The sequence below is a fragment of the Doryrhamphus excisus genome, linkage group LG5 (assembly GCF_037039965.1).
Source record: "Doryrhamphus excisus strain RoL-2023G ecotype Guam linkage group LG5, RoL_Dexc_Guam_v1.1, whole genome shotgun sequence".
Lineage (NCBI taxonomy): Eukaryota > Metazoa > Chordata > Actinopteri > Syngnathiformes > Syngnathidae > Doryrhamphus > Doryrhamphus excisus.
The window spans coordinates 1,463,184-1,607,362 of NC_136361.1; the positions used below are offsets into that span (position 1 = coordinate 1,463,184).

The window sequence follows — 144,179 nt, forward strand, 5'->3', positions numbered from 1 at the left end:
CTGTAGAGTACTTCCTACTATTGCATCATCACTGGCCGTGACCAGTGTAGAATACTACACATCACGTCTTCCTAATGTTTATAGTTGTATTTTACTTCATTTAGTACCAAAAAATACAATTAGCTTAAATGTTGTTTGTATTCAAAGCATATTTAACCACAAAATATGAATCTTTAAGGACCGTGAAATTTGAAGGTACATTTTTGACCAACTTCCATGAATTTAATATAAAAATCTCGCTTTTTCTGACATTTTACGAGTTTTTTCAGTCCTGAATATAATAACGGCATATTGCAATAAAAATAAAGTCAATGTAGAAATGAGGGAAAATGTCAAACCTTCCTGAGGCACTGTCCAGTCGGACGTTTAACAGGGGTGGGGGGGTGGGGGGGGCTAATGGCAAAAGCAGACCAAAAAAAGGCGATTAGCAACAAGAGCGAAAGCGATTGCGTGCTGGAAGGACGACATCTTTAAGATGAACGGAGTGGGAGAATTCCAACGGCGATGCGAGCCCAGACCAACCGAGTCACATTCAGCACGTCAACACCCGCCGTCCAAGAGCAATGCAAAAACAGCATGGCACGCGCAGCTAGCACGTAGGCTATCAACCGGGCTGCGAGCAGCAAATGAGAGGACCAGAGGCAGCCGCAGCTCGTCAGCCTATAATGTTCTCACGTCCCACCAGTGGTCACACTGTGCTGCTCCGTCTTGTGCTTACAAACATTTAGTGGATTTTAGCGTAAGCGTACAGGTATGCAATAATGTAAATTCATCATGGTACACTTGACAGTCATTACTTATGACAGCCTCTTTTCCCACCGCACATCCATCTTGGTTCCTGGAGAAACAGCCCATTTTCACTGGTGACATCAGACCCTCACGTTCTTACTGGCTGGGGGTCAGGAACTGAACACTCGTTTTTGGACCCTTCACTGACACCATGTCAGAAAACCCGCTTGATGCTGCAGCCTGAGACATACCCTGGAGCGGAGACGCCTGAAGGCATTCTGACCAGATGCCCAACTCAGAGCTTCTCAGGTCCTCAATCAGGGCGAGTCCAGCCACCCGATCTTGTCCTTCTGGTCAGTACCCAAAAGCTCATGGCCATGTCGAGAATGGGAACAGCCTTCATTTCCGGGTGAGAACCAAGGACTCATCTCAGCTGCTTTAGATCAGGACCCCATGAAGCCAGCAGGACCACATCATCTGCAAAAAGCAAAGACCCAATCCTGCAGCCGTGAAGTCCTGTCCATAAAAGTTATGAACAGAATGGCGATGCCAACCCTCACTGCGACCAAACCAATGACTCCAACGTTCAAACACTCCAGCTTGGAAGAGAAGCAGGTTGGAGAGCACATTTGAATAAGAGGGCAATTAGTTTCAACAATAAAATGGCCAAGTTGCCGCCTGTTCCCAAATAGCAGTGGTGGCATGGTGAACATCAGGAACCCATCCACGTATTTATGGCTAGATAGCCACCTTCATGGTGAACATTAGGAGCTCCAATTAGACCTCCAAAATTGCTCCAAAGTCCAAAACATTTCAGATGAAGAATCCCGTAATGGAATAACACCATGTGGGTGATTAGGCGGAACCAAGCGGGCGTAAATCACGTTCTGGTTTCACGGAATGATAGCCAACATCAGCGGCTAGGAAGTGGCCACAACAGGGCCTGTGACGGAGTGAGAATTCCTCCAAGCCACATGACGGCATTCAGCAGATGGGGGGGGGGTGCTGCCTTCCCCGGGGCGCGGTGAGAAGAGTGCACCGGCCTGGAGCCAAGGTGGCGGTCGGGGTGAAAACCACAAAGTGAAAATAGAGGCAACTGGGACCAAGACATGTCCGGTCCAGATGAAAGATAGGCAGGGCCTCAGTGCGGCGATGAAAGACGGGGGTCCTTGGCAGGCCTTGGACCCGAGTGTAGGTCAGGCCCACAAAGTCGAGATTGGGGTCGACCACAAACATGCCCCACAGGGGAATGCATGGAATGCATGATAACGTAGCGAATAAAGATGGCGGTCAAGGGCTGGGGACCGTTTGAGCGACGTTACAATGAAAGAAGACCGGCGTAGAAAAGGAAGTCATTTGCAGAGACGGTCTGAAAATACCCAGGACCGAGTTCAGGGTAAGTGTGTCTGGTTTTGTGCGCTTACAACTTCAAGGTTGCGGGCTGGGTTGAAGAGGCGGGAGCCTCCAAAGCATGTTTGGTATTGGATACCACGATAATGGGAGAGATGGGCTTAGTGGCCAAGTTATAAAAATAACGATAGAGTAATTGGCGGCCAGAAAACATTTCATCAAGGAGCTGTAGGAAACCCCTACGTCCCCACTCAAGTGGACGAGCGGTAAGGAAAAAGGATGCAAATAAGGTTCCAGGAGGGCAACCACTCCTCCACCGCTTACAAGGGATTGCAAGTCGACTCCGCCCTTGTGGAAGGAAGCGTTTCCAACAGCGATTCTTTCCAAGGCGCGCTGGAGATCAGAGAAAAGATGTTCTCTGCCGTTTGCTGGCATGGTCGGCGTAATGAAGTTCTCAGACACCTCAAATATTTCTCAAGTTAACGAGTAGACAGTCGGAGAGAGAAGCTCAGACAAGAACGATGCCATTGAGACGTTTGACGACTATGGCTGCACCAAGATGCAGCTGGACGCGTGGTGCTATTTCCGTGGTTGAAAGGTGGGGGTGTGTGTGGGGGGGGGGGCGACATCTTCCACTCCGTGTGCCAGACGAGAGAGAGAAAGGAGAGGGAGGGAGGGAGTGGAGTGTGTTTCATGACAGGAGCATGCTGTAGTACACAATTCAAGATGTTGCTAACTGGGAGCAGATGAGAGCAGGAGACAAGCTTCCTGATATCCTACATTTTCACCATCCATGTTCCCGGCATCACGGTCGGCCAGCCAGACTTGGGATGGGTCACAGTGTTGGTTCATGCTACATTTTGGCATGTTCTCCATGGACATGGACACCAGGAGCCACCAGCAACAAATCAAATGGAAATGCAAATGAACAAGTAGAAAGTGGAAATAAATACAAATTAAAATGACAAAGTGTAAAAATTGAGGACCCTTTACCGCCTGAAGCATATTAATTATTGATAACCCGTTAACCCAAATGTCAAAGGGAAGAAGATGGCCATTCCATTCCCAACTTCCTCCTCCGAGCACTATCCATCAGTCCTCACATCCTGCCCTGGGGGGTTCCTCATCCAGGACACCTCCTTACGTCTGACATAGCCATGCCTAACAAGACGTGAGGAAGCAGCACGCTATGCTAGGTGGTTGACGTGCGGCGGCACATCACCGCTTTGTGTCAGCAAAGGCCGTGGATGAGCTACGGAAAGACGCGTCTTAGGCTGTGATGGCCGGAAGAAGGTGAGGGTGAAAGATGAGCGTGATCCAGGCATCCTGGCCCGGCCCGGTCCAGCCTGGCCCCCGTGTTTGTGTTCATTAGCTATAATAGGGATCTTAGAAAAACGGATCACTGAGCTCGACTAAATAAACCAGCTCGTACATTCCTGGCATTTGGCCTCTAATTTAAAGCCTCCAGCTTCACGGCTAACATGCTTTTTTTTTTGGTGCAGATCAGCAGGTAGCTGCCTGAATATTTCCATAGTCCCAGCCAAGAAAATCTGACTAAATTCTAAACATATTTTAACATGAGAGCCCTCTAAACATGAAATAACACCCCTATATTCACCTTTCCAGTCCTAAGATCCAATATAGCGGATAGAAAAGACGTCCTACAGAAGAAGCCTATCGATGGGAGAGTTTGTTGAGCCTGGAATAAATGTTACCAAATTAAATCAAACTAAATTCCGTTGGAGTGAAATAAAAAAACGGATGAACATGAATCTGTGTTGCTGCGCTGGCAGAGCTTGTCGGCCATGCTCCTGTCGCCACGTGGATTTATGAATGTTCCTGCGAGCACGCAGAGGCTTTGCTGTCAGACAAAGACGTGTCTGTACTCGGCGGGGATGGGAGGGGGGGGGGGCTAATGTTGACACCAGAAGCAGGGGCCGGGGGAAAACACACTGAGGCGTGTGCACGTGTTAGGAGGCGCTATCGCATCCACTGATCATGGCGGCATGTTACGCTGCCATGCATGAGATCATACGCTAGCCTTCGTTGGCCAGAAAGAAATGTCCCTTCCTGACTTCCCCGACTTGAGGCAGCGTCCCTGATTGACAGGAGTGGACATGAAGCATCCATCAAGAACTCCTGTGACAGCCTGACCCACTAGACAATCAAGTATGGCGAGCATGGACCTTTCCTCCATGACGATGGAGTCTGGAACAAATTGTCAGAACATTTTAAGCTTTTTGACAGTTTTACATAACATGTTGATTGTGTGGAAGTGGTTAATCTGTATTACCAAACATTTAATCATTCATTGTAAAAACATTCATATATGGTAAAACATTTTTCTGAATATAAAAGTCATTTTAAAATGTTAAATAATTTTCTACTTGGCCTTTTTGTGGCCCATAGTAAACAATAGGTCTTGTTATGCAGTATTAGTACTTTGCGTCAGTGCCGCTAGTTGGTTAACTCTACTAGGGTGTCAGGAAAAACTGGATCACGTTCGTATCCTTTTGCTGTTTTTAAATCTCTATTTAGCCTTTTGGTATCACAAGAGATGTTAGCATCTTACAGTTCAACTCCTCTAGTTTTTCCCCCAAAATGTATTTCATCAAACGGCTGTACTTTTACATCTGTATCATGTTTTTGTCTCCGATACTACAATGGTACGTACTTGGGAGAGAAGAGGCCGGCGCTAGTGTTAGCATAACAGATCATGAGGATTCACGGCGCTCCTTAATGTGCTCAGGCAGACGTTGACAGAAGTAGATAAATGCATCAGACTAAAGACCCGAGTGGAAAGGGAATAAGGGACCAGAGGTTCCTAAAGCCTTTCTTGGGGGAGGGGGGGGGGGGGCATTGTTTCCATGAGTTAAGACCCACCAGGGAGAGCGCACCAAAAGTCCCAAAGTCAAGGTTAGTCCAGCAGAAGCACAGGCAACCCTGCATGACATCACTTGATAAGCTAGAAGTCCAATGATACTGTGGCACATGAAACATGAGACGGCGGGGGCGCGGGGGGGGGGGGGGGGGGCAAGGCCAAAAAGGTACACCAATCATGGCAGCAAGACAACATCCATCCATCATTTCAACAGAAAAACCAGCAAACGTACCAAGAAAGAACCGTTGATCATCAACCTTTAGTACCTTTAGTACAGTTGGGGTTCACAGAAGGATTCATTCTACAGTACAATACAATGGGAGGGGGGGGTCCTAAACCTATCACGCATTTTAAAGATGACGGGGTAGAGTCTGAACCCCATCAGTGAGACCATCACACGGATAATCCAAATGGTTTTGCCACCAGTAGATCCCAAGTCCTGGGTTCTGCAGGACTCATTGACGAGGCTGTGAGGCCCATTTAGAACCTTTGAGAGATGCATCACCATTTGACCATGAAAGCTTTTACTTCAGCCTCAATGATGATGAGCACATGAAAGAAGCCATGTTTGATGCCGGGCAGATCCAGGCCGTTGAAGTCGTAGCAGCCACCTGCTGTGCGAGATAGACAATGCAGACAAGGATGGGGGGGTGGGGGGGGCTGTTACACTGTCATTTTATGTTAAGCAATAAATTAAGCCTCCATTAGGTGAAACCCAAGCCCAAAATGAATTTCATCTAAGTCCTCAGCCTCAACTTCAATGGCGGTTATTCGAGTGGCGGCTCGGCTGAAAACAATCCCTGCTGGACGCAGCGAGAGGCTTTGATACTCCGTCTCTGGGCTTCGTCCTGATACCTGATAATCCCGGGGAGACGCTTGGCGGGGCATTTACCAGGAAGCATAAATTTGAAAGTCTGTAATCTGAAAAGAAGCATACGAGAGAAAATCAGCATGAGATGGAGGCTGATACTTGGAGGTCACGCCAGCAGACCATGAAGACTTTCCTTCTCTGCTGGCAGCTCCAGTTTTTGTTTGAATTCTTCGAGTTCGACTACGACACTGGAACCTGCTACTCGAGCAACCTATGAACCAACTCGTACATTCTTCCTGACTAAAACGTACACGCTCAACGTTGACGGATGTTTGCCATCAGGTTGGAGAACCAAAGGGGTCGTTCCTACAAATTGCTGTAGTCAACCATTTCATGACCAGAAGCCCGAGGAGCAGTGACATTATGCAACAATACAAATGCCATTCTATCGAGACAAAGCACCCTGCATACGATGACATCATCAAGAGAGAATCGAACGAGCTGAGATCTTCACACAGTCGGCACGTTGAGACTTCATGGTCTGCTTTTGGCAAACTGATAACTTCAGAAGAAACGCCGTGTCACAGGACGCCATGTTTGTTTCCATGCGAGCATCTTCCATCCCTCCCAGCTTCCTCTTCATCTACCCTTGGACTCGGCGCTGATTGCGATGCCGTTTGGCCGCCGGCTCCTTAGAAAGTCGGCGGCGTCCTGATTACAATAAACAGAGCTTGAGATTTCAAACAACTTTTTTCATCCCCCCCCCCTCCCCCCTCCCTTCCATGCCAGGCTTCTCTCGGGTTTACACAGGTGTGGGCGTGTCAACATGTGCATGCGAACAGGGGCCGTGCACATGTCGCTTCCGGTAAATAGAGGCGGTTGTGTAGGAAGACCTTGGATGATGATGATGATGATGATGACGACCTCAGGCTAGCAGATTTGGATTTTCAATGTGCAGGAACACGGATTGTCGTTTGCTGTGGGGGGGTGGAGGAGACACGGTTGGCCGGCAAGGCAGTGGGCGTCGAGTCGGGATGGAGCACAGAGACAAAAGCCAACTGAAAAAGCAAGTCCCACTAGGGAAGGTGAAGGGAATCTAACAATTAGCGTCATGTCCAAGATGCCAAACATTCTCCCTTCCAAAGACCTTTTCTACCGATATTTACAAATAGGGGGGTGGAATGAGTTATGCTATGACATGGCTAGTGATTAGCATTGCAGTTGCTCCTAATAAGTCTGTCTCTCCCTCGCTTGCAACGCCCCTTCCAGTGTTTGAGCCTGGAAAACAAAGCAGCCACACTTTAAGCTCCCCTTCCCCAACAACAGAATGCGTCTCTAATGTTTCAGGTCTCTTAAGCGACATGTCAGATGTTCCTCCCGGCATCCGATACCTCCCATCGGCCTGGTGACCATGCCAAACGGCTTCAACAGTCAGATCAAATTGGCTAAACGTTTCCTTATCAGCCGCGCGATGACTTGACAACGTTGACACAGACAGCTCTGGAGAATGACAGGAAATGGAGGAAAGGCCCGACTGGTGTCAAGCTCTGCCATTTGCACACAAAAAGCCATCATTACGCGAGACTTGAAAGTGAGGCAGAATTGGAATGATTTATGCGCGAGGCCGCAAGCTCGCGCCCACACGCATATGGCTTCATAGGCAGTCGCACACACGCAGTCGCTCTCGCCGACCGCCAGACCAGAGAAAAGCAAGACTTGATTGATCCCTTTTGTGATTTAAGAGCAGCTGTGCAGGAATGCAATGACAGCCTACGGGCCGCTGTCAAGTCCCATCACACGACAGACGGCAACGGCGAGCGAGGCAATAGGTCTGAACGATAACTGGGCTGCAGGCCCGCTGCTGCAGCTTGATGTCCCAGGAATGCCTCCAGCGCCACGGTTGCGGTGAGGAGACTCGCAGCATGAAAAATTGCACCAGAAACAAATGTGCTCAAATAGGCAAATGCAGAAAAACATGTCTGGGAAAATGAAAAGCAGGAGCTACCGTTTGTGTCGAGCATCATGTATGAATGCCTGAAGCATAGCGTCCGGTCAACAGCCTGTTAGGACTGGATGCTGGCCGATGGAGCAGCAGTGGAAACTTCCAAAGCCCCAAAGATTCCGTATAACTCCCAACTTGACCAGCATCAGAGGTTCAACCAGGAGTTGCCTACCGTAGCACCGGAACGGGTCAAATCCAGACTCATGATGGGTTGCCAACAAAACGTGAACGAACTGAACTGAACCGAGTTAGTGATCGTTAGTCAATGATTGATTGAATGCAATGAAACCACCACAGGTCAAACTAAAGCAGTCTTGGAGTTTTGGCCTGTGGGATCGAGTTTGATGGCCCTGCATTAAATGATCCAAAGGAATAAAAAAGGTTCTCGAATGTTCAACACAACAGCCAAAAGTACCGGATCTTTGAAGTGAGCTAAGCCACGCTAAGTCCATCATAAACACATGAAGCCTCAAATTGGAGGCAAAACCTCCAAGACCAGAAGAGTACTTCAACGAAAACAGGACCAGTGTCTGTGGGGCCAAAGACGAAGATAAACCCTCGCCAGAGGGGGGGGGGGGGGGCGACTCCAGCATTCAAACGCCAACGTATGTTTCATGTTTCATGGCATCAAATGTAAAAGCGCCAGGCCATAGCGATTCCTGGAAAATGTCATCATCTGTTTAATTTCACACAAGCACGGCAAATTTCAATAGTTGCTCTCTGCTATTCATGAAGTCCCAAAAACTCCACCCAGGCCTTGTCTGCCATCACATGTGGGTGTAAAAGGACAGGCGGGCAACGCCGCTTGAAAACACGAGAAGCCAAGCCGTCCAACGTAGCGAGTGGCACATCTGCTTTGCCGCTTGGAGCCACGCTGGGATTCATCTAACATGTCAATGCTTTTATTGACGCTTCAGGACACTTTCCAGGAACGGGTAATGGACGTTGAATTCATTTCTCCCTTTGCATAGAACCTTCTTTGTCCTCTTGGTCAGCAAGAAGTGATCCTGGACGAGGGCACCAGTGGCCTTGGGGGACTCGAATTAGAAGGAAACAAAACAGCAAGCAGCCAGAGTGCTTAGTCCAAATCAGAGCGTGACCAAACAAAGTGGAGCAATGACGGCCCCATTTGGGATCTACCGATAAAAAGCCGCAAAACTAGGTGGAGCAATTTGAGATGTTTTAGAAAGGTCCGGATATGATGGAGGAATAGTTGGAAGCTGCTGGTAAATGTCGGCTCGTAGAAACAATGATGAAATATGATGATGGCACAAGGACCTGCAGAAGCAGAATACTGCAGTAAGGGAAAATGTAAAAAATATTGTCCACCAGTAGGGGGCGCTAAAAACTGCAATTTATTTCAATGAAAAAGGCCACAAAATATGAAATTACCCTAAAGTTGGATTAGTTTCAATCGGTTGAAAAACGTGGAATGATTTGGTGGACGAAATGTCAAACGGTTTTTAAAATGTCCAAATATGTTGAACGATTGCACGAGGACTGAGGACCGAACCAGCAGCTACTGGGTATGGGACACCCAACATTTCAACCTGCAGATTATGCCAAGTCATGTTTGCTCCTACAAACACCCAACAGACTTCACAAACACGAGAAAAAAGAATCCCATCGCCAACACGGGTTAGACTGCAAAAATAGACGCAAGTGAAAGAAAAAGCCAACTCCTCAGACATAAGAATCACACTGAAAGGTCAAAGTTGACTAAATAGGTTTGCTTTTGCTTCGGGATCAAAGCAAACACGACTGCAGACAAGGAAAAATGACCATCAGCCTTGATCAACATCATGGACGCACGGGAAGTAAAACTGTACGTAGAACGCAGACCGACCTGACGAAGAAGTCTGGCAATGAGCGAGAACGGGTGCTGGGGAAAAAACGGTGTGCTGATGGACGGGGAAAGGAAGGTCTGGATATCAGGGGCTTGGGTAGGGTTTCTGTGTCTGAGTCCTGGACGGAGGCTGGAAGACTCTGGTTATTGTCCGCCACCCAGAAAACTTCAAAGGGGTCACATGACTGTTGGTTCTACGTCTCGCCACTGCAGAATCTCCGGTAACAAGGCTGTGCTAATCCATCTTTGCTGGCTTTGTTTTCCATCACATCCTTGCCACACCAAATTCTACTCATTCCACCTCCTTTCACAAAATGTAAAGCCGCCCCGTTGAGCTAGCTCTGAGACCTGTGACTTCCTCTACATCTCGCCATGTAAACAACAACAACAACAACTGGGGGGGAATTATGAGGTCATACCAATAAATCATCTAAAAACACTCCAACGAGGAGATGATACCCTGCAGGCAATCACAGTAGCATGATGGACGAGTCGACTACTTAGCCTTAGCTCGATGGCGTGGGTTTGTGGCCGCGGGTTTGAGCCCCGGACCAGGCTGCAGGGCTGAACGCTGTTCCACTTACACGTCCCAACTTTATCTCCGACATGTTTGGACGCTTCGCCATTCAAGTCGCATTGCGTCAAACGGTGTGAGCCACACTCCAGCAGCACGATGAGGTTTCAAACCACTTGATTTCTTCACCTTTTTGTCGGAATAGTGGCTTATGTGGGCGTCTAAGACGCACTTTGCTGTCAAAAGCGACTTTGAGGAACATTACTACGTGATTCATAAAAGCTGGAAGGCGTCCGTCGGCTCCGCTTGTTCGTGCCAGTTTGTCCGCCAATGAGCTCATTGACTGGACGCCGCGTATTAAAAGCGGGAGCTTTAGATGCAGCACCTTCAGAGGTTGCAAGGACCTCAGAACAAACTGGCAAGGCTGCTGTTAAATTGCGGCGCAAGGACGCGGTGCCAAGCCTATTAGCAGCTAACGGGAGCAGGCAGGAAGACGGAGCGACCACAAAATGAGCCATCTTGGGGACTGGCTAAAGCCTGCTGACAGAAACTTGGTCTTCAAGGGGAGTCCCACCTGAGGCAGGTGGAAATTGAATATTGTATGATATTTCCTGTGGCTTTCTGCAGAGCAGGAACTTGGCTTGGTGAGGAAGGTAGAAAAAGCACGCTGGAGTAACTGCAGCCGTTGAATGGAAGGGAATTGGAAGCGCTGAGAGACTACTTGAACGCGTTTGCTTCATTTGGGATTACGGGAAGTGAAAGGCTGCTAATCTCAGGCTCGTCTGCTTTGAATCATCACGCAAGTCTCATTCTGTCCCTGACACCTCCATTCTGGTCCTCCTCTCCCTGAAGATCCGCAACATTTCCATGAGTGACTTGGTGAGCCGTCGCTGTCAGATCAAGCTGATATTTGTGCTTGATGTCTATTTTCCCTGGAATGGAAAGTGAAAAGGAATCTGGAGAGATTTTGCGGCGAGACGTTGGAGGAAGGAGACGACCAACGTTTCAGTAACGATGTGCCACTGATGTTGGCCATCCCGTGTCGCCGCTGTAAGGCGAGATGCTCGGTCTGGAAGGCACCGACGACAACGCAGTCCTGTGTCAATATCGCGTCAGCATCAAGTAGGAAGCTGAGGAAACTGTTCTGCTTGTCTGACCCCCCCCCCCCCCCCATGCCTTGCAATAACAGACCCAAACACTTTGGCACAAGTGACAGGAAACTCATAGAAACTACTTTTCCTAACATACTACAGACTCCATGTAAGTATTTTAAATATAGTACTCAAAGGAAAAGTACTTTTCATTTTATGTTGCCCATCATCCACAATCCTGATGAGACGTCAACACATCAACATCTGTTCCACCCATAGCCTTATCCATAATGGGAGCTTCCACCAAGATGACCAAGCTACAACAACAAGACATCGTTACACCAAGAACCATGTGACCGGCATGCTGACACCTCGCTACACCACGACGGGCCAGCTAGCGAAAAGGTAACGTACTGGACCTACTGCGTTTTTTTAATGTGGGGTGGGCTCAAGCATCAACTGAAAGCAGGAGGGGGTCTACTTCAGTATTTAAGGGAACGCAGAGGTTGATTGTATCCTAAAACAGGCGGTATAATGTACATGACATGAGCAGATAAAAGTATATTATATTAGAAATACACGTTTTGCATTTAGTAAACTGACTAAAAATAAGTAAAAACCACAAAGTTAATTGATATGAATACACAAACAACCCAGGGCCAGTTGGCTCCATGGCCTGGATGGCCAGGTCTGCTGGGGGAGGCATCGCATGGAGTCCGTGAGAATACATTTTTTTTACATGATACATTATTTTACAGAAAAAGCATTGGATGTTTATTGAAAGCAGAACAGGACAATGTGGAGAGTAATAATATTATTAATATAATAGTGGATAGTTACCTTGGTTTCTGTAAATGTAATAAATTCGTATAAAAAAGATGGATGAGGGGAATGATACAGTACAGGGCCGTGGGACTGGTGTGACACATGTAAGATATTAATATTGCTATTCTTGCAGAAGGGTGCAGCACTAACCTGTCGCCCCCCCCCCCATCATCAGTCGTCGCTGCGTGATGAGCAAACAAGGTGAGCCACCTGAGGAAGCGGAGGAGGATGAGGTCTGCAGAGATCCACGAGAAGACCGGGCCAGACAGACAGGATGTGTTTTCTGCATCACGTCCGTCTGCAAACAAATAAAGATATCAGGTGTTCATATCAACATTGGAGATGCCAAAGTCTACTGGACACGAGTCATGTCAAGTCATGGCGGCCATCGGGACCCGAGCGTCTCCCTGTTAGCGTCACCAAGCCTGAGGATTTAAATAAAGGCTTGGTTGAAAGAATGCAAATGAGTGCCCCCCCCCCCCCAAAAAGACGCGTGCCAGTCTTACATCATCTCCAACACGCTGATGATGATCTTGTCCGATTATGAGATTATCCCTCGCCGGAATCTGGGATCCTCATCATTTGAAACCCGACTTTCTGGCTTCGGCGAGCCGGCCTGAGGTCGGCTGGTCCCATTGGTCGTTTTCAGATTGCAACTCCCAGTAGAACATCTCACAAAACGTATGAAAGGATTGAGAAACATCGGCTGCGTCTAATGGGGGGAGGAAGTGAGGGGGCAGAGACAAGGTAGCGTCATCACTATGGGGAGCGCTAACATGCTGCTCGGTCGGGTATGGGACGTGAAACATTGATATTCCAGGTATTTTATAATGACAATTCCTCACTGGTTTGCTCTGGGAATATCTGAAGGTGTATCCATGTCTCCTCTTAGCAGCACCACTTCCACTATGGTCAGGCATCCTTCAAATGTGTACAGGTCTAGTCAGCAACCGAGGATCCAATAGGGACCAATAGGGGGCGATGTTGGTAGGTGTTTTGCACAAAAAGCTGTAGGATTGAGGACGGAACCAGCAACCACTGATTTGGGAAAGAACCACCAGTAGGGGGGGATTATTTTTCTGCCTGAATGAGCTGAACATTTGAACATTGTGACGCTGGATGCATGAGAAATGTGGGAGGAGTTAGCCAGAAGGTGGCGTAGGTAGCAGGAGAGGAACAAGGAGCTAAACTAGGGCGGCTAGGAAGGAGCCAGAGACCAGAGAACCCGTCCAAACATGTAAAGATGTGGAACATCACAAAGCAAAAGGACAAGAAAAGACGGGCCCATCGGGCCAAGTCCTCACCGCCAAAGGGTGGGCCGCCTTGTTTCGTGCTGCGCCGGTTCACGACTAGGTTTGTTTGGCCTGAACTATTCTGGATCATCGCGTGGAGCCCGTGTGAAGCGGACAAGCTGGCTTGCAGCGCTGCGCTATGTTTTGTTGTGGCGAGAGCCGGACCGGCCCAAAGCAGAGTCCCTGTGACCGTGGCAACGCTGTACAGGATGGGGGGGGGGGGGGGGAGTGAGGGCTTTCCACGCCAAACAGCACTTCCCCTCTCATGGCCAATCAGTCTGAGAAAATAACCGCTCTTCATGTAAAGACACACGAGAAAAAGGAAAAACATTCAACAGCGTTCAAATTGCTACTTGCGAGGTCAACAACCTCCAAGGGTTTTTTCTGGAGCTGCAAGACCAGATCACAGGAATCGTGCACAGCAAGTTAGCAAGGCACATTTTAGCAGCGTTTACTTGCTCGCCACATTAAAAGCATACAGACTTGCTGCGAGATAGATGATCAGGACGATACGTCGCTAAGTCCATGTGGCGTATACTGCATTCATAATACTGCTAACACGCCATTATATCCATAATACATTGTAATACTTTGCAATATTTTACTACCCAATATGTCCATATTAGAGGTGATTGGTAGGAATTATGGGCGGACGATGTACGGAGACAATATCCATACCAAGGGTAGAACAGGTAAGATTTCCCATGCAGCCTAAAAGGGGACCTGGGGGCTGGGGACCTGGGGGGCGGGGTGGCTGGGGTCAACACCAAACCCTGAGCAATATGGTTGGGATATTTCCGGTCCAAATGATTCTGCACATGTGCAGAAAGACTTGTCAGCCTTGACAGACAGTGGGCGGGACCAGGGGGACTTGACGTGACTCGGGTGCCAAACCCGAGGAGGAACGTAAGAACATCCGCTGTGTGGGAAAGCAAGGGTAAATGTTTGTTTCGTGGATGAGCTGGCGTTGAGGGATGGCCAAAGATGGAAGGACTATGCGCCTTTGCCATCAGGGGGCGCTAAAGTCAACCCCAGACTCAGGTCTTAAATATTGGATCAGGTCATGGCATGGAATAAAGTTGTCGTTAAGAACGTTCCCGTCGTCCACAACACCTGAAGCAGTGTCGGACAGGTCCATTTCCACCTCCCACCATGATGTTCCCGTCGGCTTGAATCGCGAGTGGACTGTGGATGAATTCATTGCAGTCCAACAAATAAAAGTCATCATTTGTCTCAATCAATCATTGTTTTTCCAGCCTCCAAAAAACATCATGTGGAAATTTCACTCCCGATGTTAAGTGGAAAGGAGCAGCTCTTCCAAAAGCAACAAATCCTGGGATTTTTGGTTTCTGTATCAATGCGGCCCCCAAACACCCTCCCCCCGACGCTTCCCTGGAGTCGGACAGAACTCCAAAACATCTGGTCGCAGATGCTCGGGATTCTTCAAATTAGGACGATAAAATGCGCATGAGGCAAAAAGACACTTGCGGCATGTTGGGACCTTTAGGGTCCCGGCTTTGCCGTGTCACCTACCCCTTGGCTCCCACCCCCACAGCTGGGACCGAAGGAAAGGGGCACGGAGGCCAAGGTAGAAAGAGCCGCAGGAAGTTATTAGATCTGGTGAAAGCATTGTCCATCAAAAGATGTCGTGTGAAGGCGGCTCATCTCCGCAGCTGCGTGCACGGCCGAGACGCTCCTGGCTTTAAGTGCGGTGGGGGGGCTGTTAACTTTGATAGAACATGCAGGTACCGCTTGGAAAAACAGCGCCGCTTTTACGGGGTTATTAAAAGGCCACAGACTCTTTTACAAGCTGGAGGACTTAACTAAGGGTGCACGCTTGCTTTTCTAGAAGGAACCATTTCTTTGTGGGCCTTTCTTCATGGAGTGTCCCAAAAGATGGCTGCGTACGGAGCGTCTGACGTCTGAGTCCGTGTTTTCCCACCAGTCAAATGCAACTGTTCAGTCATTGAAAATTATGCGGTAAGGAAGGTAAACAATCTTGTGTCTCGTGTCTGCCTCTACTCAGTAGTTTCCAGTTGTATTTAAGTGTTGCACAATTCATTATCATTTCATCAAATCAATTGGTTGGAACTGTACACGACACGTGATGTACCTTACCCGAGCGACTTGTAGTGTGGCTGTGTCCCAAACTGATGGTTGCTGGTTCTGTCCCCATTTCTAGGATGTCAACATATCAGCTGAGCTTTCCCGGGAACGTCTCCTGGAGCTGGTCCCTCTCCATGCTGGGGGGGTCATTACACAGGTTGGACATTTGACAAGAACAGGTTTCCTACATTTAGGGGCCAAAAGCGTGGATCCATGGTGGACATGGAAGAGACACCGATGGCTGAAGGTGGGATGTATTGTCAAGGCTTCAGTTTGATGTCCCACCTTCAACTTATGCTGCTGTTAGTTTCCTTTAATTGCAATTTTTAAATGTCAAATAAAAAACTAATGAAATGGAGATACACTTAGAAGTTCTATTTGAATATAAAATAGTAGCGGTAAATAAACGACCCACCTCAGTGGTTCCTTTCCTTGGATGGCTCCTGCGGCCCAAGGACGTTTCTCCTGAAAGCCACAAACAGGAGATTAGAAAGAATGAAAGTCTGTAGGTTTGCGGAGCAGCCATGACCCACCCTAAACATCACCCCCCTGGTCAACACCTGGGACACTTCATAAGCCTGCATGAGATCCGGGTGAGACTATGTATAGAACTTATTGATAAATCAAAGGACAACAGTGGCTGTAGGGTACACTAGCCTCTAGCACCATCTTGTGGAAACTTGTGCTACTGCAGGAAGAGGCCATTGGACACTTTCGTGCTTTGTACAATAAATGTACTAAAAGTAAAGGAAAGAACAGTCATTCAGTCATGTAAACAGTAGACACTGTAGACACTGATGAGTGGCTATTTATGATTTTCGCTATTGCTATTGAATATGTCACGTTAGACTTTCCGTATGAGTTTTAAAGGCCCGTCATATTTCCTTAGCTGGTTTCTAAGAATGAATAGAACAGCATAGTAAGGCGAGTTGGACCGAACCATTCGACACTCCAGGGAGGTATTACCCCGGCTCAGTGGATTCTAAATACCTTGAAGGGCGAAGACAGTCGACTTTTAGACGAGTTGGATGTCGAGACCCCAAAATGCAAAGGCTTTCCTGATAAAAACTTACGTCGCCAAAAGCTAAATGAGCCAATCACACTAATCAGCACCAGGTGCGCATAAAGAAAGGTAAAGGGAACTGACGATGGAGCGGAATAAAACAGGAAAAGGTACAAAATAAAGTTACACAAACCGGAACTAAAGCAGAAAGTACTTTAGCTTTCAGTCGATATAAAACAGTTGAACTGAAACACTCGACACCCGGATGACGCATTAGAATTGTTACACGGTTTTAAAATACCTTGAGTGGCGAAAAGCTTTGGCTGTGGCGACCCCAGGATGCAAAGGAAGTGCAGGAAAAAGTCTTTCATGAAAAAAAAAATTAAACAAAATCTGCAGTGCAGGAAAAGGGACACTTTCGAAAAGCACACGTCAAAACTGAAAGGCACGAGGAGCCAATCAAACTGTAATTAGCGCCAGGTGTGCATCAACGGAAACGTGAAGGCAACTGACGACGGAGGGGATGCAAACAGGAAGTGAAACAAAATAAAAGCTATAAACCGGAAGTACAACAGAAAGTGCAGCAAAATAAAGTCTGAACAACCGGAAGTACAACAGGAAGTAAATGTCACGTGGATCGGTAACGTGTGATTAATTATTTCAATTAAAGGATGACGTGTGTTAGCTTGTAGCCTCATAAACAACATCACTAACATTATTGACCTGCTTACAACAGAGAATATCAATATCCACGTTAAAAGAGAGGCGTCCAAAGCAGACAGCAGCCATGTTTTATTGCCCCTTTATGCCATTGGCACATTCTAAATATAAAATAGATAATATATATCAATATTAATATTAAAAAAAGTAGTAGTATTCTAACAAGAAAGTGTGAAGTTGTGGAGCTCCATGTCAGTGGCGTGTGCATAATCACAGAACAAGACACTGCGGGTGTTCATGGACATGACATGCCTGCAGTGGAAATAGAAGCTTCAAGAGAAAAACAAAGAAACATCCCTCCTCCTTGTGGAAAAAGACATTGTCGAATAATGTCTTCCTCCTGCTGCAATATGGCGCTGCCAAAACGTCACTGTGTCCACGCCATGATGTCTCGAGGCCGGGATGAGGGGAGGCGTGTGCCATGCTTGCTCGCTGGCGGATGTTTGCTTCAGCGGGAATGATGTGGAAGCTGGAAGCACATTTTTGAGACACTCCTTCATTCAATGACATGATCAGGTGTCTCCAAACTTCTGACTGGTAGCGTATGACATTAATAATCCATCAATATTTGCAGAATATGGCAAGAACCAAGAAAAAGGACGTGATTTTTATGACTTAGCTCACAAAAAAGTGACAACTGTTGAAAAGTTGAAATCACAAAGTAGGAGAACATTCCTAGCAGAAGCACGAGGTTGAACAGCAGCAGCTGCTTTAATAAACCTGAAAACTGCCCAGCAACCCAAGCATACGCTCGTAAAAACATCAAATGAAGGAAATGCAAACAATCAATAAAGTCAGGACGCGGACACGAGTGACTGAGATCCCTGAAGCAAAGACTTCTCAACAAATTCTAGCCAACTAGAAGTCCAACTGAGCTCTGAAAAAGTGAGATATGTATATAAAAGGTTACAAAAACTAGCAGATATTAGAAAATATATTACTTTTCCTCATAAAATTCAAGATCTCCTGTGCTGCCCTTCAGGAGACGTAGCAGATGACCTGATGCATAGAAACATAACAAGACCAAATTCCCCGCCTTTGCCCTTGCATTCTTTTTTCATGTGCAGGCTGATGAGAAGAAAGGTGAGAGTTCCTTTGGTTTCTCACAGTCCAATCTTAAGAAAGGCTCCTGCTTGGCGTCTGTCGGTACTGGGACCGTCCCGGGCTGCTTGGAGTCCCAGCCGCTTGGAGTCGAGAAGATCCTAACTGAGCTTGAAATCAGCACAGCAGAGATCCCGGCCTGTGTTCCACTTGTCCTCTCGACGGGCCACACGGCCTCAGGAGTGAGTCCAGCTGACAGGAACCCAGTGAGGATCCATCTCCACTTTCCTGAGCGCCGAACGCAGCTCCGCAAAGGCCTCCGTCAGGTCATCGTTGACGATCACCTTCTCGAAAAGGTGGCCGTACTGCGCCTCCATCGTCTGGGCGCTCGCCACCATCTCCAGGAAGTCCTCCTCCTGTCACAGCAGGGGAAAGGTCAAAGGTCAGCGGATCATCAGCACACATGAGAAATGAGATGATGAGCTCACTGCAAAGGGCTTCGCGGAGGCTTTGTCATCCTTGCTGGAGATGACTTTAGCGTTCTTCCTGGTCTCCCTGAGTCGCTCCATGCTGGGCGGCTTGATGAAAATCACAAAGGGTTTAAACTCCGGCGTGCGCAGGAGCTTTATGGTCTGGAGGAGGAAGCGGTATCAAACACAGGGACGAGGAGGAATGATTGGAGGTCAGTCGGCCAGTGATGCTGAAGCTAGCGTAGAAACACTCACATGGGGCTGCACGTCCAGGAGGCACACTTTGTTCTTGGACAGGACGGAACGTATGGAGTCCAGACTGGTCCCATAGTAATTCCCTTTGTACTCGCCGTACTCGATGAACCTGACAGTCAGAAGAACATCTTAGTGTGAGTGACAGGAAGAAAAGCTGTGTTGCTTGTTGGTTTTCTTCTATGAATACGGAAAATGCTTTTCTTTTCAGGCCATTTTCATCTCGTCTTCCATCAGTACGGAGATGCCATGGAGCGTTAACTCACTTATTGTTATGAACATCGGCCTCAAAGAGCTGCTTGGAGATAAAATGGTACTCCACGCCGTCGCTCTCTTGGTTCCGCTTCGGCCGACTGGTATCTGACGGAGAGAGAGGTGATGAGAGAGAGTGGCTGTGGGCCAGCATGGAAGGGTAGTCTACGTAATGCTACGTGTGAGGTCACACAGCACTCATTAGTCATGTGACTAATGGAGAACAGGAGAACACCCAAGCGTGTCTGAAGGCAGCTAAAACGGGAGGAAACCTACGTGGGACGGTCACGCTGAAGTGCTGAGGGTCACAGATCAGAAGTTTCCTTTTCAGTTCATTCAAGCCAACGCCAGTCGGTCCTGCAGGCAACAAACAACACAGGCACGTTTCTATAGAAGGTACAGGAAGACCTCATTCATCACGGTTCTTTGGGTCCACACCCAGTAGTGATAGGTCCACTTCCACTAAGTTGGATTCCTTATTTGGAAAGGTATATTTTGGCAGTTAAGTCTAGCAGACCCACTTTCAAAATACACCCTTTTAGTGTTATTAAAGCCCTCTGGACATAAAATAACAGCCCTATAGTCACCTTTGCACTCCTATTACCCAATACAGTAGACATGATAAGACAAATAAGACATAAATAAGACATAAAAGGACATAATATGGACCCAGACTAGCATTCTTTTTATTCTGTCCTGTTCCTAGGAGTACTTCCTTCTTCGGCCTCATGGCGGCTCGCTGACTAGCGCTCTCAGTGGTTTAGCCACTCCATCTCACCAAAGCAAAGCATTGAATGAATCACTCACCAACCAGAATGACGAGCCGCTGTCTGGCTCCGCTGTGGCGGCGGTACGACGTCACCTCCTCATACGTGGGGACGTCGGCCGTGTCGTACATCTCGCTCTTCTTGCTCTCGTACATTGACTTGTTGGTCTTCTTCTCTCTCCTGCTCAGACGGAAGCTTCTCCGAAACCCGACTGGAGACACAAACAATCAAGCTATGAAATATGAAACAGACCAAGGGTGGGCAAAGTGCGGCCTGGGGGCCGTTCCCAGCCGCGGCGCGTTCTGAAAGGAGATTTAACGTGTTGTGAGAAGAAAAATAAAGTCATATTAGGAGGATAAATATGTCATTTTACTTGGTGAGTCTAGAAATGTTACCTTTGGCGTCCCACGTGGGGACAAACCCCAATAAAAGCCTCATATGAAACACAAAAAGCCTTGGGTTGATACAATATGTTAATGGGCTGATCAATGGGGGGTGGGTAGATAAGGAAAGGAATTGGGAGAGAACCACGTTGGAGACCGGAGACTGCATTTCCAGCAACCCCCATCAAAAGCGGGTCTTTGCCACAAGGACAGAGGGAGCAGGAAGGGAAGGCAAAGGAAAGGAGTCGAGGGACACACAAAGCCAAAAGAAGACACGTCTCACCTAAACGGCAGCCGCTAATAAAGTCAGCATCCTCTGGGGATGAGAAGAGGAAGAGGAGGGGCCGAAAGAAAGGAAAGTTATCATTTCAGAAGAGAAAAGGACTGCTGGCTCTTGCCGTCCTGCCGCCATTAAGGCGCCATGGGCTGCAGCTAGCGTGCATGTTCTTCGCACAAAATCATTTGAATCATACAGTTGCACTCCAAAATAGTCAAAACTCACGCTAAATTAGATTTATTTTTTGATAAAATGACCATACAGTCACGAATATGGTCGATTATTAGAATTAAAAATGCATATTGAGGTAAAGGGTTTACCCCCCTCTCGCCCGGAGACAGCTGGGATAGGCTCCAGCGTACCTGTGACCCTGGTGAGGAAGTACTGACACAAGGAAGTCTCCGCATGCTAACAAGTGCGGGTCTATTTGATGTCTTATTTATATCTTATTTTCTCTTATTGTGTCTGCTACCTGTATATTGTGTAATTGGAGTATAAAGGTGATTATAGGGGTGCTATTTCATGTCAAGAGGACTCTAATAAATGTTAAAAAACACATTTTGAAGATCACAAAGAGGTTTTCTACTATGGAACTACAAAAATACTCCATGTATTGATAAGGAATCCTACTTCCAGTCGGGTCTGGAACCAACAACCCACCAAGGGAACAAACAAGGGATCACTGGAGTTTCAATCACGCCAACATTCTGCACGTCTTTGTGTTTTTTCATAAAATAAAGATAATTTGTAATGGCTGATGAATATACTGGAGTACAAAAGGGGAGTGGTGGGTTATTCTTTGACTATTAGGTGTTTGGAACGAATCAGGTGTTAATGAGTAGTACCTTCCATTTCATCAACTGTGACAATCGGTGAAGGGAGGGAAGGAAGAAACGCAACAAAGGTTATAGAGAAGATGTTGAATAAAAAGGGAAGGTGTGAGAAAGAATGGAGAGGAAAAAGAGGAAGACACCTACCAAAGTCTACAGGCACATCAGCTTCAGAAAACACAGCAAAATATTAATTTACAGCAGAATCAGAATCAGAATGCCCTTTAACTGTATACTGTATATAACAATATTCTATTGACTCGCAAATCTGACACTGAAGCTAAACTTACAGGATCGCCGAGTGGAGGACCTCCTGATTGGGAGAACTGGAGCAGGGCTTCGCAACGCAAACCTCCTGTGAGAGAAAAAACAATATAAGTAACAGTATGAGTATAACAGTATAACAGTATAATTATTGATGTTCAAGTGCAGCCCCATGGTGACGTAGCATGTTCCACTGTCGTGTCCAAAAGGTAAAAAGCAGCATCAGTCGGATGCCTTCAGGGTTTACGTGTCTAGGAAGGAATTGCTTCTAACCTCTCCTGAAACTGTTTGGATGGGATGAGGCCAGCGCGGGGGTTTGCGTCCCCTTCTAGTCTGGCTTGCCACCAGGTCGCATCGTCCTGGCTCATGATCTGGAGGATGGAGCCCTTCGTGAAGGCCAGCCCTGCCTCTTTGCACGGGATGGCTTTGTCCTCTTTTGGGTCGTAGTCGAAAAGCGCCTTCACAAACATCTTGACACGAAACCACAAAAGAAAAAGAAGAAGATCATCATTATCTGGAAATTAGCACACCCAGACGTAGAAATACGACTGCTGGGAATGAATGCAACACGCCTAGAGTACGTAGGAAAGGTTCCTGGACTAGCTCTGGAGGTATCTGGCCCAGCCTGACCTGACGGAGGATCTCATTCAGTGGGTTACCTTTGGCTCCTTGGTTGAAAGCTCATCCTGGACCGCAGGAACCACCTTGAAGGTGATGGCCCCTTGGGACTGAGCCTGAGTGTGACAAGAAAAGAAATCATACACTCCGATTATTTGACAGATTATTTATTTTTTGTTGTTGAGAAAGTCGCTAAAATGTATATTTTATATTTTTATATATATTTATATTTTTATAAATATATATCTATATTTTTAATATATGTATAATTTTTGTACATTATATTTCAAGAACACATTACATTCCATAAATTGAAAATAATTTATATTTCTACAAAATCTGATTTTTTTTTTCAGAAAACACATCTCATTTACCCTAAGTTAGTCATAATTTCTTTAAAAAAATATATTCGATATTTTTAAGATAACCAACCTCATTCCCCCTGAGTTGCTATATATTTATATATTTATAAAAGTCAGATTTTATAAATAAAACATCCTTCATGATGATAATAATGATTAATATTTGTGATATATATATGATATACATTCCAGCTGGGTGACGTATCTGATTGGAGGTCAACTGCAGCACAAAGCCTAGTGTGATAGACTCCATCGATTCCTGGATGACGCCAGACGTTGGCAAAGCGACACGGCAGAGACAAAACCTACCAGGATACGAATGACTTCCTCCGGTTTCTTGTCATCCACTGGGATCCCGTTCACCTCCTTCAGTTCATCCCCGACGTGGATGAGCCCTACCGCACAAACACACACACACACACACACACGTAAGCACCTCACACCCCCGATTGGGGTGACCTGATCAACTTTTACGTTTGGTTTTTTGAGTGACAACCAACCACTTCTGTCAGCCGCCCCTCCCTTCATGATCCGCGCCACCAAGATGGCGCCCGTGACGTCATCCTGCTTTATCGTGGCGCCCTACGAGCCAATCAAGTGGGGTCAATCTCCCGCGTGCAATCAGAGCACAATGAGGAGAAGTAAAAGTCGGAATGACTCACCAGAGGCTCCCTGTTCTTCACCAGCCTTATGATCTTCACAGAATCCTCGTCCTCACTGACGCCTTCGGGCATGGGGGGTAGCTGGGGGTCGTAGCACTTCTGTGCCACCGTGTCATGGACTGACAGAAGACTCTGGAAAATAAGGGGCGGGGTTCATGGCCGCGTCAATCCTCACATTTCATCCAGCAGCTCGTCTGCGGGTACGTCTGCATTCTTCTCCGATATGCCGATATTGTCCAACTCCCATTTCCAATACGATGTCAATGGGCCATCCCGAATTATTCCGTACTTATTCTTATCTCAATGTATTCTCCTCACCTTTAAATTGGGCTTTGCCAGCAGCTTGAGAAGCTCTTTCACTTCTCCATCCGCCGATTTGCCTTGAAGCTCCTCAACCAGCTGAAAGAAAGCCAGAACCTACTTTATGGCGGGCCATGGGTTCCAGACCTCACTGCAAGTGGAACTCCTTATTTATAAATTGAATGTTTTCATAGCTGGAGCATGGAAAACTAAATAGACTTTTGAACATCATTAGAGCCCTCTAGACATGAAATAACACCCCTATAGTCCTCTTTACAATCCTACTAGCCAATATAGAGAAATGAGAAATAAGTAAGAGTAAATATCAACTTCCACGGTACATGTGTAGAATACCACATCATCACAACGTCCTTGAATGCATCTTCTGAGTGCTTTATATTAGCATTTGACTTCATTTAGCTTGAGAATACTTACAATTATGTCAAATGTGCTGCATGGTGCATATTTTGGATTAATAAATAGGACTACTAGCATTCAACCAGGAAACATGAATGAAGATAAAGTATTTGAAAAAGTGAAGTTCTGAGGGATGATTGTGTATGCATCCAAGCGCTAGTACTACATGCTAGTAGAAAACAAACAGCACTAGACGAGGAGGGGCGTGGCTGCTTACTTGACTGGCGAGCGAGGCGGCGCTGGTCACGACGGGTGTTGGTTTGCCGTCTTCATAGCGTTGCAGTTTTTCATGGATCTGCAAGTACAGTGTACACCGGCATGAATGAGGTACTCCCAGAGGAACGAGAGGAAGACGTGATGTCGGACCTTGAAGAGCGCGTGCAGGCTTTTCTCCCCAAACATGTGCTGCAGGAAGGCGTTGTCCTCGGGCTGGCCGCCGTGGGGCTGCAGTCTGGAGGGCAACGCCGCTAGCAGCTCATACACGGCTGCTAGGAAGAAGAGCAAACAGGGTGACATCGGATGTACTGCACATGGCCGCCTGGCTTTTTTTTATGCTAAATGACACAGGAAGTGGTTTGGTGGGCGGTGCTGCAGCTATGAAGCCAGCAGAGGGTGCTGTCTCCAGGGTCTCAATTTAACGCTTTGTTTTCTGTTTGTCTAAATGTCAGCTATATTGATATTTCCACCGTGCCTATTTCCCCCATCTTTGTTTGATTGTTTATCTTGCTGTCTGCATATTAACGCTGAATGAAGTAAAAATATAAGGCACAATCACCACAGGAAGTACTGTACACAACAGCAAGTAAACAAAAACATGAGCCTATATTATGTCTTATTATGTCAACAATATGGGATAATAAGAATGTAAAGGTGACTATAGGGGTGTTATTTCATGTCTAGAGGGCTCTAATCATGTTAAAAAGTGCATTTGGAAGGTGGTAACACTATCAAAGCTCTAATTATGATAATATTGGATAATATAAAGTATATCCATATCATATAAGTATCCAATAATCATAATGAAATGACATTAAATCAATTCATACCTTAATAAACTCAATGAAATCAAACATACGATATGAAATCTATCCAAATGTAACATTCAAAGATTGTAAATAAGGACTCTCCATCTTCACAGTGGGGTGTGGGAGCAGTGAAACTGATGTTTGGGCGGCGTACTCTGGTGGGTACCTGGCTCGGGGCCCAGGGCGGTGGTGAGGGCAGGCATGGCTGTGCCGGTCACCCCCCCTTAGCCTGTGGGAAAGTGCGGTGGGGAGATGGTGTCGGGGCGTCCTCAGCAGCGTTCCTGCATTGGAGGACAGGCTCGGAGCCGAGGAAACCTGCACAAGAAGATTTCAGAGCATCAAACGCTACAATAGCTCAATATTGTTTGCAGACGTGCAGACGTTGAGTTCCTATGAAGCATGCAAGCCATACGGACTCTAGTCCTGTATCTGCTGATCTAAACGGTGAATCTGAACCCATTAGTGTTTCACGTAGAAGCTTTTGTGTTGTCATACTGTGCTTGTAAATGGCACAGCAGACAATAGGGGGGGGGTATACTCCACTGTAATACGAGCTCTCTGCCTTTTGTTGGGGCCCAAAGAGGAATGACGGTATCTTTCCCAATATGATAAATGCTCTTTTTCCATCCAGGAAGCTTCCCAGTGTCCAGCAATGAACACCTGGGACATTTTACTAGGCCGGAAAGAATCATAAAAGGACAAAACTTACAAAAACAGACCGCTCTGTAAAAAATGCTACAATATTCCATTGTCATGCATCAGTATGGGCAGGATGACGTTGAAACATCTTTAAAAAAGGATCTAGCACCATCTAGTGGATGGTTTGGCGATGACACTACAGCTGGGACTAAGACTAGTAGTGTTTTCATAAAGCACAATTAAAATACAATTAGTCAAAAAAAAACAACAGCAAAAATGGTGCGGGGGGGATGATTTGACATGAATAAAACTAAATTATTAGGAGAACAAAATCATAATATTAAGAGAAAAAATAGTCTAAAGTTGAAATATTGAACAGTTGAATTACAAGAAACAAAGAATAAAGTTGCCTTATTAGGAAAGTTTGGTTGTGTAAATGATATAGTATTTTCATAACAAACATAGTATAAGAAATATAGCCTATAGAAAGTCAAATGTATGTATGTAGAAACATTGTTGAAATATCTTATTATAATAAGCTGCTTGTCACAAAGCTGAGATGCATGCCTTTTTGTCTCATATAAAAAACCAACATCTCAACAATGTACATGGATGGTCCATGGGGGTGGTTCAAAGTGCAGCCCGGGGGCCATTTGCCAACAAATGGAAGCTTTGTTTTTGTGATTTGACAGAGAAAAGCATAAGATAAGTCCTGGTGGGGGTGGATGTGGACCGCTGGTCAAATAAAGATTAGAAAGAAAAATAATAAATATGGAATGAGTGACAGGCTGCCATAACAGGATTCCTGTGGTCACAGAGGGAGTGACAATAAAGCAACACGGGACTCGCCGCATGAGCAAAGGTAAACATCACGCCACACTAGCGTGTAGGACGATCCCAAACAAGCTGATATCACAAACCGGATTCCTTGGCTGAAGTATAGATACAAAAAGATACTCTATGATAACAACCAGGCGAGCAAAAGCAGACCTACCAGATCCTGATGGTGCTGCGAGTGAAAGAGGGCGGCCTGTGAGACACGCATGTGCGGGCACTCCCACTCGCCTTGCACTGCAGGGAAACTCAACCCTCCCACACAGGAAGTGGCCTGCCCACCAGGTGTAGCTACCTGCTCACCTGAACAGACCTGAAACTCTTGTTCACCCTCCTCCTCCTCTTCCTCCTCCTTTATGACCACAAACAGCACTAGCTACCTTGACATGGAGTTAGCCATGATGCTTATTCCTCTTCACAACTCTTCCGTGGGAATAGAACTCACTTTTTCCTTGAAGAACAAAAGCTGGAAAAACAAACCCTTGGAATACAATATATGCCATGTGCTCTTAACTACCTGTTCCGTGGGTAGTGACAGAAATGACCACTAGGTGGAGCTGTCACAACAAATATATCTAGCAAAGGCCTCCTACTCTAGCTGAAACACAGTCAACTCCCTACATTTTTAATGTATCTATTAATAATTATTATTATTATTAGTCATAATAGTACAAATTGTCATGAATTAAAATAAAATATGTAAAAGACAATTTCATACAAATTATTTAAATATGTAACAACAATAATGTTGTTATGTCCTGTTTTCCTGCTTCCCGCAGAGAAACAGCAGCTCATTGTCTGACACGACCACATGAACCAGGCCAGTCGGTGTCAGTCACCGCTCAGGCATTCCTCTCTCACACTCGCCATCAATGAATTTCCCTCCCACGACTCTTTGACCTCGCGGAGCATGACGACGCAGCCGCCAAACTGCCTAGCAGTCTTTAAATGGGGGAAAAAATCAGTCAAATAAAAGCAGAGTTATGATGGATAATGTTGTTTCCTGTGCTTTGTAGGGCAGCTGCGTTCAAAGCAAAAGTAAACAAAACACCATCTCTTTTTGGTGGGAAAAACCTGCTCTCATCCAATCCTAGCATCGACTAACGAGGTGAGTCAACAGTGCCATCAAGTGGCCAAATGACACACTCACATTACGGGCCCTTGGAATGGAAGGATGGAAGGGTGGAAGGATGGAAGGATGGAAGGATGGAAGGATGGAAGGATGGAAGGATGGAAGGATGGAAGGATGGAAGGATGGAAGGATGGAAGGATGGAAGGATGGAAGGATGGAAGCATGGAAGGATGGAAGGATGGAAGGATGGAAGGATGGAAGCATGGAAGGATGGAAGCATGGAAGGATGGAAGGATGGAAGCATGGAAGCATGGAAGGATGGAAGCATGGAAGCATGGAAGGATGGAAGCATGGAAGGATGGAAGGATGGAAGGATGGAAGGATGGAAGGATGGAAGGATGGAAGCATGGAAGGATGGAAGGGTGGAAGGGTGCAGCCTGCCTGGACTGTAAGTACCGCCAGTAATGAGATGAGCAACGCCAGACAGACAGGAAGACAACAGCAGGTAGCCATTAAGCCTGGCTAATCTGCAGCGTTTATTGCATGCCACTTGGTAACCTTCATGCATGCTCAGGTTGTGCATGGGGAGGTCAGTGTGAGCGCACACACACACACACACACACACACACACACACGTGAGTGGTGTTTACAGAATAATCCAACAGCGCTGGGGGGAAGAGGAAGTACAGGGAGGTGAGATGAGTGGAAGAAATGAGGATGTTGGTTGGCCCTAATCTAATGACATAACGTCACGGCTACCCCCTGCGGTGGCCCAGCAAGGTGCACTGCACTCGGGCACACGCCCCGAGCTGGCATGGAGACGCCACAGAGGTCTCTGGTACACCTAGCACGCCAAACATCTCCCTCATGTTCTCGCTTCATCAGGACGCCAGAAGAACGATGACTTTTGTTCCAGTAATGCCACTTCTGCTCCTATTCCAGTATGTGAAAAAGGGGGCGCTTGTTTTCCCTCCAGGTCTCTCCACGCCAACACAGTCCTGGATTTATATTTATATTGTCAGCCTCACTGTTGTAACAAGCGGGAGTTAAATCAGTGACAATTCCAGCATTTGCATTGGTAAAAGCATTCCAACTTCAGCATTCCACCCTCCTTTGCAAAGCCTGAAGTCCGAGGGGGCCCTGAAGAAGCATGAGTTACTTTCTTCCTCTCTTACCAGGTTTATGGGCCCCCCCTGTCACTGACAGAGACAAGACAAAAGCAATGGCAGCTCAGTGTTGTCTTTCTGGTGCCGCAAGTTCAAGAGGATTAAACCTGAACTGGATGCTAAGCTAACCCATGAGCAGGATGAGGTAAAGGCCCACGTATACGTATGGTATCAAACAGGGTCAACGTGCCATAAAAGTCAGGAAAGGGAACACGTATCTGCCCAATGTTGGAAACTGAAGGCCTCTGTCTGTCAGCACAGCAATTAACACATTCCACCACCTTTCCATGTCGAGTGGACATTCACACTGATACACTGGAGGCAATGGGGTGGGTGTGTGTGTGTGTGTGTGTGTGTGTGTGTGTAATCCCATTTCCTGGTATCCCTAATCATTTGCATGGGCTTTGCATGGGTTGCTCGGGGAAAGGAGAGTTGGCACCAAGACAGGGGGGGCGTGAGAACAATGTGGCGGTTGTGCATCGCTGAATGACGTCCCATGAAGAACATGACTAACATTATTTAAATAGCGTAGGTCTTTTGGGTGGCGATGGTCTCACAGTGAGCTGAGGGCCATGAAGGGGCCAGCCCCCGCCATGGAGGAATGTGTCGCCAACCTTGGTGATTCATCTCGAGAGACCGACTCAGTGAGTCTTCCGATGAAGTCTTCATGGCCACGCCGTGTTGGTCTCTATTGTCTAGAAGAGCAGTGATGATGCCAAATCAATGAATGGACACACAAAGCAAGGGGGATTTATACGGTAGTCACACCCGCTCGCCTTGCCAAGCCTGACCGCCTCGTCCATTGTCCTCTCCTCCTCCGCTTGCAACATTCACACACAAACACGCTAAGATTGGGACAAGACATCAGCATTCAGTCTATGGCATCGTTACCTCTCACAGGAAGCCATGATTGTGTTCCACTAATGGAGACACCCTGTAAAAGCAAATGTAGCAAACACAAAGATAGGTGAAATAACATAAAAATAAATGATCAATCGACCAAAACAATTGGATAATGGATTAATCATAGATTCCCTGTTGCCAACAGATAAACGTCGACAGGGTTAAAGAACTAAAAGCAACTAAAAAAAGGAAGACATGTCCTCATTCGGCCTTTCCTGTCTCTCGTGTCAATACCAGGGGTCGTCCGTATCATTGAGAGAAATACCTGGCCACCGCAACGCTTCATTCGACGGCGACTCATTCACCCCTTCATAGCTTCATGTCTGCAGCTGTCTGCATCACTCACAGTTGGAGATACATTTCCACACTCCGTTAATCCCCAGCTGACCTCAAACTTCTGGTGGTGACGGAAAGATATCAAATGCTCGGGGCTGAGTCGAGAAAACTGACGAGCGGGCATGTAAACGACACGCAGACAGCGTAAACACAAGCACGGGTGCGCAGAGACGCCATTTCTAACACCATTGCTTGGATGCGTTTGTTTGTTAGCGCTTTCGTCTTGGCATTCCTCCACAGACTAAATGTTAGGCTGAGGAGACCCCACGAGGACTGAGAGGAAAGCCTACGAGGACTGAGAGGAAACCCTACGAGAACTGAAAGGGAATCCTACGAGGACTGAGAGAAAACCCTACAAGGACTAACAGGAAACCCTAAAGGACTGTGGTGTCATATCATAAGAGTTGTGGACTTAACAACCTTTCCAGTTTGCGTATGTTTAGGTGAGGAAACAGAAATTATTCTGATATTCTAATGAATCCAAATTAAATAATACAAACAATCTAAAAAAAATCTAATCTCAAGAATTAGGAGATAGTAGTTGGACTTGGATTGCCGATCCATTCATTCTGCTTCAAAACACTTGGAACACTAGTGGGGCAACCCAACACTTGTCTGTGGAACCTCTGCCAAGCGAGTTCTCTTGGGGGGAGAAACACATTCCGGCTGCAGTTGCAAACTTCAGACCAGCTGCCAAACGGTTCTAGACACAGATTAGTCCAAACAAGTCTCCCAAAACGTTGCACATGAAGTGAATTGGGAATGCTGCTGGGAAACCCCAAGTCTGTGCCCTGATTGGGGCAGTCATCCTTCCGTGGGTGGGTGACCTGGCTTATAACACTCTGCTGAGGGTCAAGTCATCCTTTTAACTGATTTCCCAGTTGCCTCAATGTTCATACATTTCGGTTTTGAACCTTTTGAAGCAAATAAATAACGAAAACCGGAGGTACTATAATCCCTGTACACGACCCCCAATTCTGCTCACTCCTTTTTTGAAAACCGGTAAATTGGTGTCAATGGTTGCCATCTCAAACCAAAGCAAACTATAAATATCACACTTTCATTCCACCACCGCCAGTAAACCTTCAGGCCCATCCGTGGATAGCTATCATTAGTGGCGAGCTAAGACACCATTTCAAAGATGAGTCTGCCTTTTATATTTAGGCAGCACAGAATGAACGCCATCATTTAAGTGCTGGAGTGGCGTCCTGTGTTCATGCGGTGTGGCCGACGGGAAAAAAATAACTACCTTGTGGTGGTCACCCATCCCCAAAACTTTCTAGTAAATGACCCCACCCCCTGCAACACGGTCACACTCAGCGGAGTGCGAATACCACACACGGAAACGTTTCTTCAGATCATGAAATGCCATTACTCAGATGAACTGCTGCCAGCATGGACACAAGAGATAAGCCATCGGCGTACAGATTACGCAGTGTACATAGCGACACAATAGCATGACCTTTAATTGCTCTAATTGCTTCCAGTAAACGATCAACCCACAGGGAGCCTAATGGGCTTGAGATGAATGAACGCCTGTCTAATGTATGCATACGCTAACATAGACGCTTTCAAATTCAAATACAAAAGCATTCTTTCATTCACGTTCACACGCCCTCCTGCTAAACACTTTCCAGCCGGGAGTACTACGATTTAAACGCAGTACCGTAAGGTCTATAGGACAGAAATGACCAGGATGTCTTCAAACTGTTCAGGCAACATCATAAGGGGGAAGTGGGGGGCACAGACAATACTGCAGACTGGCCCAATATCCGATCAAAAGACATGGCTGCCTCATGTGTCTCCAGACAGGATCAGATCAGCGTCAGACAGATTAGAGTATTTTTCAAAGATACTTCAAAAAGATAGTCGTAGAGCGTGTATAGGGAGTATCAGGTCTAGAGCAGGACTTTGTGAATGGAGTTCAGGGACACTCATTCAGATCAGTTAGTTTGGTCCTGGGGCTCCAAGTAAAATGTTGATGGACCGCTAACTCAGCAGATGTGGACCACATTTCATCTCATTCCTATTAGGTGAATTATCATGCGGTCTTCACCAATCCCACGGCTGGTTAGCAGATATCAAAATACCATCCTCCGTGATCACAGGAGTGCCTAATTAGCACAGCTGCTAAAGAAAACATGAGGCTCTGAGATCAAGTAGCGACAATAATTCTTTCTTCAAGACAGGTGACAGCAGCTTTTGGCCAAAAGTGGCCACAAAGTCCTGACACATGAACAACAACCAGCCAGATTTGCTGAGACAAATACAGGACACACTCGGCCTGTTTGGCGTTAGCTTTTCCTAGGCTATTATTGCATAATTTAAAGGGCAGACATAAAAGGAACGGTCACAGTAGGTAGGAAGGGCCATGTATAGAAAGCCACATCAATAAAACAACATTTGACAATTAGGATTTAGTAACGCCAACCCGTTGCTTGGTGAGACGGGACGGCTTCCAGAAGGTTGTTTACAAGCTTCTACAGAGTCGCTGGGGCAGGTCCAAACTTGACTTCATGTTGAGACAGTAGAGTCAGATTTAGCCATCATTTTGTACAATCAGACCATCCCTGGGCCTCACGTCTAAAGTCTGGCTTGTTTGCCTCCTGTGGCACGACTGGAGGAGCAGCCAATGTCACAAAAAGGTTGTCATGTAATGAGATAGGAATACTCAAAATAATCCAAGATAGCGAGCCAAAAGTCAAACATAAACAATTTGGTGCTACCTGTTCATTACCACATAGGGCTCTAATTCTGTGGCACAGCCCACGCAGTGGTACTTTGGTCCAGCGCACCGCTGTACACACCACAATAGTAAGTTGGTAGACTGGATTGTGCCAAGATGGCTGTGGCGGCGCACCAGGCGAGGTGTCCACATTTTCAGCTTGAACACCCGTATTGTCCGTCTTGTTTGCGAAATTAAACAAAACAACAACCAGAAAGGACAAATACATTTGTAGTTCTAGTTGTGTTTATTTTGCATTTCCTGTTTTCTTACTTGTGTTTTCCTTTGCCAATGATGCAACGCGCCACCACCACGAATAGATAGCAGTACTGACAATGCATTTGCAGACATACCACAAAAATAATGCTGGTGTCTGATGTCGGTTATCTGCTCCGTTAGCTGGTTCCAAGCAGCAAAGCAGAGCCTTGATGGACACCGAGAGCAACCCTACACCTCCGTGGAAGCTGGCAGGGGGCACAAGAACAACATCAGTACCAGTGTTGTTCATTCACCGTGACCCTGCCAAGTACATTACATTAATCTCTCCGTCCCACAGTGGGAGCAGGCTCACAATGTCATAGTGGACCCGCATCGGGGATTAGCGATACAATGGACTAATAGTTGATTAAGAAGGATGGGTAGCTGGGCGAACGGGCTGAGAGACACTTAGGCAGCGGAATAATGAATGAATGAAAGAAATGTTGCATGAATGGAAGATTGTGCAAATGGAACAAAGGAGGTGTCATGGTGGATTTGATGAACGGTTCTAGCGTGTCCCCTCATATGCATGCTTCTCAATCCATTTCAATCACAAAGACAATCCTTATTTGACTTTATTTTCCACTGAAACATGAACAATTATCAGTTAAAAGACAAAATGATTATTGAAATCTCTATCGTACACCATATGTACCTTGTGTACACAACTCACACAACTCAGTGAAGCAGCATTTAGTGGATTATTATATTGCTGTGTACCCTCCGTTGGGGCACTGCGTACATTCCATTTCCCACAAATCTCTCCCCCGAGTCAGTGACTCTCCAAGACTGACCCAAAGCCTTAGGAATGTGAGCTATGTCGGCAGCTTAGGAGACACCTGTAGAGACGACCAACACATTGGGCAAAAGAGCCATGGCATAGTCTCCTTCCTGCCGTTAGCAACAATGAACCAGTCCCGCATTAGCCTGATGTGAGTATCCCAAAGCATTGGCATCTGCAACTGCAGGCTCAGTGTCCATTAGTACTGAAGTTACCTTAACCAAGGTATGGTTACTACTACTGTTTGACTTTGTTTCATCCCTTTCAGCCATTTTACTATGAAGTTACTGTTTCTGTTAAGAGAACTACAATAAATAAATCACTTGGCATGGAAAATAGAAACCATTATATTCTTGACATTTTTGCAAAAGTGGACCAAAGTGCTCCCTCTTCCAGAATGGAATGTAAACTGTAGACCTCATAACTCCAAGAAAAGCCATTCCTTTCCAAGAGAACGAGGCAGTTCCGTGTCAGGGTTGGCCACCATCACAGACAGACCATTAGGGATTTGAAGTTATTACAGAAATATGTGGAATATCTAAATGTCGCTCCCCCAGTGCTCACAGTAGCTTCCTGTTTTTCTCATAGCCAGAGATGGGAGACTTAATGGGACTACCTATAATAAGTCAGGGATATTGGGCATGAAATTTCAGGATGACCTTAAGATGCACTGTAGCCTTTACAAGTGAACTTCTATAAACTTTCCAATGCAGATGTCCAACTGTTCGGTGTTTCAGTGCTTATTGCACAATTAGCTGTTCTCCATCAAGGAACTAAACCGCAACGTTCCGATCCGTGAATCAACCAATACATTCCCACTGAAAGGCTTAGAATATGTCCAGTATGCCTTCCAGTGACTCTTCCAGTGTCCCTGTAGTGACAGAGGATGCAGCTTTACGGGGGATTAGATGCAAATGATGAACTGGAACAAAAAAAAGGCTGATTCTTTCCAAATTGGATCATCAGACAAAACGGTTGGGGAAAAATATGTTGTTGACAAAACCGCAGAGATCCTGTTTAATTACTACATGCCAACTCAAAGTATGTAAATGACTGAGTTGGGAATGTGGGGGAGGCTGACCAAGTGCTGAATTTTGTCTTGTGTGGTTTTGGCGTGACAAGATCCAGTCACTGTACTTGACTTTACGAGGCTGGAATACTTGGTCCACCATCCCCTGTGGTACACCATGCCCTGTGGTACACCATCCCCTGTACAGTACATTGTTATACGGGAGCTGGACGTGACTATGACTTAAGGGCTGTGTTACAATAAAGTAAAACAGACTTTACACTCTGGTAGCTCTGTGTTCACATGGCATTTATGTTACATCAACGATCAGGTCGCTTTACATGTAAATAAAGAAGTATGACAGCTGCATGCTGAGTTTCAGCATTTAAGGAATAGCAACATCCCATTGTTGTCATGTGCCAACTGTAATTCCTATCATTTGCCCTTTGTTCAACATCATACAAAGCCGGCCTGGTCGAAAGCACGCATTTAAAGAACGAAACTAGCGTGGTTTTGGCAAATATGTGTTGCGATACTGTGGATATCAATGTATAATGTTGCTACTTACATTGCATTTGAGATCGGCGTTGAATGGATTCTCGCTAGTTTCGGTATATTCCAATCATTCCGTAAAAACAAAACTTTTTCAAAACAGTTTTTAGTTTGCACGTCCCAAAACTCTGATTTGGTCCTCCATAAGTCGTTTTCTCGCTGCTAAAAGGATCTTTCAAAACGTTGCGTCTTGGTCGAGCGACACTCGTAGAAGAATGAAATTATCTGCTGACTTGAGAGCAGTTTGTTTGTTGTGATACTACGTTATTTGTCCAACACAGGGGACATACAAAGCCGATCTACGGTCTGTTTCGTATGCGGCACAAGCAACAGGGACCGCCCAATGTAGTCTTCATTGGCCTGTCTCTTTAAAAGGCGGGCACTTTTATGGAAGGCGTTATTTTAATTGGTGTACTGTATACCCAATCAGAGTACAGCATAACTTCTTCAGCTGAACCAATAAATGATTATTATGAAGATGTTTTCACGATGGCAGATACACAACCGCATACTGAACAAGTTGAATGGAAGAACTTAAGAACTGGCGCACCAAATTCAATATTGAGCCTCCCCCCCACAAATGGCAGGTAAAAGTGGTTATATACCGCCCCCCAAAGGCAAAAGGCAGATGGTGACAGGATGTACGCACAGCCTCAATTGTACAGTATATACAATATACTATATGAACCTGTTCCCACAACTCCTCAAATGTTATCTATGTGCGTGTTTTCACATATGTTCTACTCATTTAACAGACACGAATGTCATCTAGAAGCTGCTTTTTTGTTGTTTAATATTTTAACTTTAGGCTTCTATAATATTTTTTCTCACAAAATAACGATTTTATTGTGTGATAGCTTTTCTTTTTTTATCTTAATTTTATCTACAATTTCGATTTTATGTTGTAAAGTTTTAATTTGTGCAAGTTTTTTCTGGTTGTTGTTTTACAAATAGCAATGTCAATTAGTGGCCACTAGATGTCAGAATAAAAAAAGTCAACGCTCTATATAAGCTCGTGTTATGATAACTGGATGATGCAGTTATGGCTTCTTGTTCTAAATAGACGTTGTGGCACCATTTCAAGGTCATTGCAAGATTTATGTTATCGTTTTGTTAGCCAAACTACACATATAAAGAGTTGTGATCGACTTAGGTGACTGACTCACAGCGGATGTTGCAACCGGAAAAGGCGGGGCTTCTAGCTCAAGTTGCCAGGTTTGTGAACCTACACTTACTTGTGTTACCGCACATGCCATTTATTTACAACGTGTGCTGTGTATAATAGTTAAGACAATAAAAAAATAAACACGACGTGTGCTGTTGTGTTTTGTTGGTATTCAAAATAAATGACACCATAAATTCAAATTCGCGTTGGTCTGGCAACCAGCAAAGGGCCGCACTGCTACGCTGTGACGTCAGACGAGGGTGAAAACAGGGCTGTACGTGACGTAGACTGACCGACGGAGGGCGCTCTTTCCACGACTGCTGCCGACAGATAACGTTTAAGTATACCAACCAGCTAGGCTGAAACCGACGAATTCAGCTCGCCGAATTATCCAGAAAAACACAGTGCCGTGATCAGTCTTTCACATCCCACTCCAAACACACTAACACGGCATTGATGGTAATGTATGCGAGGAAACAACCGAGATTCGGCGATGGGTAAACACCTTTTTAACATTACTTATTCTGGTTTTTCCTTTCCATATAGCTACGCTTGACAATCCGCCATTTTTATTTACTGAAACCAAAATAAGTGTCCGGAAAGTTGCACATTCACTTTGAGATCATTCTCATCTCTGCCACTTTGTGATGTACACTCACATATTCTTTCTTTTACAATTGCAGGTGTGACCGAAGAGATTCTCAGCCCTATCAGGTACTTGTTAGCTGAATGTAGCCGCTAGCTTGCTAGCAGCAAATCAGATTAAAATGGACACTCTGGTTCAGGCTTCTCGGGAGCTCAACAGGCCCCTGCCAGTGCGGAAAATAAAGTGGAAAAGTAGAATATTTGCTTATAACGCTACAAAACACCCCGTGGTTGAACACCGCCGGGTAACAACGATGTAATAACGAGTGTATTAAGCGATGGGAAAGCCTGAGGCGAGTTTTATGGCAGTTCAGAGCTGTTAGCTTGTTGCTGTTAGCTCTCTTGCTAGCGAGATTGACTCGGGCCTAAATCTTGCAAACATCTCGAAACGTCCACATTAACAACGAAGTTGAACATTAAAACACAGTTTTTATGAAAGCAATAATGGAACCAACAGTTGATCTGGTCGAGCTTTTGCGTTATTGTACATAACATCATATATAGCTTGTGTTCGTTTGGATACATAAAGTGATACTACATTCTAAACTTAACAGTTGTGAATGAGCATGACCCTGTTTCTGCACCCGGTGTTAAAGGACGGAAGACTGATTGCAATCGTGTGAATTTCCAGACTCTCAAATACTCATCTAAGAGCCATCCAGGTGGGGATCACCGCCATGAAAAGATGCGAGACGCCTCAGATGTCACTCCTCCCTGCAAAATGCTCAAGAGGTCTGACAGCCCCGAAAACAAACACAGTGATGGCACAGGACACGGCAGAGCAAAGGCTGTCCATGCACACCGGGCCCGGGATCGAGATGGAGGTGAGACGCTCAGAAATACAGTATATTTTAGTCCAATGAAAGGAAAGAGTCAACACCTTGTTAATAGTGGAGACATGGAAACACCAACTATTTCTGGAGGTCTTGCTCAGCATCTTTGTACAGTTTCATCCAGTCTGTAATAAACAGTATGATGCATTGCTACTGAAGTATTTGCAAAGTATTCTGTTGCATTGTTTCTGACATGCTGGCAAACTGGGATTGTTGGGGTGTTTTTAGTTTAGTGTGTTGCTTAGCTTCAGCAATCAGGCCTTTATTCCACTTAGTAACAACATGTAAAGCAGTTATAATGAATGCACTATTACAGTAACATTGCACTGCTGGTGTGACTAGTTGACCTGAAAGAACAGTCGAAGCAGCAATGGTGGCCCTTGTGGCTAGCATACAGAAAAAGTCAAGAACTAAAGATGTACAGACAAATCATACTGTACATATTAGACTGCCCAATGTTCTGTAATAGATTTCAGTACACAGTAAACAATTATTTTGGGCATGCTGGTCAGCTTTTATTCATATTTGAACTGTGTAAAAAGAAGTTCACTCCAGTTAGGAAGGAAGTTAGTAGGTTATGGCAGCTCAAACGCATTCTTACAATTCATTTTTGTCTGTGTTGTGGCCTCTTGTCCACGTGTAAGTGAAGGGATTGCCTGCTTTCTGTGTAATGTTTGTGTGTGTGGAACTGAGCTTTTGGTTTGTGTTATGTGTAAGTGGAACATGATTATGTTTTTACGCCTGATTTAATACCAAAACATGAAGTGTATATTTTAACTGCGTAAAAAGAAGTTCACCACGGTTAGTAGGAAAATGCAAACACAAAATTGTTGTTAGGTGATGGCCGCTGGAAACAAACGTGTAAGCCAACATACATCACAACCTTATGCCAATTAGCAAAGCATTGTCATCTTTTATGGCTGTTCAGGTGTGTGGAGATGCGTCGCTATGATTCCGCACTGCTGTATGGTGGCTTTGACATGACATTTGTATACCAACAGTAGACAGTCTTTGCTGTTCAACCTGTCAGCCACTTCGTGACATACTGAGCAAATGCTCTGAGGTGTCGTTTGATCCATGCCCATAATCAGTGATGGATGAAAAGCTCAGCTGGTATCGTGGTTGCAGGTAGAAGGATTACATTTCCTGGGAAATTGTAGAGTTGAGAGTGCTGATAAAAGCGCGGCCGGCACAGTTATCACTGTTAGTCATTTTGCATACTAATTGCTTTCATGCATTTTCTTCTGTTTGGTGAGTCAGCCCACGTCAGCAGAGATCTCTGCTAGGAGGTGGATGACTACTGATGACATTCATCCTTGCATTTACTTTCCACCTATCTATGCTGACCAACAACAACAGAGTAAAAACACCATGCAACACCGTGTTGCCCACAAACACCTCAACCTCTTTCTATCAGCGCTTCTTTGTTGCTTTTCCAGTCTTATCTCATTTGCACATTGCATCATGATGGTGGCTGATGGCTGCCGCGCACACACGTGTTGCGTCATTAGATGGTACTTCAGTAACACTGCTCCATTGTTTTACTGAACGGTTAAATTAGCATATTTCCTTATCTTATGAAAAGTAGAAAACAACTTGCACCTCTTTAAACATGAAGAAATGACTACATGCAATGTGCGATGATGTTCATAAACAAGAACAAAAAGACTCGGTAAAGCTGATTTTTCTAAACGCGCTCAAGTTGTTGCTTTCTGCCTGAGACCGAACCCCACTGGCCACATCCTGCTTGGTGACCGATGGTTCACCCTCTGTCGTTTTTGCAAGCTCTTCTCCAGCAGATATCTGCAGCTGTGTTTTTTTTCCCCAAACAAAGGCCCACTAATTCAGAATTAATGGTTTATATTATGTTTTGTCTAGTTGCTCATCTGCAAGTTGACTAAAGTACAGGAGGGGGAGGACCAGTTGTCTCCACTTGTAAGCATCTGAAGATGTTTATAGGATTTTCCTCGTTCCATTTCAGTAGCTGCCAAATGCAAATGTCTGCGTTGTATCACAGTGAGGCTGTGTTTGGCATTGCAGCCACACAGCAAACTTTGCCCAAGTGGATAGGAAGTGACAGGAGAGTACATACAATACACCATCTAGCTTGATTTATCAAAAGCTGGCAATGAAAAGCTACACACACACTTAAATGATGAGACAACCGGCTCTGAAAGGTAAGAAACGCTTGCAAAGTGGAGGAAATGAATGTTTTAGGCAGACTTCGGAGCCATAATTGTTGCTTGTGATGAACGTCTCTTCCGTCCTGTGTTGCAGGGACCAGTAATTCCCCACATGAAAACTCTCACAACCACAGCGCCCTGCATAGCTCCAACTCGCATTCTAACCCCAACAAAACCTCAGACACAGTAAGTGTTGCCCACCGAATATAGCTTGAATTGTTTTTCTGTCTCCTGCTGAGCGTGTTTATGTCCTACTGCCGCCCTGTGTTGACTAGTTGATGCTGGGAATGACTAACCAACGCTTTCTGAGAGTAATCATTATTGTCAGGAGGAAAGCTGCCATTTGTGAGAAGGGTGCACCGCTTTATTGCTCAATATTGGCTCCATCTTTTTAACCGTTGCATTGAAAGCAGGCAGCAATACAAATGACATTGCATCCTCTTGCATCAGACCCTGAAGAAAAGCCTTTCTGTTTCTCTCAGCCTCATGAACCAGGTGACGACTGGTCGGAGCACATCAGCTCATCCGGGAAGAAATATTACTACAACTGTCGAACCGAGGTGTCCCAGTGGGAGAAGCCCAAAGAATGGCTGGAAAGGTAGCAGGGTACATTTTACTCTCATTTCCAATGCAAAGGCATGCCCAACGTCATGGGATGGATCCACTCTTATTTTGCAGAGAACAGCGGCAAAAAGATGCAACAAAACAGACGGCAGTGGTCAACAGTTTCCCCAAGGACAGAGACTACAGAAGGGAGGCTATGCAGGCGTCAGCACCCCCTGGCTTTTCAGCAACAAGTAAGGACTTCCATGCATTCCATCTTGGATGGTGTTTGTCTTATTTAGCAATGAATCTCTCATACACTGACTCAACTAGAAGCCTGATGATACGGCAGGGATAACCACATTCTGGCTTCTGAGCTCTGTCATCACACTTGTGGAACAAATTGGCTATTAGGAAATTGGTACATTTCTGGAAGAAGGAGAGAAACCACAGCGAGTCACTGTCTGGTGGTTGGGGCAGACAGAGGGCCAACATGCCTATGACATTGGCTCACATCTTGGTGCTGCTCGCATTGTCTGCCTGTCTCTGGGTGAACGCATGGGCGTAATACTGTAGGACAGCCATCCCTCGCTATATCACCGTTTCATTATCCCTCTCTCGCTATATTGCAGCTTTTCAGAAAAGAATAAATGAATGATGGCTGCATTCTGGTAGACTATGGTGGATTATTACATGTCTACATGACATGTAGTATGGTGGCAGCTAGGTGACAGTAATGACAATTACATTACCGTAACACTGCATGAGGTCAGTTCTCCTCCCTTCCCTTGTGGAAGTGGTAAGTTGTTGGCTTAAGTTTAGGAGAAATAAATTCAAGGCCAACTACCTAGCTTGTGGCCGTCTTGAGTCTCTACAACATAAATACTAGGAGTGCAGGGTTGGCTAAAGGGGTGTTATTTCATGTCTAAAGGGCTCTAATAATGTTAGAAACTGTATTTAAAAAGTACGGATATATTCCGTTAACGTTGAATCCTACATGACTGAAACTCACACCACCATAAGAACGGTCAAACATGTTTACCTTTGTTCCCAACTGTGGGTGACCTACATAGAGTATTTAAAGCATTTCCCTATCTTATGTGCCATAAGAGTGAAAAGAAGCTGACTGGGGAGATGGAGTATCGTGTAACTGTACTGCTGGACTTGCACTCACCTTCCTGCAGTGTGTATTCTTTTATTGTCCACTTGTTGACCTCAGGAGCCAGGGCAGAGACAATCATTTCCATTTTGGATTCCATGCTTGTCATCAAATTGTTGTTGTCACGCTACCCTGTTGTGGTTGCATCATGGGAAGTCTAAAGAAAAAGCAAAAAGTAGATATGCTAAAGTCTGATATGAGATTTGCAAACATCCAAGTAATGCATGGTGCAAGATATTTGTCATGTGGGCAGTAAGCCTGGGACAATAATAAATAAATGTATCACACAATAAACGAAAATAAACTGGATAATCAACACATTGCCATCTGCTTCCCTCGGATTCACACTGTTCTTTGCTTCCACTACCTTCAGAATAACGGCATGAACAGTCAGTCATACAGTCTCTTTGTCTCAGTGGGTGGAGGCGGGGCTGTTAGCATACACAAAGCGTGCAGAAGAGTAACGCAGTAGAAATTATCTCAGTAGATTGATTGTACTCTTCTTAAAGGTAGTATTTCAAATCTCATGTCGTTCTCCGTGAAATAGTTTCACCGAGTACTGTATTACTGCATGTATGTTGATTCAAGCGGATTGTACAGCTACAAGTTGGAACCTCCATTGTTTTCCTCAGAGTCAGCACAGGCGGAGAAGCCCACGACGACTCACGCTACCCAGTCTTCATCTTCTGGCTCAGCAAGCGTGAACCCCGCATCGGCCCCCCCAGGATCATCCGGATCCACAGTCCCCGTCTCGCCGGTCCCACAGTCCCCAGCCCCTCCGCTTCTGCAGGACCCCACCTTGTTCCGCCAGCTTCTTCCAGCGCTTCAAACGGCCCTGCAGCTCAATAACGCCAGTGTGGACATGGCAAAAATCAATGAAGGTACACCGCCAATCCTTCTTGATCACTGTACGATGCATGTTTTTCTTTGAGGTGACTGCCATGTTCTCCTTTGTAGTCCTGACGGCTGCCGTCACACAAGCTTCGTTACAGTCCATGCTTCATAAAATCCTCACTGCTGGACCATCAGCTTTCAATATTACTACAATTCTCTCCCAAGCAGCTCAGCTCTCCAGCCAAGGTCAGTCAAAGCAACTATCTAGAAGGTTTTCATGATTGTTCCTGGTGGTTAATACAGTTTTATGTTTGTTCTGTCATCAGCAGCTCAGCAGTCCAACCAGTCCCCGATGTCGTTAACGTCAGACGCCTCATCCCCCAGGTCCTACGTTTCTCCCCGCATCAGCACCCCACAAACCAACGCCGGTCCCCTCAAATCCCTTCTCAGCACACAGCCCGTCATCTCACTGTCAAAGGTAGAGGCTTGGAAAAGTTGGAAGTTGGAAAATACGCATTAAATTTGGATCACAAATGCATCTTTATTTCAGCCTTTTGGGCCCACTAATGTACCACCATGTCACCATGCTGCATTTGGTGTTTGCAGGCGAATACACCAGCCACCAAGCAGTCATCTCATCCCCAGCAGACACCCCAGCAGCCCCTCCCCAGCGACAAGCAGCACAGTCACGATGCTACCATCGCCTCTCCACGCACACTTCAGCGCCAGGGGTAAGCGCACCTCCACGTCCTCGTTAGCAACAGCTGTGCATCGTAACAAAGCACACGTCCTCATGCCATTCAGAGAATGAGACAGGACAAGGGCCATCAGTTTATTCTCCCAAATTCTAAATCAGACTGTTGTGGCTTTTGTAGCGTAGTGGCGCCATCTGCTGGTCACTGATGGAACATAAGTGTTGACTCATCGATTCAGTCTGACTCAGTGTTTTTGTTGCACAACCTCTGAAGGAGAGACAATCTCACCTATGGTCACAACGACTGGTGGGAGTCCACGTGTGCAGATGATTTCATATGTAAAGAAATAGAACACATACAGTATATTCTATTCTACCATCCACCTGCATCCGAGCAGTAGTGTGAAGTTAATGTCATGTACTGTGTTAGGTTAGGTAGAACATACTCACATACTGACTTGGACTTGGTGTTAGCAGCAGCAGTCAGAGGAGTCCCTCTCCGGGATCCAACCACGTCCCACCTGGCAGCGGCAGCAGCAACGCCCCCACTGTATCGTCGGCTCCACCCACTTCCTTGGCAACCCGGCCGTCTTGCTCCTTCACCCCCGCCCTTGCTGCCCACTTCAATGAGAATCTTATTAAACATGTCCAAGGGTGGCCTGCTGAGCACGCAGAGAAACAGGTAAGGACCAACTGCTCAAGTAGAAATATTATATATTCAAACACAAAACACATACCGATAACTTTCTGCTTCTTAAGACTGATATACTACCAAGAGGCAACTTTTTCATAGCTATTTTACGTGTAGTTTGAAGAACTGGAACAAGTTAGGATGTGACAAAGTGTACCCTGATTAGTCCGAATGAAACACCATGACATGACTACTAGTACAGAGTGCAGGGAGCCACCCGCTGTGGCCCAGCAAGGTGACCTCTATTCAGGCACATGCTTCGAGCAGGCAGAGTGATTCCACAGAGGTCTCTGGCAAACCTTTGGCGCTTGTCCAACACAGCAGTGTTTTCATTGCAAAGCTTTTGGTACAACTAGCACGCAAAATGTCTTCCACGGAAACCTTGTTTCCAAGTGAGCTCAAGGGACATCACAGGCAGGTGGAGAGAGCGCTTGATTTGCTCACCCGAAAAGTAAACATAGTATATGTTCTTTAAATCCTGATTAATGAAGAGCATTTTATCCCCAGGCATCAAGGTTACGCGAAGAGGCTCACACGATGGGCAGCATTTGCATGTCAGAGAACTGCACCGAGCTGAAAAACCTTCGTTCCTTGGTCCGAGTGTCTGAAATCCAAGCCACATTACGAGAGCAGAGGTGAGCGTGCTCAATGAACGACATCCGTCGTCGTGGAAAACACCACTCACGTCTCCCTCTGCACTCCTTTCCCGCAGGATACTCTTCCTCAGACAACAAATCAAAGAACTTGAAAAGTTGAAGAACCAGAATTCCTTCATGGTCTGATAACTTCTTGTTGAAAGTAGAAGCTGGAATGGGGGGGCCCATTGCACATAGCTGGAGGCCAGACAGAAAGCAGTTGCACCGTCTTAACACGGACCGCTTTGGCGTGGAGTGGGGGAGGAAAGGAAGAGTTGTTTGGAGAGGAGGATGGGGGGAGGGGAGATTTTGTAAAAAAAACAAACAAAAAAAACAGAAAAATAAGTGTAGATTTCTTGTAGATGTTATCTATGTTGTAAATATGTTTTGTAGATGGAAGCCATGGAAAGCCATGCCTATCAGAGCTTTGGACACCACGACTAATCAGCCTGGGCGGCTACGTTCTTTAGCTAGCCCCGCCCACCACGGTAACTCGTCTGCAGCTTCCTCCCGTCGCCTCACAGATCACTGAAGCCGTGAGCATGCAAGTACACAAACTCATTCCTCCTCAAATATCGGCCAAGCCATGACTCTTCCCTCCTCTGCCCTCTTGAGGCGAAGCGTTGACGTGCACGAGAGCGCCACCTAGTGGTTGGGTGGTTCTGTTTGCAGCTTCTGGCGGCCCTGACAAAATAGTGCCTGGTGGTGTGTTGGTGTTGTTTCATAAGACAAACTCACAGATGGGACGGCGTGTTGCTTTGAATCATTCCCACATGCACATCCTGGAGGTCCCCATTCGAAACGTGTCCTTTGCCCGCTGCAAGTCCATTCCATTGTACAGTTCCAGTGGACTCCATTCTGAGGATTTATTTATGAAGAGTTGTAGTTTGATTTGCACTCAGTGTAGGTAGGAAGGGGCAAGACGCAACCAGGCCAGGTCAAATGTGAATTTTATGTATGATAATAAACATGTTAAGCTAAAGAGAGCCCGGATTATTTTATTGGAGTGTTGGGTTTGCTTTGGTATGATGCTAGTGCCTTGTTGGAAGTCTCATTCGCCTACACGTCCCTCTCCCGTCGGCTGTCCTTTACCTTCCCTGTCACTCAAAACACACAAAGACAAGCTCTTCGCCATCAGCATGTCCCGTCCTACTTCTCCCCTGTCCTTCGCTGTCGAATGGCAGGATCCCCAGAGCTGCAAAATGTCTTTCCACCATGCTGGCACCTCTGCGTCTAACTGACCTCCATCACATTCATTCAGTAAAAGGTGACCACGTCGTTGCTTTGTCTATTGTTTCCTCAAGTATATGACACATGGAATAAAAGATGTCTCTCCAGGGCTCACGTCGTCTTGGCTTTTTCACTTCATTACTCACTACGTAGAAAAAAAAAACATACTTCCGTGTTGACAGCGGATGTTTGCGTTGAAACTTCAAATTAAGAGCAGTGTGTTCGTAGAGATACGCCAATGTTTACTTCAGGCAATCACTGCTCACAAGAAAAAGAATCCGATGTTTGGCTAATGCATGTATTTTCTTTGAAGAAACGTCTTTCCAGCAACACTGGCCAGGACCTGATGTTAGCATTTTGGTTTCAAAGCCGAATAACTTGATCCAATAGTCACAGATTGACGTCATACTGCTACAGTTGTGCATTAAGGGGTGCGCAAATGCTGACTATGGGAATTAAATAACGATTCCTGATTTCCGAGTCGCTGCAAGAGAATCTCGCGAGGTTACAACGTGATACTATTTCTGATACAGTGGAAGCCAATCGGACTGTGGGCCATGGCAGCGCCTTTATGAATGAATACACGTCATGTGGAAGTGGAAGCACGTGGAGTGTAGTTCAACCTACCTTGCTGTCCCAGCCTCACTCGGCCGCTGCTTTCATCGACCGTGGGGGTGTCGTGTCCAATTCTACATGTGATCGAACCTGCGGACATTAAGTCAAACGTTAAGTCACATGAGGCTCAAAACACGATCGCAGCGTGTGATACTTGCGTCTATTTCGGCCTACTTTGGACTTCACCACTTCCTGCTTCGGCACGCTAAGCATCATGGGAACTGTGGTTCTCTTTTGCCTAAACCATCTACTGTGCAGTCTATTTCGGCGTCTCTTTAGAACACATCAAGGTAAAAGATTAGTAGTAGTTGCTACAACTGCTATCTTTATTTTTAACTTGCCATTTTTGGGTTTTCATTCAATTTGTTCAACAGTTAAAAGCGTCATGGACAAGTTTGTTTGTCCACTCTTATATTTTGTTGTAGTTTTCTTAAAAGTAATTGTCTCGTTCTAGCTAAGCCAATATCGTGCATGTGCTCATCTCATGGGATGATTGTTATTTATAAATGTAATATTTCATTGTTACAGCATAGAAAAGCTGTTTAGAACCTAATTCCAGTTTTTAACATTAGATCCCTCTAGACATGAAATAACAGCCAAGGAACGTTTGAGTCTATAGTGTGTCCACTATATTGGTTGATAGGGGTGAAAAGGTGACTGTAGGGGTGTTATTTTATGTCCAGAGGTCTCTAAAGTTCCAAACCATCTTTAGAAAGCCATAATGACCTATTTTCAATGTTCTACCAACATATTTCAGTGATGAATAAGGAATCCGACTGAAGTCTGATGAAGGCGGGATCACGGAATCACAGACCCTCCAATGGCGAAGGCCAAACGGCGCCGCCATGCCACACCCACCACATGTGTGATTTGGGTATGTTTGGCACCACCTGCTGTGCTTGTGGTTTGCACCGCTATGGCTCGGTTTCCCACAGCTTGTAAATGCCGTTCCACCTGAGCGACGCCCTCCTGACCATCACAGATCATCTCCCACAAGGAGATAGCATCTGGTGAAGGCCTGAAAGTGTCTTTATCATCAAAGGCGGCGTGAAAGATCTCCCTGCGCCTCCGCCGTTAGCATCCAAGTGAGCGGCACCTCTGATGCGGGGAATATTCGCCCGCTATCACCAGGAGGAGCGAGGAGCCAGTCTGCCTGGCTCTTCCTGCATCCTTGATATGGCTCACATCAAAGGGAATGGGGGGGGGGCATGGAGGTGTCGGAGGAAGTGAGTCTGCCGCGCTGGGAGATCATTTAAAGGTCTTCAAAGTGTGGATATCAAATCTATGTGACGTCTTTAGTCCGTCTATGCAGAAAAACAGAAATGGTTGCTTTGGCGACTGTGTGGCTCAGGTCGACCTTACTGACTCCGCCCATCACATCAACAGCCGGCGAGCAGCAGGGTGCTTTTGTGGCACGTCTGTGGGGAGGTCACACCTGTGAGGGCCGCTAATGCGTGAAAGCAGACGCATGAGAGGTCATTAGCATGACTTCCCGACTCCTCCCTGTGTCTCAAAGCTTGTTAACGCTCATCCTCCCAGCAGGGAAACACACAATGTGTGTCTTTGCTTCCTAGGAAGGGCGGCCTTCGTCATGTTACAAGCGCCACTTTCGCTCTACGGGTGACAGAGATGCAAATGGGTTAGAACTGGACGGTCCATCCAAACATCAACATACTAACCATTATTAGGGTTTTATCACTTTTGTTTTTTGGATTAATTCAATTTTTATTAACTTTTTCACCACAAATGTGTTTTTTTTTGTTAAATAGAAATATATTGGATATATTTTTCATAGTATTTAAATATATGTATATTGTAGAACATATTTATTCATTTCTTAGTCATTTTGATGATTACAGCTAATAAAAACCAAAAGGCCAGCATCCCACTGAAGGTGAAAATGGGTCAAAAGGTTTAAATATTATAATATATAATACAATAAACTAAACTACTGTTTCACGCTTTAACTTCCTAAGCGTTTTATTTGTCTTTTAGTTTGAATCGGGCTCCTGAAATCCAATAACTTTTGCATGATATTGACATTTATTGGAATGTATGTCAAGTGCTAATAAAAACCACAAGAACCGAATGAAAAATGATGCCTTTTTACATATAAACTTCAAAACGATCTTCTATTCTGACTGTCACCCATACACATACATTATTTGTAATCGTTATACAGTATATTAGGAACCACTAGGTGCGGTTTTCACATGCTGTTACCACTTTTCACCGCGAGATGGCAGCGTTTAGCTATGCCGTATAACTGCTCTTTTTCACAGACAAATCTTTACATGCTGATACGGTAAGCATATTGAGATACTTTAAGTGGTTCGTTTTTTGTGCACAGCTGACGTAACACTGCGCTGGACTGGCGCCTCAATGAAATGCAGATAATTACAGTAATTGTCGTGTGTGTATTTTTTGTAATATACCCCTTTAAGCTGTGTCTTTCCAGTTTGTCGTTCTTAGTTGTACAACTCCTCCATTCCTCCGATGCAAAGACAAAATGACAAAGAAAGTTGTCTTTTTTTAAAACTCTTCTATCATTGTCGTCGACTTTGCATTGCAGATTGTAAGAGGCGATTGTGTGTGCGTGTGTGTGCTGCGGTCTGAGTGGCGCCATGAGCCTTTTTGGATTGCTAATTTCTCCCAACGACTGTCCGCTCCGCCCTGAAGACACCAAAAGCAAGTCTGGCCGCCTGCAGGCACAAGCTGGAGTGCGGCGTCAACCTGGCTGCCAGCAGGGAGTGATGACACTGCCGGTACTTTAGTGACAACAAGGCAAGTGCAAATATGTACACTGCAATGAAATATACCAGATAGGTGTATGTTTTGTTTCCATACACGGGGAGGACACAAACACTGAATGTTGATTTGTTTTGTGCAATGTGACTAATCGCTCATGGTGCTTAAAGCTAACAAAATGATGCGAGTAGTACTACTACAAAGTACCCACCTTTTCACACTTGTGAATGGGGTGGGATAAACGGTTTTAAGTAACTTTCATGATATCACATTACAATACACTCAGGTTAATATTGCTGCCTGGGGAAAAAAGCTAATTCCCAAATAAAACGCCTGTAATATCGGGTTCATGGCGCCTGTTATGTCAGCTGCACAATGTTTGCTTTATAAATGTACTGTTAAAGCGTACAACTCTTATCACATCACACCAAAATGTTCTCTCATTTCACAATAAACTGACTTTATTTTGAAAAGACCGGTAACGGGGTTGTCCCAAACTCCCCCCAGTAGTACACCGACCAATCAGCGTGCAAGGGGCGGAGCCGCAGCCCCACAGATATTTCTTGTGTTATATCTTGTGATCACTTTGGGTTTGCTCGTACTGTCAGACATAGCGGAATTGTCCCATTTTCGACAAGTTCTCGTCCAGGATTACTAAAGATGATGCTTCATCGTCATCGCTAGGAGAGAAATAAGACGAGGAAGAGTCGGACCAGCGGTTACAACTTGAGGCTCTTTACAAGCAGGACTATATCCGTTTTTCCACCCTCTGTGGACTTGAAGTACACACGGTGCTTTGGGTCGTTTTAAGCTGTTCTTCCTCCACGAGTGAGGGGAATCATGTCGGATGATCTTTTTCCCTTGTGAGACGACTTTTTTCACCGAATAGGAATGTCGGCTTTTTGGCTGTAGCTCCATGTAAAGCATCGCCTTTTCTCCCACGTCCAGTTCTTGGCTCCGGGGACTACCGTGCTGCTCGTAGCGGACACATCCAACTCTGGCGTCAATGGAGCGTCACTTCAGTTTGATTTCAATTTGGCTCCAATTGGAACTTTGTGCCATGGCTGTTCTTCTCACCAAAGGTATATTTTGTAAACGTACAGGTTTATGTGTCCATGTCCAGTTGAAATTGCCCAAATGTGCCAAAAATGTCATTAATTCTTTTAGCGTTCTGACAACTAGCAAAACCTAGCATTTAGGCTTGGAAATCGTTTGTCACGATAGTAAAATGTCGGAGTTTCCCCTTGCTGTTACTGTTAAACAACCGGTTTCAGTCCTACTTTACGGAAAACAGTTGTAGTTACCGTAAGCCCGGCTTCCGTAGCAGTTAGCTAAGCTGTAATTACACACAATTAGTTAGCACTCGGAGGTTCCTGTTGCAAGTCAGCTACCAGGTGACAAACTGTCAATATATGACACTTGACTACGATTTTGAAGCTGCCATTCACGCGAAAACAAATAAACATACAACCCATGCTTTTCGCCCCAAAAGAGGCCAAAATGGCCGACTTCCTGTTTGTTTGCCAACGTTTGTGCGTCCTGTCATGGTTGAAGTCGCCACCAAATTTCGTGAGGATCCATGAAACTAGTGGCAGGGGCTATTAAATAATAATACAGGGGGCGCTACTGAGTCAATGTGAGTGAGTTTGTGTTTGGGACCACTGAAATATCAAATTGTTCTCCAGACCCGACACGCTGGCTGCGTTTTCATGCATGTTAAAGCCCCCAAAACGGGAGGAAAGTAGCGTAATTAAAATAATGGTAAACACAGCCGTTTCAAAGGGGCCTTAGCGCCGCTATTGCTGCTGCTGGGTCTCCAAAAAGGCTTCCGTGCTCATGCCGACCGCCCCCTCCCCTGCCCTGCCTCCTCCCTGCAGCCCACAAAGGGGCCTCTCCTCTCTAATGAAATATTCTCCAAATGACCTGCCGGGCCCTGCTGCTCCAATCCTTCCCAGGCAAAACACTGATCTAATGAATGTGCTCCTGAACTGGAACATTCACACAGGAGGGAACTGGCACTGACAGAAGCCCCCACCCCACCCCACCCCACCCCAGCCGTGTTGGGTTTGCAGCAGAAGTGTACAAGTTATTGCATCACAATGAGAAGGAAAAGGAAGCTCATAAGTTGACTGGAGCTGCCGAGTGTTCTGTGAAAAGAAACGGGGCCGTGCATGAACTAATCACTGGGTCTGTTTGGAAGCATGCGTCCGTAATGATAAGGTAGCTGCACGCTCTTTACACTGGAACATCCACGCCCCCCCCCCTTCCCTTTCCTCCTACGCTGGGATGCGTGCAAACCAAAGGAAAAGGAGTCTTCCATCTTTTTAACAGAAAGCCCGGTTTTACTCTTGTATTAGTACAGTAACCCCTGGCCACGGCACGCCAAGGATTTCACAGCTTCACACGCTCACGTTTTTCCAATATTTGACTAAATCTTGCCGTTTCCTGCTTGAATACCGCCCAGTATTGGTAAAACATATGCACATTTCAACACAAGCATAGTACTGCTTCACTGAGGTCAAATACAAATATAAGGTATATCAGAAGACACATTCAAAGAGGTTGTGATGATATGTAGTGTCCTTCAATGGTCACCAGGTGTCAGTAATGTTACACTGATGAGACAATAACCAATGCAGCAAGCACAGTTGAGAACCGGAAGTAAAAAAATAACATGCAAAACTATGTCTTATTATGTCTACTATATAGGAGTGTAAAGGTCACTATAGGGGTGTTATATCGTGTCTAGAGGGCTTTAACTACTGTATGTCAAAATGTTCTGCATTATTGTCTCTTATGGTGGCTACTACATTGGGCAATGGGAGTGAAAAGGTGACTATAGGGGTGTTGTATCATGCCTAGAAGGCTCTAATGTTAAAAAAAAGTGTATTTAGAAGATTATACACATGTTCAATGTTCTAAATATTCCATTTATAAATAAAGACTCATATTGTGTGTAATTGACCATTACGGGATTACTGGAGATAAAAATGAATAGAAAGACTGAAAATAATCCATCAATCCAAAAAGACACCGTCAGCCCTGCTAGTGCCCCCAATGCTTGGTTGAGGTGCCAGACTCAAACAGCTAAAGTGACTAATTCGAGCATGGGGTGGTTTCCCACCAAATGGCACTGTCAGCCATGTTGCTTTCAAGTCCACAGCTAACATCTTGTGTCTTTTCTTCTCAGGTGAAATAAGGTGCTACTGTGACGAGGCGCACTGCGTGGCCACGGGGTACATGTGCAAGTCGGAGCTGAACGCCTGCTTCACCAAGATGCTGGACCCCTTCAGCCCAAACTCCCCGCTAACCCACGGCTGCTTAGACGCCCGCGACGTCTGCAGCGGTCGGAAGGGCGCCGACGCCGGTGCGGACGCGCTGGAGTGTTGCCACGACGACATGTGCAACTACAGAGGTCTGCACGACCTAACGCACACCAAGGACTCCACAGGTGAGCAGGTGTCAGATAAAGAGCTCTCGTTCTTTCATCCGCTTCCTCCTGTAGCACCAAGTAGGGCCAACTCTACCTTTCTTCAAATACTTGGCTTTATGGACAATTGGGTCACCCTTGCCCCCCACCCCCACCCTACTACTTTTTTCCTCCCAACTTCCCAGCTTTCCAGAAGTTGACTCTAACAGGCTAGAAGTGTAAAAGTGTGCTGGTAAGGCAGGGAGGGGCCACTTCACCTTCTTGGAGGGAGATCAGATATACCCCCACCCCCGGTAGGAATGTGCTGTAGAATGGACATTTCCTGATGAGTCCCCCCTCCCAAAGGAACACATTTGATGAAGTCCGATTCAATTCCGGCTCTTAGTCGGGACAAGGTGACTCACTTGTTTTTGCCCACGTTTCCCGCTAACCCACCCCACCCCCACTCGCCCCGCGGAAGCTGTTTAAGTCGTCATCTGACATTTTAAAATGGCCGCGTTCCACCCGACTTGCTTCATCACGTTACAAACCCAAGAACTAATCCTTTTTGGAATCCGTGTGTGCAGATCACAGCCGCTACCAGCCGGAGAGCAACAACAAGAACCTGGTGACCCGAGTCCAGGAGCTGGCCTCGGCCAAGGAGGTGTGGTTCCGGGCGGCGGTGATCGCCGTGCCCATCGCGGGCGGCCTCATCCTGGTGCTGCTCATCATGCTGGCGCTGCGGATGCTGCGCAGCGAGAACAAGCGACTGCAGGACCAGCGGCAGCAGATGCTGTCGCGGCTCCACTACAGCTTCCACGGACACCACACCAAGAAAGGCCACGTGGCCAAGCTGGACCTGGAGTGCATGGTGCCAGTCACGGGCCACGAGAACTGCTGCCTGACCTGCGATAAGATGCGGCACACGGACCTCGGCAACGAGAACATCCTGTCCCTCGTTCACTGGGGGATGTACAGCGGCCACGGCAAGCTGGAGTTTGTATGACTTCCTGTCCGGGACCGCCCCCCTTTTTTATTCTGGAAAAAAACATTCCCATATTTTTCTCCCGTCGGACTTTTGGGCCTGTGTTTTCATTTATTTTTACCAGTGGCAAAAAACACGAGACTGATCTCATGCCGTGTGGTTTTTGCTCGAGGAGCACTTTACTTGAAAAATGAAAAGGCAAAAGGCGGCGAGAAGCCGCGCTGAAAGCCGACAGGGCGGGACCGTGAGGGCAGAGCGTGAGCTCCGAGGGATCCTGGACGCGTTCGCCGAGCAGCCAAGGATTCCGCACCCGTCCCAGTTTTGCACATTTGTAAAAAGAAGAAAAAGTTGTTGCTTGAAAAGGACGATTTGACAGTGACAGCAGCAGGACACGGCGAGACCCTGCTGGGGGGGTGCACGCTCCTTTCCTACAGTCAAGCTTGTTTTAGATGAATGTTCAACATCTCTGTGTCGTCACGCCACGCTCCGCTGGGGGCCTCCACCACTTTCATTAAAAGTGACTTTTTATTTATTTGACTTTGGAGCTTTTTGTCTTATTTTGGCACGTCCAAAGTTGCCTGTGAAGCAGAATGCTGACGCCCGCCTTCCAGGGTGGTGCTTTCAAGGGTGTGTGTTGAACAGTAAGGCCTTGTTTTATAGCCGAGCTGTTACTACTCAGTGTGGGTGCTTCTCCCCAGAGTTCAACTTTTTTCCCTTTTTCACTGGCAGTATTTCTGCCAGCGCTGATAGATTTACATTCACTTTTATCTACTGCCCGGTTCCTTCTATCACAATGTGGGGCACAAAACAAGCAAATTACGGGGTGCACGGACACTGAAAGCTCCCGTTTGGGTTCCATACGTTAGCATTTACTGTTTATTGAAAATATAATTTCACAAGACAACAGCAAACATTTAAATGTATTAAGCTAAATATTAAGAGACAATTACGAGAATCATTCAAGGTACATAAAGCTGAAATGTTAAAAAACACATTAAAAAGTTTGCAATATTATGAAAACAAAAATAAAGTTGGACAAAAACAATTTAGGAATAAAGTCAATATATTCAGGCAATAAACTATAATATGATGAGAAGAGGTGGGGTTATTCAGACTATTTAAAAAGACAGTTGAAATTTCACAAAGCTGATATGCATATAAATTCTTATGTGTTGCTTTACAAAATATAAAAAAACATTCAGTATATAGAAAAAGGTTCCTTTAACTTTGCTTTCATTGATGGCTGACGTGTATTTTAACTCAAAAGAGGGGTTTTCAAACGACATGTAAGCGACATGGTGCGGCTATATCTGCCTCATTTCTGCTCCTGCACACTTGATACATTACATTAAAAATATACTATCAAATGTATACATCCAAATTTCAACACAGCCGAAGTCAAGACAGCACATTTCAAACTTAAGCCATTAAATTGTTTTTTTTTTCAAATAGACATAAAACAATAGCAATGATAACAAGTAAGTGTAAAAAACACATTTCCGTAATGGAGTTCAGGGTTCAGGTTTCGCATGGAACAAACCACTACAAAGCTATGCCAACTTTTACAGCACATATATGCATCTTACAGACGGTTTATTTAATCGGTTAGAATCAAGATAAAAATACAATTATGGGTATGATTCGATGTGTATGGACCGGTTCAATGCGGATATTTACGGTATACGATATTGTTGCACCCCTACACATCCAGCCAGACATTGACTGTTCTGTACAGTAAAAAAAAACTTTCCCTTCCCGGGATAATATCCTCATTGGAGAGGCTTCGCAGTCCAATAGTAACTTTATGGAGGTTATTTCACGTTGAGCTGTGCCTCACTGCATTTATTTCTCTCTGTCGGGAGCGCATTAGGACAGGAAACCTCTATTAGCAGCAAACCACTTAACGGAACCCTGCATTAGCCGGGGCTCGGGGGTCTCTCTGCCCCCACCCGCGACTATTACACGTGTAATCATAACAATGGCCTCTGCTTGGCTTGCCTAATGGGACTTGCTGTTTGCTTTAGCTTCAGTCCACTTGGGGTGGGGTGGGCTGGCCTGGGGTGTCAGGTGGCTGCTGTGGGATGAGGCACTACTTCCTTCACATACTGCTGTACTTCCTTCACATACTGCTGGTAATACCAAACACAAAAGCACTACCTACCTAGCATGATGACGTCACCACCATGTGACCAGAAGTGACCGCTTGCGTACTGCTGTCAAAAAGCCAAAAATAATTCGACGTTCACGATCCTCTGCCTTATAGTAGTTTGGTCTTATACTCCAAAATAACTTGTAAAAGTTATTCCACTTGGTCGTCAGTCCAAACAAGCCGGAAAAGTGGACGCTTTTGCGGGCGCACTCCTTCTTCTACTGTTTTGTTGCGTCACGTGCTTATATTTACGCGTGTTTACAGCGCCACATGTAGGTGTGCCTTATGTACTACAAGTGTCAAGCTATTTAATTCTCAAACTTTCATTAACATTTGAACCCAACTCTGAAACAATGTGTTACTTTTGCCTTGGAAAAAGATAAATAATCTGGTCCAGGGTCAATTCTAGGGTCATTATAGAATATATATGAATTTCAAGAGCAATAATCAAGTATATTTGTACATTCCGCAGGGCCAATCAAGTGTAAAAATAAGCTAACCACTGTTAATATGAACACACACGCTCAGCAGCCAGCGTTGGATTGCGACAATCGTCCAGCCGCCAAGGAAGGAAGGTCATTAGCATCAGCCATTTTGTGCAACAAGAGGCAGTCAAGCTGTTCTCATTCACATGCAAATTTAACGAGGTGGCCGACCGGCTGCCATCAAAAGGGACCCAATTTGTTTCTAAAAGACTCGGTGCCGGCCTCCCCTCCCCGAGCCACCCCACGTCCAGCATCAGCAGCATCCTCACACGAGGAGCACTCCAACATGTACTTCCATCCTTGCAGGAGTAGCCCAGAGGTGGGGGCACCTCCCACAGTAGGAGCAGATATTATTAATCCTCACACTGACCAGGAATGACATGAATTGATGCAACTCTTCCACTTTTTCTGTCCTCATAGGATTCAAGTAGAATGAGTCGTTCATTAATTACCCACTGGTGAACACTAGAGTTTTACTGATTCACTGGTACTCCATACTAAAGTCACTCCTCAGTGTGGAGTCGCTGTGGTATGAATAAAGTCAGTGATACTTCAGGACCTGTCCGCCATCTCCCTGGAGCAAACAAACTGGAAATCATTCCTGGAATCAACATTTCAAGCACATTCTTCTGCCAGATTCTGGGCAACCATGTGTAGAGGGGAGGAGTTTCCATGGCGACCCGAGCACCGTGCTTGATAAACCAACACGATGAAGACCAATCACCTGACGGAACAGATAGCGTGGTAACATCAGGCAAAGCTTATTTAAGAAGCAAGTTGAAATATGTGGCAAATATTTCAGCATGTGGAATAAGTTAGGGCGCCCCTGCCCACGTAGAGATGTGAAACCGTGTCCCCACCGCCACGATTTATTGCTCACTCTCCATCCGCTGTTGACTCTGGCTCAGTCAAGCCGAGTCGTACAACACGATGTGGTGTTTGCCAGAGAGGAGTCGTTACTCCACGCTGCTGAAGAACTTGCTACACCATCAAAGCCCCCCCCTCCTGAAACACGGAATCTATCTATTTGTTTATGTTCCTGCTAGAAGTGACACGGCCAACACATGTGGAGCGTAGCGCCCTGGTGGGGGGGCGTGTAAAGCTGCTGTACGTTGGAGTAATTACTCTCCCGGCTGCAGACCTTTATGACACTTCCTTGGGAATGTTGTAAGGGAAATGTCGCCATGGCGTTGATGCGGCGGCGCCGAGTGACACATCTCTACGGCAGAAGGCGAACGCGGAATATAAACAGGCTGCAGGAGGCTAACTCTTGGAGGTTTCTGATGCTATGAGGCCTGGATGACAAAAAGATGGATGACGCACGACAGCATGGCCCCCGACGGGAGTGACCGACTTATGTTACATAACTTCCCCTTGGGATTCATTGTGTATTATTAATATTATTATTATGATTGGGATAATACAACTATTACAATTGATAGACAAGAACACAATAAAAGAAAAGTCCAGTATTGGAAGAGTCATTCATAAAATTAAGCCCTTTAGGATTAAATATTACAAAAAAAATCATTTTATAAAACATCCTAACCCCCCCTGAAGACGCCCTGCAGCACAGCGACCCCTCCGTGATCCTCCACCGGGGTGTCAGATAAGGGCCAAAAACGGAGGAGATAATTGCGCCCTGGCTGGGAGCGGAGAAGACGCCTGGACTTCGGCCAACCATAACGTGCGCCCCCCCCCAGCAAAATGGAGCAGCGCTACTTATTGACAGGTATTCATTATTTAGCAGCTTGGTGAACTCTCTGACTCGGCGGCGTCAGAAGCCGGGTGGAAGTCGATGCGAGTGGAGCTGAGCTCTGCTATTCATCAGCCAGTGGAAACGTTGTTTACTGCCGGGGTCAGGGGCCTCGGCACGTTTGGGGGCGCGCTGAGAAGATCCATTGTTGTCCCGGCGCGGCCACAGTGGAGATCATATCTAGAAGGTCTTCAAGGCTGAAAATGCCTAAAAGCTTCTTTCATCAGATTGAGGACATCCGTCACATTATGGAGCTCCTGGAGATGTTTCCCCTTCAGCTACTAACTGAAAAGACACTCTGCTTTTTATGTGCTTCCTTCTCCAATGTGGGGGGGTTGACTATTCCAACCACATTTTCCCCTAGTTTAGAAGATCTCTGGGATAATTCCTCTTTACTCCTTTGGTCACCCGGTGGGGTGGAGCTCCTACTTAGCTTCTCCTATCCACATTCAAGCAAACCCAAACTCTGCAGCCCAGACCTTCTCATTTCAGGAGCCAGGAAGGTCCTATGTGGTTCAGGCGACTGCGGCGTCCTTCATCTGTGGAGCATTAGAACCAGGAGCAAATTAAGGCTGTCTCCTCAACACTGGGCAGACTTCTGCTGTCTGAAGGGGTGGGGTGGGGGTTGAGGGGTGGGGGGGGGGTCGCTAGAATACATTCCTCTCTGGAGTTCCTGCACTTCACATCAATGTTCCATTTCAGATCTTTGATGGTTGACAGGACCAGAGTCCAGGCTCAGAACCTCTTGGCAGGACAAGCAGATCCAAACCAACAAAGGAGTGACGCATCGGGAAGCTGCAGCGGCCTCATCAGTCTGGGAGATGTCTGGGAGATGAACGTTGATAAGTGATGGGGTGGAAACCTCCAGGAGTTGGACAAGGAGCAGAAACAGGTTCAGACTTCCTCAACTTCCTTCTGATGCTTGCCGAGTCGAAGTGTCGCCAGATGACGGCACATTTTCAACTTTTGAGGGCATATTTGCTTCCATTCCAAAACCGAAGACGCATTTGACCTGAGGTTCCATCACTGAGACGGGGTCACACAAGGTCAGCGTGTAGGAGGAGCTAAGTCCCATTCGGGGCGAGCTCAAAGCCGAGCCATTCCAGGCTACGGCGACCTGCTGTCACGGGAAGGGAACAGGAGTTAAGCCAGCGCTTCCTGTCGGACTGCGAGGCTCTCAGGTTCCACCTCTGCTCCAAATTATGGAGCGGGTCTGTCCCAGGTTCTCCGTCACCCGCCCCCACCGCTTTGCCCCCAAAGAGCACCACATATTCTCCTCAAACAATATGAAGATCGTAGACGGAACACGGTTGGCCTCACTTGGACTTCTAGGGAAAATTTAAAGGCGCTGTGAGCTGCTTCTCAGGTCTGCTGGTGCACAAATCATGGAAACGGTTGGCTGATGGAACATCTAGTGCTGCTCCACCATGGCTGGCCTTCTTGCATCAGCTTCCACCTGCTTCTCAGCATGTACTGGGTGACCGAATGTCCTGTCTTCCCAGGACAAGACGTTCATCCTATAACAGGCTTGATCATCACTTCAGTAAAAGTAAAAAAATATGAGAATGAAGTTGTGGAGACATCGTTATATACATATGTATACACACATATACGTATACACACATGCAATAGTACCCTGAAAAGTGCGTAGCGTGTCCCTGACCCGTGTGCCATTTGATGACAAAGCGTTATTACGGTTGTTATTTTAGAGTCCCTGTGTCCCGTACCAGCCCCAGGGGTGCTTTAAGGGCACCTTTGACTGGAATGGACCGGGACTGTACCATTTTGTCGAACACGGGTGTGAGCACGTCGCTTGTTTTACTGTACGTGAAGCGTGTTTACACTGAAACAGAATAAAGAAGAAGAAGAAAGCCAAAGACAATGTTGAAATAAAGTCGCAGGAAGGCAAACAGCGCTTGCGGTAGCGTGTGTGCGAGGCGGAGCAGAGACAGGAAGAGATGCCCAGCGGGAGGGCTCACTCATTATGATATCCTGTTACCGCCCGAAGCAGACGACCACTTACACTTTAGTTAACAATCTCTCCTTCTCCCCATCCTTCCCTCGGCGAGGGGACACGTCGGCCTGCCAACATTCAAAGAAAATATGATGAGAACCAGATTAAAGCTTTAAGGCCGACTGTTTTTCTTCTTCTTTCCTGCCCGTGATGACTCCACATCACAGTCGGAGTCTGACCTCTTCATTTCCTCCAAGCCAGCGCCGCTCATCAAAGATGGGCACAGGAGAGGAAGGGTGGACCCGGGGGTGACATGCGCCGCTTCGGTTACGGCCTCTCCTCGGCTTCCTGCTGCAGAGGAAGAGCGCCACGGGAAAGCACAGCAGATGATAAAAGGCAGACTTTTCCAGACGTGACATGCAAAAACGGTCAAAGAATTCAGTAAAAGACCAAAACAGATGCGCCCGCTTCCCCGAGCGGTCAACGCGTCCTCTTATTTGCCAGCGTCTTTCATGCAGAACAAAGTGGCTAACAACAAAGCTGCTTCATTTAACTTTGCTACGACTTTTTGTACAACAATAGAAAAATGGCGCCGGCTGGGGAACGTCTTTGGGTCAAAACACGGCAGACGTTTCATCTTACAGCGTTTGGTCTTACGGCGGTTAATATCGACATTATATGTTAGTGTTTCATAATCGGGGATTTCATGTTACAACCTTTGGCGTTCCATGTTTCGTGTTATGGTGTTTTATAATGTGGAATTTCATGTTTCAGCGTTTTACATTTCATGCTACGACTTCACATTCCGGCGTTACGTGTTGTAGCGTCTGATGCCAGGGCGTTGGTCTTATGGCGCTCATCTTCATGAAAACAAAGCGGAGTGTTTGTCATATCGGGAGCAACAGAAAGAGAGTATAACGATGACGGTCTGGCTGATTGCTATGATGGTCTACTTCCCTGCCCCCGCATCGTTATTCTTAGCGTGTGAACCCCTGAAGCCGAGACGCCGCTGTTTGGACACATTCTTCTCTTAAGTGTTGCTTTGCATCATGCACGGCCCCCAGTGGCTTACCGCTGTCATTAGTGGATGGAGGGATGAAGAATGACAAGAAGCACCACCCTGTTAAACACACACACACACACACACACACACACACACACACACACACACACCTGGGAGGCTGACGGAGAAACAACAGCAACTGAGTTTAAAGACCCCCCTTTTTTAGATCTTGAGATTTAATGCATTTCATAGCGTCCATCATTCCTGGTGTTTCAGCAGCCCCGTGATTGGCGGTTAAGCATGTCCCGACAGGAAGTTGAGGCGACATGGATACGCTTTCATCGAGCTCATTACGAGATGCTAAACGTGTGTTTCATAGTATTTCTGCGTCTGTTCTTCATCATTTGTTCCGAGTCAGACAATTAGTGTCCTCATGTTGTCAACAAATGTCCTGCAGATGCTGCGTTGATGGTGCGTGCGTGACATTATTTCGGCTCTTTTAGTGTTTACCTGCGGTGTTTACTTTGTCCCTCTTTGCTTTCATTCTGCTAGCAGGAGGAGAGAAGAAGAAACAGATGGGGGGGTGGGGGGGGGGGGTATGACAAAAAAAAAACCATGTCGGTCTTGTAAGGGGAGACAGACAAGGGACAAATATTCACCCCTGCTGTCTGCGTGACTCCCCAGGAAGCTCCATGAGCAGCCTGTGTACGAAGGCCGGACATGCAGACCTTCCTTTGGCCCCATGGTGGGTCATTTAGTCCTTCGTAGGGCGGACCGTTTCAGGGAAGGATACGGTGCAGCTCAGTCCATCGCCATCTTGGGCCCTCGGGTACTCCAGACGCAAACACACACACGCACCGTGTTGCGTGCGTCGGCTGTGTTTAGTCTTAAAAAGTGCAGGAAACACTCCCCCCGCCGCCCGCCCGCCGCCCGCCCGCCCCCCCTTTGAAGCCCGCGCATGCCCTCCAGCGCTTCTCCTGGTCTGAGGCCGACATGGATCCACTTAGAAGCTCAGCGTTAGAATGTTCATATTTGGTCTTTATGAGCATGTGCAACATACTGTTTATGTTACACCGCTCCATTCGCCCTAATAGCATGCTTGGTAGCGGTCCAAAGCATGACTCACGCAAACAGTTTGTGTCTGTCACAATAAATGGAGGAGTTGGGGGGGGGGGGGCAGTTTCTCAGGGACAAAAGTAGCATTTCCATGTCCATGTTATGTCCAGTTAGACCAGTACGGTTTATGGTTTCATCTCAAGTCCACATCTCTAAAGCAAGTCCTCAAATCAAGTTTATTTTAGTATACTTATGTTATATTATATGTAGTATACTTATGTATACTTGGGCGACTCAGACGACGTACAACCTGATTGCTCACAAAAATGAGCAACCAGGAAGAATTACACAACAGTTTTGCATACAATTACATAATTACATAATTACATATAATGTAAGAGAAACAATAAAGTGGGAGGAATAAATATAATTTACCATAATTATATGTAATATTATAATTTAATATAAGTGATACAACTGACCATTTTTTAAATTACATTTGAAAAGTCTATCACCATAAATATGACAGCAATTTAGATTAAGAAATTATATTTTATCATAATAATGAGTTATTAACATAATTTCATAGTAATATGTGAAGTCTTGCAATGTCTAATAATCCATTAGAAATTTCAACAAGCCGGAATGTGCTAATCTTAAAGGCATCTTATCTTATCTTATCTTGGTGGCAGGCAGAGTTCAAATGCTGGAAATGTCAATAAAAATATGTCGAGAAATGTTACATAATGGAAAAAAAAATGTTTCAGCCGTGTTTACAGCGGGCCCCACCCTGCGTGTAGACGGCCCCCGCCCACCCTGAAGGTGTTTTGCTGTGTGGTGGTCTTACATTGTGCCTGGCTGCTGTACCGACGGTACGATGGTACCTGGTGAAGTGGTTCCACGCTACGAAGGCGTGTTTTCGTCCTCCCCCCCCCAAAAGCAGATGAGATACGTCCGCACTGGTGGGCGGGGCTTCAGGGGGCACAAAAAGGGCAACCAATCGTTCCCAGGAGAGCAGGGGTGAGGGGCGGAGCTCCACGTCACCTGGGGGGGGTGATGAGACAAAAACAAAAATTGAAATACTTGGAAAATTAAAAAATGGAAACAAATTGTAATTGAAAGAATACATTAAAAAAAAGAGCAAAATGGAGACTAGTAGGCGTTTTAGGAAAGGAGGAAAGGAGGAAAGGAGGCTGTCAGATGAGTAGTTTGTGCTTCAGCGTGTGTGTTTTGGCCGAGGACGAGACATTCCATAAAAGTCAAATGTTTCATTTTCATATTTGTGTAAGCAACATGAAGAAGTTGGGAGGGAAAAGCAGCAAGCGTTTGTTTCAAGGATGTAAAGCAGGATTTGCTGATGTCCGACTCGTCTCTCTGTGGCCGCACGAGAAATTCCTCCGTGTTTTGTCGGTCAGGCCTCGAGCAGGATGACCTCAGACTGACCCCCGGGAGCGCTACGCCGGCCCCGCTCGGCCGGGCCCGCTCGGCCCCGATAATGAGATCATTAGCAGCAGTTAATTAAAAACGATGCGTCTTCTGAAGCTTTGGCCCATACGGCATTGTGTCCAAACAATTGCGTCCTTGTGGGTGTCCGAGGATGAAAGGGTGAGCCAAATGGAGGAGAACGCCCATTGTCCTCCTCCTGAGAAACTGTCTTCCCTCGCTTTTTGCCTTTCAATGAAGGCTTTGTTTGCACGTTGGGGTTCGGGGGCCGTCCTCCCAAGTTCAGAGGGACTGGACTGCACTGGTCTCAGCTCTACCGGGCTGGCGTCCCCGGTCCCGGGCCCGGGGATGGACGGTTGGATGGCGACCAAGCAGTGAAAGCTTCCTGCTTTGTCATTTCATTCAGTCGTCTGGACCAAACCATTGTCCGTTTTCTACCGCAGTGGCTCACTCTAGTTTCAGTTTGGTTCAAACCAACTGGAGTTTTTGCCACGACTTGGCCACCATCTGGGTGGGTACCCATGTACCGGATACGTGCTGGTCCTGATGCCTCGGAGGACTTGGCGTTGGTAGGTCCAGGTTATAGCTCGATGGCTAGCTCAGGCGGGTCACACACACACCAGGCTTTTCCGCTCTACGGAAGACCCTCACATGAAGACTAAGGCATCGAACTTCAGCTGTGGAATTTCCCTTTTAGGGTATTGTTAACCCTGTGATGTAAAAAGGGTCCCATGTAGGTATCAGCCATTAAAAACGATAATGAACGCCTGCTCAGTGTTTGCCTTCCAGACGCTCCAAGACATTCATTATCTGCCGAGTCCACACGGCTGATGGCCAACAGAGCCTTGAAAGGGTAACACGGCGTACAGACCTTTTCTATTCAAAAATATCTCTTGGTCTGCTGCCGCTGTCTCGCATATCATGCGTGCGTGACCTTCAGAGGACCCTGGGAAGGACGTACATCTGCACTGCTAAAAATGAGGCCTTCGGGAGATAAGCGCCCAGCAAAAATAAAGCAAAGTTGTTCTTTATTTTGGACCAAGCAGTCCGAGCTTGAGGACGTTAATGATGTTGTTGACCCCGACATCGGTGGGTGTAAACATACGAGGGTTTATGAAGGTCAGTCCCGGGTAAGGAGGGAATATTATTGTCTGGAGGCACCAACAGCAAAGTCCAAACGGTATCTGCACCGTGTGATTCATGGCTCGGTGACATGCACAAACAACAATTGGTTTCCGTGTGTGGAAAAACAGCGTCTTTGTGATTTCACACAACCTGTTCCTGCACAACGACGTGCTTTCCTCCTCCGAAGCCTTGGAAAAACAAAGCCCAAACCCTCCGCCGGTCCGTCTCTATTGCAGACTCGCGTCATTCCTGACATTCTCCTTCATTGCATAAACGGACTGGAAGCCGAGCTTTGGCGCCTCCTCGCCCCGAGCGGGCCTGAAGGTGTGTAATTAGGCCTAATTGCTGCCGTTGGTGTAATGACATGATTTACTTGTACTGCAACACAACAATCACAACAACAGCAGCAGCACGTGGACACCGACTGGAACGCTGCACAAATCATTACAACCTCAACGGCAACCCAGAGAAACGTCTGGCTAGTCATGCTAAAGTCTTAGCTAACATAGGAAGAGACAACGGAGGGCAGACTCGCATGCCCAGACACCCAAGGCAATTTGGTAAGCATGTGGAGGACTTGAATGCGTCATGGAGCGTATTGCAGCCACTAGAACAGGGGTGGGCAAACCTTTTGACTTGTGGGCCGCATTGAATTAAAATTGTGTGTGTGGGGGGGGGGCAGATATATATTTAACATACACACACACACACACTATTTGATGCTTATAATTCTAACAGTCCGCCTTGAATATTTGTCTAATTTTATCTATAAATGTGTCAGACTATCAGCTACATGTTCAAACTCTGAAAATTAATTTACAGTTTTTTTTTCACTGAATAAGATATCCGACTTGAAAGTCATGTTGCTACCTTATATGTTAAAATTTGAAAAAGTAACTGGCGGGCCGGATTCAAACGCTTGGTGTGCCGTATTTGGCCCCCAGGCCATAGATTTCCCACCCATGCACTAGAAGGAATTCTTTTATAAATGTAAATATCACACCCTTTTTGGCAATTCATCTTCACAGATTTCACAAGAACCTCGACTTAATCTTGCGTGGACTCGAGTTGTCTTTTGATGGAATCAAAATCTTCGTATCAATATTTTTAATTGTTTTTTCAATTTTTTTAAATCTCGGAATCTCTTCAAATAGCGGGGATCTGCGGTCCCTCAAATTTCATACTTGAACAAAACAGCAAAAGAACAAAAGCATGGATTGTCCATCAATGGAGAAGACCAACCACGTGTTTGGAGGTTCCTCAGCCATGACCGCCTTAATGTCAAAATGGAATCCTTTCTTCCAACATCACATGTCCAAAAGAAATGTACAAAACAAGTATTACAAGAAGTGTTACTTGGGTATTACAACCACGTACTGCTTCAGTGGAATTTATGCTTTACAATGGGGTTTTCCATAGACACTTTTCTTTGGATTCTTCAGACTTGACTAGACATGGATATGTTGTCCAGGACCGGTTTCTCCATTAGCTTTGCTAATATGACTTGAACGGGTTTGTTGCTTGAAAGCCAGAGAAGACAACACGGCTCATCCGCCCATGAATTCCTGCACTGACTGAATAGTTAGTCACGGGATTCAAACATAGCAATTATGCAAATACTTGCACACGCACTGTAGATGTCCAACATGTTTCCTCCTTCAAGACCCAGCAAGCCTCACCTCTGCAGCGCCGCGCTTTGGGATGATGTCAACAGTGTTATTCTGAGATGTACTTCCAGAAGGGGCGTGGCCGCAGCGAGAACTGCTCTTTTCATGTGCCTCGAGCTGAGAACTTCCCAAACCAATACTTAGAGGGGAAAACAGACATGAAAGATATCTGCGGTTGTTTGCGGCACAATAACCCGAGTGTTGACTTGAAAGTTCTCGTCTTTTGACAAATCACAGAAGGGTTTTTTTGCTTCAACTTTCAAAATCTGTTCTTTATGGTGCAGTTGTTTTTTTGGAATACACACGTGTGTTCCATTAGCGTACTCTCACACAACAGCTCCAGTTGGACAAATACTTTGTGCCCTCAAGTCAGGAATATGATGTCACACATCCAAAACACGTCTGCTGTGCTTTCACATCTCGAAGCGTACACAAGTCGACATCCTGGAGGAGATCATTTCACATGTTCACCTGGCTTATGGAACGATGGAACATGCTTCCATACGGACAAGGCAGGTACAGTAGACCCCCGCCTTTTTTGGCCGTTACTGTCTGAGACCTGGAACGGGCCCGTGGCCTGAAAATATGATTGAACTTAACAGCAAGGATTGGAAAATCAGCAAATTATTAATAGAAAAAAAAGTCATTCTAGTGGGAAAAAAGTTGTCATTTGAGGAAATACAACTATTTATGAAAGTAATTTCACCAAATGATGTAAGAAAAAAATGATAGCTATTCTAAAAAAAAAAAAAGTCGTTTTACAAGAATAGAGCCAAAGCTGACATGCAGCATATCTACTGTACAAAACATCAACACAGCCAAGGGGGCGACAATGGGGGGGTTAATCTGCGAACACCTGACCCAACCCCTCAGCCTGGCGCCAGGGAAGCTAGCGCTAGAAGCCTGCCTGAGGTTGAGGCCGGTAGTGGCAGTTTGAAGAAGTCGAGTCGGCGTGATTGATCTGTTGAGGCACGGCGGACAGCTCCAGCTGGAGATCAAAGCGCAGCCTCTCCTGCGCTGAAGACGAGGGGGGGGGGCAGCTTTGGAGGTGCGGCCCCGCCCCCACGTCCACTCGTGCCAGATGTTCTCATCTCTCCGTGTCCCATCGTGCTTACTAATTGCACAACACACCGTCTGCTAAGTCCGTGCCCCCCCCGACATTAAACCTCAGTGCCTGGTGGGATGCAGGAGTTCCACAGCCAACCCATCTCCAGGAGCACGGCCTCCAGCTCAGAGGTTTGTACCAAGGACAGGAGTTGTTGCCTCCAAACGTCCATCCAGGGTTGCGTGCTCATCCCTGCTTTTTCCCTGGTGACTCATGAGCAGGGTTGGCCCCGGGGCCCGTTCCGCTGGCACCAGCCCTCCTTCCCCGCCATCATTATAGGTATACTGTGTCCATGAAGTGGTGGGGGCTGAAAATGAGTGCATGCGGGGACAGATAATGACAAGGTAGAGGGAGGCAGCAGACATGACACTAGCTTTTAGCCAGGCAAACTGGCTCCATGTGTCCGCAGTCAGTCTCGTCGTCTGCCTCCTCCAGACCGCCATCACCTGACCCCCCCGGCAACCTTCCTGGTCAGCAGGCCCCATGAGAGGCGCCGAGTCAGGTGCCTCCTCCCCATCTGTCCTCCACAGGCCAGATGGGAGATAAGCGGCTGCGTGGAGCAGGTGGTTCACGTCTGCACGCCGGGATCCTGCTATCTCTGGCTGCATGTGCACGTGCACGTGCACACACACAGTTACTCATCTGTCATCAGCGACCTTGGTCAGATCCAGACAGCCGTCCTATCTGCTTCCATGGACCTTCACCCCAGTGCACCTGTGCTGCTGAGGATACAAGGACGGCCATGATTGTATTTGTGAAGCCTCTCGCTGACCCGCTATGAGACGTAATCCCCCCTCCCCCAAGGTCTCCTCCCTGATGGGCATGCCTCACCGGGAAGGTGTCCGAGCTACCCGAACAGGCAACCCTCCTCATTAAGGAGATTAATATTAAAAGTTTAATATTAAGAGTTTGATTATTAACATTTGACAATTAAACAAATATTAAAAAAACATCTGAAAATTACAACATTGCATATCATAGAATGACTTTTTCCTCTTAATATTTCATTTCGTTTATTATAAATAAGAGCTATCTGTGGCCATTTCTGCTTTTGCCCTCATCTACAGTATTTTAGCTTTCTGTTAATACATTTTCTTCTCGTAATGATGAATTTAATCTAATTTATTCTCATAACTGACTCATTTTTGCAGCTTTATTTTATTAAAATATATTTTAATAACATGTAGCACGGCCCACTTTGAACACCCCTGCCCTAGGACCACTGATAACCCTGAAAAAAACCAAAAGATGTCCAACTTCCTGTTACTCCTGTACACTGTTTGATGCTTCCTGTCGCCATGTGTACCACGTAGAAAAGTATCTTTGGGTCATGCATGGATTTCGCTTCCTTTTTGAGATCCCTCAGATCTTTTCGTGATCATTCATTAACCGGCAGCGAAGGAAATGGATTTTAATTGACAAGTTTGAGGTCAAGTCGCGAGTGTCGCATCCCGGCGCCCTCACCCTTCACCCCATCTGCTCGCCGTCTGCGTCTGTGGTTGTCTGGATTCCGCACGCCGCGCCGCTCGACGCCAGCGTTGCCTTGCGGAGTTGGTGGTGCGACTCCGCTTTTGAAGCGGCGGGGAGAGATAGGATCTGCTCTCTGATCTCGCCATAATCACATTAGCCGCGTTTGAAGTTTGTTTTTCTTCCCTTCGCAGGGAAGCGCTCCGGGCAAATAAACTATGAAATATATTTCCAGAAGATCACAAACAGGCAGATAGAAAAAAAAGAGGGAAGATTGGTCTCGTGTCAGCCAACCACCTCTGCCACCGTCTCTTCCTTTATGTCCTCCTCGCTTTCATATTTAGCTTCCTTCTTTGCTGCTCACTGCTGGTTAGCAAGCTAAAGTCACGTCTTGGCCCACTTGAGTTTATTTTTACTCCCGAGTGTGTGTTCATGAGAAAAACAAGCTGTGTGTTTTATTGTGAGGCAAATATGGTTTTATGTTTATGTCTTGTGTCCATTATTATGGACGGTATCTCAGCTAGGATACACCACATTAGCGTCACAATGACCTGCTATGATAATCTGCCTTAAAAACAAGTCCACCACATGCTGATCACCTGATTCCAATAGTCTTGGGTATCGGGGCATGCGAGTCTGCCCGTCACTGTCTCTATCCTTCATATCATCACCACCACTTCTAAAATACGTTGGGACATTTTGGGTGACTCGGCTGCCATGTATGAATTATAAAAGCATGGTTTTGCTGACAGAGTATAAAAAATACAATAAGGAAAAGCATTTTAAAAATCATGCAAAATATGAAATATCATAAAATGGGGACTAGCATGCATTGCACCATCGCCCCAGATATTTTGATATTGGGGGGGTATGGTTCATGTTTATCCTTGGAAACACTGACACACAAAAACGAAGCTCACATTACTGGAAAACATTCCAGTCCAGTCAGCAGCACTCCAAATTTCTTCCAATTTTCTCCTAAATGATCTCCAATCAGCTCACATTACGGGCTTGCTACCTCAACCTGGAGCCGACCCCGCCTATAATTTCAACACCCCCCTTTTGAAAAGGCAAGATAAAATATCAAAAGGGTACATACGCAGCTACACGCTTCGAATGTTGCCCTCAGAACAAGTGCTGCTTTATTTGAGCAGCAGCCGTGTTGGGGGGGGCGAGGAAGCCATAACCTCTGTGAGTGATTTAGAAGCTCCTCCATGGTGGTGTGGCCATAATTATGGCTGTGTGAGATTGAAGGGTAGGAGGTAGATGCTGGAGCCCAAACTAAGATTAGAAGTTTAAAGGGACAGGAGCGGAGGCATGGGGTGAAAATGAAAGACCAAATAAAAGGATGAGGGTCGCAAAGCAAACAGATTTAAATAGCACCCCCGCCCTGATTTACCCCCCTACATCATCTCCCACCCCAACTCTGCGTCCGCATGAAGCTAAAATAGCGAAATATGTGCTCAGAGAAAGCTGGCCGGGCTTCCAGGCTGCGGCAGGAGAATGCGGATGATTTCACCACGCTGGACCCAAATGAGGTGGTGTGGAGCCAGGGCTGTCAAGGAATGCTTGAATAATGTTTGCTCTGTGAGGGCACTCTGGCCCGCTATCTGCTAAGTCCTGCTACACGACTGCACACAGCCACGGAATTTACAGCCGTAAGAAAACAAACACGCCAGTGACTTATGCACGTCTTCCCAACACATTCAGATAAGGCTCACCAGTGCTTTTCCTGCAGCGGTCCTTGGGTTTTCCTTACTAATTTGTCGGGACCGGCTCTGTTAGAGGGTGAAAGTCCCCCACTTTCTGTGAAACGAGACGAGGCTCGGCGTCTGGAGGATGGTTTACAACTGAACCCAAACTGGGGAGATAAAAGCAGTTCCAAAGGAACTGCCAGCAAATGTTAGGCCTTCACTAGGACTTCTGTCAGGTGGTACCATGGGTGTAAACCTCCTGGGGGCCTGCATAGGGGTGAAAAACAGAGTGGAAAATATTCCATTCCAACAAGATAAATGCAAAAAAGTAATTTTCCCAGTATCAGGCAAATGGCAAGAGCCTCGGATCGTCACCATCCTCCTTAGGATCTGTTCCCAACGTACGAAATGGAAGGAATATAAACCAACAGATTGTTTATCTGATCCGATGATCCTGTTGGTTACGTGCAAGGCCCTAGTTACCGTCTCCAGGTAGGTAAACTGACTACGGTTGGAAGGCGGCTGGGGCCCGGACAGGAGAATTAAGGGATTGGGAAAATCCAGAGAGCCCCTGCAGGTAGTTCCATGTGTTTTTGTCAGGCATAATAGCCCATTAGTGCCGTGTGTGTGGCTCTAGTTTCTGGCTGAGATTAAACGTATTAGCTGAGGGATACCTGAGCGACAGCGCTAAGCTTTCCGCTGCACGGAAGGGAATGGGCCTGAGGGAGGGACACTTCCAATTTTAATACCGAACCACACCAATCGTTCTATGGTTGGAGTCACAGGTCTGCTCCTGGTTCCTGTTTTTCCCACAGTCTGTGAACAAGTCAGGTTACGTCAACTCTAAAAACTGCATGAACGGGTGTGCTGTGATTGACAGGCAACCAGGCGAAGGTGGATCACGTTATGACAGTCACTGGGATGGACGAGCACTATTCCCAAAAGACATTTAAAGGCTGCCTCAGGTCAGAAGCAGGAATGAAATAGAAATAAAATATTCCCACATCATGCAAAGAGGTGACATTAGAGACAGCCAACCAATGCATAGCAACCCTATATTAAGATTCCACTCATCCCGAGACCACCGAACTGTTTTATGACATTTTCCATTTCCATTGCTTTTGTTTGTGCCCCTACCGCAGCGTCGTTTAGACATAATCCCAGCTAATCTTGGCGTTTTGGGGATTTCTCTCAGTTGCGTCTCTCCCATTTCGCCATTCACGCAGGAACAGTAACGTCTTATATCGCCTAGCGTGGCTGGAGGGGAACTCAAGCTCGTCATCGGCACTTTCTTTTGTCCTACGCGGGCACATGAAAGCCATCGCTTTCTGGCCCCCCCACATCCTGCTCCTGCACGGTAATCCTCCATAATCCTGCTCCAGCAATTTTCACCCTGCAGCTTTCCAAGCTCCGATTCTCTACCACCTCGCCCTCCTGATGCACCCTGGACGTTTCTGCTGCACATAAAGCAAAGACGCCAACCTCATCATCGGAGGCCCACGTGGAAGGACACTGCTGGATGTTCTGCGCTCCTACTTCATTAGAGAGATGCAATGACATAATGTCATGGAGTTTTATTACCTGCTGGATTAAAAGTTTTGTTTATGGAGTGAACTGAAAGCAAGCGGTCAGGATGTGGGCTTTCATGAGGAAATACTGGAGCGCCTGTGGCCCACGTAATCATCTTACCCAGAAAACAATCTTTTGTGGCTTTGTGTGTCTCGAGGAGACAAGGAAAGGAAACGAGGAAAGGAATTAATGAGGCAACTTTTAATGCTGTGGTCAATTCCCATTCATTTATGGTGGCGGGAGGATTGGACCACCTCAGGGTACATTTACCAAACAAAGATCTCATAAAGACGTCTTTGGGTCTTTGGAAAGTCACGGTCCACAACTTTGTCTAAACTAGAGTATCAACTGGTGGCTCGGGACCCCAATGTGGGTCACAGACCCGTTCTGGTCAAGTCAAAAATTACAGTAATTGGTGGTATTTTTAAAAAGTAGAATATACTGTATACAGTAAAACAGCAATGAGACACAATAGGCCGTTCATGGTGGAAACCAAGCAGCAGCATCACGACTCCATTTTCTAAACGTAACCCCACCAGACTTCCCCATGTGATGGGCGCTTTGGATTGAGAGGACTTTGCTCCCTTGTAATTAGCCAAAACAAATAAAGTGCAGATACCATTAGCAAGTTCCTTGTTGTGTTAGTAAATCAGCAACATCTGCTGCCGCTCCGCTCCTCCGTTTGAAGTGGGCCAAGCTTTAGAGCGACAGCTAATAGGGCCAGGCTGGTCCACATCCATCTCTGGCCTAACAAGCACTGCAACGACCGGCATGTTGATTTTTTACATGCTTTGACTTTCAGGGGAACGTACATTTTTGGGGAAATGTATATTTTTTAAATTCCAAACAATTATTGCATGGATACTTTTGAAACTACGCAGTTCTGAGGAAATTACATGTGGAGTAAATGTAAGTATCTATACAAATTATACCTGAATACGCAATAGACTAAATATGTTTAGCATATTCATATTGAATGAACAAAACATTGGCCATCATCAACGCTATACTGGGAGTTCACGCAGAGCAGCAAAAACAAGTCGTCTTTAGCATAAACGGCAGGAAACCGACATGATTCATCACAAAGAGGTGTGCTCCACGGCGCCCTCTAACAGGACTAAAAGTTACTCATACAGAACCAAACAGGAAACAGATGCCACAGAACAAAAGCCCAGAACAGGAAATAATGGCAGAAACAGGAGTCAAACAAACCTAAAGTCCAATCTGTCAAGTGGAACCTGACAAGTCCATTTTCCACCCAATCTAAATGATAACACACACATGTACACACACACTTCGACAGTCATCCCATCCTGTCATTGCTGCATTTCCAAAAGGTTTAAGGTATTCCAGCCTGGATGCTCCACATTCCCAGCTGTACGTCTGGCCAGAATGAAGCCATAACACTACAGCAGCCAGTTGCTGAAGGAAACACTGCCTGCGTGTGTGTGTGTGGGTGGGGGGGGGGGGGGGGGGGGGTATGTGCATCCATGTCCAAGTGTAAAGCATGTGTGTTGATGACTTCATCCTCAGCCTCGTCTCAAGCAATGGAGCATATTTTTAAATCGTGTGTGTGAGAATTGTTGCTGCAATGCCGTTTCAAATTACAGCCGGGCCTGCGTGGGGATTAAATTGGGGGGGGGGGGGGGGGGGGTTGACACTCAGCTGTTAAGACTGAGGTGAAGCATAGCGTTAAATCTGAGGGATGAGGATAGCGTATATACAGGTAGCACTTTATTGTGTGTCCATGTTGGCCTTCAACCAAAGGATGCTGTTTCCATGTTGGCCTTCAAGGTGGACCTTCAACCAAAGGATGCCGTGTCCATGTTGGCCTTCAAGGTGGACCTTCAACCAAAGGATGCCGTGTCCATGTTGGCCTTCAAGGTGGACGTTTGACCAAAGGATGCTGTTTCCATGTTGGCCTTCAAGGTGGACCTTCGACCAAAGGATGCCGTGTCCATGTTGGCCTTCAAGGTGGACCGTCGACCAAAGGATGCCGTGTCCATGTTGGCCTTCAAGGTGGACCGTCGATCAAAGGATGCTGTTTCCATGTAGGTCTTCAAGGTAGACCGTCGATCAAAGGATGCTGTTTCCATGTAGGTCTTCAAGGTGGACCGTCAACCAAAGGATGCCGTGTCCATGTTGGCCTTCAAGGTGGACCTTCGACAAAGGATGCCGTGTCCATGTTGGCCTTCAAGGTGGAACTTCGACAAAGGATGCTGTTTCCATGTTGGCCTTCAAGGTGGACCTTCGACCAAAGGATGCCGTGTCCATGTTGGCCTTCAAGGTGGACCTTCAACCAAAGGATGCCGTGTCCATGTTGGTCTTCACGGTGGACCTTCAACCAAAGGATGCTGTTTCCATGTTGGCCTTCAAGGTGGACCTTCAACCAAAGGATGCCGTGTCCATGTTGGCCTTCAAGGTGGACCTTCGACCAAAGGATGCCGTGTCCATGTTGGCCTTCAAGGTGGACCTTCAACCAAAGGATGCAGTGTCCATGTTGGTCTTCACAGTGGACCTTCAACCAAAGGATGCCATTTCTACATCAGCCTTCACGGTGGTCTTCGTAGCACAGCAGAGGCCATTCTGTAGGTCCGAAGCATACGCATCCATCGTCCATACCTCCAACAGGATAAAGGCTGGAATGGAGGTGAGCAACGTGATAGACTCCTGCAACACACTTGAGATATGAAGGGGAACTTTGAGGAACGACTGGCAACATTCATGGTCTTCATTTGTAGTCTGTGTTGCTGGAGAACGGTAGGGACGTAGGTGAATAGCGGCCATGTTGGAAGGTCTGTCTTCATTTCTCGGTCCAAGCCAACGGAAAGGAACCAAGTCATTTATTTTCAGGTAAGCCATCAAAATAATGAGTCCAGTTCCTGACATTGCAGCTTTCATGTGGTTGACTTTCAAGTGTGTGTTTGTGTGTGTGTGTGTGTTTGTGTCTCTATCCGTCTCCACCACAGCCAAAGTCTGCCTCGTCCTCCCCTCTCAAACCCCCCCCCCCGATTCCTTATGCATCAACTTCCCCCACATTCCAGCATTTCAGTGCCATAAACAACTATTACCTTAATGGTTACTTAAATCATTAAAGGCGGAACATGTGTGCAAGCGTTGTGGCCAATCAAGAGAGCTGGAGGGAGATTGTGGTTGGCTGCCTCAAGTGCCTGCACCTTGTTTAGGCCGTCCCACTATAATTGGATGCTCTTTATAGCTGGAATTATGGGAGGAAGAAGCAGCGGGACGGCCTGGAAAAAAGCATAAAGCCAAGGCGGCGGGGGGGGGGGCGGTTTTAGCAAAGATGCAGACACATTGAAACGGTTAGTGGCTCCATGGTGGCAGGTAACAACCCACTCTTTAGCCACGTCCAATTCCAGGGGCTGCAGCCCCCCCAAGGACCCGGCCCAGGCGGTACACAGAGGCCACTCCTTTGGAGAACACTTCCTGGTTCTGTCACGTACTCCACTACTACTACACTTTATATCAAATCGGTTTGAACATTTTTGGATTTCAATTATTTTCTATGGGAAAACTTGCTTTGGTTAGAGTCCCTTTTTGGTTTGAGTTGGACCCTCTGGAACGGATTCATGATGTCCAGCGAGGCACCGCTGTATATGTAACATGGATCGACTGGTCTTAGAACTAGGTTCAAGTACTGGAGGCCGAGTGTGCGAATAAAGACACCGACAACAAATATACAAACTACGTACGTCCAAGATTGAATTTTACTACAAAATACATAATTAAATTTATACACAAAGGCTGCTGGCTGGCTCATCACATTGGCTGATAGATCCTGGACTCCTGTAGCCAAACTTCTGGTCTACAGTGCTGTGAATGAATGAGATCGGGAGCTTGGTGAACTTGCTCTTGTAACTTGTTGGACTCACCAGCGCTAAATAATAGATATATGAATAATAGATATAACCCAATGTGTCTTTATTCCTCTTTTTTTTTTTCTACCAATGTAACCTATACTCTGCAGCGACGTAGCTCGAATTCGGCTGAGGGGTTATGTTGTACTTCTCCCTCTCAAAGGTAAACCAAGTTCTTTCTCGTGTCCACCGCTGCTTCTCTTCAGCCCAAATTAGCAGCGACACAACTTTGGTCTTGTTTTGGACTCCACGTCTCCACGGCCGGTGTGAAAGCGTTCTTGAGCTGAAAGCATTTTCCAGCTTGCATAATGCATGAGCCAATCAAGAGTACTGTGGGACGGGAGTGCTGAAACGCTGAAACACGCCAACAAAGGCGGCGCTGTGCCGTCAGGCCAGAGGTGGACGTCGAGAAGGTGTTCATTTCAGTGACGCCTCTTTAACGGCGTGACAAAGTTACTGCTGCAGGTGAGGACAGCGCAGGGAGGCGCAGGCTCGTGTCGGGGTCTCGGTGGCGCTGCATGACAACTCTAAAGTCAATAGCGAGTCCAAGTAAGTGTGAGGTCAACGGGAGGGTTTTTTTCCAGCACCCCTGGTCGGGCTGTGGGTTCCCACGCTGCTGGATAAAGACTTTCCTGATGTCTCCGGTGGGAGAGGTTACAGCAGGAGAAATTGAAAGAAAGGCCTGGAAAACGGCAACTTCTTTGACCAACGTAAACAGATCATAAAATGGCTTCTCAGTCGGACTGTGGGAGCGGCGTGGAGTCCAGGAGTCTCTGGTTTGGGTCACATGGCGTCAGAGGGTCATGTCACTAACTAAGTCAAACGTGGGTCGTGGAGCCCAAATTTATTTTGACTTTTTTTAAAGCTTCCTTTTTGGGTTGACTATATTGTCACAGACTGCTAGGCAAATATTATTATTAATATAAAATACATCAACACAACCTGTCTGTTTTTTATTATTTTGTAAAAAAAATTAATATTTGTCAAATTTTGAATCTTTTGGCTTATTTCCTTTAATTTCTACATACAAAAAATGAATGCATATTTGCACACAGTTATGTCAGTCCTAATTTCTTTGACAAAATGCTTTTAGACATTCCTATAAAGTGATTATGTGTAATGTTTTCATAGATAAGAGTTGACATTTAAAAGTAAAATTTGACTAAAAGTATACAAATATAACTCAAATAATGGCAAAAATCAATAAAAAAAAGTGTAAAATAAGGAAATAAAAATGGATCCCAGACTAAAACCATTTGAGACCTGGTCTAAGTCCTGCCCTCTCAAACCAACCCGAGCTGCAGAGAAGCTGTTTTAGAAATAAACGCATCATTGTATGTCACTCTGCCCACCGCCATTAGTGCTGTGCAAACATGCAACACCTAGCAACAACAACACTGCACCTCCGCCAGCGGGACGTTTTAGATAGAAAAGGAAAAGAAAATAGGAGCTTGAATGAAAAAAGCATTTGAATGTTTCACCATCCAACTTGGCCTGGCCTGATGTGATGGAAAAATCCAAAACAAAATGCAGCTATGCAGATTTTTGCACATGACGTCATCAAACGCCTCGCTGCAAGTCATGCCAGCACGTTTGGTCCCTGCCAGCTCGTCCCATGAAAAACAAAGTGAAGCAAGCCGCAGCAAATCCATTTGAATGACAGAATTCCGAGGTGGGCACAGCCCAAAACGGAATGACGTGCCGAGGAAACGCAGCGGGTCAGAGCGGCATGAAAGTCTTCCAGCACGCATGACATCATGGAGTCGCTTTTACACCTCACGTTCAACGTCTTTTACCGCTGAAATATTCCCCACAAGAGGCCGCAGGCGACAACAACCGACCTGCGGCTGAATTTTTGTACACAAATTTGAGCAGGAAAAGGTTGTTGCGAGTTCATCCAGTGGGCATCCGGGAAGTGAGAGCCGTGTGGTTTGCTTGGGGGGTTGCCACTGTTGACACTGGCACAACCAGACGTCAACGCCAGGCAGGCACAGCGCGCAGTTTGGGGATTTCAGAGATTTTCTTTGTATTTCTGGAACTCACATGGTGTGTAATGATGTGTTTAGGAGCATGCCGTTGTGGGATCAACAGGCGGGATGCAAAACAACAAATTCTGGGACAAACATTGCATTCCTGGTATTACTTCAGTAAAGGTTAACGATACTTTTACACTACGATCATGGCAGTTTATCGAGGAGTAGCAGCTCCAGACCGCTCCTCCGTGGCACCAACTCATTTAGGCCTCAACGTCTAAAAGTATGCCTCTTTTTATTTTTATTCATACCTATGACTATTCCCATCATATAATAACTCTAGTAACATACTGTACATTTCTCCACAACATAATTTTCCCCCAAATAATTTAGTTTAATGATTTTATGCAAGTAAATTCCATTAATTTTCATATTAACTATTGCATCTTTTGTGTTTATGCTATAAAACAAGGCTTCTTTTGACAAAAAGGGTATAAAACATGAAAAGAACGTAAAACTATCTACAGAGAGATCTAGAGAAGTCTGAATGGGACTTTTATGAGCAGGAACACTGATGGATCCCAGTGCCTTTGGGCAAAAAAAAAAAAAAAAAAAAAAAAACGTGGAGGGTGCTTTCATATATATATTTTTTTTTTACTGATTTTTTTCAGATTTGACCTTTTTCTTCATTTCTAAAAAGGCACCACGTGTTGCCAATGACCCGGCGCTGCAGTTTGGACACCCTGGCTTAAGACGGCCATTGATGTTGACGCTCAGATTAAAGATTATAGCAGGCCGAAAGTTTGAACTGCGGTGCGTTCGAGGACTGACGACATCAAGCAGCAGACTGGAATGTAAAAGGATGTGCATGAGTGATTTATTATTTATGAGTTATTATTGGACATGCTTGTCCCTGTGTGCATCGGCGGAAGCCACCAAGTCCATTTTTTGTGCGCAACGTGGGGAAGCGGCCATCTGGCAAACGGGGCCAGCCGGTGTATCATTTTGAGTTGAAGGCCCCCGGTGGCCATGTCCGCTACCCCCCCCCCGTACGAGCCGAGCGTCAGGAGCCATAAAACATGATTAAGTGAAGGAGCCGTGGCCGTAAAAGTTGGCCTCCGTGGCTGGCGGATGAAAAATGACAGCGAGGTAAGTTGGAGCACGGGAGCCGGTCTGGAATCTTTGGTAATGATTAAAGTCTTGTTTCGGATAACCAGGAGCAGGCCCACACGGACAGCATGATAACAAGGAGAAGGGAAACATCTGCCGTCTACCGTCTCCCATCATGGCTTTCCTACTGATTTAAGACATACTAGCAACACGCATGTCTGAAAATTTTACGCCTGTTATCGTCACAGCTACGCAAACATCACGAGCACGCGTGGAGATGCTGCAAAACATGACTGATATCAGGCATCACATGTACATATGGGTGGGCCCCACCAAGGAATAATAATCATGGAAAATGATCCACGAACAGAATCCGAGTCACTGTAGACCAGGGGTGTCCAAACTTTTCAGCGAGTGAAAAATGAAAGGATGACATTTTGAGAAGTATTTTTAGTTAGTTAGACAAGTTGGAGCGGCCAATTAACCTAGCATGTTTTTGGAATGTGGGAGGAAACCCGAGTACCCGGAGAACACCCACGCATGCATGGGGGTGTGTAGGATTGATCGGGTCAGGAGGTCATGTCCAAATGATGGGAGGATCATGTCGGAATATGACGGGAGTGAAGTAGTATCACTCCATGTGAGAGGTTGGAGAAAAGGACAGGCTTCAGAGCCTCCTACCAGACCATCCAGACGGTGGATGTCCAGGATCCCAGCCTTGCTTCTTAGCTCGCCATCAGTGGATCGGATCCCACAGGCGGGGATGCCTGGCCTGCATGGACCCAACAATCCACTTCAAATCACTCAGGCTAATGCTACATGAACATTAGCAAAGCAGGACAATGTGCTTCATATACATAAATCATCTTAGCATTAGCACAGTAGCCTTGGGGCTAACGCTAACAGGCTATCATTGTCACTCACCTGTTGAGTAGATTCCATAAACAGCCAGGATATAGGATAAAGCGTTCCCCGGCAAAAAGCCAACGGTCTGTTGACAAGAAAACATCAAATGTTTGAAAGAAAAAGCAGAAGATGTTTGAAAGACCTAGCTTTGGAGACACTGACCTGCAGCTGCTGTCCCTAGGCCTTGGGCCTGCTGATTGGCTCATTGGACCCAGGTGAGCATGTCATGGCATGGTGCATTCAGGGGCTAGGGAGAGTGTGGGGGAAATTTAAAAGAAGTTTTGATATTTCCTTCTACAAAAACAATAGATGGCTCGACAACAAGGATTATTTTTCGGTTTATGAAAGGGAAAATGTCAGCCACTGCGCTCTTACGGGTGTAACGTCCATCTGTGACAAAACATGAGTAAGTGTTTGAGCGTCAGCCTGCATGGTCATGGATCAGCGCCACCATGGAGACAGCCAGACAAGGAGACATCACGGCCATCAGTGTTTGCTCTTTAGTGACCTACACACATACACACACACACACACACACACACGGCGTTATCTGAAGCAGAAAGGTCACGGTGCGTTGCTGCTGTCGCCAGTGAGATGTCACCAGGCCGCCGGGTCGTACCCTGTCCGGCCTCGTGTCCTCCCCCCCACCCCACCCCAACAATGCCACATTGTGGCAGCTGAGGTGAATTAAAGCCCGCATGCGACAAGCAGAGGTGAAGCCATTTTGGACAATGCTGCTGTTTATGCGCCGACGTCCACCACAGCATGTGAGGCCGTTTGATAATTGCAGCCGAGTAAAAGGAACAGTACGTCTTTCATGAGCCAGCTTTGTTTACCAAAGTCAGGGCTCGGATGAAACACAAGAAGCGCTTTTGTTTCAAGCAAAAGTGCACATAAGATTTGGAACGAAGGACAGAAGAAGCAGCCATGAAAGGGAGAGCTGTATCGGAAGATGATAAAGTGGCTGTGGCTGATCCTGAACGCTATCTGCGCCTGGAAGTGTCTGTGGGAACGAGACAGGCCTCCCGTGTGGGGAAGCCGCGTTGTCTGGACATCGTGCTGCACATCAGCAGTTTGCTGTTCCTTATCTGTCATGGAAAAGTTCAGCCTGGGATTATAAAACATGTTTTTGTCTGCGGTGCTGACCCTTTGGAAGTATTAGCACGGCCTTGATGGAGCCTCTTAGCCTCCGACGTCACTGTTATTAGACAGGAAATCAAACGGATGAGCGGGAGCAATCTTGTGGCGTCTCGTCCCGCTTGTCCGCCTGTCTGTCGCCTTGTCGGCTCCGGGCTCCGGTCGTACGCTTGACCCATCAAGAGGGGCGGGGGGGGGGGGGGGGGGGGGGGGGGTCCGGGCCAACTCTGCGGGTGACGCACAGAAAGGAGTCTGAGAAGGCCGAGCCGTCACATACATAAACACACCTCTACGCCCCCCCCCCATGGCCCCCCCGCCATAACCCGCTCTCACACCAGCATGGATGGACGGAAGCGGAACGCTGCCGCTTCCACTTGGTGGCAACTTAATTTATACTGATGGGCTTTTAGCTCAAATCTACATACATGCGCACGCGCACGCACACGCACACGCACACGCGCACGCACACGCGCACGCACGCACACGCGCACGCACACACACACGCACATACGTACATACGTACATACATACGTAGTACATACGTACATACATACATACATACGTACATACGTACATACATACATACATACATACGTACATACGTACATACATACATACGTACATACATACGTACGTACATACATACATACATACATACATACATACGTACGTACGTACATACATACATACATACATACATACGTACGTACATACATACATACATACATACATACGTACATACATACATACATACGTACATACATACATACATACATACATACATACATACATACGTACATACATACATACGTACGTACATACATACATACATACATACATACATACGTACGTACATACATACATACGTACGTACATACATACATACGTACGTACATACGTACATACATACATACGTACATACATACATACGTACATACTACATACGTACATACATACATTCGTACGTACATACGTATATTCATATTCATACATACGTATGCACGTATTCATACGATGTACATTCATACATACGTACATTCATACATACGTCCTCCACCTCCCAAGTCCATCCAACTCATGCAGGATGTGATTTGAAGCCATGGAAGCCATTTTGTACTGTAAAAAAATAATATTTCATTGAATTCAACATGTTATTAAATCAAGCATTTCATTCCAGGAATGGAATATTTCTGGAAGAGTGTGTGTGTGTGTGTGTGTTGGGAGGGGGGGGGATTCTAGGACTGCTCTCGCTAGCCCACCCCCACCCATCCAGACTCATTAACTCAATTCATAATCGCCCCTCTTGACCCCCTCTCCTCTAACCCCGTCTGACTGCAAGGTGGGGTGGTGGGGGCTTGGGGGGGGCTCATTAGGGTTACTGCTGACTTCACGTTTAGCTGCTCATATCTTTGCTTGTGTATCTTGTCTCCTTTTCTGACCCCCCCCCCCGCCATTCTAGCGTGGACGTGGATGTGCGTTCCGTAGGACTCTCCTCGGCAGCAACAAGGCCTTGGAATCAACCCCAGCGTGTGCAAAGAGAGAGAGCTTTCTGCCTTTGCCATCAGGAGATCACCGAGACAAAACGGCTCTTGGAGGCTGTGCTCTCATACGTTTGGTCAGATGACTCCAGCCCACTCCACTTTTCTTTTCGCATGTCCAAGCTTTACTCAGACGGTCTGCTTTTGTCCAGGAGTGGATTCCCAGCATGGCGGGAGATCCTTCATCATCCTGCACCTTGGAGGTGTTTATTTTGTATTCACAGCAAACTTCACTTCTGTCACACCTCAAACAGAATGAAGGCGTGTCTGCCATCATCACGCCGCTATTTACAGCAAATATTTGCGCAGTAAGAAGAGGCCTCTCGTTGAACTGGGGATGTAAATAATGGTTGCTCTATCCGTGGAAACATTCATGTTCCTCTACGCATTCCCACTGAAAAGATACATCGCAAAAGGTCATGAAGGTCAGGAAATGAAAAGATGTGCTTTTCCATGGGATGTCCTGTCGATGGAGGGGGGAGATAGCCATCAGCGGCTGTCGGAGGTCATCCTCGTGGCCTGGAGGTGATGATGGGAACGTTTCTCGTCCTCGTCCCAAGACGATGGGGCTTCAATGGCCGCCACGAGCAAGCGGTGTGTTCATGCTAGAGTGAATTTTACGTATCACAGCTGACGCGAGGTTGTGTTTGTGTTTGTTTTGCCTTTTCGGCAGCGAGTAGGGGATGCCAAAATATCAAAGGCCCCAGAGTCAAGCCCCGGTCGTGCAGGAAGTCCAACGTGGAAATCAAACATCCCATTAAGGTGTCAGAGGCGGCCAAACGCAATAACGCAGCAGCTGCGCCTCGTCTGTCCAATGGGAGTGAAGGAGACGGACACATGGACACACTGCGCTCCTTGTCGGGCTGCCAAGGTCCACGGCGCCACCAAAAAGGACGCTTTCATTGACTAACAAGTCCTACCATTGAACGTTAGCATGTTAGCCGCTTCCTTCCTCCGTGACAAAAGATGACAGGACTGTACCATGTCTCACGGTGGGGGGGACCATTGTTAGTTCTGGTTGTTGTGGTTGTTCTTTGGTGGATTGGATCCCGTCTTAGCCAGCCTGGTCACACGCTGCAGTGGGATGGCTTTCAGAGAGAGAGTGAGGTCAAGGAAAAAACATGTGAATATTAAGGCAATAAAGTCATAATATTACAGAGAACAGAAGATTATTTGAGAAGAAAGTTGAAATATTTGGAAAATTTAAAAAAGGACAGCAGAAGATACTAATCATAAATCTGGTTCTGAGCTGTTTTTATCTGATGTGTCAGTCAACATGATGTCTTATTTCTGTCTTGTCTGTCTTATTTTGTCTTGCTATGGCTACTATATTGGGTAAGAGGAGTGGTAATGGTGAACATAGGGTTGTTATTTTCTGTCTAGAGGGCTCTAATGTTGAAATCTGCATTTAGAAATCCATAAATGTCTTATTGTCTCTTATTACATTCACTATATTGCACTATAAGAGTGTAAAGGTGACTATAGGGTTGTTATTTCCTGTCTAGAGGGCTCTAATGTTAAAATCTGCATTTAGAAAATCAAATGTCATAAATGTCTTATTGTCTCTTATGTTCACTATATTGCATTATAGGAGTACAAAGGTGACTCTAGGGTTGTTACTTCCTGTCTAGAGGGCTCTAATAATCGTATGTATTTGGTAGAAAATAATCAAATGTCTTCAATGTAACCCAGGAGTAAGACCGACAAAGACTTCCAAAGGACAACAGTTGGCCCACTTTGGAGCGGAGTTGAGTCTGAAAGCTCCCTCCAACCTGCCGCCCCCTACACCTGACACCTTTAGGGCTTCGGTCATTCCTCACCGGGGAGTCGTGTTTGCCCCACGGGGGAAAGACGGGGTGAGCCAAAACACTCGCAGGGTCAATTTTGCATGTGACCGGTGTTTCGTATTTAATGAGAGGGCGCTGTCACATTGCGTCAAGGCAGTCAGCGGAGAACACAAGTAGGGGAGGGGAGAGGTTGGGGTGTGGGGGGGTGACAAAATGTGGGTAACTTTGGAAAAAAAACAAAACCAGATTTTGAAGGGACGGGATTATTTTAAGAAAAGTGTCACCACACCTTGAACATGTCAAAATGTTCTGAATCACCGGAGCCATGTAACACCCACACGGGCTGCCCCTCCCCGGTCGCCCCCCCCACCCACATTCCCTCGCCTGGACCCTCATTAGCTCATGTGTGCTCAATCCGTTGGCTCCTGCATCCTTTAATTTCCACTGTTATGGGGACAAAGGGGGCACAAAGCGCATCGCGGCGCCGGGTCCTCGCACTCAACCTCATTCACTCATTACCGTCGCCATGGAAACCCCCTCCCTCCTCACCTCAGGACGAACCCTCCATGTGAGGCGCGTATGTCGGTGCGCCGTCCGTGTTCTACTTCAGCCCAAGCGTGTTCGATGGGGTTGAGGTCCGGGTTCTGGACTTCTTCCACAGCAAACTCATCTAAGCACGGCTCTACCGACCTTGCCGGGTGTCATCGGGTGTGGAATCCTCCAAAATATCTTCAAGGAGCCTTGGTTGACATCAACAAATGGCAGGTGGACTCCTCCACGGCAGCCCCCACCTATGATAAACGTTCAGGGGACATGAAATACATAAATAAAAACCACACATATTACATAAAAACAAAAATAAATACAAGATACTTTCATTAATAATTAAATAAAATCAGAAGTAGTGACAGGTAAATCTGCATTCCGCCATGCCCAGACTCCACAGCCTCGCCCCCCAACCACACCTACTTGGTCAGGGGGTGCAGGAGATTATTTTTAGTATTGTTTCTTTCATTGTCATTTCTTTAATTTTTATTCGTCTGAAAAGTTGGAAATATGAAATTTGGGGCTCTAGGGGGGAAAAATGAAACATTAAATGAATTAATTATATTAACTATTTATTTCAGTCAATTAGATTAATCAATCAACAGTCAGTGTGGACCCAAAGTTGGTTTCTCCTTGTAGCTGGAACTACATACTACATATTCTGTAATATACTTAAAGACCCCCCCCAGAAAGGAATAATTACCATCTGAGTGCAGGAACAAAGCTCTCTCACACACCCACCCACACCCACACCCACACACAGAGCTCCCTCTGCTGAGTGGTAAGTGTATTACTTCACTAATTCTGATCATGATAATGACTGAGGAATGACGGATGACTAGGATGCCAATCATGCCCCCCCCCCCCCCAACTGCCCACGTTGCCAGTTAGTCAGTCATTGGTCAGTTAGTCGGCAGCCCGCAGTAAAAGCGAAGCCATGACCGAGATAACGCTGGTATCAACTCCTGCTGCACATTCCAGCACGTCTGCTGCGGTCTTGCAGGGCATACCCCCACAGTGGCAAAAGATCAGGAACAAGAACAGCCAGGACCGATACGGTTTCAAACGGCCCAGAACAGTCAGCACTCTTCTGTGTCTGCGTATGACCTACCAGATGACCACCAGATCTTCTCCATTGGTTAGTACGAGGCTCCAGTTGAACGGATGGTTCATAGAAGAGGAGAACGAGGCAGAAATGAAAAGTTTCTAAAGCACCAATGTCGTTGGGACGCCATTTATGTTTAATGAGGCACCAGTCAGGGCGGGGAGGGCGGACGTCCAGCCGCTATTGATCACAGAGGTGCCGTGGCGAGGCTCCACCACTTCAGCCTCCATTCCCGTCATCTTAGTCCCCATCCCAGCAGACTTGGGTCAGGGATGGGGGGGGGGGGGGTGCACCCTGAACATTTAAGGTAAATCAAAATTTAAAATAAATTCTGACCAAAAAATCTGACAAAAATAATCACAAATATAAACAAAGTAAATCAAATGTAATCAAACGACAGTTTCCATTTTTTTTAATAAAAAGGAGAGGTAGACCCTGAATATTTTAAATAATAATAAAATATAATAAAATAATTTAAAATGTACAGTAAAATTGAAATAAAATGTACAATTAATTAAATGAAATAAAATTAATTTTAAAATAGTATTTCTATTAAAAATGAAATTACGTTTAAAATAGTATTTTTATTTAACAAAAACAAAACGTGGAGTCCCCCCCCCCCCCCGGGTCGTCACCAGGCTGCAACATTCCCACCTATGGGCTCTTGAACCGGCTGCCCCTAGCAAGGCTCTCGGGTTCCTGTTGCCCAAAGAGGAACTGACGTTGGGTCCAGACAAACGTCTCCCCAGGTGTGATGAAGCAGAGGAGGCCAGCATGTCAGCACGGTGCCAACGGGGGCTCTAACGAGGACAGTAGCAGTAAAGCACCTCAGGGTGGATTCTTACCTCGGTTGACTCAGGGAGGGTGTCGTATCTTCCTTTAATCATTAAAGAAGCAGGAAGACCCCCCCCCCAACCCACTTATCAAGCCTCATTTACCATTTAACCCCCCTGGCCTGGCTCCCTCTTTAGCCCCCAGCGACACAAGCCCTCCGTCCCATGCAGCAAAAGCTTTGGTCCCGCCAGTGGAGACAGACCAGTGTCTCCACTGGTAATCGATGTCTGCCCCCCCACCCGCACCCTGCAGCCCCCCTCCCGCACCCTGAGGCTGAAGTCTGCCTCTTCAGCTCCCGTAAAGATGGCTGATACGCTAAACATAAAGGTATGCATTGAGTGCAGACAGGACGCGACTCCACTGTGTGTGGTGGGGTGTGTGTGTGTGTGTGGGGGGGGGGGGTCATACTACGTGTCTCCATCCACGTCTGCACATTGACTACTGGATCACAAGCCCTTTACCTGGGTCAATACAGTCCCCCCATGGCATTGATCTGGCATGGGGGGGGGGGGGGGGGCGCGCTTAGCAAGGGGAATCTATACATTGATTTTTGACCAGTCATTTTTTGGGGGCACTGACTCGACTCACTCACTTTATTTCAACCCCCCCAAAAAAGAATCTCTTAGTGTATTTATTATTCATGTATTGCAGTACACTACAGTACTTCAGTACTTTACATAGCCAAGTTACACTATAATATTTTGACAATTTAAATATTTTTAAAATATATAATTGATAATTTATGATTGTCTGCAAGTATAGCCATACTTAAAAATCAAGACTGACATTAAATTATTATGAAATTATTATTTATGACTTTTCTGTAGTAGTTGCACACAAACCCCCAAAAGAAGTATGGATCATATTTTTCCACGATGCAGGACGTTTCGGAAACGTAAAAGCTGAAACGTAAAAGGCATCCATAAAGATGGCGGTGTGGTTGCGTCAGGGCCATACAACCTGACAGATGACATACGTCTGTTCTAAGTTGAAGCATCTTTTATTCATTATAGAATTCTTTTTATTCTATTCCCGCAGGAAGGTTTTTCCGCCCCCAGCAAGACAAAGAGGTCGTGCTCCGCGTGAACGGACACTTTGTTGTCTGACTCTCTCGTCAATGCAACCAATGAAACGACCTCATGAGCGGCGACAGCTTATCTCTCCCCGCGGATGCGATCAATAGACGGGCGCTCTCGCTTTCCGCGTTGGACGCAAACCTTCAGAGACGAGCCATCATGTGCGCCGTCGTCCGCCTGCTTTGGGTAAACAAGCATGGCCGACTCCTGGGGCGCTCGCACAAGGGGAATCACATGGGCCGGGATGTGGCTGATTGGAATCTAACCATCTATTCATGCTTCACGTGGTCACGCTGCTCGTCTGGGGGACGGCGAGGAGACGGGACAGCGGCTTGGTTATCCGTCCATCAGAGACAGCGTGTTGTGTCAACAGTCCGAGCAACGCCGTGGCTGCAGGCGGCTTGTTCTCCTGTCGTTACTGTGGCCAGCGAGGCATGCGGGTGTCAACACGCCACTCATGCTATTATTATTATTATTATTATTATTATTATTATTATTATTATTATTATGGCTCTCGGTTGGGAAAAGTATTTTGGTTTGGATCAGTTAGCACATTAGCTCCACTAAGAAGAGCAAACAGAGGACAATGCTGGCTGTATTTCTCGTGGATGCAACTTCAGGGACTATTTGTAGCGTTTATGTCATCACACGGCAATATTGACGCAACTGAAATACACCAGGATATTTTGCAATACATTTTTTATCCGCACTGGTGCAACAGCTCACGCTTGGAAGTCTTGTTTTTGTCGGAATAAAACGTGCTGCAAGGAAGCATATTGATTATTATTCACTTCAATTAGAGGCAATGGTATCTCCCAGTCAGTGAAGGTTGTACTACTACAGTATGCTGCTTATTATTTGAATACAGGAGGATGGAACATGAAATAGAAAAAGTCTAGGTAACATTACAAGAATTGTCGGATGTCCACAACATTTTGAAACTTAAAAGTAAGGCTGTCCAAAGTTGGCCTTTAGGAACAAGAAAATGAAAACCAGTACGTCTGTTTGCTATTTGGAAAATTATAAAATACCCAAATGGCCGCTGCGTCCTTTGAATTTGACATTACGGTTCCCTGGGTGGAAGGGTCTCTTTCATTTATGTTATTTATTTTAGATGACAACAGCACAAACGGCCCATGTTGGAGTACACCCCCTCCACGGGTCATACATAGACTGGGTACACGTCTAAAGTACCAACACAGCATTTCAAGAAGAATATTCTTTCAAATGTAGACCAGCCAATCAGGATGATGGACACGGGTTTCTCTGTTCCACATTTGTGTAAAGTGCTTGAGTGTGAAGAGATGTTTAAAGCCACATTGTTTGGACATGACAGCAGAGAGGGCGAGCCAAAAGATAAACTTTCTCATCCGAATCGGCTCAAAAAGGAGGCAAGTTGGTGTAATCACGGTGCTCTTAGAAATTAGTAGCAGTTCAACTCTGGTTGACTTCAGCGTGACATGCTCTGCGTGTAGACGGAAGAGCTTTGCTCGTTTTGTGTGTTTATGCAGGGTGTTGGTGTACACACGTCTGAGCAAACACGGCAGTCTACCTCGGCCTGCACCGGCAGTCAAAGGGTCACGGCAGAACTCCCTCCCTTGCTTTTTCATATCAATAACTGATGTGGAAGAAGCATGGGTGCCCCCCCAACCCCTCCTCCTCTAGCGTCTCTCTACCCCAAGCGGGAAGACAATGATGAAGTAATTACAGGAAGTAAGGCTCCACCACTGAACATTTCTGCTTCCCAAAGTATCCGGCAGTGGGATTTCTCTTATTGCAGGAGCGAGGAAGAAGCAATGGGAAATCAGTTTAACCAAAGTCTGCCTCTAATTGGATGCATCGGGATTAAAGAGCATCCAGAATGTTTGTATTCAAGCCGATTGACGTGTGGTTTGGGTTTGTATCATTAGCAGTGCGATGACATGCATGGAGGACACCATGGAGGAAACCAAGGAAGACACCGTGGAGGAAACCAAGGAGGACACCGTGGAGGAAACCAAGGAGGACACCATGGAGGAAACCAAGGAAGACACCATGGAGGAAACCAAGGAAGACACCGTGGAGGAAACCAAGGAAGACACCGTGGAGGAAACCAAGGAAGACACCGTGGAGGAAACCAAGGAAGACACCGTGGAGGAAACCAAGTCGGACACTACGGAGGACATTGTGGAGGAAACCAAGTCGGACACTACGGAGGACACCATGGAGGAAACCAAGGAAGACACCGTGGAGGAAACCAAGTCGGACACTACGGAGGACACCGTGGAGGAAACCAAGGAAGACACCGTGGAGGAAACCAAATCGGACACTACAGAGGACACCGTGGAGGAAACCAAGGAGGACACCGTGGAGGAAACCAAGGAGGACACCGTGGAGGAAACCAAGGAAGACACCATGGAGGAAACCAAGGAAGACACCATGGAGGAAACCAAGGAAGACACCGTGGAGGAAACCAAGGAAGACACCGTGGAGGAAACCAAGGAAGACACCGTGGAGGAAACCAAGTCGGACACTACGGAGGACATCGTGGAGGAAACCAAATCGGACACTACGGAGGACACCGTGGAGGAAACCAAGGAAGACACCGTGGAGGAAACCAAGGAAGACACCATGGAGGAAACCAAGGAAGACACCGTGAAGGAAACCAAGGAAGACACCGTGGAGGAAACCAAATCGGACACTACGGAGGACACCGTGGAGGAAACCAAGGAGGACGCCGTGGAGGAAACCAAGGAGGACACCGTGGAGGAAACCAAGGAAGACACCATGGAGGAAACCAAGGAAGACACCATGGAGGAAACCAAGGAAGACACCGTGGAGGAAACCAAGGAAGACACCGTGGAGGAAACCAAGTCGGACACTACGGAGGACACCGTGGAGGAAACCAAGGAAGACACCGTGGAGGAAACCAAGGAAGACACCGTGGAGGAAACCAAGGAAGACACCGTGGAGGAAACCAAGGAAGACACCGTGGAGGAAACCAAGGAAGACACCGTGGAGGAAACCAAGGAAGACACCGTGGAGGAAACCAAGGAAGACACCGTGGAGGAAACCAAGTCGGACACTACGGAGGACACCGTGGAGGAAACCAAGGAAGAAACCAAGTAAGACACCATGGAGGAAACTACTGAGTACACCATGGAGGACATCAGAGGACACCCAGTCTTCTAATGTAGACAGATGAGACGACTCTCTGACGCCACTCCTGGCTGTTTTTAAGATTTTCTAAAAATTAACAAGAATACTAAAAAAAACAACAAAAATGTATGAAAAATTAAAATGAAATAAAATCTGCTCATAATAATATATATAATAATAAGAATATGCATTTATATATAATTTCATAGCATGTCTAAATGATTTACAGAATAATGGCCTCTTCACATACTGTAAAATCCGTCATTTGGACCCCCCCCATCCATCAGTTTATATCCTATGAGGCCCTGATGGGTCAGGAAACACAAGACTGCTCCCTCACGGCCCCCCCATGACCTTTTAGGACCCCGAGGTGGCATTTCCCCTCCAATTGGAGCTAAAAATACAGACACTGCTTCAGGAGCGGCGGCCCCCCGAGGTGATGATGGCGGAGGAGAGGAAGGAAGCACCTTTGGCTGACCTTTTACCTCATAAGTCATCACGTGTCTTTTGTCTTTGATTTCCGTTCGTTACATCCGTTTTTATTAGAGGAGGAATAATCCATCAGCAACGTGGTCTTTACTTTCCTGTTTCTCTTTTCTTTACAAGCCGAGAGAAGGGTCCAATGTACCCCCCCAGCCAGTCCCAGGAACCCTTGTTCTGGCCCTCTCTGGTATCTTCCCTGCCACATCCCAAATGGGAACATGAACACGTTTTTTCCTCCGGGACAGACTGGTGCCAGGGAGCGGCGTGAGGGTGAAGCTCTGGTGCCCACACCCCACCGGCAAACAAACCACAAACACACCCGGCAGGCCTCCAGGCACCAACCCAACCACGGGCCCCAGCCCCGCAGTCTGGATGTCTGCGAGGGCCTCGTTGTGACTCTCATTGTTCATTGTCAACAAAATATGCGCTCAAGTCGTATTTTAAGAGCACGCGACCTTTGCTTTGCAAGATGAACTTGAAAAAACTAAATAAAACTAAATTGTTATCCCTCCAAGTCATGTGACGATGTGATGTATTTCCATGGGTTTGTGGTTGCGTGCTAATGAAAATAGAAAGGTGTATTTCAAGAGAAAGTAAAAGCACATCGCTCAGCTTGGTGGTGAAATGAAGTGCTGGGGTTTAAACGCCACTCCGCTGTAGACCAATAAAACAAACAGTCCCAGTCATAAACGCTAGCGCACTTTTGTAACACGGCTTTTATGACTGTCATTTATTACCTGTAAATCCCGTAGCACATACTGCGTTATCGCAATGCCGACGTTTGTTTGCTTTTTGGCTTCTTCGTGTTTTGGGTTGGGTTCCATGATGACCCCGAGCTTAAAAAGGCCCCTTTTCCCGTCGTTGATGATAAACCAGATACAGTTAGAGGTTATGTATCCTTCCACCTGATACACGTCCATCATACACACTCACATAGCACAATCAGAGTTGCACAACATGTTGTTCTCTCTTCTTCACACAAACTTTCACTTTGTCAGGGCCACGGCCACGGCTTTCCTTCCTTCAACTGCTCCATTTTATTTACATCGGTTCTCCAAAACCTCGTTCACACGGTACTTCTGTCCTGCACGAGGCGTGTGCCGTGAATCACCCGCTATGAACGCGTCCCAACTGGCAAACAGACGCCACAATTGACTGCCGGTGGAGGTAATTATCCTGAATTATCACTGACAGCTGCTTGACACCTCCTCTTGTACCTGTACTGTAAAAAAAACACTTCCAGTGTGCTAAACAGGTATTAGTGAATGCCTTAATGGTGTCGTACATCACAAGAGAGGCCCCAAGGCGGAAAGGTTTGGAAAGTTCGGAAAGACTCGCTTGGCTTTTTTTCACGGGACGATACAACAAGACGCAATCAAGTTAGCATGTGGACGCAGAGGGAGTATATGCAGCAGGACACGCCATGCATCACGTAAGACTGAACATAGAAACAATCAGGCAATTTGTCTTCACAGGCTTTGGTAAGAAGGTGTAGCCGGATATGCCTGAATAATAATGCCTTTCCATTTCTTTAAGCCTGTAATTATGGGAGTCGCGATGATGAACGGCACATCCAGGCCTGAAATGTCAGACACTGTTTGAAAAGCATTTGCCAGCAAATTCATATATTTTCCTCTATTACCTTATGTTTATATAGAACATTTCTGGGGAGGTAGAACAACAACAGACACGGTTTTTTGAGATTCCTTTTTGACATATTCCATAGTTATTGACGTCATTTGTACGGGCCCCCGGTGGCAAGTTGATCTTTACCTCACTGCCACGTAAGGCCAACGCCGTCCGTCAGAGCATATGGAAAAATAAGTAGCTGACATTGTCTCATTGCCAGGAATATTTGAGCATTGACTGACATCTTAATAAGCACTTTTACAATTTAGACAGCTTGGAGTGAATTTTATTCTGGATTATGGAAGTCATAGGGACACGGCGACTTCGAGGCGATACGGGATAAGGTACATGAGGACTATGTCCTGCTGGATTATTGGAAATTGGGAATATTTACAGCCTTCTTGGCAGTAATGGGCCACCTTTATACACCTTGTGATAAGCTTTTATTGCCTTTATGGCAGGAAACTAAAACAATTACTAGTTGGAGAGCAACCAACCTGCGGCCCTGGTGTGCGTGGTTGTGGGTGTCCATGCAAATGTGATAAGGGCATTATGGGAAATTAAAAGCATAAGGACTTTTTAGCTATCCTTCTTAGGCTGCTACATCGTTGCTCGAGTCTTATTCGCTTTCTCTTCCTCCTTAGATGTACAGAAGGTACTTTATTTGGTTAGATTTTGGTCATTACGGCGTTCAGACACAGCCTGATCCATTTATCTACAGTTGATTGTCATTTATCTTTAAATTATGATGACGTTTGACCGTTTAATGATTAACCCCTTTCTCACCGCCTGCATAGGCATTTAAAAGGTTGCTGCCATCTTTGGAGTAAACAGCTACTGTATCGTGTGTAATTGTACAAGGACTTGCTTTGTGGAACTACAGGAAAAGACAAGAATGTAACTTGAGCACCGAAGACCACCACAGGAATATTTGTGATGAAGCAAACAAAAGCCACTTTGGTAGTAATCGGCATGTCCGCCATACAAATACGAACCATGAAAAATGATCTTAGAGAGCACGGTGCGCTCTGGTTTGTTGTCCGTCTTTCTCAGAGACGAGCAGCAGGCGTCTTTGCTCGGCATCCCTGCCAGCGGGTGTTTCATTTGAGGTTTACGTGCTTACAAGGAGCGGCGGTGTCGCACTCCGCTTGGCTCAGCGTGAGAGAAGAGAACCACTCAGCTCTAAAGTGCTCTGCCGCGATATTAAAGCAGCTAATATATTTTTAGACAGCGTCTTGTTTTGGGAAACGCTTCTCTCAGATGTATAACGAAGGCCGAGTCAGGCAAATATTTAGATTTAGATCCGAGTCGGTGCAAATATCATCCTAATACCGGTGAGGGCCAAATAAAGTGGTACTAAACACACACATCCGGGCGGCTACACATTGCATGAGTTTAGTTACATAGTTGCATGCTGTCTGAGCAAGCTCCTAATTCCTGGTCCAAACAGATGCTGGAAGTTCCAGGCTTTAGCCATGAATGAGGTGGGGCAGACACGGCTTTAAAACAAAGGCGGTGTAAAGTTGTGAGTCAGTTATCGGCTCCAGCACAGCTATGCCAGGCCTCCAGACAGGACCGCATTGATGTGAAAGTGTGACCCTGCAGCAGAGGGGGGCCGGCAGGGGCAGGTGGGGCACTTCGAGAGCCCTCCGTGTGATGGTTATCTGTGAGGTAGAGTTACAGCCGGGGGTAAGGGGGTGTTGGTGGATGATGCGTACTGGGAGTCGCCTCTTTTTGCTCCCCTTGTCCGACACAGAAGGAGCCTCTGTTCCTCCGGGGGTCCTTGGTTTGTGGTAGCGTACACCCGCCACCGTTTCCCCCCTCCCCACCAGACAGCCACATGGCGCTCCGGGGAATAGAAGAATCTGCAATGACCGCAGCCTCGCAGCAGCGCCACTTGTCTGTCATTCATGGACTCGGGAGACAAAACGTCTCAATTGGATTTGGGTTGTCCTGACCGCCGCCAAAGATGGATTAGGATTATTTTTGTTGTATGAAATAGGTTCTAGAATGCCTTCAAACACATCAAAATGTGTTGATGCAACCATGTCACGACCTGAAGACGGAGGGGAAGTCCATGCTGAAAACAGCCAACGCTAATTCCACTATTATCGGTTTACTAGCCTCCTTGACACGAGAAGCTACAGAAATTACTTGATTTGGGGGAATTTAGCAATTATTACATTTAAATGCAATATAATGCACAATACAAAACAAGGAAAGCAGAAATTGTATTCCACTGCAGATCCATTGGGTTCTAATGTTTTGCCAGATGAGTTCCACTGCTTGGGAGCCAAAAAGAATAATTTGATAACCCCTAATTAAAAAACAATTACTTTCATTGTGGATGGATTGCAGCAATGAGTTCCTGGGATTTCCAAGGCGCCCCTGAAGCATCAAGGTACATCAGACAATATGACGACACAACAACAGTTCCTTCATGGGCTAAGACCTTGCTGTGGATAAAGAATCTATGAAAACCAAGGTTCCACTGAAACCAAGGATTCATTGGGGGAGTGTGGGGGTGGGGGGTTGAATGTGGGACAAGATGCCATCAGATGGCAAGTCAGGACGTGTCCACTCGGCCAGTTGTCAGTGGCGTCGAAACGCAGCATTTTATCTCCCCATCATGACACTCCTCAAAGGAAAACTGAAAGGGGCGGGGGTGTTTGTGTGTACCTGATTTTTTTGTTGTCATACCTCTAGAAACTTTCCAACAGTTGGTCTGCACAGTTCATCCAACGGGGAGGTCGGAAATTGAATTGCACCAAAACAAACTATTTTTCCCTACAAGAAAATGCAAATTCAGCAAATTGATCCATTCTAGATGCCCCAAAATCGAGACGCAAGAAGCTGTGCGCTATATCTTTCTGTTTATTTACAAATGCACACATGTATTATTAAGCAGTTTGTGATGTTCAGAGTGTCCCTGAATGCATCTTGTGTTCTTACTGAGAATGTGAAAGAAAAGTAATTATTTAGCGTTATTTTTGACAGCCGTAGTTATTTGCCATTTCTGTTTGACCATAACAACATTACATTCCAGTGCTGTTCAACATGCTGACTTTGCCTTGATGTACCTAATCAATTGGCGCGCACGTCCTCATCAGACACACTGTCTGCATGTGACCCATAAGCTGGAACCCGTGGCCAGAAATCAGTCATCTACTTTTGGTTAGCTGGGAAGTGAGAGGAGGTGGCATAACGGCCATCATCCGGGTGAGCCGCTGCTACTTTATACGCCGACGTTTACTACAGCCTATTAACACCAACACACTTCTGAATGCTCCTGCTTCCCGTTCATTCATGGTTAGAGGAAGAACAACATTCATCATTCCTGAAAGCGGCTCCCATTAAGACATAACGTGCCGTGCCAGAGCCTTGTTCTTTAATGAAAGAAACGTGGCTGCATGTCGTTGCCGTATCCCGACTGGGACCAAGGCAGGAGAGAGATACTGCTTCCAGAACGCTGACAGGGAGGATATGCAAATCTAATCTGTCTAAATAGGAGCATGGAGCCAGTGGTTTAGCGGCCCGACGGTCAGCATTAGCTTGCCAATAGAGCAGGCTTGCAGGAAGCTGATTAGATACACTGAAAGTACACAAGCAGGCCGCCAACATTACGTTCTTAAATGAGCATGCTCAAAACACAAAGACGGAATGTGGCTAATGTGCTTACCCATAGACGGAGCTTGTCTAGCAGATATTGTGCAACATTAAAAACAGAGATGACCAAAATAAGAAGTGCCTTTTGTCAATACTGACGTCTCTTCTTTTGGGAATATTACCGTATACATTGGCAGTATATAAACACAAATACTAAAGGAGATATCCCTATGGACAGATCTCGTCACAACTGGAATCGTCATGCTCAGAAACGTAGATTATTGTCGTTCCTGCTAATATCACACATTTTCCTGGCCAGTTGTTGCTAGGTAGACTACACTCAAAAAGAAAAAAACAAAACCCTGCCGTAGAGCAGTCATGCCTGAGTCACCATCTTGAAATACATTTCCGGCACACCATCAAAGACCGACAGAAATTCCTGGCTTTGCCTTGCCAGTTGTCAGGTAGAGTCCACTGGGTCAACCGTAGCGGTCCCAGAGACCGATGAATAAAGTCAGATGAGAGCCATGCCTCTGAAACCGAGACCGAGTATGAGCAGGAACAGTCCCTGACTTGACTTATCATGCAGGCCCAGAAACGCAGATAAGCAGAAATGTTTGGATTCTTGTTCGTGGTTACGTGATCCAGTATGATGCCGGGCGGACTTACTGTAACTGCTGCATGGGTGACTAAATACGCCATTCGGACTGATGGCGTTGTGCTTTAGGACCGAGATACCGATACCAATGCCTCTTCTATCAGCAGTGCAAACTTTCCACACACACTTTGCCCTTATTTTCCTCCGGGAGTTGACCCATCCCTGCAGCTAGTCCTGTCTTGTTAAGAACCGTCCCCCCTCTCCCAAGCCTGGGGGCCTCCAGTCCCCCCAAGTGTGACCTGGCCAGCCACTTTTCTGCCTCATCTCCTTTGCGATCCTTCTCTTCTCTGGACCTCTGACTGCCAGGTCACTGAGATAATAGACTTGAAGACCACAGGGAGTCCATGTAGAGCATCGGGGCCGGGAGTATTAGGGCGGCCAGTTGGGGCCTGCTGGATTTGGGTGTGGTTTCTCCTCTTTCACCTAACAATTTCTCAACAGCTCGGCACCAGCAATGACGTCAGATGACATGACCTTTGACACCGCATGGAGATTGGCTACTGAGCCAGCAGAGCTAAGCCCAAATGCTAAGGATGACACAGACATGAGATCAAATGGAAAAAAGGCCCTCCTCTCATTCCCTGTGGAAGTGGTAATTTTTTTTATTCATTCCGGCATTTCTACCACTAAGCTTAGGATAAGTAAATTGGAGAGGCTAATGACTTAGCTTGCTATGTTAACGGTGGCTGTCTGTTGAGTCCCGCAGTGACACCGTATGAATATGAGTGACTGTTGGGGTGTTATTGCATGTCAAGAGGGCTTGGTGTGAAGGGAGCCAAGGTACTGGTCTCGGCGTAACTGCTCTGAAAGCCGAGTCAGCCATTTGAGGTTAGCGTCTCCATGACAGACGAGTACATACAACTTAAGGTCAGAACCATTTTTTCCCCGAATGTAGAAGCCTGCCTAGAAGTTGACAAGAAACACAAAGGGTTCTTGAGCTTCCCTGATGCGAGTCAGTGGCGTACTCTGTGGTTCACGTGGTGGCAGAACTTCACTTAATGTGCTCTCCAGATGTGCCAGAACAAGGAAAAGAAAGGAAGGCGTGCATACAGGAAGTGGAGAGCATCACAGAGAGCCCGGGGAGACATATCCGCCCATTCCTCAAGCGGCGCCCTCCTAATTGGCTTGGCGGGTTGGTAGCTCTAAGCACAGCGGAAGGTGAGCGACCGCCTGACGATGACGACGGCGGCTCCTGTGTCATTGGAGGCGGGACCATCTGACAGCCCGCCTCACGCGGTGCCAATCAAACAAAGCAAGATCAGTTATTTTCATGTTTGTTTTAACTGGCTGCGACTCCCCCCGGACGGTTTCCATGTCAGGATGCGGGGCCCCTCTCTGTGCCCGACCCATCGCGGGCTCTAAATAAGATGCCTCAGACTGGTTTTACTGCGACCTATCATCTCGTCTTGGCGTTGTCGCGGCGCTACGGCCGTTGCTCAGCCGCGGTGAGGCCATTCTTGTGGCGTCTTCTCTCTCTCCTGAAACTCCAGCCTCCTATTGGTTCGGAGGCCACAGCAGCTGTTTCAGCAGGCATTGGCTCATGTGCCTGAAATGGATTTCCAGGATATGGTCTCCTGACCAAGAAAAGCATTTTTTTCCCCCTATGAGACATCCGTGTAAAGCCTTCTTCTGGTATCAGCCCCACTTGTAGCACCCCATCTGTCACGGCAAAGGATGAAGCCCTCATTAGGAGGTGATTGCGATGGAAACTTTCATGTCTCATCCGGTCCCTGTAGGGCCCCTAAGGCCCAAGAAAACAAAAAGCAAGGGCACAAACAGAACGAGGCAGAAGATAAAAGCCAAGTGGAAGATATGCCTAAAAGGCGGAAGAGTAGTTTGAGAGCAGAAGGTAAAGTCGGAGAAGATAGCGGTTGAAAGTGGATGAGATAAAGAGCATGTAGTCGTGCTTTTAGCGATGGTTGGAGATGCTTTACGTGGGATGCTACTGAACTGCACAAACTCAGTAGCACCTCACGGCAGAGGGGCCTTATCTCCAGAACCCCCCAAAAATCCTGATAAGGGCAGCTTCTGCTCGCAGCCACGTTGGTCTGCACGCATCCTCCTCGCAAACATGCACAGACATGAAGTCAACAAACATTTTGCTCTACTCCGGAACATTCCGGCAAAAACGTTACATTGAAGTACATCATTTCATATTCAGGACAGGAAGTGAACGGACTCATACCACCTTACTGTTGTCTATTAGGGAACAAAATAAATAGCTTAAAATAACAGGATAATATTGCCATGATTGTCACACCCTTGCTATATCATGTTTTTGCAGAAACAAATGATGTCTGCTGTATGATAGACTAATGTCTATTAGTCTAAACATGTTGACATGAAATACAAGTCGTAATCTGGTCACTAGGGAGCAGTAATGACACAAAACATTAGCTTACATTAAATTACCTTAACACTCCAAGTCAAGAGGTCAGCCATGGCTTCTTAAGTTTAGAAGAAATCACTTTTATACCAAGAGTTGCACCAGTAAATAATGGGAGTCTGAAGGTGACTGCAGGCGTGTTATGTGATGCCTACAGGGCTCTAATAATAAAAGTAAACATGTTTTGTATACATAAATGCTAGTAGGTTAGCAATATAGGAAGCAACATTTGTGTCCTGTGAGGAACAGAGACAATGACGGCAGACTCGCATGCCCAGACACGCAAGGTTATTTGAATCAGGTGATAAGCATGTGGAGGACCTATAAAAGTCAGAACAGGCTCAATCCCGACACACTGGATGCTGAAGTACTGCAGTACAAGTTTGAACTTCCAGTTTTTGAGTTTTCAAAAATTCCGAATTTTACGACATCAGTTAGGCGTCTGCACTCCTAAAATCCAGCAGGTTGACCGAATGGCAGCCATCAAGCCAACTGGGATCTGAATACTCGTACAGCGACATTAAAAGGTAGCGCCACATGAAGCTCCACAGGCCCCCTGCTTGTCACTTGCAGTCCACGGGAAAAAAGTGAAGGCTCTACTTTATCCATTGCATCATGCAATGACTGTCAAGATTTATGAGCCTGGGCTCCTTTCCACGCCGTCTGCAGAAGTCTCCTGACATTTCACAGCGCGCATGTACGACTTGTAACGTTCATTCATTCAGTGACAGCAGTGGCACCCTGACGTCTCCTTAAAACCGCATTTATGTACAAATGATTGAGGAAAGTTCTGTTTCCTTTGAAGTGCCAGCTTGAGACCCTTACTTATAGGGGCTCGAGGCGGAAACTTGGCTGGAGCGTCCATTCTGGGTCAGGGAGGGACCGGGGCTCAGGGACCTACATGGCACCGGGTTGGATCGTGCTCCATCCTTGCCTCCCTTCTTCCCACTCGTGCTGCTTGGCAAAGCGAGAGCAGGAAATCCCCCAGACGGGACTGAAGCGAGCTTAATGGACACATTGGCTTGACGGAAAGGTTCCTGTTTACAAAAAGGCAGACAGTAAAACTAACAGTAAACAATTCTCCTTCTATCTTTCCATCCCTCCTCTCCTGGAAGCTGTACTGGACTGCAAAATGCTTTGATTCTTTTTAAAATAACTGGCATGCACACCTACGTCTACCTGAATGTGGCAACATATCACAGAAATATTGCTTCCTTTCATGTTCGCAGGCTGAAAAAGGTAAATACAGGGAGGCATTAAAGCTGAAGACTTTTGGACTTCACTTGAAGTAAAAGTAAGTCATTCCAGTATCAAATTGTCGCATAGTAAAACTTTTAAACTGCACCTGAATGTGCTGCTTTGTGGCGTTATTAAGTATAATACGGCAGAAACAAAGTACAAATAAGTACAAATAATCTATTCCCGAGTTAAATTGTTCCCATGATCCAACCCCACAGGCAACATCTTATGTAACAAGTTAACGACTGTTGACTGTTTGTTGCGCAAGTGTAAAAATAAGTTAAGCACTCTCAAAGCGAAGCCTCAGTTTTGCCAGACAATTCCTTATTGGACAAAAGACACCAACATACAAACATACATACTATACATACAAATGACTAAAAATAACACCACTTCCTGGTTCACGGATGATAATGATGCAAGATGACAGGACTGTACCATTATTAAATTTGGGGCATAGGTGCATGAAATTGCTCTTAACACAATGTGCAGTATACCGTGGAGTTTGTTAGCTGGACGTTTCCTGGTTTCCTTCAAATGGTCATCAAAAGGAGCAACCTAAATGACCCCTGGGGTGACGCAAAGGACATACTTGGCATCATGGCTTCCTATTGAGCCCAGCCAAGCCATTCCTCTCTCCTGTATCCTAACCCCAAGAAACGCAAATCACCCAGAATAAAAGTAATTGGTGGTCTTGCCTCCAGTTCTGGCTGGAATGAAGTCTGCACGGAGGAGCCGCAGCTCCTGGCAGGTTTCCCCACGGCGTCCTCCCCACACGAGGAGGAGGTTTGGCAAAATGGAGGATTAAAAGTGCCACATTTGACCTTGTTCACCCAATACCTTTGAGCCAAAGCGAGTGGATCAGCCATTAGTCAAACACCTTCATGCTAGATGACAAACATAATCAGCAACTTGAAATCCATGAAATTATTTTGCCAATCCCGTTTGAGTTGAACTCCGAGGACTGTGGCCACTTCCGCCCACCATAAAAATTCACCAGAGTATTTGGATTACAGTTACTGGAACTATGTATTCCTTCTCATTCTGCACGTTTATCACAATTTGTCATTTAAATGCAAAAAGTGACTAAAGTACAATCTACCTAAACTACGTACATGGATAGATATGGTACAATACACCCACGCCATTTATGGGGTAGGGGTGGCCATACTGTACACCACCCGGGGTCATGTCTTTCCGGAGCAGATGATCATTTTCCTAAAATGAGATCATTTTCAGCTTGCGGTGTGATCATTTATCACGTCTGGCAACACGGCCTGCAGGTGTTATGACAGCATAAGGTTGAGCAGTATGATGACAAGGCTGCCAGCCATTTGAAAGGGAGGGGGCGGGGGGGGTTGTTTACCAGACGCGGGCAGAGACAAACCTCATCACCACACTTAAGTTCTGTGTTTACATTTGGCTTGGACTCCAAAGCAGACAGTACGTGAACCGGTTTGGTGAAGTTACAGTGGCGTTGATATTCATGTATGACTTTTCAAAATTAACTTTCTAAATTAACATTTAATTTAACATAAAATTGACATTTTCCAAATATCATCCGCTTTGGCCAAGTGAGGTCACCACCAAACATCTTGCACATGGAAGTGAAGAGCGAGGAGTTCGGTCAGCCAACATGGATGCCGAGCTGTCGAGGAAAAGGCGCCGCGAGCCAGGCAGCCCGAGGTTGGAGTTTCATCATCACGTGCTATCAAATATCCACCATAGAGTGTGATGAATGGCTGGATTAGAGGGGAAACGGAGCATTGTTGTCTGAAGGCGTCACTGCCTCTGATCCATGTCTCTGCTGCCACCCACCCTGATCGTAATCCCATTCTCTTCTGTTATCCGGGTGTCTCGTCACACCACGTCTTGCCATTCTCACCAGGATGTCACGTGTCCTACCTCACCTGACTGGTTTTCTACAACAGATCACAAGCGGTAAGGTCGTGGAGATGCGCTAAGATCTCTAACCGATGGTTACGTTGTCATTTGAGAACGGAATCAGGCATGACGGGGATGTTCTTGTCAGGGAGTTGACATTGAACACTGAAGGCTTAGGTCTTGGCTACTTTTCTACCCCACGGTTCCTTCGTATGAATTGTATTTTGGTGCCTTGAGGTATTATTCATGAGTAAGAACAGGAAGGAACGTGAGATTGACAAACAGATTGGTGCATAGTGGTGAAGAAGGAGATGAGATGTTACTTCCATTACCTGTGATCACAAGCTTTGGGTCGTGACTGAAAGGACAAGATCATGGCTACAAGCAGCCAAATGAGTTCCCTTCATAGGCTCTCCTTTATTTTTGCACCAGTCTAAAAATGACCAAAATGACTAAATACTATTTGACCTATTTTGGTTTTACCCTCTAGAACGTGTTCTTATTTTGTTCAGCACTAACCCCAACATCAAGGGTTAAAAAGAGCATCAAGAAGCGGAAAACTAAATGAACATTCCGATTGAAGTTGAGAAGGAATAATTACATGTACTGTACAAGCTCATATTATACAGTCACATAAATATTGATTAAAGCAGAATGATGCACGATGCGGTGTGATTTATGACTGCTGCTCGCTGTGTACATCCACACATTGCCTCCTTGTGTGTGGTTCTGCATGTGTGTGTGTGTTCGTGTGTGTGTGTAAGAGCCACATTATTAAGCGCACGCCTGTCAAAAGGTTAAATGGAGCTGCTCTGTGACCGAACTTGTTCAAAATGGGGAGAAATGTTAGACAACTATGCTGTCTGGAAACCTCAAAAACCTTGTTCTTCCGCCCCTGCCTCAAACCCCCACCCTCGTTTACCCCCCCTCTTCGAGCCTCTTCCCAACCCTCCGCCTCGTCACCACAAGCCCTTCATCCTCTGCCAGCTCGCGGCCTGACATTTTCCAAGACTGAGGACAGAGGTCGACAGTAGAGGAAAAGAGACACACAAAAAGAGGTGGGTGTGTGTGTGTGTGGGGGGGGGGGGGGTAACTAGATTTCAAGGATGCTGAGGTTCTTGGTGGAAGTCAATTGGAATGTACGGAATGGTCAGACTCCTCGGTGTCCCGTGTACAGTACATTGACCTGGTCATGATAATGTTTGGTTCTCACAGCAGGAAGTCCCTCCCCCTCCCCAGCGTTCTCACCTGGCAGTGACATGAATAAACCTCAGTCCTCCTCGACCTCCCACAGAGCGCACCGACAAAGACGGCCATTTTATGTGCCAGGTTTGATTCGATAAGTGGAAAACGTGAGTGACGGGGCAGCCTTGTGAAACAGGAGGAGGAGGAATTCCCCTCTCGAGAAGCGAGGGACGATTATGACTGCAGGACTTGTTAGCTTGTGTGTGTTTGTATGTGTGTATGTGTGTATGTGTGTGTGTTTGGAGTGAAGCGAAGCAGCCAAATTCAGATAATCACCCAGCCTATTGTCTGGTTGTCAGTCATGGGACGCAGGTGTCTTTTCCAGCGACTGGGATGGGCTCGGTCCCGCTGCCTGAGGCGTCGCAATGAGACTCCCGTCGTGTGACGGACATGAACGGCGAAGGTTTAAATTCACCGCGATTACAATAGACTCAGATTCAGGTTGCTGGACTTGTGTGTACCGTCGGCTAAAGCCGTCTTCAGGACTATGTAGATAGCCTTTGGATGGATTGTCGTTTATTATTATGGTGTTATTACGACTAATTTGGTAGGTCGCAACTTGGACTGAAACGACCAAATCATATGACCGATACGCAGTTTAACCACAAAACACGCACTAATCTGCAGCATTTTTTACTTTGACCGAAAACCATGCTAACCAAGGTTCAACAGTTCTGTACATCCAGTCATAAATCAGATGTAGACATACATATTCACCCCTCGTTACAGTATGAAATTACTGGGGTACTCCCCCCCCCCACAACCAGAGCGTCTTCTGGTTTTGTAAAATCAACTGAATATGCTTTCACCCCCCCAATAATTCATACATTCCTCCGCAATCATCTTCAGCCTTATTCCAAACAGAATGTTTTCCCCAGAGTAAGAGAGTGAGTGGATCCTGCCAGATCCAGATCCAGACTGCATTAGCTTGGCTCCGAAAGAGAACCTCAAAACTTGTGAACTGTAAGCTGGAGAGAACTTTTTGTAGTGGGTCATAGGTTCTGTTACACAGGCAGGAAATATGCTGTGTAGGAGCATTCTGAAAGAAAAACAACAAGGAAAAATCAATTTCCTTGTCACATAGCCCAGGCCCAAGCGGTTTGAAGTGAGTTACATGATCCGCAAGGCCCCCCGGTTTCCTTCTCCAAACAGACGGTCCTATATGTGGGTGGCAGAGACACGGAAAAGGCTGGAGTAACTGCTTTCTCTCACAGTAGGCTAAAGTGCTGTTGGAATATTTATGTGCAAATAATGCATGCGTGATATGACCTCCATCGGAAAAGGCACATGTGACCTATCGCTGCTGTAGTAACAGTTTACACACTCCTATGACTTCTACCACCATAATTGATGAAACCAGCATCCAAACCAATGAAGGGGAGGCTACTTCTACATTGTGTTCTCTTTGTCTTTTCCTCAGACAATTCTTGACTGTTTGTGGTTTTCCGAGTTGTTCCCAGTTCACAGTAATTGTTTCCCTTTCAAAGTCCCACAAAGTCAAGGGCGCTCAGTGTTATGTTTTGGCCTTGGCATGCAGAGATTTCTCAGGAGGCTCCAAAGCTGTTAATGATTACTGGAACTTGTGATCAGCCAAATGTGCATCGTTACATTTCTAGAAGAGATGTCCTCCAATCAGCAAAATGGTTGAAAAAGTACACAGACTCGTTCAAACAAGAGGAAGTTTGAGTTGACAGGTCTGGGACATCCACAGTTGAAGCTGGAGTTTGAAAAAATATCCACTTTTTGTAAATTCTGGGATGAGACTCAGCACCTTCAAACCTGAGGCCATGGTTCTCAGCCAGAAACGGCTGGATTGCACCCGTTGGCTTGGGACTGAGGTCTTTCTCCAGGTGAAAGAGTTCAAGTATCTTAGGTCTTGTTCCAGAGTGAAGGAAAGGGTCACCGTATCGGACAGTTCACATCAGGTGCAACCAGTAGACGTGGCTAAGGCATCTGGTCAGATGCCTCCTGGTGAGGTGTTCTGGGCATGCCCAGTCAGGTGGCGGCCTTGGTGCAGACCTAGCACCTCAGTCGGGCATGGGAACGCCCCATTGTGTCCCGGTCCGGGGCCCAGCAACCTTTAGCATCAAGAGTTTGCACCAAACTAAACCACTCGGAGGCACAAAACCCGCTTGACCAGGAAATAGAAGTTAACTTCGAGTTCTTGGACTGTATGAACAAGACGTCAGACTCCAACAATATCATTTGTTGTAAAAGTAGTTTTGTTTTAATATTAAAAGTCGATGAGTTTGAGTGTGGAATGGAATCCAATATTTCTTCCAAGAAAATGTGATGATATATTTCCAAAAAAGCACCAGATTCTGGTAGTAAAAGGCCTTCAGCTCCACTTTTATCACGGCCCGGCGCTTTGTTTAACCACACACGGGCAAACCGCGGCAGGATTTAGCGCCCACTTTCAGCTGTGTGTTGCTGAAAACCAGGTTTCTTTTTTCCAGAACTTTGTGCAGGAACCAGTCCAAGGAGGACTCCACGTGGACTTTGGTTCCATGGGGATTTATTTACAGACTGGAGGAAATGAAAGGAAATCACACAAAACCAAAGGAAGTGATGATGAGATGAGAGGAAGCAGGACCCGGGGGGGGGGGGGGGGGCTTACTTGGGGGCATAGGAATCTGGGATCTTTAATGTGAAATCAACTTTTGGCTGATTCCATTCACGTTTTTGCAGATGGGTGTTTTGTTTTTGTTTTTTTTTTTAGGGGCGGTGGATGCAGAAGAGGGATGGTGAGTTTTCAGAACCATCTTCATCAAGATGTTATGGACCGTCTCCAGAACAAACCCAACAAGCAAACTCCATGATGACTCGCAAATGTCCGGGAAGATTTCCAATCCTCCAGACCGCAGAGGCAGAGGATCCGGTCCACACTGCAGAGGAGCAGGACGATCCCCCCGTGGCGGGACGCAAGGATATGCGGGCGTCTCCCACGCTGATCCACACGCCTGATGATCGTGTGTGGGACGGACAAGATGATGGATGGAAGAACTTAAGGGATCACGAGTTTGAGGGAGTGTTTGTGTCCACTGGCTGCTTCGCCTTCACCGTCCAGACCTCCTCCCTCACCGCAGGAACCATGAGAAACAAAGAGCAGTGTTTTTATGATGGGAATCTTAAGCGACTTGTACGTGTCAGCCATTGTTTAGAGGGAATAAACGGGATCACTTCAGCCCTGCAATCACTTGGAATGCGAACACGCACACTTGGCTCAGGTTTAGTCCTTTGTGGCCTTTTTATTCACATGAGAGATTATCGGAGCAATTTTGGCTTTGGTGCATGGTGGCCACAGTCAGGAGATCTGTGTGGAGTTCTCCATGTTCTCCATGTGTGGCGTGGGTTTTCCCCCAGGTACTCTGGCTTCCTCCCACATCCCAAAAACATGCATGCTGGGGTTGATTGGCGACTCTAATACTAAGTCCAGAGTGTACCCCACTTCCAAAGTCAGCTGGGATAGGCTCCAGCATACCCCTCAAGGATAAGCGGCATAAAAGATGGATGGCTGGATGTATGTGGTGACTACTTTCCATGGAAAGGTCCAGATGACTTTTTCCTTACGGTGCAGTAGATATGACAAAAATAACCGTCTATGGGAAAGAGGCGGCATAAAACCTGCAAAAACAACGCCCTTTTATTGTGGCCAGCCTTTGCCACACCTGGGTCTGTCTAATCAGCATCTTGGTGCTGCACACCCGTTAGCGAGGTGGATGGATGAATTTGGTGCCGTGGGGATTTATTTACAAACTGGAGGAAATGAAAGGAAATCACACAAAACCAAAAGGAAGTGATGATGAGATGAGAGGAAGCAGGACCCAGAGGGGTGGGGGGGCTTATTTGAGGGCACAAGAGTCTGGGCTCTTTAATGTGGAATACATTTTTGGCTGATTCCATTCACGTTTTTGCAGATGGGTGTTTTTTTGGGGGGGGGATGCAGAGGATAAATACAAAATAACGCCCAAGTGGCCTTTTATTGTGGCCAGCCTTTGCCACACCTGGGTCTGTCTAATCAGCATCTTGGTGTCGCACACCCATTAGCGAGGTGGGTGGATGAATTTGGTTTGCTAACTAAACAGATCGACATGCCACAAAATGGCGGCACTCGGCTGCGTTTTGGTTTATTTTGGAGCCGCGGACTAAAAGCGACTTGAGGTGAGAAATTCCGCCAACCAGGATTCAAATAGAGATTCAAAGCGCCAAAAAGCTGGCGTTAAGCCCAGCGTTAACACTTGAGTGTTGTGTGAACGCGGGGGTGTTTGTAATTATGTGTTTTTTATCGCCGCTATAAAGGCCGGGTCGGGCTCATATGATAGATATTATCCTCGTCCTCTTTCGCCTTATAAACAACCTCAGCAGCTAACTGGAGCCCAGGAATGACAAGTCAGGCAATTTACTCATCTTACTAATTGTTTGGAGGCTGCTGTGATCTCCGGCTACTGAGGCCAATTAATGTTGCCTTGTGCTGAAGACTTCAACTCACGGCCTCGAGGTATGCCCCGTCCCCGGCCCCCCTCCCCCTTAGACAAAGTATCACAGAGACGCACAGGCACGCAGACATGCACCACATGCGCCATCGCCACCGCGACCCGGCAGTTTGGCACCAGCGAGGCTGGAAGGAAGGGGGAAAGGATGATTGGTTCGAACGCTGCACTCTCGCTCTGGTTTCACTTCCCATTTGTTCTTATGGAAACTCTGCCCGGTGACACGGTCCCGAGGATGTTTGCGGTCGCGCACACTCACCATTACCAGTCACCACGACGTCAGGACGTCCAATTAGAAGCCTCGCTTTTTTACTGGAGTCAACTCGGCTTTTGACTCTCGGTTTGTTTAAGTGTATTCTTCTGCATGTGCGTATTGACCGTTTGCGGTGATGCGAGTGTGCATGCATGCATTCATGCGGGAAGTACTAAAAAGCTTCTGTTTTATGCTGGAGTTTCCATCGCCTATTCCCCCGTCTCGTAAATGCCCGCATTTAAAAACAATCGTAAAATCACATCCCATTTTCCCTCACAAACACTCAGAGGGGGCAAGTTAGCCCTGAAAACACGGATGGAAATGCTACACCAGGGATGCTCATCCATGTAAGAGGGGGCGGGTCTTGCCGGGATACGAACGCCCGGTTTGGATTGTGTCGGGAAAATATGGGTTATTGCATTTATGAAAGGTTGTGTCCATTATTATTTCATATGAATTATATTTAGTTGTATTAACAGTATGTCACACGTCCTCCACATACGTAGCACCTGATGCTAATAGCACTGCATGTTAAAGGAATAGAAATCCAAATCTACCCTCCATTTCTGATATTTTCCTGACGGCCCGAGTATTTGCAAAAAAGACAAAAAGCACATTTATGCAACATTCTCTCCCCAAAATATTAAATGACTGTGTTTGATGCCGGATGCTTCCGTGTTGCCGTACAGTAATACTACATCCCAGTGTTTGCGTAGGACAGGAAAGTCGCGCTATTAAAAACATGTGTAGCCCATCACTCTCCTGCCGGGGCCGTGTGTTACCCGACGTACAACATGGGCAACGTCCCCATATCCCAGTCCCCAGTCCCCCTGCTCTGTTTGCTTGGATATCACATTTCCCACCGACTGGGATGTACGCCGGGTCCCCACGGAGGGCGAAAGGTACCGCCCCGGTGGCGTTTGAAAGTTCATTGGATACTTTGGTGAGAGAAATATTTCTCCAGAGCATAACAGAAGAAGATGAAAGACAAATCCACTCATTTCTTTACAGCGGGGGTGTCCAAACGTTTCCCCGCGGGGGCCACATGGTGAAACATGAAAGGATGCCACTTATTATATATTTAGTGAAGCAACACATGTTGGCATGCTAACAGCTTTGTTATATCGGTGGAAAAAACACTTTACTCTGCCCCCCCCCTCCATTTCAATTTTGTCAAGTTTCCTATAACACGTTTTCCCAACCTACTTTTCCAAAAATGACTTCTCATATTACGACGTTTTATAAATGTGATTTTTATTATGGCTACTTTTGTTCTGTAATATTTCACTCTGCTACTAAAGGGGCATCTTTACTCAGGACTATTCTTGTAAACTAACATTTATATACAACTTCATTGTCTTATTTTACTATTCTCAATAGTTTCAGCTTAAACAAAAAAAATTCCACACATGAAAATGTGTAAATTCAAACTGAAATATTGCTGTCTGATCTCATATTCACACATACTTTTAATTAAAAACAATCAGTGCATTCTAATGAGCCACGATGTCCATTACCCCCCCCCCATGACTCAACCCATCCATTCCACCGCGGGGACAAAACAAGATGAATGTCTTATTAAGGCTGCCGCTGGCGGCTCGCGGCGCCATGGCGCTGACTTTCCACGGCGGCGTGCTGCGTCAGCGCTGAGCCGAGCAGTCACGGCGGGCTCTCACAGCGGTATGGCGCTATAAGCCGGCCTTCGGAGGAACTTGGGCTCTTTACGTCAGCGAGGCCATGCTAAAGTAACGGGGGGGTTTAGGGCGCGGGCCAAGGAAAATGGGGCCATCAAACTGTGGTGCAGATGCAGAAATAATGACGTGGAAATCATTTGTTCCGAGGCCTAAGCATCTCCTTCATAAATGTCTTCAGCAACGTTTACAGGCCGGGGAAGAGAAACCAACCGATGCTGGTGTGACATCAATCATTTCTAGCTCATTTCCATTTTTTATGTCTTTTTTTTGTCTTTTATGTCTTCTTTCAGTCATTTACAGTAAATCTATACTTTTACACAAGTTGTGATAGCAAACAGAGGGACGGATTTTCATTTTAAATCTGCAGCATGAAAGAAAACTCCAATCAAGTCCAATGTTGTAGTTGTTTTGAAGATGAAATATGAGTATAACCCCATTTGATTTCCACATTTCCTCCCAAATCGAGGCTTAATGTCATGAAAGCGCCGGTGTTGCTGTTCTTGGCTCGGCCGGCGCGGCTCTAATAAGTGCTACTTGTTACCGTTAAACGACTTTAGGGAGACACCGTCCAAAAACATCTCACGGAATGCATCAGTGTCGTCCGTGCTCGCCCGGGTCATTAGGAACAGAAATTGTTGAATAAACAAGCGAACCCTGTAAACCGGCCCACTTCCTGTCAGGCTCACGGCTAATGAAAATATTCCCAACCATCGTTTTTTCGACTTCAGCAGCTTGACATTCTGCATTCCTGTCCACTCTTAGTCTTGCTTCCCTTCTGTTGCCGAGAATCTACCAGATGCGCCACTTTAAAGACCACACCGTTTGGCTAACATGGAAAGCATGGCCGCCACACTGCGGCCTGTTCTAAAAATAGAATTTAGAAAGGGCAAAAATGGATAAACTTTATCGTCAAAATATTGAGAGAACGTCCATTTTATGAGAATTAACTAAATCTACATTTTTTGGTAATAAAGTTGAAATATTAAGTCACATTTCGGTGGGGAAAAGTTATATAAAAATAAAGTCAAAATATTACAGAATAAATTCCGAATTACAAGAAGAAAAATGTGGAATTTGGAAATTTTAAAAACAAAACCACTGGAAGAAATGGAAAAAAAAGTAACGTGCATAAACCTGGAAAAAAACTAGTTTGAGTATAAAGTGTAATTTTAGTGCATGTCAGCTACTGTACAAGACAAATATTGACTTATCACTTCTTGGCATATCTAGGTGTTGCTTTGCCAATATTTTTCCACAATGTGTCCCACGCTGGGAAATGTTTGGACAGGAAGATTTTGCCATGGGATCAATGACGGTGAATAAGAGCCATCCGCGGAGTCCTTTTTATGAATGGCGTTGGCGAGTAGGATGCTTGGTGTAATTCAATCAAGCCGCCGTCTGCGGGGCGAGCGTGGTTGGAGGCCCCGTCCGCGTTCTCACACAGCCGCTCTTTGTCCGGCCAAACACAACAAGGAAAAATATTTTCCACAACTTGAAGTTCATAAATCAAGTCTTCCTCGTGGGCACCCGCCCCTCACAGCGCCGTCTCCCGTTTCACTGCTTGTTATTGTATAGACAAGTTTTTTCTCCGCTACATGCGGATCCTCCTGAGGGAATCCTGCACGGCGGAAACACGTACTACCTTGAAGCGGGCGCAGCCGTGCGGCCTGTTTACTTCCAAGGAAACGTGAGCCCGAGTGGCCTGGACGCTTTGTGCAGGACGGGGATTTTTTGCACACCAGAATGTATGGAAATGGGAAAATAGGAGCCGTAATGGTCTCCATGTGGGTCGGATCAACACACTAATGTGGCACATGTCCCCACCCAGTCACCACAAAGCCGACTCCACATTTGCACCCTGCTGCTAAATAAAGTAACCAAAATATTAGACACCCCCCTCAGCACGATGCACCGCCGCATGATACAACCACAATCATAAAATCGTTAAATTAGCCGCTAGTTTGCCTTCCAACATATGGATTTTATTGGTCTGTCGTCTAAGACGACTAAAAGTGGAAACACTCAGCAAACAGCGACAACTGTCAATCAAGGAGACACATGACGTCTCCTGGTGTGGACAATGGGCCTCCAAATGGGACTCCTCGTCCACCTGACTCGCTGCTCTGTGCCACACAGACAGGAAACGCCAGGCAGCAACAGGAACTCGCACAAATAAAGGCATGATGGAATGAACAAGCACCACAACATGTGCGGAATTACTGGAAAAAATGTTCATGAAAATAATTGTTAGAATAAAAAAAATCTGCATGTGTACAAACGAGAACACGACTCAAATTCCCAAAGTTTTTGTGACTTTACAGGTCACGTTTATCCTAAAAATATTCCATTCCACGATAGCGTTACAGCCCATCAGACGGTAACCAGGGCCGAGGCCTCCCACCATGTCGCCATGACCCCACCAGTAGGATCACTGGTCTCCAACAGAAATTTGAATCCTGCCAGAATCCGAGCAACTTCAACTCTCACGTTTGTGTTTGTACTCGACTATCATGTGACAACACAGACTGCCGATGCCACCTCCGTCAGTCAGACATCGGCCTGCGGGATCTCCTGATCAGTTATTTAGTCTGTTACCGTGTTCGCTGTCGGCTTCTGATCTTCCAAATGAAGGAAGAGGACGGAATGCTCGGGGAGAAGAGCCGCCCCGGTGGTGGGTGGTGCGGTGGATGGGCGGGAAAGGAAGAACGAGATAAGTATCGCGGGCGTATGTGCGTCACGTCAGATGCAATCAGCAGACTTGAGCGTGCAGAGATAATAAATCAGGAGACAATGGCGGATGCTCCTTCCGGGCTTCCAGTGTAACAAAACGAAGGCTACAAGAAGTGCGTGTGTGGCGGTGGTTTCCAGGGAAAATGAGGCCGTGCCGACGTGTCTCCGGTCCCGCAGAAGCCACCGTTTGTCTTCCCCCTTTGAGGCTTTTCTTGGCAGCATCCAGACGCAGGATGCAGCAGGAAAGTACGACCACGTTGTCTGACTCCGGGCAGCCTAATCGGCCCACAACAAACAATGTAAACTGAAGCTGATTATAATTTCAGTTCTGTTGGAGGGGGCCCGCCCCCCCCAGGCTTCTACTTCATTAAGTCTGTGGGGCCAGAAGAGTAACTCATGATATATATTTACCCACATTTCTTGTGGTGTGTGGTCTAGGATCCTAAAGTACAGTCTCCCTTTTTCATTTCTAGCACCGCAGTAAATAAGAACGTAATGTTAGCGCGGGTCCGGGCTGGAAGCTAGCCGCAGCGCACTGCGTGTCCAAATAAAGAGGCGACACACGGCGAAAGGAACATTTCAGTTTTTATCGCTTCCTCATGTCAGTGGGCTCCTATTCTACGACTGAAGTTGGAATATTAGGAAAAAGTTGCAATTTTTCCAATATAAAGCCGATCATGAGAGGAAGATTAGCTGTTGAATCGGAGGAAATTTTAAACAGCGATAATTCTAAAAATTGTAAATAAAGGTCGCATATTCCAGAAAAAAGTCAATTTCCAAGAATGCAATATGACGACATTATAGTATCATACAGTTGAAATATTAAAGATATTTGAAAAGGTTAAACTATATTATGGCAATAAAGTGAAAATACTTTGGGAATAAAGTCATTAAGAAAAGAACATTTATGAAGATTACTTCAGAAGAAAGTTGAATTTTTTTGGGAGGGTGGACCAAAGCTAATAAACTTTACCTTCAACACAAAGCTGAGATGTATATTCATTTTTTTTATTTATTTTTATTTTTTTTTACCCCTATGTTAGACGGAATCCAACGATCATTTACATTAAAACATAACTTTTTTTCAGACTTGGGAAGGCGTGCCATTCCGAAGACAAAACAGGTTGTCCATCAAGATGCCCGTTTTCTTTCTACTGTACTATAAGACAGAGCTCCGATTCTCCCAAGGGCTTATTATTGGTAATCATCTCATTACGCAAGCTTCAGGACTGGGTGAAAGGTCAGACATCCAAGCGCCACAGACAACAGACCGGCGACGGATCAAAGCCTCCCAGCTATTATTCTCCACTGTGCCGCTTTGATACTGAAGGAGAGGAGACGCCAGACGGATGACAAAGTTTGATCGGGATTTCTTCCCAGCGATACTCTGAGAAAGCGTCAGTTCAATCCAGTTGAGGCCTGGTTCGTGTCGTCCACTAGTGGATCAAACTGGTCCTTGTGGTTGGTGTCATCCACTAGTGGATCAAACTGGTCCTTCATTCACGAGGTGGATCGTATCTGCAGGTTTAGGTGCCGTGTTTTAGCAAGGCAGCGCTCCCAAAGCCATTAGTAGCGTTTCATAACAAGGAAGTTCTCCCAGGCGCATAGTTCGCCGTCTAGACTGCCGACAAACATGATACCTGCTTTGATAGTCGCTACGACTCCGCTTTCTCATGCGGAGACCTTTTGACGACCGGACGCTCACAGGCAGCGCCCCCCCCCGTGGTGCAGTAGTGTGAGGTGTGAATGAGCCTCTGTTGCGACCCCCCCGACCCTTTCCTGTCTCAGGACCTGCAGTCAGTTAGCGGTCAGAGGTCATCTCTTCCTGCGGACGCCACGGGAGGATTAGTCCGCCTTTGATGGCTCGGACAGGAAGCACGAGATAGAACGTTGCTGTGACTGCCGAGTCCGTCACTTCATTTGACTCCAACGTGATTGACACTTGAAAGTCCAACTCCCGGAAGCATGACGAGTTTTACAGCGTATACAGAGCATGCTATGAGCACCATCGGTCATCCTGCGAGACGTCTGGCCTGTCAAGTCAAACGCCAGCCTTCTGTGTACGTTCTCATTCTCCACAACCTTTCCCTCGGCATCTACTCAGGGCTGCCACCAACAGGTTAGACACAGGAACTGCATATTTCACAGCACTAGAATCTACATTTGATTTCACTCATAAAGTTATGCTAACATACGTACAGTATGCATTCCTGCCACAATTCAGACTGACATGAAGTTGTACGACATCAACGCTGACCTTTCCCCCACTTTGTCCCATGAGCAGAGTTCTGGTTACTTTAGTAACTAAAGTAGTTCCGGTTCCTTGCTGGGATCTCTTTTGAACAATATGCGTTCAAAAGAGTAATACGTTTGCATCACAAAACCGTAGCCCACTAAAGATTAAAATTGTAATTGTTTGTGTAATTAAAATGTTTATATATTTTTGAATTTATATCGTAATTACGTAATTGCAAATAATTTGGTTAGCCTAGCTGGAATTTTTCCATACAGCTGTTCTATTGATCTGAAAGATTTAACAAGTGTATAAATCTATTTTTACATGTTTTACAGGTATATTGCAGCTAATATTCATTTTACATTTCTATTTTATTATTCATCCATTTTCTGTGCTGCGTTATGTTGTTTAGGTTTGGAGTTGGAAGGTAAATGCTAAGTAAGTAGCTGCTCTTAAAGCCACGCCATCATGGTTTTCACCCCGCCCATCAAACAGGCCAGACGTGTAAGAGCCTGTGGGAACGCCACTTTGCTATCTGCTCAGCATCAGATGTCACATTCAGCAGCAAGCAGGCTGTGGAATAACAGTCATGAATATTAAAGATGTGGCAGGAAGCAGTGAGCCAGTCGCGGTTTACAACTTTTTGTGTGTCATGAAACACAACCCCGACTTTATGATAATGTTCCTCTGCCACAATGTTCTCTTATTGACAAGAATTTCAATACGAACTGACGGACTTGAACTTTAACATGATCTAAAACATGCACGTCTACCCACAGGAGGTCCCGCCATCAGTGGGCGTGGCTTTAAATCATGCATTTGTTTTAATGCGCCAATAGAGCCGCCGATGTTGCCAGTTTGTTGCTAATGTTGCCATCCAGCTACTTAGTGGTGACGTACGAGACACCCATCAGCCTGACATGTCATGCCGTGTCAAGTGGGTGATAAAAGGATTCTACAGTTGCTCATCCAAACCACATTCAGTTCTTGGACTACTTGGTCTACTTCGGAGCTGAAGACAGCTTTCTAACATGTGGAAAAAACTCACAGCAATGATTTATACTGGAGTCTGTCACAAAACGAGGGCGCTCTAGAATTCTCTGAGATCGGGAGCTTGGTGAATTTGCTTCCTGGTAACTAGTCTGTTAGACTTGCAGGCCCATTATGTTAATTTAACCTTTCCAGCCTCTCAGGTTATACCAGATACCTACTAGGTATGTTGTTTCCATCTGCTATTGTACAATAGAATCAAATAAAACTAAATTAAATCATCATTTATCATTAGGGGTGCATCTCTTCATGCAATTGTCAACAAAACCGTAGACACCGGTTCTGAACCAGGCTGATGTGGCTCCAGGACTAGATGGCAAATATTAGTGGAGGATTACTCCTGTGAATGGGAGGCAGCTGCCCTGTCTGCAGGGGGCCAGACGGGGTGTGCGGCACAGCTGAAAGATGGGCTGGACCAAGAAAACTCAGGTGGCCATGTGGCGGCGTATACGCGCAGACGTACATAAAAGCACATTCACACACAGTACGCACACAGGGGAGTCGCGGTATGGGTTGCAGGGGTTGAGGCACCCCAGCTGCTGAGGCCCCCGCTGGGGTGAGGAGGTCAGGAACATTAGCCACCATTTGTAAAGGAGAGAGTAGGCATGTCCAACAAGTCCCACCTGCCGCTATATTTATGAAATTACTCATTGGAGGCTTTGGCTTCCATCAGGCGCTGACATCGCGCTCCGTATCCAGGGTGGGGTCGGCTTTTAAGAAATCCCGGGAGTTTCAGGTCTGATGTGATAACAAAAGACCTCATCTAGTCTAGCGGCCTAGCGAGGGGGGCGCCAACATACTAGGCTTTTAGGACTGGTAACATCCCGCCAATGACATACGACTCTTGGAAGATGCTTTTGACGACATGTTGCATTCATCTTGATATTCAACAACTGCCTCTCAAATTTTACTGTATTCTTCTAAAATTGATGGGGCGTCATTATGTAGGAAAGTAGTTCCAGATAGTTGCTAATGTCTCTTAAGCTTTTTGCTTCTCAAAACAATACAAGCTCAACAAAGTAATACTTTAAAACCGTTGCCAACAAAGTCGGACCTCAGTCGCTTATGTTTTTTTCCTCTACGTTGGTATGACTGCACGCTGCCGCTTGTCCATCGTTGTGCATGCGTGCCGATGTTTACATGCATCGCTGAGGCGGTGATCTAAGCACGGAAGCTGGATGGACAAGATGATTGAAGCTAATCACTGCTGGGGTGGGCTCGGTCCATCCCGACTGCATACTTGGATGATTTAGGTGTGAAGGAACACCAGGGACCTGACCCCCAACCCCAGCAAACACCCAATGTGGTGACCCGTCCCTGATGCAGTCAGCCTTTTGTCCAAAGTAGTCTTGGATCTGCAACCCTGAAGGATTGACGACGCTAAGCAGTCCAGACCTCTGAAGTTGCAAATAATCTTTGTGGATGAATGACTGAGTCAGAGGTCAAATTGTGGAACTTTCCAGAAGAGTGCAGGTGGAAACAAGTCCAGTAGGTGGACTAAATGGATGACATAGTCATATTTTACTCCTGTCAAAGATCCTCTATGTGACAGGAGGGGTCACAAGTTAGGACCTTTTGCAAACTGGTGAGGAATCTGCTACAATAAAGGGAGGGAGTATATTTTGGACTGCACCGTCTGATGTCCATGTGCGGGATTTGGTCTGCAGGACCTACCTGAAAAGTTTCCCCTTGGTTAAAACAGGCCTACAGTTTGGACCCGGGCACGCCCATATAACGAAGTTACCAGCTGGATGGAAGATGACTTCTTACAACACTCTTTGTGAAGTCAAACTTCTCACTTCAAAATGCGCAAACCTCAGAAATGGACACTTTGGCATCGAATACACGATAAAAAAAAAAGGTCAGAAAAGTGGAAAAGCATAATAAAATCACAAGGCTAAAAACAACCAATTAGCTAAAAATGTCATCCAATACTTCTCTACAAGAGAGGAGAAATATGATCTCAGGGAAGAAGTACATTTGAAACACTTCTATGCTAGGACTACGTTATGCTAGCCATAGCATTTCAGTATGTGGAATCAAACTATGGAATGGATTGAGTAAGGAAATCAAACAATGCACAACGATGAGCCAATTCAAGAAACAATACAAGCAGTTGATGTTTGCTAAATACAAGGATGAAGAGTCTTGAACCAGTCATGATGTGCTATATATATATATATCACTATATTGACACAAAAACCTTAAACTGTATTATGGAAAGCAGGAAGTGAACAAATGTAACAGTTACTGATTGTAAAAGTACCAGATGGAGGGGTAGGATTTAATAAGCTTTGCTTCTTCCTACTCCTTTTGGACATGTGGAACTGGGAACTGATTATGGGATGCACTCAATTGGAATCTGATGTATGCAAATGAAATTAAACCATTACCATAATAATAATATAATAATAATAATAATAATAATAATAATAATAATAATAATAATAATAATAGGTCCCCTTTGATAGTGAATTATATTGAAATATTTACAATAGTCCAAAGTCAACCATTTTATGAGCAGTTGAGTCCACAAACCCCCCTAGTCCGGTTCCCAATGGGTACACCTGTGGAGTGAGTAGGCCACACTGGGGTGTGTGGGATTGATCGGGTCAGGAGGTCATGTCGGAATATGACGGGAGGATCATGTCGGAATATGACGGGAGGATCATGTCGGAATATGACGGGAGGATCATGTCGGAATATGACGGGAGGATCATGTCGGAATATGACGGGAGGATCATGTCGGAATATGACGGGAGTGAAGTAGTATCACTCCATGTGAGAGGTTGGAGAAAAGGACAGGCTTCAGAGCCTCCTACCAGACCATCCAGACGGTGAATGTCCAGGCTCCCGGCCTTGCTTCTTAGCTCACCATCAGTGGATCGGATCCCACAGGCGGGGGCGCCTGGCCTGCATGGACCCAACAATCCACTTCATATCACTCAGGCTAATGCTACATGAACATTAGCAAAGCAAACAAAGCAAACAGTGTGCTTTATATACACAAGTCATCTTAGCATTAGCACGGTAGCATTGGGGCTAACGCTAACAGGCTATCATTGTCACTCACCTGTTGAGTAGATTCCATAAACAGCCAGGATACAGGATAAAGCGTTCCCCGGCAAAAAGCCAACGGTCTGTTGACAAGAAAACATCAAATGTTTGAAAGAAAAAGCAGAAGATGTTTGAAAGACCTAGCTTTGGAGACACTGACCTGCAGCTGCTGTCCCTAGGCCTTGGGCCTGCTGATTGGCTCATTGGACCCAGGTGAGCATGTCATGGGATGGTGCATTCAGGGGCTAGGGAGAGTGTGGGCGGAAACACTATGAGGCTAAAATAGGGGAGTTTAACCCTGGTTACACAACTATTTCAACTTTCTTCTTGTAAATTATTTTCTCATAATTATGCCTTTATTCCCATAATATTTTAATTTGATTCTTACAACATTAAAAACATTCCAAAAAAATGTAAATAGTTTTGTTTGTTTGATTTCAACTTTAAATAAAATAACCTATTTTAGCTTTATTTTTTTTACTCTTCATACTGCCATAGAACTTTTTACTCGAGATAAGAACTACCACAGCTTGGTCACCCTTGATCTAGTTTGCTGCAGGAGGACGGTTCTTGTTTAGGTTTGGGATATTTATGGTAATTTTATGAGTTTGAACAAAACTTTTGTCATAATGTCTCCTGTACGCCATTGAAAGCATCGCCACCACATCCATCCTTTTGCATCATTCTTAAAGAGACAGTAAGCCCTTCTTTCCCGCCGTCTTTGGTCCCTTGGTAACATCAGCAGTTGCTTGAGTAGAACCCGGCGCGGTGGGTGCACAGTGGTGCCTCTGCTCAACTCCCACTGTGACAAGAGCGGCCGGGGTGAGGTGGGCCTTTTTCACGTCCTGATCCTGTTGCCCTCCGCTTCATTTAACAGAATCACTAAATGGCGCTCACACATGTGCAAACACACACGGGTTCTCACAGCGTATATTTAGAAATGTAATCCTGTGGGAAGCTCACAGTGGACGCTGCGGCTCAAAGACCTCTGGCTGCGTGTATAATAAGGGAGACTTATTGAAACAAGGCCGGCACTGAGAGCTCAGCGGTAGGAGGATTTATTTGGAGAGCAGCGGGGTCCTGGCTAAACTTTGATCAGCCCTCGTGTTCTACCTCCCCTTTCTCTGCTCCGCTAGCGAACACTCGGGCACCGTGCCGGACTGGGGTGGCGGGCGTTCTGGTCGCCTGGCAACAACGACCAGCCTGACTCCGGTCCTGTGTCGAAGCCAAAAATATTGCTTTTTTTTTTAAATCAGTGACGTGGAAGCAGACAAAAATGTTGGAAATGTTGGAATGTAAAAACTGGGAATGATTGTAGAAATATTTTGAGCAATTACACAAGTACTGAGGATGGAACCAGCAACCATTGGCTTGGGAGACGTCCGATCTAGAACCTGAGCCGTGTCACCTTGTAGAATAAGTGGGCTGCTACAGTCATGGAAAATTATTTATCAATAAATGACCTAATTAGCATAATATTTGGATTTTTTTTTACTAAAAAATGAAATTTAAATAAAAGCCATTTTTTTCTTTAATATTTCAACATTATAATACTAACAAGATGTTATTTTTCTTATATTAATTATCTAATCTTTATTTTCACTAAATTGCAACCTTTTTTCTTATTAATGCAACTTTATTCTATTAATATTTTGATTTGATAATTAATTTATTTCATTTAGCAGTCTTTTTATTTTTAAATATTTCAATCTGGAATCCATGAATATTTTCTTGCAGTAATAATGCAGTAATTATGCCTTTTTTCCCCATATTTTGACTTTATTCTCAAAATATAATTTTTTCCCCAAAAATGGCCCCCCAAAAATGGCCATTTTATTTTGTTTTCTTTTTTGTTGGTTAAAAAAACAACACACTTTATCTTTAATATTTAAACTTTATGCAACTAAAATGACCTTATTTTTATTATTTATTTATAAATTATGAATTCTTTATTGTAAAATTGCTACTTTCCCCTGTTAATAGAAGTTTTTTCTCCTTTTTTCCCCCCAAAAATTCATAATTCCGAATTGATTTCCATTATATTTTGACTTCATTCTTGGAACATCCAAAGATAATTTTCCAAAAATGACAACTTCCCAATAATTCCAACTTTTGAGATGGAATGAAGCGATGACAAATGGAGCTGAAGTTGAGGGGTGACTGCTGGTGCGTTATTGATCAAATATTATGGCATGAATATGCCGTGCATCGTTAATCACAGCGTCCCCTCGGAGGGAAACTCCACTCTCTTAACCTCCACGAAAAAGCTTCTTGTGCAAACTTGACCTTGTGGGTTCTTAGCGCTGTAACGACAGGCTGCCTCTTTGCTGTGGGCCGGAATGATACTTATTAGCCGCCCGTCAGGAGAAACACTTCACATGCTGGAATTTTCCCTGAGACGAGCGAGCGAGGGAACAGAGGCCGGGATCAGAAGGTCAGAGCACTCGGCAAACTCCTAAAGCGGCGATGGAGATGAAAGTTAGCCTAAATAATCCCGTAAAGTGCTCGGACGGGGCAGAAATTCCCCCGAGGGAGGTCTCGGCGATGTGAACTCCGCCCTCGGAGGCTCGCATGGACACAGACGCTTGGCTTGACATCCATTAGGAGAATTAGCGATTAGGGGACTAGTGAAGGTAACCGGCCCGCCATGTTGGCTGGGGATGACCATCACTAATCGGCTGCTGAGTGACTCGTTTTGGCTCGCTTGCGTTTCATTTTTCCCTCCTTTCTCCCGCTCCTTTCCCCCGGTCACCACGGATAAACACTCAGACGTATAAAAGCCCACGTAAGACGCTAATGGAGCTGAAAGCCCCAATGAAAAAGAACACCGAGCTAATAAATGTCATGTTGTAACCAGTCCGACCAACAAAGAGCCGTCTTTATTTACTCCTCCTATCGCCGCGGAAGATGCAGCCCTTTAAAACTCCTCGTAAAACTGCCTAAAAGCTTCGAGTAAAGGATGAGGCCATCCGTTTCATTCATTGCTTCTTTTTTGGAAGTTGCTCAACCTCTAAAGGTCTAAAGTCCCAAACTTGTACCTGGGATTTGAGAGTGGAAATGTCCGGGATCAGGGCAACAATCACAGAAGAGATTCCCCAAAATGATCACACACCTTTCGGAGCGGTGATCAAATGTTTCCCACGCGTGAGAAAAACCGGTCGAGTCGTGTCCCAAACTTTTTTTAATCTAAGTGGTCACTCCTATAATAATAATAATATTTAATATGCAGCATCAGCATGAAAGCAACACGCCGCCATCCGCTGCCCGAGTTTAAAACAACACACAGAGCCGCCATGGAATGCCAGCGTATCTCCCAACATAAATCCTTTCTCCCTGCGTGGAATTTCTCCGGCTGTTTACCTTCCTCATACGCGAGCAATATTGCCTGAATGCCGCCATTGTTGGGCCAGAGGAGAGAAAAGGAGACGCGAGTGTTGCTTGGTTGGTTGGGCCTCCGGGTTTATCTCCTTCCCTCATCAGGACAACTCGGCCCGGGGTTATTAGCGCTGACCTCCGGGTGCTTTAGCTTGTGGAAAAAGCTTTTAGCAGATAGTTTACATCAAGATTGAAGTGTGTACGCGTACGAGTTTATCCTGGGTTCAAGCTAAGCGTATTGCTAGCGGGGGAGTCCACTTTATCACCCGGCAACTTTGCTCTGGAAACTTTTTGCATGTATAAATCTCCCGCAGGACCCTTTAAACAAATCGCATTTTCCCACTACCGGGAAGTCCGGGGGTGTGACGTCAAAAATAGACTTTTATGTATATGCCTCCATACATCTACACATGCGGTTAGCATCCTTAGCCACTTGGTTCCAATCGAAAGGGACACTAACTGAATCTATTTTTCCCATAAAAAATTACAGCGCGAAATAATGATTAATTTTGATTAATCTGAAGCATGTTCTGTTCTGATTAATCGAGTCATCGGACTCTACACAAACCAGGTTTAGACGAAAGTGAAACGGTCCTTTGACAGGCTGAAATGGGAGGATATTTATATTTTTATATATAAATAAATCATTGAATAACAAAATAATTGTGGATTAATTAGATAATTGATTAATCAGCAATAAGTTGCATGATAAGAAGTCCAATAAGTCTGTTCTGGACCCCCAAAATATGAACACAGGACAATAAAAAGAGCCGTGATCAATAAAAAAGGTTAGATCATGCTAACATGCTAATGTTTGGTCATGAAGATACTTTATGTTAGGAATGGAATATGTTCCATCCGCTCACTCACTTGAGACCTGACCTGGACTTCCACGCCTGTACTAGAGACTTGACTTGGACTCGGGATTAAAGATGTACTAGATAAGTACTAGATACTTGTACATGTACTTGTACTCGTACACTCCAACCTCTTCTATCTCAACACTGCTGGCTTTTTCTATGAGAAGAATAAAAAGTGACCTCCTGGAGTCTGGGGGGGAGGAAAAAAAAAACATCCTTGTTTTTTGCTGGGAAAACAAACCCGACATTCATAACCTCCACATAATAAATGACCCGCTCCGTCTGAACTCTTTGGGAGTCGTGTACAGTGTAACATAATCCACATTCAAAGTGGAGCTCGCACAGGCCCTTGCTGTATCCCTCGGAGGTGCTTGACCCCCACAACATACACAAAAAATGACACATGCTCAGAGCAGCGCTGTCATCCCCCCCGTCTAAGCCTTTAAACCCCCCCCAGCATCCTTTCATGTGAAGAAAGTGGCCATTGTGTGCCCGCCAGGGTCTCTCTGTCCACTGCTTGGACACCACGTCACTGGACAACTGGCTGTCCTGCGGCTTTTCTTTACAGTTTTTGGGACTGGGTTCCTACTGGAGGAATGAATACACAATTTAAAATAAAAACTCTGGACGCGAGCATCGACGAGGAGGAGTGAAGATTCGCCACATCGTCTAGAAAGTGAAAGTTAAGTTTGTGTGAGTGTTTCCCAGCGAGGGCCACATCATGAAAACATGACAGAAAATACTTTCTAGTCTAAGTAGTATATGACAAAAGAATACTTTGAATGTATGGTAACAGGTATGCATGCAAGTATTTTCTTTGTAGCGATAGAATCTGAGCAGCGATGCCATCTTTTCCTATTTTCTCGGCGGTGGTCTTTTCAGGGGAGCGATGAGGAGTCTTTGAAGCTGAGCCCCTCTCAAAGGAAGCCCGAGTCGGCCTGAGTGACGGAACCCGCCTGGCTGGCAGACATCAAATAGACAGGTCACCCCACCCCCCACCCCCACACCCCCCCCCTTTTGTAGCTCTTAACCCGCCCATCCACGTAAACTTGAACTATCCTTTGAGCTTGTAATGAAAACCACGCTGGCTGCAACATAGTGGACTTGTTTGGGCTACAGACGTGCTGCTGCCGGGGTCAAAGGTCATGAGGGGGTTGGACCCTCTTTTTGGGGAGACAAGGATCGGGTCCGAGATGTAATACACCAAAAAGATGAGGCTAACATTCACTTTTGCACCTTTTTAGCAACAGTGGACCTCCGTCTTTGTCATCATAAAACCGTTTTAATAGTACTTTTTTTAATAGTTTTTGTTTTGTTTGAAAAACTAAAAATTTTTCTTGAATAATTCGACTCCAAAATGACATTATTTTCTCTCATAATATTTTGTACAATTTTGTACAATTTTTGTCTGTTAATATTTTGACTTTATTGCTTGTTTTCTTTGCATTTCTGCTATTTTTCTGCTTGCTGTTTGTCTTTTATTTAACAAATGTTTCTACTTTCTTCTTAAATAATTCTTCAATCTTTGTAAATTGTCTTTTCATAATATTATTACTTATAGTTTGATTTTATTCCCATATTATTATAACTTTTTTCCAATAAAATGTTCTAAAAAATTACATTTTTTGCCATAACATTATCATCTCAGGTAGTAATTAGGTGAGGTCAACTGTCCTTCACAGGTGACGGATGCCTTGCTGCAAATAAAACTCCGCCCTGTTGAGACAGGCGTGATGAGGGGGTGAAAGTGGGTCCGTGCGGATGTCTTGTCACCATAAACCCTTGTTTTATTGTGAAAGTACCCATGATTAAAATCTAAAGTAGAATTTTGTTATTGTATTCATTGAATGAGAAGCTGACGCCGGGTGGGGTGGGGGGCGTGTCCCCCTGACAGCGAGACAAAGACTTTATGAAAAGGCCGCGAGAGAAATGGAGGAGACCCCCATGATGCTGCTGAGGCAAGCCCAGCTGCCGCCATCACTCAGGGGGCACCACAGTGAGCGACGAGCTTTTGGTGCCTCTTCACCGGCAAGGCATTCGGAAAAGGCGGCGTTTATGACTGAAGTGCATGTACACCATGGTACACTATGGTACACACCAACCGTGTATTTGCCCCCAGCGCTACAAGATGTGCAGTGTGTGGTCAGCTCTGGCTTTTACTGTCATAGGCCTCCTCTGTCTGCCCGGGACGCTCGAAATACTCACAAATACAGCACTATGCTACTACATCCTATATTTATCTCATACTCCGCAGGGTGGGACAGAGCAATAGTCCAAACTCCTCACTTTTAGTCTGCAACATCCCAGTTTGCTGAGTCGGTAGAAATGATACCAACAGTAACGTTAATAAGATACCGCACACTTCATCGTGTGATATTCAAACATGACAATTGGTCAAATGTTTAAAGGAATCCCTCGTTTGGGGCGGGTAATTGGTTCCAGGCCCGACCGTGCAAATTTATTTAGAAATGAATGAATTTCACAATTAGAGCACAAACCAATAGTATATATAGTTTCTAATATTATTAGAGCCCTCTAAACATGAAATAACACCCCTATAGTCACATTATACCCGTCATAATAGACCTAATAAGAGAAAAGAATTCATAATATAGACTCACACATGTTAAGGTTGAAAGAGTTCCTTGTTTTTTTTACTTCCTGTTCTGTACAATACTTCCTGCGGAGGCAATGTAGCATTGTTGACACCTGGTGACCAGTGAAGAACACTACAATTTTCATATATATAAAATCATGGAACATACTGTAATGCAAGTTTTTATCATGCTAACAGCTAGCATGTTAGCTTTGTTTATTGTCAGTATGCTAACAGTTAGCATACTATTTTTTTCCAGTTTTCAAACTTAGCATGCTAGAGGTAGCATGTTAGCATTTTAGCCATTTTCTCAGGTATTATCTTACATACACAGCACTATCATGCTGTGTGTTGGCATGCTAACAGTTAGCATGGTAGGGTTTTTGTACAGCATTTGACAGTTAGTGCAGCCTTTGGTGTTATTATTCATTTTATATCTTTACTTTAAATGTATCATTCAGTTTTATTTGGACTTAAGCACTTTTGAGCTTGACTTGTACTTTTTGTAGCGTTGGATCTTTGGGTTGGAAAAGAGGAGATCGACCTTTCTACCTTCCTTCCTTCCTTCCTTTCTTCCCTCACAACACCAACAGGAAGACCTGATATGGATGTGAGCCATCCAATTGGGACGATGAGTTCCCGTCTGTCTTGTATTTAGCACCCCCCCCCCCCCCTTTCCAGCCTACACACAAGGGCTGGCTTGACGTGTTCCTGTGTATCCCCAAGACCCCCCCCCCGTCTAAGATCCCAAGCTTCCTTTACGGGACACATGAGCAGCCTGGAATAGAAGCGCAGTCTCTTGTCTTACTGGAACGGACTGAATAAACAAGGAAATGCTTTCCGACCACACACGCATTAAATTTGCCATTTCCCCCAAATTGTGGCCTTTTTGGCTGATCCCTCCTAGCAGTTGAATGAGCACCGTGTGAGGGGCGGATGCTGGCGGATGCTGGCGGATGCTAGAGGACGCTGGCGGATGCTGGGCTGGGCAGGATGTGTTCAAGAGGAGTTCGAACAAAGCATCATAAATTCATGTGAGAAATGATTGGTCCGTCCGTCCGACGCAGGGGTAGAAACTTCCGGCTCGGGTGCCAGATGTGGTTCTCCGTTGACCCTCAATAATAGAAGCTCAGCGGCACCAAACTGAAGGCTTTATCAAGTTCTGCTTAAGAAAACACAGGACATCTTTGACGGGACTCGGCCCGGCACAGAGGCCCGTTGTTTGCGTGTACACACGAGACACGGTCCCGTGTACGCTTGTCACACGTCAATGTGCTTTTCTGTGTGCAGAGAAGCCTTCGGAGCCGCCTCATCCTTCCACTGAAAGGCTTTGTCACGGAGGTCACGACCTCCGTACAAAAGACAAGAGCAGTGAATGCAACGCAGTGTTGGCTGGACGTCTGCTCGGAGGTGTCCAAGTGGGGGGTGGGGGCGGTTGGAGGGGACGTCTGTTGGCTGAATAAAGGACATTTAGCAACTTAACAGCCAATTTGATGACATTAATTGAATAATTTCATTGATAAGAAATACCAATATATTAATACTAATATATTAATACTATGGGCACAAAGGTCAACAATACCAATATAATAACGATATAAATAATAATAATCGCTGAGACAAGGGGACATTTTCTGTGTTGGTACACATCAGCTTTGCTTGTATTTGAATGGGCGGCTTCCTTCCTGCCCCCGAAGGTTAGGTTCTTGGCTGTGCAAACCTTGGGAATGGTTGGGGTCAAAGGTCGATGCCTTTTTAAGAGCGCTACAGTATATATAAAGTCACTCATTTCCAGCGTGTGAGTAGTAAGGCCCCGGGGGCCCCCCAGTGGGCAAGATGAACAGTGTGCTGTTGTTTACATTTTAGCCGAACAACACAAATCCTAAAGTAAACCTAATCTGTCAGTATTGTAAACAGTCTGTCACAGTAATGGCCGCCGGGAAAAAAAAATGAGGACCTCACGGCGAGGCCTCCAGCGCCCCCCCACCATCCCTGTTTACCTTTATGCATCCACAAACCAACAGCATTCACGCCCAATGCCTCCTGTGTGTTCTTCTTAGGAAGGAAGTAAGGAAGTAAGGAGCTCCTGGGAGCTTCCTGTCTTTGCTCACTTCTCGCAGAGCGGATCTGAATGAAGTCTGTCTGTCCGTGACACCCAAGTAGGCCAGACCGCGTGGAAGATAAAGCAGCAACAGGAAGGAGACAGGCCAGAACCCCGCACCCCCCCGACATGACACAGCCACTATTCATTTTTCAGGAAGCACCAAAGCAAAACAAGATCAACAATATCAGATGCTGCTTCGGGAAAGCACGGAGACGACGCCGGCTTCGTGGAAAACATCCTTGTGGAGCCTTTGGATAACCTCGGGCTGTTTTCCAACACAATAAGTCATCAAATCTGCCATTTCTTGTGCAGTTTGTCCTTCAGCTCAAAGTTCAGTTTAGTACTCTGGTCACTGGGCGTCAGTAATGTTATGAGACATGACATGCTAACGTGAGCATAGTAGCACCTTTTACTGGTTTTATAAACACAACTCATAGAAACAAGGCTCTCTCATGCTAAGTGTTTGCATGCTGACATTAGCATGTTCTCATTGCTAGCATACTAACATTAGCATCGTATCATTTTTAGTCATTTTCATTATTATTCTCTTTGGCTGACACTTTTATGCTAGGTTAGCATGCTAATATTAATGGGATTGACACCAGCATACCCCAGCGACCGTAGTGAGGATAAGCGGCATAGAAAACAGATGGATGTTAGCATTGTTGACATGCTAACATCAGCATAGTTATTTATGAGTATGAATATATGCAGACATTTAGCGCTACCATGACGACCAGGAGTTACATGCCTATATTAGCATGTTAACATACAAATGTTAGCATACTAACTAGTATGAACATATTTAAAAAAGCTGTGAATCCCCTGCAGCTAAGTCGTTTAGCACTTTTATAGCTAAAAGTAATCCACTTCAAAACTGTACACCCAAACAAGGATCTCAGATCAGTGAGACTGAAACAGAATCTTACCGAGTTCAGTTTGGCAAATATTGTGAGAAGAGAGGCCGACATGAACATGGCAGAAGTTTCCACGGTGACACAGTCGGACGTTAGCGCCGGCCTTTGAAGTCCCGCTCGGGTGGTGGCCCCCGGGCTCCGTGGAGCAGCGGTTCGTGTGGCCCCCACGCAGGGAGCAGAGGACGATGGGTAGAAGGCACAGCTGACAGCAGCGGGTCGCCTGCTTCAACAATGTGGGCTCAATACGGTTTGGGTCCCCCGCATCATGTGAACACACCCTGGGTGACGATACACAAAAGGCGCCGGCTTGTTACGGGGCAAAGGTCAATGTTGGCCGACATGCTCGTTGTCTCAGACGAGAACACGACAAAAACACTCCAAAAATGACAAAGTGTTCTTTTTAAGGCGTGTTGTTCGGTTAATATTTCTGTTGTTCTCCTGTGTCCTGTTTTGGTCCTCCATTCAGCTCTCATCTGGTCCAGGTGTGCCTTGTTGTCGGGTGTCTTCCTTTGGTTTGCTGGTTTCTGATGAGTTTCTTTTATCTGGTCCCGTTGCTCCCGCTGCGTTAACGTTTTATTGTGATTTTTTGATAACACAACAGCCCTAATGTGACTGATGGCGAAGCGGCATAGAAAACAGATGGATTGATGACTGCTGGGACCCTGAAGCGTCCACGTTTGTGTTTTATTGTGGTTAATCCGTATGGCCACTAGAGGGCACTAAATCCCCATATTCCCTCGTCTTGGTTATTCCATTCTCTATATATCCACATAAATTCCATCCATCCATCCGTTTTTACGGCGCTTATCGTCACCAGGGTCGCGGATATGCTGGAGCCTATCCCAGCTGTTTTTGGCCAACCTGGACTGGTCGCCAGCTATTCGCAGTTGCTTATAATTTCTTTAATGTAAATTATTACATAATTTTATCTCCAAATTAATTATCTTAGTTGCTGAAAAATGAATTCGATTTAAAAAATGAATAAAAATGAAAGGAAATTACAAAAATGTCGACCATTTTATTCTTGTTTGAATGCAAAACAATTCATTCGAAGTACGATGCTGTCATCTAGTGGACAAAATTTAAGATGCAGGTTGAAGGGCAATCCATTTAGTTATAGTATAGATCGATAAAATACTAAAGATTACTGCATTTAAAATCACCCCTATTTTTTGTGGAAAATATTTGTACAAATTATTCTCAACATTTTTAGTTTATGACCAAAAAGGCTGCCATAGTTGTGGTCTGCTATGGTCAACAAAAATACACTCCATAGATACACTACATAAATAACGAGGAAGTTCGTCCGTGTGAATAAAAGTCAACCATTTCTCCAAAAACAAAAGAAAAAAGTGCTAAACGCCAACATAATGTAGCTGTTCACAACAAAGGTTGTGTCGCCACTTGTTGCTAGGCAGAGTTTCAAAATATAATGCACACTTGCCAGTTGGCCACATAAAAAATTGGTTTATGCTAGCCACGCCCACTATGTATTTAAACGGCCAAACCAGGAAGTGCAAAAACATCAGAGACGTTACATGAGAAACACCACCCTCTAGTGGAGGATACTGTGTTGTGCACGTACTCCACAATGACCTTCAATACACTTGAGTATAAAACCAACCCCGGGCCCATAGTCACGTGATGTCCTGCCTAAATTAAGGATGAACGGAGGATAAAAAGACTCAAGGCTAAATGCTTCATGCAAATACTTTATTTATGAATATCTTGTAATACTGTACAATAGCACACACTTGTCTCTATTGACGATCATTCTAAATGATCTCTTTAAATGTAGACAAACATTGTGCCTTTTTAGAGTTAGTTCCCTTTTCACAATCTAAAAATACCATATTCTGCTTTAAATATGTAGAATACCTTTTTTGAAAATAAGATATACATTATATGAAATATAACAGTTTATTGGATAGACTATATTTATACTGTAGTACCAAATGCAAGAAATGCAAATACTTTGTGACTTGTTACGCATTTCATGCACCAAAAAAGGGAGACCAAAATAAAAAAAGAAGCTGTACATATGTTGTATGAAAATAGAAAATATCAAAGCAAGATGTGCACCGATTAGTCTACATGTTACAAAGAACTTGCGGTCCAAAAGAGGACGGAGGACGGCCTGGAACACGGAGGGACGGGTACTGGGCCGAGAACAAGACCGGGACGGAGCTCCCGTTTGAGCTCGCACGGATCAAGGCCTTTCAAAACCACTTCCACGGAAATCTACCGACACACCAACAACGTCATGGATCCAATCCAATGCATAGTGTACACACTTTAGTTTGGTATATTCCCAAATTTCTTGTATTGCTATCATAAACCCAAAAGTCACTGGGATGTCCAAACTTTACCCCTGGGGGGCCGCTTACTGACAAATCAAAGGATGTGGGGCACCACTCGGATAGATTTATATTCTTAATATGACATGGGCCAATAAAAACGCATCACAAACGGCCCCCGGGATGCACTTTGGACACCCTTGCTGTACGCTGATTGACAGTCATGCCCATAATCAGCACTGATATGTCACTGAACATGCTTAGATAATATCCAGAAGATAGTTTCATACGGCAGATAAAGGAGTGTTGGGGCCACGCTGATGAAGGAAAATAAGAATAGAATTGGAGAAATGGATCAATATGATTGGAAAGTTCACATTTTTTGAAAATGAAACAACGAAACACAATAAAAAAAACGACCTTCTAAATTAACATTAGAGCCCTCCAGACATGAATAACAGCCCTATAGTCGCCTTTACACTCCTGTTACCCAATATGGTAAACATAATAAGACATAACTTTGACACGTTAGCATTGCGAGAGTTGTTTTGTTCCTTGTTTTTTACTTCCTGTTCTGTACACTACTGACTGCCACCTAGTGACCAACTTAGAACACTACATATCATCACGTCTTTCAATATATTTTAATCCATTTGTATGCTTGAAAATGCTTAATTTAGCCCAAATATGCTTAAATATAGATATTTCTGACAACTAATAAGCCATGTTCTATCACTAAACAGCAGGATTTAGTCATCAATATATTTTGGATGTACTATATTGGAAGAACAAAGTACTAAAGGACGACCGTGTTCATTTTTAAAGCGTGGCCCAAACACTCTGATCCCCGTAATCCTGTGTCAAGCATCATCATCATCTTACAATTCCATATGATTATTCTAATGAATATTATTGCCAACACTTTTGTCATTCCGGATCATTTTCAGAAGAAAAAAAAGATGTCGTATGGGACGTACGTACAAGTGACATTTGCACACAAGGCAGACCGTTCTTCAAAAGAGCTACATCGTCGTTTCCTGCAGGAAAGCACTTCTGAAACCACAGACAACAACGCCACAGTTAAATATAGACCTCTCTTGATGCCAAAATACATACACACACATACATATATATATATATATATTTTAGTAATGATGATTTAAGATGTATGATGGAGCATGAGGCATTTACCAGTGCTGAAATCACACCCACGTCGTTTGTGTATTTCAAAGTATTACCTACGTACTCACCGACGTGACGCCAATAATCTGACACACTTGTACCAAAAGGAAAAGCTTTGGAGTGGACATAAATGAAAGCGTAACAGTATATCCCATGTGTACATGTGTACATGTGTACATGTGTACATGTGTAACTATATTGCTGTTGAGTGAAGCTATTGAAAGACCACAGTGTTTTTCTCCTTGCAGGCTCTCTGAGTACATTCGCTATCACGCGGGTAGAAGAATAGAGAACGTCATAAGAGGGTTCCATTATTAGTCCAACACCCAAATACCACCATTTCAAAAATGGAGCATTTTCTGAACTGATATAAGAAAATATACATTTCTTCAACTGATCTTTTTATACTCTGGATAAAACTTTATACTTCTTATTTACATGTGAAAGTTCATAGTGATTGTAACGCAATACTGTTGCCTTTTTTGTTTGGACTTTTCCTTTTTTTTTGTTTGTTTGTTTTGAAAAGCAGAAGCACTTTTACATTCATAACTGGACACCGAGTCAGAAGCCCGAGTGCAGAAGGAACATCATGACACACGCAGGAATCTTTCCGAGGAAGGCAGTTGACTTGGCGGAGCAGAGAAAGGTCGAGGAGGGGGGGGATTGAGGAAGGATGGAAAGGCCGGGAGAACTGGCAGCGCCTATTTTGATTCAGCACCCGGACAGTCGGATGGGGGGGGGGTATGTGACAATACCGCAAGGGTCACCGCCGAAGAAGCCGTGGATGAGATGAAAGCCTTTTTTGGATTTCTTCTTGGGAAAAGCTCGTTAACTCGGGAGACCGATGTGACGTCCACGGCGGTGAAGGCAGAGTCGGCGCTCAGACGCGCTCCACTCGACTGGGGTCGTAGGAGTCTGATGAGAAACGAGAGGAAATAACAGAAAGGGAATCAGGATTGTCACTCGCCAATCAATCGTCAGCGGCTACAACGTCCGGACAGCTTGCAGGAATACAAAAGCCGGGGCGTGGGCCCAGGAAGAACCCGTTCCATTTTGGAGCAGCTTAGACTAAATGTGTTGATCCGGGATCTTTCATTTAGGTGTTTTTCCAAATTGGGATTGTTTGGCCTTGGCAGGAATTCTGTCAATTGTGTGGATTTATTTGAGTTCCCAATCGGAAGTTTCAACTGGAACACCGTGTGTGGTCAGATTTCCTACTTGGAAAGCCGGAGAAGCATCACTAGCCCCGAGCTGGCTTTCAAAGATGGCTGCACGGAGTGTAAACAACAAAAGCATCTCCTGACTATGATAAGGAGGCGTTATGAGCACCTCAATACTTCCTGGAAACCATCAAATACTCCAAAAACAAGGTATTTGGGTTGCAAAAGTACTGCATATTTGTCCAGAAGTTGTCTATAATTTTATGATGACAAGAAGAACCTTTGCCGACATCTGGGCGTGCCTTTCCCCAACATTCCATACATACATACATATGGGATTTATATCCACATACACCTGCAGTGTAAACGCAACTCAATTACAATACTGGCATGGAAACAGGAGTTTAGAACACTTAAATACGATAAAACCTTAGCATCATCTTTTACAAATATTACTTTCTATTCTATTTTAGTTTCTATTATCTAACACTTTTAAACGCATCTTACAAAGGTGGCCCTCACTTTACAAGGTATCATGCTATGAGGCATGCCCATAAATGACTTCAAAGTGAATACAAGACTCGCTCGTGTACATGGTCACACGTCCGGACACTGAGGAAGGACGTCAACCTTGCTCTCCCTCGCCAACCTCCCACCCTTCATCAAGTCCCCCCCCCCCCGAAAGGCCAAATTTGGAGTCACAGGCTAAGTGGATGTAAACATTACATGCTGAAATGGTTCAAATCCTCCGACCCACCTGAGACCGTGTGCATCTCCTCATCCTCCATATTGGAGGGAGCAAAGGTCCCGGTGCTGAAGCTGAGCGGCAGGCTTATTTCCCTTTTGGGAACACTCCGAGGTTTAGGAAGCAGTGGAGGCTTCTGGAGCTTCATGCGCCGCTTTGCTTTGGGAATCTTTTCCACCTTCACGTCCGACTGCCTGGTTTTCTGCGTGTCCGGATTCTCACATCTACTGACTTCTGCTGCGTTCTGTTCACATCGGTGTGTCTGGTCTTCAACTTCAGTGTCTGCTTTTCCTTCTGGCTCCTTTGTCTTTACCTCAGCATCTTCTCGACTTACTTCCTGTATTGCTTTTAGTGCAAGAACATCATTAGTCTGTTCAACCTCCTTTGGTTTTCCATCTCCTTTGCATATATCTTCATCGGATTGACAACGTTCTGTGAGATCTACCATCTGGCTTTGTGTTTCCACATGCTCTGTGCCCTCACTCTGCTCTTTCACACCTTCATCTTCTTGCTTGTCCTCCACCTGTGGCTCATCTTCAACAAAGTTCTCCTGTTCACCTCCATCCATCTCCTCAGGCTCAGACTCTCCAATGGAATTGGACCCTTTCAGACTGAGGCGTCTTATTCTTGACACCGAGTCCAGCTCTTTGAGACGGGCGATTCTGTCCGAGGTCGACCTGCCCATAGATGCAGCAGATGCGGAAGCAGAAGAGCAGAGCTTATCTTGCAGGGATTCGATGAGTTTGCTTGCTCCACCGCAACCCTTCTTTTCTCCTCTGGACATCCGTGCTGCTGGCTTGTCGTCAGTGCCCATGGGGAGGGATAGGGGGAGATTACTTGGTGGGAATTCGGGCAGATCCAGCACCACCACTGGCTGAGTGATGTCACCTTCACCGTGTTCGTCATCCTGATTGTTGCTGTGCTTTTGTCGGCCATCTTCATTGTGGTCTACTGTTAACACCTTGACCTCTTCTGTCTCTGGCTCTTCTTTTCCTGGTGTAGTGAAGCTTTCCGTTTTGACTTGCTCGGGCTCTCCAATCACATTCTGTTGGTCTTCACCTGAATCCTCCGTTTCCTCAGCTAAGGCTTCCGCATCATCACTGTTCCCTTCCGATGTCCCATCTGACACCCCCAAAGTGCCCACTGGAACGTTGATACCCAAAATCCTGGCTGCTCTCTGCTCAATTGATTCATTTTCCGGGATTCCCTCTGCACACTTCACTTCGTACAAGGTACTGAGGTCCTCCGTGGCTAAAGCGTTAGCTTTCTCCTGAATCAACAAGGTCTCCAGGTGCTCATCTGCCATTGTGGGCTCGTTTGTATTCATCGGCTCAGAGATCCGGAACTTCTCATCCTTGGCCAGTCGGGCATCCAGTAGGGAACTTTTTGATTTGCAGCTCCTGGTTCCAGAAAAGTTCACATTTAGCGGTTCCTTGCGTCGCGGCGGTTTGTCTAACGTGGCTTTAGTCTCGGTGTCCGCTTCATCTTCATGCCCGAGATCGGAATTGTGTCCTGGGCCGCTCTCCCTCAAAAGCTGCACCGGCAGGTCCTTGTGATCAAGTCGAGACGGGAGCGGATGGGAGCCTTGCGTTGTCGCCGCGTGGCCGCTAGGGGCTTCCGTGTAGACGGTTAGTCCAACATCCCTGAGCATTGACTCCTGAGGGACTGGAATGTCCTGCCGATAGAGCCGGTTTGTGTCACTGTGTTGAGGCAGGAAGGACGGAGGCTGCCTCCCCCCTGGGGCGGATGTCGGGCCCACCTTCGGAGCTGGGGGTGCGTTGGGTGGGGGCCTGGAGAACGCCTTTTGCATGCTCACGGATTCCAAATCATGTGCAGGAGGAAAGGATCTCGATCTGACTTTGATAGCAGTTTTTTCTGAGAGTACGGGTGTCGGACCCCGTGGATCTTTTCCGAGGCCGGCAGTGAAATGCGCTCGGCTAATTCTTGTCCTCATGCCATCGAGATCATCCACTGACCGACCCACATGCGGTCTCTTGCTGATTGTGTCTTGCATCTCCTTGTTGATGCTCTCCAGCTCGCCGATGGCGTCACACGGCCGTCGGTTTACCGGCTTTAGGAGAAACTGACCAAAGGCCACTTCTGTACTCTCGGGAGGAGTGGAGTTGCTCCTCTTTGGAGATGATGGATTCTTGTCTCGTTGATCCTGTTGATTGGATTGGGAGGACGCATCTTCCACGGCTTTCGGTTGTTGCTGCGGCGTCGGGCTGTTGCTGAGACGGGAGAAGGCGCTGTTGCTGGAGGGTTGGAGGTCTTTCTGGCCGGCCATGGGGTAGCCGTAAGAGGAACCGTTGTCGGTCCCCACACCGCTGTCAGTGGTTGCGTCCGAAGCGGAGTGGACAGGTTCCTGTCCACCAGGTGGACTTTGGGGTTCTGGACTTTTGACCACCGTCAAAGGTGAGCCGGTCTGGGTCTCTTGGTTACGGTATTGGTTTCCCGGCCAAGAGCCAGCATAACACATCTCCCTGTCTTCACTGGCTTGAAGGGCCCAGGCGTCTATAATCTCCTTCCTTAAAGGGGCCCTCTTGTAGTTCCTCAGGGAGGAAGTGCTGCTGGTGTGAAAGTGGGAGTACTGGAGTCTGATGGGCATCTCGTTGACCGACTTGCTTCTCAGGCTGTGGGTCTCCTTGAGACCTACGGCAAAGGTTTCTGTGTTGCTCACCGTCAGACTTCGTGTTGTGTCGTTGTTGTTCTGATCCGCAGATGAATCTTTATTAAGGTTGGTTGGTGTGTGAAGGGGAACAGACACAAGGCAGAAGATGGTCTCGCTCACTCTTCTCTTTGTACTGCGGTTATTCTCCGACACCGATTCTGGGACGATTTTCTTCACTTGTGTAATGGTTTCCGCAAAGACCTGATCTAAACTGGGCCCCTGGCGAGATGACGCTCTTCTGACTGGGGCCTGAAAGGCTGAAGATGGCGACGGAGGAGGACGTTGGTTTTTGGAATAGGAGTTGCAGTTTTGGTCAGTTGCTGAGAAGTTATCCACAGTCTCTTTGTGCAAATTGCTGTGCCAACTCTTATTGTCATTGTCAAAGTCACATAAAGATGTCTGATTAACATCGCTGGCCAGTTTGGCAGCGATAAAAGCCCCCCCGGACGGGGGCAAAAAGGCACTGTTGCTGGAAGATGATTCTGACGCGGCGTTGCCGGGAAGCTCATTGCGGATGTGGCGTATCTTGTCAGCGTCCGTCAGGGAGTTTCCACCCAGGGCTGAGGAAATGTGGCGGATGCGGGGGTCGTCAAAGGAGATGTATTGAACCCTCCCCCCCGGGCCCTGCATGGCACACAACGGATGGAGCTGCTTCTGGCCTGCCGTACACCTCTCCCTGGGCGGCTCGGACCAAGAGCCCGCCGGGTGCCGAGCGATCCAGTGAGACCCGTCTGGAGCCACGTGTATATGCTGGTACACGTCACCTCTGTACCTGCAGGTGAAACAACACGTTTTAGAAAGAATTCCTTCGCTGTCTACCTCGCAGGTTGCTCCAGGTTTTGGGCGGGCTGGAGAACATTAAAGACCAACTTCATTTTGGGGTTTGAAATCTTATTTCATTCATGCAATCCTCACATTGGAAAAATAAATGGCAGGACGATTTACCTGTAGTCAACTGCAATCTCACCATATCCCCGACGCCCCCCAATAATCACAGGGGCTCTCTTGTACGACGGAGGGGGGATGTATCCCGGAGGTCCAGAGTCCTGTGCAAAATAGTCCAGTGGGGCATCACCCGGCTGCGTGATGGGAAGAGGAGTCCTGTCCCTTGTTTGGGACATCACGGAGTCCCTCCCGGACAATATCTCACAGCTTCCCCTGATCTGCTGGTGCATCTCATAGGAGGGCGGTCTCGGGGGCCGGGTGAAGCGGGGCTTTGGCGTTAATGATAATTGGTTGGCGCTTGCCGGCCTGCCGTTCTCCGGCCAGCGAGGCGCCCTGTAAAGGTCGTGGTGTGACAGCGGGTGACCATTGACGCGCCGGTACAGTTCCTGCCCACACGGGGTCACGTCCACATATTGCAGGCTCTCAGGCCGCAGCATCCTGGGCATAGAGTGGGATTTAGTTTTGGTCCTGGGGTGGACGACCATTCCCTCCGGTGTCCTGGCATGGAGCCGCTGCTGCTCCTTTGCCCAGCGTTCACCCTCGCTCTGCGACATCTGGCGGCTGAAACTGACGCTCGGACGCCACTCGTCCGCCCCCAGGGTCTGGCACTTCCTCTCGGCTGCCATTCTCCATTGATTGAGAGCCGCTTCCCTCTCTTTGGCGCGAGCCTGGACCTGGGCTGCCCAGCGCTGCCTCTCCTGGACTACCCTTTGGCGATCCTCGGCCGACAACTCTTGACCTCTCGCTTGTTGAGGCCCCTCCGGCCTTTTGTATTCCCCGTGACCCCCTGCGTGGGGCTCTCTGAGGTCGGCGTAGTCCAGCAGCACGGTGAAGTCCTGGCCTCTCCTCCTCCAGAAGGACACGTCCTTGGGCTGCATCTGTTGACCTCTGGTGCCATCGCAGAACCTGCACGGAGAGACACGGTTAAACCAGAGTCACGGAAGTTACGGAAATAAAAGAATTTATAAATGATGGCTGTTTTGTGATGTTCTGTTAATATTCAAAACACATTGAAATACAAGTGATTTGTGGCACTCTGGTCACCAGGGGGCAGTAATGACACAAGCCATGGCATGTCCACATGATAGAGTAAAAAAAGTTCTCCCATTCCATGTGGAAGTGGTAAGATTCTGGCTTCTTAAGTTTAGAAGAAATAAATTCAAGGCTGTCTGTTTAAGCTTGTTAGCTTGCTAGCTTGCGAGCTGGAGGCCCGTCTAGCATAAAATTTGCACACCGTGATGGAAACAATGAGTGTAAAAGTGACTATAGGCGTGCTACTTTGCATCTACAGGGTTCTAATAATGTTTCAAAACCATACTTAGAAAGCCCTAAACAGGTTTTCTATGCTCTAACTGTGAAATATTCAATCCTATTGAATATAAATTATTTTTTTTTGTGGTTGGTCTGGAACCAATTAACTGCTATAAACGAGAGACATCTGTATTTCAATGAAATATTTGTAAAAGAATTTGTGGTGAAAGCAAAACATGAATGGTGTCGTCAGTACAACAGTTGCATCCAACCTCCACTAGATGGAGACAGATAACCACAAGAAAGTCACTTAGATGGCATTGTGCCTCCATCCCAATGCACCTACAATATTCCATATACGCTCATACAGACGGCTCGTCCTAATAATGTATCATATTTCAACAATTAGATGCTTAAAGACCAACACAGGGATTCCTGTGTTCCTGATTGGACCCGTTTGCAGTGTGACTGACCAACACCATAAAAAAGATGCACGCCGCCGCCAAGGCTGAGGCCATTGACCGACCTTGACATTTCCCTCTATGAACATCACTGGTCTGATTTTTTCCAGGGGGGGAAAGGGGGAAACCAAGCCAATCAGCTCAATTAGTGGACATCTCATGTAAGATGAGTTAGCATCATTAGTCTAATTGTGTCCGTGCATAATGGGAGCGCAAAGACGGGCCGCTTTCTTATCCAAACTAAAGCTGCCAGGGAAAAAGTGATTTGGATGAGCAGAGAAAAAGAATAACAGACAGAAAATTGCAGGCCGTAAATGTTGTAGCAATCCCCTCATTCCCACTGGCCAAAGCTGTGATATGAGTATGCGGATTAGTTCTCTCAAAGAAATAATCAATACAATGCAAAATACTAAAACAGCCAGTGACTTTTCTCAAGGACATTTCTATTCTTTTCAGCGGCTGACGGGAAAACAGGATTAGAAAAATGCCAAGCGGAATCTTAGGGAAGGAAAAAAAAAATCTAACAAAGCAATCTGACTGTTTGGGTGCAGGAACAGCTGTATTGACGTTGTCTCGGTTACAGCACACTAGCTAGCGCAAATAGTCAAACTAAACACCCTGGTTAAAAAAAGAGGAAACAACAGTCCAGCTGCCACCAGGAAATATCTACAAACGTATCGCTCCTACGATCCAACTAACGTGTCTCAATTGCATGACTCCAGAGTGAGCTAAATATAGCCCACCGTTCATATACATTATTGAATACAGCCTATATCGATGATGCATTATTGATGGGTATGTACTCTATAATTAGGTGGAACTATTGAGACCGAGTGAAAGACTGTTGAGGGCTGAGTAAGAATGGCATCTGTGTAACGTTTGGCATGCTTAAATGGGGCAGATACCGTAGGGTTGCCCTCCAGGTGTTTGGATCAGGACTCTCAGGTCCAATGCGGCCCATTAGGAGTCCAGCACACATTGTCTCACCTCGCCTGCGTTATGTTGGGGGAGGCTGGAGAGCGCTACAATAAATGGGAGCATGAGGGAAAGGGGTGGTGCCGTTTAAATTTGTTGAATCCAGACACAAAAACTATTGATTGGCGATTTAATGTCATGGATCTGTTCCATCAAAGGCACCAGAGCAAAGAAGGCTTCTGGGTAAGCACAATTAGGACGCTTGGCGGGACAATCAGGGATCTTACCCGCCGTCTGACGTCAGCGAATCCCCGTAAGAAGGGGTCTCAACGTGGACCTGGCTGTCACCTTCCTGCCTGGACTGGCTCCTGATTCTGGGTTCCACGTTGTTGTTGGGACACGCACTTCCAACCTCGTAGCCTTGAGGGTGCCTGCTTCCGCAGCTGTTCCCAAACGCCACCCTCGGCCCCCGTTCGTAGCCGTTCACCGCCCGGCTACTGGGCCTGCTCCCCAAGCTCTCGTGGTGTTTGCTGTAGGATGGAGGTGAGGACGAGGGTGCCTGGCGGGATGAAGACGAAGAAGACGACGCGGGGGTTGGGGTCGGGGTCGTGGAGGAGGTAGTATGCTTGGGAAGCTTGTATCCATGAGAGATGAGGAGGTCCTCCACGCTGTACATGTTCGCATTTGTTTGTGCTGGTGTGTTTCCTCCCCCCCCCCCCTTTCTGTCTGAGGACGGCAGGTCGGGTGTCAAGGTGTCTCTGCTTCTTCCCTGTGTGCAGCGGCAGGAGCGCCGTCACGACTGCTCAGCTGAGGCCATCACTGAGTAGAGAAAAAGGCGGAGGACATCATGAAGAGACGAGACAGAAAACAAGGTAAAGTAAAACTGTTACCCCCCCCCCCCCCCCCATTTAACTCAAGTGTCCAAAAAGGCAAATGAACATGACTGTCATTGAATAGCAGGATGCTCCTGGCTCCTGTTTGACATCACTCAGGCAAATGAAGGAATGCATTCCTCTCTGCTCGTATTCCCTTCCTTACTTCCAGCATCTCAAAAGTATTTTCTGTTCAGTCTGAAAGGACATGCAACATTTTTAAAGAAAAAAAAACACTCGAAACTGGAATTCCCCAAGAAATTGCGAGTGAATGCTGAGAAATGCGGTCACTGAGTTGAAATACGCTGAAGACGGGAACGCTGCTTAGAACATCACAGATACCCCCAGATATTCCCCGATGCCACGCAAGTATGCCAAGAGCGGAGTGGATGACAGCGGAAGGATGGAGGAATCAGCCTGGTTGCTTCTGGAGACACATCGTTGGTAAATATGGCGGCCATGAATGCACAGTTGGTGTACGTTTACATCAAACGGGCCATCGCCATCGCCAGGAAGCAGCTCTCCAAGGTGGCCTGGTCAAGTATGTCTCCCTGAACCAGACCCAGCACCTCCGGGGCATCCGCAAGTAAAAGGTGGAGGAGTGGAAAAATGATTCCGGTAACCACCTGTGCAGCTTTGCTGAATTCCATGCCCAAGAGAACTAAGGCAGTGCTAGAGAACAGTGTGGCCGCATTAAATATTGACTCTTTGGACATGTTCACTGCGAGGCGTACTTACTTGTGTTGCCAGCTGTTTAATCGCTGAAAAGAACATAGTCGGTGTTGCGCTGCAACACAAAGCTATGTACTGTACCATGTGACCGAGGGGGCTTTGGGGGGCTGCCATGAGATCAATGGGAAAGGTTGTAGGATTCTGGAAGGGTAAGAAAGCTAATTCTTGGCTAGCATTGGACATACTCTGTTCAAACCCCTCTATAATAATATAATAATATGTGGAAGAGGAATAATATATTTGTGGGTGTATAATCATCACGAAGAGTCAAAGAGACGATACCCAGGGTGCATCCGATAACGATGTCACGCCCTTGGTGAAGTCATACGTCAACAGGACAGATGCCGCCGCAGCCCATCGACTCCAGACTCTCCACTGAAGCGGACTGCCGGTTGTGGCTTGTCCTTAATAAGAAACGGCATTCCGCAACAGCCGGACCGGATCGGCTGCCGGAATCGAATGCACTTCAGTTTAAAAGCCAATGGCGCCGTGATTGTTGAACGGCAGGGGCCAAATTGCTCCTTTTCGGTTTGACAAACAGATGGCAGACGCAGCCTCGCCAAAATGGATTCATCTGCAACAGATTGGCATTTGTTTTGCTTCTTGGGATTTGTTTTGTCACGATAATCATAAAACAGCCTCGACTCAGGGAGGGGGGGCAGCGTCACTCCCCTGGCCGAAGCCTGCTGCTCCTGCTCTGCTCCTTCTCTGCTCCTTCTACCTGAACCTCAGCGGAGCTACCAGGAGGTGATTAACAGGATCCAAAAGCGTGAAATTCCACTCCCTTTGTAGGTCTGGGTCCTTAATAAGATTATCTTTTTCATTTAAAACCTTAAACCTGTTAGCTTTGGAGGATTGACTCTTGGCTCTTACCCAGTTAATACTTTAGTTAACTTTCACTCTTTCCAATTTGCGTAATCTCCTCAAGGAGAGGCTAGCTGGGATGTTTTTTTTATGAACAATGTCAAGACAATACAGTAGTTAGTGTCAGGACAGCACTCCTACCTTCTTTGTGGGACAAAAACGAGCTCCAAATTAACCACTTTGTTTGTTTGGATTAATAACAAAATATCACGTTTGTAAAAAGTGACATTTGGAGTCTGAAGACTCGGATAACTTGAACAAGCGAGCTAGCTGGCTGCTACCGGTGACAGCCGCACAAAGCGTGTAAACAACGATGCAAGAAAAGTCCAAAAGCAATGGTGGATTAGCATGGATTGG

General features: G+C 46.2%; 4 protein-coding genes and 3 long non-coding RNA genes across 17 annotated transcripts in view; 2 read left to right on the forward strand and 5 right to left on the reverse strand.

The window, feature by feature from the left end:
* Positions 1–12,213: 12,213 nt before the first annotated feature.
* LOC144898458 (uncharacterized) lies at positions 12,214–12,947 on the reverse strand. Its single transcript, XR_013627331.1, has 3 exons — positions 12,895–12,947; positions 12,556–12,761; positions 12,214–12,347 (listed from the first exon to the last, which is right to left on the reverse strand). It is a non-coding gene; the product is annotated as an uncharacterized LOC144898458 (long non-coding RNA).
* A 4,266-nt stretch (positions 12,948–17,213) lies between these two features.
* mpp7a (MAGUK p55 scaffold protein 7a) lies at positions 17,214–35,904 on the reverse strand. Of its 7 annotated transcripts, none has more exons than XM_078790551.1 (20): positions 35,382–35,904; positions 33,119–33,229; positions 25,257–25,405; positions 24,432–24,553; positions 24,283–24,360; positions 23,667–23,747; positions 23,349–23,480; positions 23,187–23,268; positions 22,996–23,081; positions 22,366–22,440; positions 21,980–22,176; positions 21,733–21,797; positions 21,458–21,610; positions 20,619–20,651; positions 19,993–20,163; positions 19,462–19,542; positions 19,200–19,293; positions 18,937–19,045; positions 18,700–18,843; positions 17,214–18,627 (listed from the first exon to the last, which is right to left on the reverse strand). In XM_078790551.1, exons 3-20 carry the CDS (start codon positions 25,291–25,293, stop codon positions 18,448–18,450), a joined length of 1,920 nt encoding a protein of 639 aa, XP_078646677.1. In that variant the 5' UTR covers positions 25,294–25,405; positions 33,119–33,229; positions 35,382–35,904; the 3' UTR covers positions 17,214–18,447. The 7 variants fall into 7 exon arrangements, with proteins under 7 accessions (XP_078646677.1, XP_078646681.1, XP_078646676.1 ...); XM_078790555.1 differs by lacking the exon at positions 33,119–33,229 and having other exon boundaries at positions 21,458–21,472; positions 21,590–21,610; positions 35,382–35,902; XM_078790550.1 differs by lacking the exon at positions 33,119–33,229.
* A 906-nt stretch (positions 35,905–36,810) lies between these two features.
* Positions 36,811–46,109, forward strand: waca (WW domain containing adaptor with coiled-coil a). Of its 5 annotated transcripts, none has more exons than XM_058060668.2 (13): positions 36,811–37,027; positions 37,214–37,244; positions 37,807–37,999; positions 40,286–40,377; positions 40,674–40,789; positions 40,870–40,988; positions 42,526–42,774; positions 42,851–42,973; positions 43,057–43,205; positions 43,334–43,458; positions 43,902–44,103; positions 44,620–44,747; positions 44,825–46,109. In XM_058060668.2, the coding sequence occupies exons 1-13, from the start codon at positions 36,987–36,989 to the stop codon at positions 44,892–44,894; spliced, it is 1,638 nt and encodes a 545-aa protein (XP_057916651.2). In that variant the 5' UTR covers positions 36,811–36,986; the 3' UTR covers positions 44,895–46,109. The 5 variants fall into 5 exon arrangements, with proteins under 5 accessions (XP_057916651.2, XP_057916647.2, XP_057916649.2 ...); XM_058060664.2 differs by having other exon boundaries at positions 36,812–37,027; positions 43,054–43,205; positions 43,896–44,103; XM_058060666.2 differs by having other exon boundaries at positions 36,812–37,027; positions 43,054–43,205; positions 43,899–44,103.
* Positions 46,110–49,902: 3,793 nt separating this feature from the next.
* On the forward strand, positions 49,903–54,276 carry bambia (BMP and activin membrane-bound inhibitor (Xenopus laevis) homolog a). The gene is made up of 3 exons (XM_058060669.2): positions 49,903–50,422; positions 52,531–52,791; positions 53,337–54,276. Exons 1-3 carry the CDS (start codon positions 50,347–50,349, stop codon positions 53,753–53,755), a joined length of 756 nt encoding a protein of 251 aa, XP_057916652.2. The 5' UTR covers positions 49,903–50,346; the 3' UTR covers positions 53,756–54,276.
* A 2,700-nt stretch (positions 54,277–56,976) lies between these two features.
* On the reverse strand, positions 56,977–60,630 carry LOC144898493 (uncharacterized). The gene is made up of 3 exons (XR_013627366.1): positions 60,318–60,630; positions 60,148–60,206; positions 56,977–57,092 (listed from the first exon to the last, which is right to left on the reverse strand). It is a non-coding gene; the product is annotated as an uncharacterized LOC144898493 (long non-coding RNA).
* A 19,233-nt stretch (positions 60,631–79,863) lies between these two features.
* Positions 79,864–80,610, reverse strand: LOC144898459 (uncharacterized). Its single transcript, XR_013627332.1, has 4 exons — positions 80,450–80,610; positions 80,237–80,321; positions 80,093–80,159; positions 79,864–79,940 (listed from the first exon to the last, which is right to left on the reverse strand). It is a non-coding gene; the product is annotated as an uncharacterized LOC144898459 (long non-coding RNA).
* Positions 80,611–131,426: 50,816 nt separating this feature from the next.
* The window catches only part of jcada (junctional cadherin 5 associated a), a 21,376-nt gene continuing 8,623 nt past the window's right edge, over positions 131,427–144,179 (reverse strand). Inside the window, exons 2-5 of the mRNA XM_058060465.2 lie at positions 141,642–142,173; positions 138,728–139,633; positions 135,124–138,554; positions 131,427–134,121 (exon numbers count right to left, since the gene is read on the reverse strand). Of these exons, the coding sequence (XP_057916448.2) occupies positions 134,087–134,121; positions 135,124–138,554; positions 138,728–139,633; positions 141,642–142,030 (4,761 nt within the window). The 5' untranslated portion in view covers positions 142,031–142,173 and the 3' untranslated portion in view covers positions 131,427–134,086. The remainder of the gene's footprint in view (positions 134,122–135,123; positions 138,555–138,727; positions 139,634–141,641; positions 142,174–144,179) is intronic.

Excerpts from the sequence above, each read along its gene's own strand:
- waca (XM_058060664.2), top strand. The coding sequence starts at position 36,987 with ATGGTAATGTATGCGAGGAAACAACCGAGATTCGGCGATGG. Across the intron at positions 38,000-40,285 it reads GGCCCGGGATCGAGATGGAG|GGACCAGTAATTCCCCACAT; the intron begins GTGAGACGCTCA and ends CCTGTGTTGCAG. Across the intron at positions 43,459-43,895 it reads CGCACACTTCAGCGCCAGGG|CAGCAGCAGTCAGAGGAGTC; the intron begins GTAAGCGCACCT and ends ACTTGGTGTTAG.
- bambia (XM_058060669.2), top strand. The coding sequence starts at position 50,347 with ATGGAGCGTCACTTCAGTTTGATTTCAATTTGGCTCCAATTGGAACTT. Across the intron at positions 50,423-52,530 it reads GGCTGTTCTTCTCACCAAAG|GTGAAATAAGGTGCTACTGT; the intron begins GTATATTTTGTA and ends TTTTCTTCTCAG. Across the intron at positions 52,792-53,336 it reads GCACACCAAGGACTCCACAG|ATCACAGCCGCTACCAGCCG; the intron begins GTGAGCAGGTGT and ends CCGTGTGTGCAG.
- mpp7a (XM_078790550.1), bottom strand. The coding sequence starts at position 25,293 with ATGCCTGCCCTCACCACCGCCCTGGGCCCCGAGCCAG. Across the intron at positions 22,177-22,365 it reads TTTCAACCAAGGAGCCAAAG|ATGTTTGTGAAGGCGCTTTT; the intron begins GTAACCCACTGA and ends TTTCGTGTCAAG. Across the intron at positions 19,294-19,461 it reads CTTCAGCGTGACCGTCCCAC|ATACCAGTCGGCCGAAGCGG; the intron begins GTAGGTTTCCTC and ends TCTCTCCGTCAG.